General features: G+C 43.2%; 1 protein-coding gene across 2 annotated transcripts; it reads right to left on the bottom strand.

The window, feature by feature from the left end:
• Nucleotides 1-30,919: 30,919 nt before the first annotated feature.
• SEL1L3 (SEL1L family member 3) lies at nucleotides 30,920-139,177 on the bottom strand. 2 transcript variants are annotated; one of them, XM_025290228.3, is made up of 24 exons: nucleotides 138,964-139,175; nucleotides 121,685-122,255; nucleotides 109,038-109,164; nucleotides 107,016-107,137; nucleotides 106,545-106,660; nucleotides 104,196-104,254; nucleotides 96,258-96,390; nucleotides 93,585-93,717; nucleotides 91,732-91,872; nucleotides 79,690-79,901; nucleotides 78,009-78,188; nucleotides 69,335-69,454; nucleotides 67,327-67,467; nucleotides 63,357-63,419; nucleotides 59,947-60,123; nucleotides 57,113-57,240; nucleotides 55,505-55,588; nucleotides 47,409-47,499; nucleotides 47,192-47,276; nucleotides 45,976-46,085; nucleotides 41,699-41,826; nucleotides 40,679-40,781; nucleotides 40,523-40,595; nucleotides 30,920-32,094 (listed from the first exon to the last, which is right to left on the bottom strand). In XM_025290228.3, the coding sequence occupies exons 1-24, from the start codon at nucleotides 139,126-139,128 to the stop codon at nucleotides 31,955-31,957; spliced, it is 3,402 nt and encodes a 1,133-aa protein (XP_025146013.2). In that variant the 5' UTR covers nucleotides 139,129-139,175; the 3' UTR covers nucleotides 30,920-31,954. The 2 variants fall into 2 exon arrangements, with proteins under 2 accessions (XP_025146013.2, XP_025146014.2); XM_025290229.3 differs by lacking the exon at nucleotides 55,505-55,588 and having other exon boundaries at nucleotides 138,964-139,177.
• Nucleotides 139,178-141,571: the final 2,394 nt, after the last annotated feature.

Genomic DNA, 141,571 nt, shown 5'->3' with positions numbered 1-141,571 from the left:
GCTACTGCAGTGAGAAGCCCGAGCGCTACAATAGAGAGTAGCCCTTACTTGCCACAGCTAGAAAAAGCCCTCGTGCATTACAGACCCACCATAGCCAAAAAATAAAATAAATCTTGAAAAAAAAATAGCATCACGCTTAAAAGGTAAACACCAAAAGGATTCTCATTAAAATTAGGAACAATACAAAGATTCATATTACCATCACAACTAAATACTATGATTCCAAAAGTCTTACCATTTCTAAAATAAACTGCAAAGAAATATCACTCACAATAGTAATAATGCCATTAGCTACTCAGAAATAAGCCTAGAAAGAAATGTGGAAAAAGGAGGAATCAAAATTACATATGCAATGTAATATTTATTAAAGAAAAAAGTGCATAATTAATAGGCAATTTTTTATTATACCTTCCTAAACTTTCCATTAACATAAGCATAAATTGTATGATCATTAAAAGATAAACAGCAACAACAAAATAAAAAAATCCAGAGAAAGAGAGAGTTGGAGTTGACAAAGTGATGAGTTTGAAGCACCAGGAGAGGGAAGGTGGGAAGGGATCACCTGGGAAGCCAGGTGCTTGCCCTCTTTTCCCCTGGACACCTTAGGAGATACCACTTCCTGGAATATGTCTCTATTCTTCCAAAGCTGAGTGTGACATTCAGGGATGAACCACTGGGGTTCAAATTCCTCAGTGAGTCAAAGCTGAAACTTGCCAATAATTAGATGGCTGTAAAAGTCATGAGAGGGCAAGCAGGCCATGTGATAAAATTTTTCCATCTGGCTAAAGTCCTCTAATCCCAGATAGTGTGCAGATTGGGCCCCTGGGGCAGTTGGCCTCCTAAGGGCCCACCTCTTCCCAATGAGTGAAAGGCCCCAGCCTGGGGCGGGATTGAGTCTTTGGAAGCCAACTTTATTTTTCACTTCCAGGCTCCAAGGGCCCACCTGGAGAGAGGCAGAAGTAAGGGATGTGTGTGTGGATGTCACCCTCAGTCTAGCCACTATATTCTCGACATTTCCTTTAAAAATCACCCTCAGTCTAGGATAACAGGAATTCTGGTTCATTGCTGGTAGCTTCTGAGGCTTGTGAGGCGTGCTCACACCTTTGGTTGTGACTGTCAGCTTTGGTTCCAAGCTGCACTGTGTCTCCTGCTCATAGCTGGACTCATTGGTTGCTACTTACTCACTTGGCGTTTCTTCGCCCTTTCCATTCCACTCCCAAAGCACCAAAACTGCATTAAAGTCACAGGCTTTCCTAAAACCTTGAAAATGTCATGGGGCAGACAAGGCAAGAAGCAAAACTTCCATCTCAACTCCATCTGTCAGCTTCCTGTGCTCACCTGGCCGATTTGTTTCCTGGCCTAGCTCCCTGTGCTCAGCAAGCTCCTTCTTCTCAGATCACAGCCTCCTTTCAATTTTCCCTTGGCCCATGCCCAGGGACTTCCAAACTCCCTCCCTGTATCCCAGGTGCCCACAGAGGAATCCCTAAGTCAGTGAGCATTCTGGTAAGCGAGGCGGGCACCCTGATCCTGGGCTCTGTGGAATGGTGGGGCTCTTCCTTCTAAACCGCAAGTGTCCTGGTTAGGCCCTGGTATGAGCCACTGGAGTGGTTTTCCTCCACCTAAAGCAGTTCCTCCATCACCTGTCTCCAGGATGACTTCTGCAGGTCCCTTGTTACTGGAGTGTTGCAACTTCACAGAACCTGTTAAAATGCAGAACCCCAAGCTCCATCTCAGACTCAGTAGGTGGAGGGCCAGGAATGTTCATTTCTCAAGTAATCCTGGTGCTGCTAATCTTCAAATCATACCTGACGAGACTCCGTCCTCAGCAAAGGGCAAAAATGATAATGCTTTTTCATATAGTTTGCCAAAGCCTTTTCTTTTTCTCTCCTTTTCTCCCTCTGTCTCTCCATTCTTCCTTCCTTCCTCCTCCTCCATTTTTCCTATACTTGCAAAAATGTTCACAGTTATTCCTGGGTGGAATGGAGGTATATATATATGTATGGAGATACATATATATCTCCATATCCATTGGACTTCTCTGTTGGTTCAGTGATGAAGAATCCACCTGTCAATGCAGGAGACTAAGGTTCAATCCCTGGGTTAGGAAGATCCCCTGGAGAAGGAAATGGCAACCCACTCCAGTATTCTTACCTGGAGAATCCCACGAACAGAGGACTCGGATGGGCTACAGTCCCTAGAGTCGCAAAACAGTCAGACACGACTTAGTGACTAAACAACAGTAACAATATATTCATTATATATGGATATATAAAAAGATAGAAATGCTTGTATGTATGTCTTTTGGACCTCTTTCCAATTTTTTGAATTTATTTTGTCATTAGGAAAAAAAATAAAATAAAGAAAATAAAAACTTGAACAACTTTTAGCAAGTACGTCAATTGGGAAACTATATTTGACTGGAATGTCTCCTTGCTCAAGAACAAGTCTTTGTCTCCTAATATCAGTGAGAGACTATTTTTTTTGGACTCCAAAATCACTGCAGATGGTGACTGCAGCCATAAAATTAAAAGATGCTTGCTCCTTGGAAGAAAAGCTATGACCAACCTAGACAGCATATTAAAAAGCAGAGACATTACTTTGCCAACAAAGGTCTGTCTAGTCAAAACTATGGTTTTCCAGTAGTCATGTATGTATGTGAGAGTTGGACTATAAAAAATGCTGAGTGCAGAAGAATTGATGCTTTTGAACTGTGGTGTTGGAGAAGACTCTTGAGAGTCCTTGGACTGCAAGGAGATCCAACATTGGAAGGACTGATGCTGAAGCTGAAACTCCAATATCTGATGCGAAGAACTGACTCATTGAAAAAGACCCTGATGCTGGGAAAGATTGAAGGTGGGAGGATACGGAGACGACAGGATGAGATAGTTGAATGGCATCACTGACTCGATGGACATGAATTTGAGTAAGCTCCGGGAGTTGGTAATGGACAAGAAAGCCTGGCATGCTGCAGTCCATGGGGTCACAAAGAGTCGGACACGACTGAGCAACTGAGCTGAGCTGAACTGAACTGAACTGAGGGAACCAGGGGTTGTTCCTGTGACTGCAAATGTGTGCTTCCCTGTAGGAATTTCCTTTGGCCTGGGCCTGCTGCGCTCCCGCAGGGTGCCTCTCCTCTCCCAACCCCATCCTCTCCTCTGCCTCACACCACAAGAGGCTTGGGAGAATCAAGTGCAGATGCTTGTGAAAGTGCTTTGCAAACTGAGCCCAGCAGTCACTCCTGCAGCCTTCAGTACTTTCCACAAAACCTTAGGAAGTTCTACTGTGCTTCAGGGTGCAGTGGGCATGGGCCATACCCTAAGTGAAGGCACTTTCCTGCTTTCAAGGCACGTCAGCTGTCCAGAGAAAGAAACCGACACTTAGACGAAGCCAGTGTTGAGTTTTGCTAGGGCAGGAGGAATCAAGCCAATCTGGAGCAAATTCTAGTCCTTCAGTGACCTGAGGCAAGTTACATTTGGGGGCTGTTATCTCAGAAATGTGAAGATAGCTATTTCACAGGTGGTTGTAAGGACTGAAAAGAGATTGTCTCAAACCTCAGGAATTATTATCATCTCTCCTTTAAAATGTTTTCTCCACCTCCCTGTAACCTCTACGATTATTTCATTAATACCATCCCCCACTTTTGCTTCCTGAGTAAGAAAGCTAAGTTGCTTCAGTTTGCAACCCCATGGACTGTAGCCTGCCAGCCTTCTCTGTCTATAGAATTCTCCAGGCAAGAAAACTGGAGTAGGTTGCCATTTACTTCTCCAAGGAGTCTCCCCAGGGGCCTTTGCTTCCTAAGCAGCAATATTCGTGAAATCCTGGTTTTGATGCATGAGTCCTATCTTTTCTTCTAATGAATATTAAAACAAATGCATAGCTGTAAAAATTCAAGTTCCCCTAGAAACACTTCATGTACCCACCCAGGGCATAAATACCATACTTAAGCAGGGAAATATGGATTTTTTTTATATTCTTAATTATATTGTTTCAGATGAGACTTAAATACACACAATTTTGTTGATTCTGAGAAATAAGCACAGAGTAAGTAAGAGGACCTGATGCCTTAGGGCTGGGGTGGGGGGCGGAAGTTACCCAGAGAGGGTGACATATGAACCCAACACTGAAGCTTGACCTATGGTGGGTCATCAGACAGGTGAGAAAAAACTTGGGGGGGGGGTCGTGGCTAAGGGAGGCACTTTCCAAGAAAAGGGGGACAAAGGCTAGGAGTAGAACAGGACATTCGAACATTTTCGAGGAATTGCCTACAGGGTAGGCAGGTTGGGCTGTAAATGGAAGCCTGTGAGAGATGAACTTGGAAGGGTGGATAAGCCAACTCAGATACAGATAAAGAAGGGAGTGCATGCTCTTTGAGGAATTTGGACTTGATCCTGGCAGTCCGAGTGAAGCCCTGAGGAGTCATATGTTTCCATTTACAGCCTAAGAAGATGTCAGAATTATTTAGAGTAGTTCAAGATGGGAGGTGCACAAGGCTGCCTGACAAATTTGTAAAAGCAGCTCCCATACTTCCCGGTTCTCACCCCTTCGTTCACTAACTGGGGCTTCCACATAAATCACATAGAACTATTTATTTCAGCAGAAATGAGCCTTTTTTGTGATGTCAGCTTCTACTGTCCCAAAAAGCCATGACTGTTGGAATTGTCAGAGCTATCTTTGTTTCCTTCCTGTGCTTCGCCTGCCACAATTAGGCTGAGCAGCTTGTCAATTTCCACTTTCTGATAACTGATCAAATCCTGTGCCCTGTCTGCCTCCCACTGTCCCTGCAGTTTATACCCTCTTCATCTCTCACTTCTGTGCTTTGTCATGGTCTCCAAACCATCTCAATCCTGGTTGTATCTGTGTGCCTCCACGTAGGTAGTGATAAGATCCTAAGCAAATCCTTTCATCTTCAGGGTCCTAGTTTCTTCATCTATCAAATGGGGATGATGTGTTTATATATCTATCTGTCTCACAGGATGGCTTTGGGGATTATGCGAGCTACTGAGTATCAAGCATTTCCTATATTGCTTGGTACAAAGTAGAAGTTCAGTGAGGATTTGGCATTAGTGTTATATCCCCCTTCCATTCTGTAGGGTTTCCCTGGTGGCTCAGATGGTAAAGTAAAACATGAAAGTTTTAGTCGCTCAGTCATGTCTGACTCTTTGCGACCCCATGGACTGTAGCCCACCAAGCTCTTCTGTCTGTGAAATTCTCCAGGCAAGAATACTGGAGTGGATTGCCATTCCCTTCTCCAGGGGATCTTCCCAACCCAGGAATTGAAGACAGGTCTCTTGCACTGTAGCATATTTTTTACCAACTGAGCTACCAAGGAATACCTCAGATGGTAAAGTATTTGCCTGCAACGTGGGAGACCTAGGTTCAATCTCTGGGATGAGGAATCAACCGGGACGAGGCTGGGATGCGGTGAGAGAGGCACCGGGGGGCACAAAATTGAAGGAGGCGCTGCCTCTCAGGGTCATGCAAGTGCTCCCTCAAGTCCTGTGCCCTAGTTCTAAATGTGGGTTTACACCCTACTTTGTTTTCCTCTAGTTGAGTGATCCTCTATGCAGAGGACCAAACTCTCCAGCCGTGGGTAAAATGCAAGCAAGCTCCAGTGCAGCCTTCCAGGTACCCTGCAATGGAAGGGAGTAAAAGGAAGAGGGGGAGCCCAGGGGAGGTCGAGGGTTACTGTGACCCAGGGGAGGGGACTGCCAAGGATGAGATGAGTGTCGGTGTCCCAGGCATCCAGACCACCCACGGTAGGGGTCTGCCGCCACCAACCCTGAGTCATCACAGGCTGCCTAGTATGTTTCAATATCAAAATGTGGATCTGTAGTTTCTCCCACCCCCAGCTCAGTCTTCCATCAAGGGAGCAATGCCCCTGCCTCCCTTTTGGTGGACACTGGTCCCAAGTAACTAAAGTGTATGCTGATTAGCTGAGGTCATTCTTCCACACCCTGACCAGCTTTATATTGCTGATTGGTTACCTGGGCAACTCTGGATCCATTGGGATTGTGGGGGATGGCTGAGGTCAGGGATCAGGTATCATCCTATGAAGAGGTGACCTGGGCAGACACGTCAGTCTTGACCCCTCACACCCTGGGTGAGGTGATGGGCATGGGGCATGGGTGAGGTGGAAGTAGAGGACAGGGAGAGGTCTCAAATTTTCTGTGCATCTGTCCTGCCCAATATTTTAGAACTCCTTTCAAATCAGCAAGTTAATGTAGCGAGGTGAGACCACATCAGGCTGGTTCCAGTCTGGAGCTTGTGATTAATGTATCGTGAAAGAAACTGAGGATGTTGCTGAGGCCAATTAGAAAGTCAGTGGTGTTGGGAATACCAGTCAGCAGGATGTGCACCCCCAACCCCAGGAAGGCTTTCCCTTTGCCCCAAGGTTCATTCTTCCTCATCTTCCTTCACCTCTCATCCTGGTCCCCTCCAGTGGGCTTGATCCAGAAGACTGTATATTTCGGTCAATGCCAGGTGGCTTTGAACTCTGCATCTCCAACTGACCATCGCTGAGGTATTGGCCAAGTTTCCCAATCTCTTTCAGTCCCAGTTTCTCCAGCTGCAGGATGGAAACTCTATATCTGCCCAGAAAGTGGAAGAACAAATGTGGTAGTGTTTGCCGAGCACCTGCCCATAGTTTCCACTGATGCTAGTTACCCAGGTTACTCAGGTTAGTTCTGTCCCACCTTTTTTTCAAATGCAGAACGGTTGATTTTTTTTACAACTTTAACATAAATGAAGGAAGGAATGGTTGAGTTAAGACTTTCGAGGAAGCTTTCTAGTGGGTCCCTTGAGCAAGAATTATTAATAATAGTGATTAAAAAAATGTATGGGGTATTTTCCACGAGCCCAGCTCTGTTCTCAGTACTTTACAAGGACTAGCTCATTTATTCCCCCGTCGGATCTGTGAAGCAGGAACTACAGTCATCCTTATTTTACAAATGAAGAGAAATACTCTCATCCCCTAGAGAGCAGGCTCCCCTATCTACTCCTGCTGGATTGTTTGTTAAAGAATGGCTTTGGACCTCTCATGATTTAAAATAATAATTTGTTGAGGACAAATTCCTATAACACAAAATTAAGCATTTTAAAATGATCAATTCAGTTGCATTTAGTACATTCCAAAATATTTTAATTCTCCCCTAGCCCCTGGCTACCGCCGAGCTGTGTTCTCTCTCTATGGATTTATCTATTCTGAATATTTATATAAATAGATCCTATAATATGAGACTTTGTTGTTTCTGGCTTTTTTCATAAAGCATCATGTTTTCAAGGTTCATGGACATCGTCGCATGGATCAGTGCATTTTTATGGCTTAACAATTCTTCATTTTGGGTACCATGATTTGCTTATTCACTCAATCCTTGATGGACATTTGGACTGGTTCCACCTCTCGGTTATTGTAAGTCCTGTTGCTATGAACATGCTTGTACATTTATTCATTTGAATCCCTGCTTTTAATTTTTTAGTTATATGCTAAGGGGTGGAATTGTGGGATCATGTGGTGATTCTACATTTAAATTTGGAGGAACTATCAAACTGTTATCTACAGCACTGTGCTGTCTTACATTCCCATAAGCAGTGTATGAGGGTTCCAATTCTTCCACATACTTGCTGTCTCTTTTTGTTACTTTCCGTTTTTAAAAATACTTCCAGTGAGTGTAAGTAAAGTGGTAACTCATTGTGGCTTTGACTTGCATTTCCCTTATGAAGAAGGATGTTGATGCCTTTTCATGTGCTTTGTAGGCTCTTTGTATATCTTCTTTGGGAAAAAGAAAGTCTGTTCAAGTACTTTGCACATCTTTTAAATTGTGTTGTTTGTCTTTTTATTGAGTTATTATTTGTATAAAATGAATACCAAACCCTTATTAGATGTATGAGTTGCAAATACTTTCTCCCATTCATAAGTTGTCTTTTCACTTCCCTGATGATGTTAGACACACAAGTTTTTAATTTTGATCAAGTCCAATTTATCTACTTTCGTTGTTGTTGTTCTTGGCTTGTCATCATATCTAAAAATCAATTGCCGAGTTTATATTTATGAACATTTACTCCAGATCTCTACTCAAAGTTTTACAGTTTTAGCTGTTACGTTTAGGTCATTATCCATTTTCAGTTAGTTTTTCCATATAATGTGAGGTAGGTGTTGAAATTAATTCTTTTGCATGTGGAAATTCAGTTGTCCCAGTACCAATTGGTGAAGAGATGCTTCTTTCCCCCATTGAATTATTTTTTTCCCCTTGTGATTTGAATCTCTGTGGAACAGGCATGAAGACAGTTAAGAAGAGCAGGATCTCAAGCCCTGGTGTGGGAATGAGACCAGAGGAGCTATCGGGACAGGTTGCTTAACATGTCAAAATAGGACTGGGAAAGACATTTCTAGAGCCGCAGCCCTACGTGTCAGTAAGGGGCTGCTTGACACTTATGAATTCATCAAGTATGAGGTGAGTTACCTTTCCAAACTGATTTGATTTCTCCAATGCAATGGAAAGAATGAATGATGCAAACCATCCAAATGGTTATATCCAGATCCCCAATTTAGAAATCAGTGTAACTGACATACCAACAGGCCAGGCTCACCTTTGTACAAGGGAGGCTATGTGATTTCCATCACTTGAGTCATTTATTTCCCCTACTTGTTTCTCTAATATTCCCAACATTATTCAAGCTGGTAATTATAATACAGTATTTTACAGTTTTCAAGAAGTATTCATATTCTATTGCAGTGAATTATTAACTGAAATAAGATCTCATGCTAATCTGAGAGAGTCAGTGAGCTTGAAATTGTAAATAAAACACTTAGGAAGGACTCCACATTTATAGTATAGAAACTACAATGGACTTGCTTTGAACTAAGAGAGCAGGAAAAGAGGATTACTGTTTTCTAAGTATTTACCACACACTAGACACACAGTCAAATACACAACCTTTATTTTCTCATTTAATGCTTGCCATAGCCTGAGAAGCAGATATTCTGAGTCTCATTTTACAGATGTGAAAACTGAGGTGCAAAGAAATTAAGTCTCTTGACCCGGGCAGATCTCTAAGAAGTGTTAAAGCCAGGATTTTAGCTCAGATCACATGATCTCAAAGTCCACACGCTCTCTTTTAAAGACTGAAATATTGAAAACAAAGGTCAATAGTAATTTTAAAGAGTGAAAAAATAAAAAGCCCCCCTCCTAAAAAAAAACCAAACCCAATTAATCTAATCTAATCTAGCTTCTCTTATCTATGTACATTTGAACTGCTCAAGGGTTTCTCTGGTGGTGCAGTGGTAAAGAATCCACCTTGGCAGTCAATACTGGCAACCCACTCCAGAACTGTGTGTGTTAGTCACTCAGTTCAGTTCAGTTCAGTCACTCAGTCATGTCCGACTCTTTGCGACCCCATGAATCACAGCACGCCAGGCTTCTCTGTCCATCACCAACTCCCGGAGTTCACCCAGACTCACATCCATCGAGTCAGTGATGCCATCCAGCCATCTCATCCTCTGTCGTCCCCTTCTCCTCCTGCCCCCAATCCCTCCCAGCATCAGAGTCTTTTCCAATGAGTCAACTCTTCGCATGAGGTGGCCAAAGTACTGGAGTTTCAGCTTTAGCATCATTCCTTCCAAAGAGATCCCAGGGCTGATCTCCTTCAGAATGGACTGGTTGGATCTCCTTGCAGTCCAAGGGACTCTCAAGAGTCTTCTCCAACACCACAGTTCAAAAGCATCAATTCTTCGGCGCTCAGCCTTCTTCACAGTCCAACTCTCACATCCATACATGACTACTGGAAAAACCATAGCCTTAACTAGATGGACCTTTGTTGGCAGAGTAATGTCTCTGCTTTTGAATATGCTATCTAGGTTGGTCATAACTTTCCTTCCAAGGAGTAAGCGTTTTTTAATTTCATGGCTGCAGTCACCATCTGCAGTGATTTTGGAGCCCCAAAAAATAAAATCTGACACTGTTTCCACTGTTTCTCCATCTATTTCCCATGAAGTGATGGGACCGGATGCCATGATCTTCGTTTTCTGAATGTTGAGCTTTAAGCCAACTTTTTCACTCTGCACTTTCACTTTCATCAAGAGGCTTTTGAGTTCCTCTTCACTTTCTGCTATAAGGGTGGTGTCATCTGCATATCTGAGGTTATTGATATTTCTCCCAGCAATCTTGATTCCAGCTTGTGTTTCTTCCAGTCCAGTGTTTCTCATGATGTACTCTGCATATAAGTTAAATAAGCAGGGTGACAATATACAGCCTTGACATACTCCTTTTCCTATTTGGAACCAGTCTGTTGTTCCATGTCCAGTTCTAACTGTTGCTTCTTGACCTGCATACAAATTTCTCAGGAGGCAGGTCAGGTGGTCTGGTGTCCAACTCTTTGTGACCCTTAAGACTGTAGCCTGCCAGGCTCCTCTGTCCGTGGGATTCTCCAGGCAAGAATACTGGAGTGGTTAGCCATTTCCTTCTCCACAGGATCTTCCTGACACAGGGACTGAACCTGAGTGTCCTGCATTGCGGGCAGAATCTTTACCATCTGAGCCACCAAGGAAGCCTCCAGTATTCTCGCTTGGAAAATTCTATGGACAGAAGTGCCTGGTGGGCTATGGTCCATGGAATCGGAAAGAGTTGGACATGACTGAGCACAATAAAGCTGATCAAACAAAGCACCTGTTTGAGAATCATTTGATTCCTTTATCTAAAGTTGACAACTTCAAGAGACAGTTTCATCTTCCTTTTTCCCTCACAGAGCTCCCCAAGAGATCTTCAGAGCTGGTGCTATCCTGAACCTATCAGTTCTTCCTGAAGGTTAGCCAGGTTCTAGATTCTAGCTAGTTCTAGGTTCTGAATCTCTAGAATTTACAGGGCAAGAGCAACATGTGCAGGAGTGTCTGGTTACCAAGGGTTGCAGAGCGGCAGGCCAGCTGAGCAAGCCAGCAGCTGAGCCCTCAAATATACTTTCACCCCCAGAGGCCAACTAATTTTTTGACATAGAAAGTTGTTAAGTGAAAACAAGAGCTAAAAGATTACAAGATTACAAGCTATAAGTCAAAAAGATTACAAAGCAGTACTGTCAATCTATTATATCTAGGTCCAAAACCTGAAAATGTAAACCCTACTAGCAACAGGAGACCTTGCTATAGGAATTATGGAGATATGGGGGCTTTTCCATATTCTCCAGATTTTTCTATAATTTACTTGTTACTTTTGTAATTGGTAAAAAATATTATTTAGACAAAAATTAAAATAGCACCAGAATCTCAGCTGTGTTTGGAGAAGAACATAAAATTTGAGTGCTTCAATAGAATTTGCTTTCCAGAAAATGAGATTTGCAATTTTAAACATATATTTAGTCCTTCTCACTGACCAACCTGAGTAGTTGAGAGCAGAGTGTGTCATGGTTGTGATCTTTGGGGAATTCTCTTTCCTCTTTATCTCAGACCCCTGGCTCCTCTGTGATCAGGCAGGCCCCTGTGATTGGCAGATCCCTGAGGAGCTACAGAGCAGGTACTGACCAGCCTAAGAAGAGTGGGAAGGACTTACTGCCTTGCACACAATTCCAATTCATTACATGTTTGTTAGTTAATTGACAGAGCTCCTTGACTCCTTCAGAGGTCTTCCCAAGAGTCAGGAGGGAGATCTAACTATAACCTCCCCACTTCCCATTCATTTATTCAAACAATGCATTGTAATAGATGCAGGATAAGCATTTGACAAAATTCAACATCCATTTATGAAAAAAAAAATTGACAAAGTTGGTATAGTGGGCATATAGCTCAATGTAATAAAGGTGATATATGACAAGCCCAGAGCTAGCATTCATACCGAATGGTGAAAAGCTGAAACCTTTTCCTCTAAGGTCAGAAACAAGACAAGGATGCCCACTGTCACCAATTTTATTCAACATAGTATTGAAAGACGTAGCCACAACAGTCAGACAAGAATAAGTGGGGGTGGGGAAAGCATGCACATTGGAAAGGAAGACGTAAAACTGTCACTATTTGCAGGTGGCATGGTATTACATATAGAAAACTCTAATAACTTCATCAAAAAACACTTAGAACTAACAAATGTTCAATAACATAGTAGAAAAAAATCCATTTTGTTTCTATACACTAATAATTAGAAATTTCTAGAAAAATTAAGGAAATATGTTTTACAATTGTTTCAAAAAGAATAAAATACCAAAGAATACATTTATCCAAGAAGGTGAAAGATCTGTATTCCTCAAAAACTATAAGACGTCGGTGAAAGGAATTGAAGACAGCCCAAATAAATGGAAAGATATTCCACACTGATATAAAAATGTTTATATTACCCAAAGCAATGTACAGCTTGAGTATAATCCCTATCAAAATATCTAGGGCATTTACACAGAAATAAACAGTCTCTTCAATAAATGGTGCTATGAAAACTAGACAGCCATACGTAAAAGAATGAAACTAGACCAATTTCTTATACTATCTATAATACAAAAACAAGCTTAAAATGGACTAAAGACTTAAATTAAGGCCTGAAACCATAAAACGCTTAGTAGGAAACAAGGCAATGGCACCCCACTCCAGTACTCTTGCCTGGAAAATCTCACGGACAGAGGAGCCTGGTAGGCTGCAGTCCGTGGGGTCGCTGGGAGTCGGACACGACTGAGTGACTCCACTTTCACTTTTCACTTTCATGCACTGGAGAAGGAAATGGCAACCCACTCCAGTGTTCTTGCCTGGAGAATCCCAGGGACGGGGGAGCCTGGTGGGCTGCAGTCTATGGGGTCGCACAGAGTCGGACATGACTGAAGCAACTTAGCGGTAGCAGGAAACACAAGCAGTGAGACCTTTGACATTAGTGTTAGCAATGTTTGTTGGATCTGTCTCCTCAGGTAAATGTTTCTTCTCGTGAAAACTGTAACTCATTGATGAAAGAAATTGAAGAAGACACAAGTAAAAGGAAAGATATTCCATGCTCAGCAGTTGGAAGAATTAATATTGTTAAAATGTCCATACTATTCAAAGCAATCTGCAGAGTCGATGCAATTACTATCAAGATTCCCATGGCATTTTTCACAGGGCTAGAGCAAATAGTCCTAAAATGTGTACAGAACTATAATAGACCCTGAATAGTCAAAGCCATCTTGAGAATAAAGAACAAAGCTAGAGACACCACAAACCTTGATTTTAATGGAGGAAGAGAAGAAATTGTGGTATATATATATGGAATGTTATTCACCCATAAAAAAGAATGAAATCTGGTCATTTATAACAACATGGATTGACCTTGAGGGCACTATGCTGAAATAAGTGAAATTAGCCAGACAGAGAAAGACAAAATACCATGCCATCTCAATCTGTGGAACTTCAGAAACAAACAAAAACCAAGTTCATAGATAAAGAGAACAGACTGATGGTTTCAGAATCAGGAAATGGGAGTACTGTGAAATGCATTAAGGAGGTCGAAAGGTACAAAATTACAGTGATAAATAAGTCAAAGGAATATACTGTAGCGGTGACGATAGTAATATCGTATTGTATTTTTGAAAACTGCTGAGTAAATCTTAAAAGTCCTTGTCACGAGGAAAAACGTTTTTGTAATTATGTATGGAGATGATTGTTAATTATACTCATTATGGAGATCATTTTGCCATATACACTAATACCAAATCATGAAAAAAAATTGGAAGACAAGTACAACAGCAATAAAAAAATAAAGATGAGACATTTTCTCATTTATGTTATTTGTACTCATACTTGGCAGTATAGGACTGGTGTTGATCGGGGGTTACTAAGCCTGGTACTCCTGAAAAGTCATGCAAGAGAGTGAGTCTACTGGCTCTGGAGTACGAGAGGACAGCAACCATGCAACACGGGGTCTAGAGGTGGGCAGGCACACACTGACATCACAGGCTGCATCCAGCCTGCAAGGTCATCTTGGGCAAACTACTCATCTATCTGAGTCTTGGATTCTGCATTTTGAAAACAAAAATAATAATTCCCGCTGTGCAGGATTGCTGTGAGCCCTGAGTAAGATCAAAAACATGTGACGCAATCTGTGTCACAGAGCATGTGTTCTGTAGATGGCTCCTTCCCTCCTGGCCTTTCTTAGAGGTTTCAGAGTATCTAAAATAAACTACCATTGACTATCATGTGATTGGAAAATATTAAAAATTTTGACCATTCCAAATGTTGGTAAGGATACAAGATATGCAGAACTCTCAGGTCTGCTGGTGTGAGTGTAAATGGATATTAACACATTAGCCAGCTACATAGCTATAAAGTAGAAAATATGCATATCTTTTGACACAGTAATTGAACTTTTTGTTATGTATTATCAAAAACTTATAGCACGTGTGCATGAAGAAATATGTTCAGAAAACAGCCATTGACATATTGTTAGTACTAAAAAAAAAAAAAACAGGAAAATGGATAACTAATAGTATAGTTGCAAAATGAAAGATTACATACCAGTAGTCCTGTTTTAATGTTCCTGTATATATATCAACATATATATCAAACACACAGGGTGAAATGAAAAGCAAATTTTGGAAGGATACTATTCAAATACAATTTTAAAATATTCAAAACGATTCTATATAATGTTTGTCCTTATTTACGTACATAGCAGAAGTCTTAAAAGTACACTGAAATTAGAAATTCTAAATTCAAATAGTGAATTTAGAATTCACTGGGCATAGAGGGCTTCCCAGGAGGCACTAGTGGTAAAGAATTCGCCTGCCAATACAGAAGATGCAGATTCCATCCCTGGGTCAGGAAGATCCCCTGGAGGAGGGCATGACAACCCACTCCAGTATTTTTGCCTGGAGAATCCCATGGACAGAGGAGCCTGGCAGGCTACAGTCTATGGGGTAGCAAAGAATCAGACATGACTGAAGCAATTAACACTAGGTATACAGGGAGGGCACAGGTGGAAGGAGGGGTACCTGTGGGAAAGTTTCTGCATCTGCATATTGTTTTATTTATTCAAAAAATTTTTATCCCTGCATGCAGGATCTTCGGTTGGGCCTTAGCTCCCTGGCCAGGGATGGAACCTGTGCCCTCTGCAGTAGGAGTACAGAGTCTTCACCAAGCATTTTATAAAACTGGTTGGTGAGTACCTGACCATTATTTTATATTATGTTTGAAATAGTTCATTAAAATAAAATATAAAAAAGAACACAGTAGAGATTTAGAGCACTAAAGAGCACAGGTTTTTCTTTGGTTAGGGTTGATATCCCATCTCTATCATTCCTAAACATGATGACCCCAGGAAAGTCTCATAATCTCTTTAACTCTCATTTTCCCCAGCTGCCAAATGGGAATAATTTTAACAGTTATAAGATGGGGTAAGATAAAGATTGAATAAGGTTATGAATGCATAATCCTGGTACGTAATCCTGCTTAGTAAATGTTAACCAGTATTATCATCATCTCTGATTGACTGGGGGAAGGGCATTCTTGAATCACTCTGAATCTTCATTTCTTAACTCTAGAAAGTGAGATTTTGTGCACTATATCTCCAGAACTTATTCCTTTTCTAACTGCCAGTTTGCACCCTTTGACCCATATATCCCAGTTCCCCCACCTGCATCCTGGGTAACCACCACTCTTCTTTCTATTTGTTTGGTTCTTTCAGATTCCACATAGAAGTGAGATCATACAGTATTGGTTTCTGTCTGTCTGACTTGTTTAGCATAATGCCCTCAAGTTCCATCCAAATTGGCATGGACAGATTTCCTTCTTTCTCATGGCTGAATAATATTCCATTATATATTTATACTATGTCTTCTTTATTCATCCATCAATGGACATGGGTTGTTTCCATACCTTGGCTATTGTGAATAATGCAACAATAAACATAGGAGTTGCAGACATCTTTTCAAGCCCCTGTTTTCATTTCCTTTTGCTCTATAAGCAGAAGTGGGATTTCTGGATCACGTGGTAGTTCTATTTTTAATTTTTAACAATATTGTATTTGAAAGTTAGTAAGAAAGTAGAGCTTCAATGTTTTCACCAGAAAAAAGGAGATGAAAATTACATGGTGTGATGGAAGCGTTAGCTAATGCTATGCTAGTAATAATATAGCAATACATAATTGTATCAAATCAACATATTGCACACCTTAGACTTCACAATGTTATATGTCCATTATAGCTCAACTTTAAAAAAGAAAGTGAGATTTTGGTGTCTTGTCTGGATGAAATGTAACTGAAAATAAGGAGATAAGCTTGGAATAATTCTTTTAAGTCTGTTTTTAACAGGAAGCTAAGTTTTGACAAGAGCTGCTAATTAAGTCTGCAAGGAGGACACGGTGCTGATTAAATCAGCTGTACTTGCTGTGGAAGATCCTCTGAAATAATGAAGAGTTGTCAAATTCTTTCAGCACTGTGCAGCAGCAGCTTATATGTTCAGTTCAGGGCTTGTTCTCATGTAATCTGGCAGGATACCCACAATGGCACTTACTTCAGGCTTCTTGGTAGGAAAATAGGAAAAACAAACCCGACTAATCCTTCAACAATTCTTTACCATTCTCCTTCTCTATACCATCGTTGTACAGGTGCCTAGAGTGACCCTGAAGCCCCTGCTTTAATAACTAAACGATCCCACAGGGGAAACAGAGCAAATACCAAAGAACAAAGGCCTGAACAATGAGACAAAAGTGTGTAATTGAGTGGTAAAAACAAGCTTCATTGAGTGGTAAAGACAACAAGCCTGGGGGAACTTATAGAAGGAAGCAGTCAATGAAGGCTGCAAAAAAGAAGCTCCAGTTTTGGTATCAGACAAATGGAAGTTGAAAGCAAGCCCCCTCCATCTACAGGAGGCATACTCTTTCTGATCCACGTGGTTACCCATATGACTTGCTTTAGCCAACAGGACCTTACTGGAGCTGATATGAATGAAGGCTTTAAGATGCTTGCCTGATTGGGTTTTGAACCTTTTGTCACGAAATTTTTGGTGAAGATAAACTTCACCTATACCCTCTTCAGTTCTTTCAATGGGGACCTGCAGATTAAAGCAATAAATGACAACTTTTAAAATTAATATTTAACACACATGAGAATTTACAGAAAAAGAGAAACACAAAGAAATGGCTAGATCCAGGAGCTTATATACCATTTTAACAAAGGAAAGGGGGTTTGGGATTTGAGGGATGATGTATTGTGGGAAGTAACTAGGAAATACATGGGGAAACTAATGGAAAATAAGGGTTATTTTAGAAAGATTCTTTAATGCAGACTCATCTCAGTGCTGACTCTCCATCTCTAGTGATACGAGTTGCTCTCTTCTTCCTGGTATGGGAGAGGAGGGGACATCATTACAAAGAGAAATTTGTGCCCTGCTTTTGGCAGAAAACAGAAGGGCAGGGGACTTTTCCTGCATCTGCAGATTCTCAATAACCCTTATGCCAAAGCAGCATATTTTGGGATTGCATATTCTAATCCCATTCAACATGCCCCAGCTGCCTGCTGACCCCAGAAGACGAAAAGATACACAAGGCATGCTTGGACCCCCTACAGTCTGGAACGAAGCCCGGCCTAGATGAGCTGAACTACAGCCAACCCACAGGTGCCTGAGTGAGAAATAAATGTTTATAGCCGTGTGCCACTGAGAAAGTCTAATGGATAGATGAGATATGTAATACAATCATATTATAATCTTGATATGATTGTAATAGTTTATTAATCAGTGAAATGGGGGAAATGTGTATGTTATTTGCAGTGGTGTATGCTAAGTCACTTTAGCTGTGTCCAACTCTATTGACCCCGTGTACAATATCCCACCAGGTTCCTCTATCAATGGGATTCTCCAGGCAGGAATACTGGAGTAGGTTGCCATGCCCTCCTCCAATTGCAGTGGTATCATGAGAATTAAGTGAAATATGAACTTAAGGTCTCATCCTGAGGATACAACTGAGGTCATGTTAATATTGATATCTGACCTGCTCATGAGATCATTTACTTCCTGAAAACAGATCCGTAAGTAGTCCTGGTGTTCCTTAGTATTGGGGTGTGACCCTTCACTCACCAGCCTCTGACCCCCACAATTCTACAAGGGTACCACTTAAAACTCAAGTTCCTCATTATTTACTGGCTCAGACTGGTCATTTGGTGAAACTCTCATGGAGACTCACCAAAAAACAGCAGAGGATCTGAACTTCATGATGCAGGATGACTTGGTTCATTTACTTAACAAACATCTATAGAGTACAGAGTGATGTGTATCAGCAGCACTTTAAGCTGGATTCATGACTTAGAGTCATGGCTCTGATAGGGAGAATGAGGATCAAAAACACTCTCTCCCTCACTTATACTCCATTAGTGAACTCCACAGCCTGCTAGGACCCCAGAGAGTCAGAAATTGGTGAGACAGCTCTTTCAAATGTGAAATATTCCTAGAATGTCAGGGCTGAGTAGAGATTATCTGTTAACCCAGTCTAGTTTTCCCCAGCAGCCCTGAGGGCCTGTTGCCCAGTCTGGGTTATTAGAGTCAATTTCCCTTCTGACTTCTGTAACGGCTTCCCCACCCATAGCCCTCAAGTCTGTTAGGCGTGTCCAAGTCACAGGCATCAACAGCATGTCAAGATTTGTTCCCAGAAGATATTCCAAGTTCCATGCAAACACTAGTCTACAAATGGCTTCTTGAGAGAGGGAGTATCTTTTGACTATGAGATCCTACTTATAGAAATAATACATGGAAAATACCAGGTGAGTGGTAGGTAGCCAAGAAGTGTTGATTCTTTTCTACTTCCTGGAAGAGAGGAAACCTGAGCCGGATTATGGAGCAGCTGGAATGAAAAAGAGAGAAGTCAGAAGTCTCTGGGCCCAACGTTTAGTTCAGTTCAGTTCAGTTGGGTCACTCAGTCGTGTCTGACTCTTTGCAACCCCATAGACTGCAACATGTTAGGCTTCCCTGTCCATCACCAACTCCCAGAGCTTGCTCAAACTCATGTCCGTCGAACAGTGATGCCATCTAACCATCAGTGTGTGTGGGGGTGGTGGGGAGCACAATCATTTTACATCAGACCCTGAAGACAGCTCAGAGATGAGATGACGCTTAGACCAATAATGTGGGCCCAAATGGCCTGCTGGTTGCTCAGGGCTACATAGCAAGTAGGTCAGGCCAGGTGTCTTTGCTCTGGGCATTTGCACACCTGTGAGCACTAGGGGACATCATTTTGGGGATGAAATTATTATAAGGACTCTTGGAATTACCGTAATTTCTAAAGTCTTGTTCATGTTTATGCTAAGTCGCTTCAGTTGTGTCCAACTCTTTGTGACCCTATGGACTGTAGCCCGCCAGGCTCCTCTCTAGGGAAGAATACTGGAGAGGGTTGCCATTTCTTCCTCCAAGGGATCTTCCTGACCCAGGGTTTGAACCCAAGTCTCTTCTATCTCCTGTAGGCAGACAGGTTTTTTACCTCCATTGTCACCTAGGAAGGCCCTGAAGTCGTAATGAGTACTGTTTTTCTTACATTTGTGTCTCTTCTTCAAATGTTAACATTATCCATTTAAAACAGTTACTGATCTCTGTTAGCTTTAAAATAAATTATTAAGACTTTATTTTTTTAGATCAGTTTCCGGTTCACAGCAGAATTTTAGGGAAGGTACGGAAATTGCCCATATACTTCCAGAATCCCACACATTCATAGCCTTTCCTGTTATCAACATCTCCCACCAGAAGTGTACATTTGTTATAACTAACCAACCTACACTGGCACATCATAATCACCAAAAGTCCATAGTTTTTATTATGGTTTAATCCTTGTGTTGTACATCTGATGAATTCTGGCGAATGCATAATGACATGTACCCATCATTATGTTATCAGCATCATCCAGAGGGTTTTCACTACCCCAAAATCCTCTGTGCTTCCCCTATTCATCTCTCCCTACCCCTCTCTGATCTTTTTACAGTCTCCCTAGTTTTGCCTTTTCCAGAATGTCATGAGTTGGAATCATACAGTATGTAGCCTTTCCAGATGGGCTTCTTTCACTTAGTAATATGCATTGAAGTTTTCTTCATATCTGCTCGTGGCTTTCTAACTTCTTTATTTTTAGCTCTGAATAATATTCCATTATCTGGATGGACCATAGTTTATCCATTTACTTACTGAAGGGCATCTTTGTTGTTTCCAAGTTTGGGCAATTATGAAAAAAGTTGTATTAAATATTTGTATGCAAGTTTTTGTGTGGACAGAAGTTTTCAGTTCATTTGGCTAAATACGAAGAAGTGCCATGGCTGGATTACATGTTAAGACTATGTTTAATTTTGTAAGAAACTGCCACACTGTCTTCCTAACTGATGAACCATTGTGCGTTCCTGCCAGCAATGGATGAGAGTGGGACCAATGCCCTTTCTGTTCTGTGACCTCTCAGCAAGGAGTCCTATCAAGCTAAGGGACTCGGCCACAGGAGATGGCATGACATGTGAGATAGGCTGGTTCCCAAAGACCAACCCGGTACATTTTCTTTGTGGAGAGAATAGAAACTAAAAAATAAGAGCTCTCCTTACAGTGTGCAGCCAGCCAGGGCCAGCTAGGCTTTGGTTTCCTTGTCTCTAGTGCCTCTAAGAATCATTTTGGTCTAAGTAATATGTTGAAGCCCTTTGCTGCTCTGCAAACACCAAGAGCCATCAGGTAGCCACTTTGAGTTTCTTTGCCTATTGAGGAGCCAATTAACATTCTCTGTATTTTGGGGTTTGGTGTTGTTGTTTTTTTTTTTGGTCACACCAAGCAGCATGTGGGATCTTAGCTTCCCAACCAGATAGAACCGCTGTGCCCCATGCATTAATCACTGGACCACGAGGGAAGTCTTCTCTGGTTTTCTCTTTGCAAAGCCTCCAGAAGGCAAGTCCAGGCTTGGACTTGCAAGTTCAGGGCCTGCCTCATCTGAGCTTACTCACTGCTGAGTTCTCAGGTGGTGCTAACCCACAAGGACACCACCGGCCCGGCAGAAGCTCTCTGTTCCATTGCCCACCCTCACCTCCGGGCCCTTGTTCATGAGGTCCCTCTCATCTGATGTGTCCCATCCTATCTGCTTGACCCCAATTCTGCCCATCCTGCATGAGTCAGCCCCACCTCTGAGTCTATCTTTCATTTATGGGCTACCACTATTGCCCTTGAGCACTGAATGCCTGGAAACATCTCTTGTCTTATCTTGGTAATGGTTTACAAATTTACTACATTCATGTGCTTTGGATATAAATTTTTCACTTCATCTGTAACCTAGATTTCCTTTTGACTGTAGGTCCTTTGGGTATTGGTAGGGGTGGTTAGAGAAGTAAGGTCAGAAAACTATTTACTCCAGTGAAATAAACTAACATTGTGCCATTGGGTAGTTTAGTTTATTTAGGCAAATTGCCTACTCTCTCAGAGTCTCCCTTCCCCGACCCACATACACATTATTCCTCTGGAAGACGGTATCAGTGTTGGAATTTGTGGTGTCAAAAAAAATAATTCAGGAGACTGCAAATAAGAAGAGCTTATTTAGGGTCTTAAGAATTAAAATTTAGGAGACCCAGATTTGGGGAACCTGAAGGAGTCTTCTGAGGATGAGAAAGAGGGACTAAGAAAAATGAAATGCCACGAAGTTTTTAAAAGTTGCCTAGTATGAACTGTGACTGACTCTGTACCTGGGTCTGAAAATATTTGCCTTAGGGAATCACAAATTGTTTTAGGGTAGAGGTCTGAAACATGGTGACTGTCATGAGTTATCTTAGGGTAAAGATGTGATAAGCATCTTGAGTTTATGGCAGTTTTTCTGGGTTACTTCATCAGGTCAAAATGTTAGATTTCATCCAGGCTGATGTGCCTAAGTCACACTTCCTTAATAACCTCGTAGCGCCATTTTAGAGAGCTCTTTTAGCAACACTAACTCTATTTTGATTTTCCTTTCACAGTGAGATGCTTGTGGTAATATGTAAGAGGTCTTCACACCGTCTAGTCATTGGGCCAAGCTCTGAAGTTAACACCTGCTTCAGTAAACTTGTGGTCTCCTCCCTTGTCTTAAGCATTGCTTCCAGACATCCCCTCCAACATCTTCTTATTAATGGGCTTCACTTCTGGCTCTCATTGGTGTTTAAAGATTTCCACAGCTGCAGCACTTGCTAGAGTCTTGACAGCCAGCACCCTCAGTGACTTTCCACATGTCCCCCTTGAGGCACGTAAAAGTTTCTGGACACCTAACCACACAGAAAGCTGGGAAGACTCAGAGAAGCCAAACTCAGGCTCCTCCCCATTGGCTGCAGCAAACAGGCACTGGTTGTGCCCCAGCTACGGGCAGGGGGTCATGGTGCTTTCCAACAGAAGCAGAACAGATCTTTCTATGCTCTAGGACTCTCCTGTGTTTAAGCTTGAGGGTCAGTCCTCCTGGGAACTTGTTAAGTCGTGTCTGACTCTTTTGTGACCCCATGGACTGTAACCCACCATGCTCCTCTGTCCATGGGATTTCCCAGGCTAGAATACCAGAGTGGGCTTCCATTTCTTTCTCCAGGGAATCTTCCTGACCCAGGGATTGAAACTATATCTCCTGCATTGCAGGCAGATTCTTTACAACTTAGCCACATAGGAATCCCCCTCAAGACTCGAGAGGATGTAAAAAAGGAGAACTGTGGCATCTGTCTTCCTCCTCCAGACCCTATTTTTCTGTTCTTTTTTTTTCCCCACCACTCTTTGGGCTGGAAAGAGTGGATTTGTGTCTTACTTACTTTATTATATTCTTTCAACCATAGCATGTATTTGTCACAAATGGAAGAGATACTGTCTGTACACTACTGATAGAAAAAAATCTATGAACTAGTCTTCCAAACCTATCCCTTGATATACTAAAGACTGTAGGAAACTCATCCCTTACCAGGCTTAATTTGCTAGTCCATTATTCTGTTAATGTGAAACCAAATACTTTGGCTTTCTTCTACCTTCTGGTTATAAGCTTCAGGGCTCTCTATGAGAGAGAAGACTGCAAAGGAACATGAATTATAGGGGACGTTAAAATACACTGGCTTAATATTTGTGAATATTAACTCAAATTTCATTTTAACACTTGTGGTTTTATTTAAGTTCTTGTATTTGTGGGTTTTGTTTCTATAAGTAAGTAGAATGCTTGTTTTAACTACCAGAGTTTCACACACTATTTTATCAGAATAAAAGAAAATTAGAAATAAAATTTTACAGCTTTACTGAGGTATAATTGACCTACAATATACAGCACGCATTTAAAGAATACGACTTGATGAGTTTTGAAATAGGTAAACAAAGTGAAACTATCATCATAATCAAGATAAGGAATTATCTATCACTCTGAGAAGTTCAAAAACCATCTTTCCCCTTAATATCATCCCAATCCTTACATGCCCTAGGCAGTCAATGATAATCTTTCTGTCACTATAGATTAGTTGGCATTGTCTAGAAATTTATTTGAAGAATAATTTGATATGTGCTCTTTTGAGGGGGAGGGTCTGGCTTCTCTAAGCATAATTACTTTAATATTTATACATTTTTTTTGTGTGTGTATCAATAGTTCATTCCTTTTTATTACTGGTTAGTAATCCATTTTATGACTATACCATAGATTGTTTATCTATTCTTTTGTTTATAGACATTTAGGTTGTATCTAGTTTAGGGCTATTACAAAGGAAGCAACTTTGAACACTGGTGTACAAGTGGACATGTATTTTCATGTTTTATTGGGTGAATAACTAAGAATGGAATGGCTAGGTTGTATGGGAAGTAGAATTGCCAGATTTGGTAAACAAAAATATATAAACCCCAATTAAATTTGAATTTTAGATAAACAAGCAATTCTTTAGTATATACATATCCCATTTGAGACATACTTAAATTAAAAATTTTTCACTGTTTATGTGAAATTCAAATTTAACTTTGTGTCTTTTATCTGGCAACACTAAATTAGGAAGTGTACTATTAACTTTTTAAGGAATTCCTCAAGCTTTGTTCCTAAAGTGATTGTATCATTTTACATTCCCATATTGCATTCTAGTACTTTTTGCCACATGATGTGAAGAGCTGACTCATTAGAAAAGACCCTGATGCTGGGAAAGATTGAAGGCAGGAGGAGAAGGGGGCAACAGAGGACAAGAAGGTTGGATGGCATCACCGACTCAATGGACATGAGTTTGAGCAAGCTCCAGGAGATGAAGGACAGGGAAGTCTGGACTGTTGCAGTCCATGTGGTGGCAGAGTTGGACACGACCAAACAACAACAACATTCCCATGATAAGTAAATGAGGGGCTTCCCAAGTAGCTCAGTGGTAAATAATCCCTATTCCAGTATTCTTGCCTGAAAAATCCCATGGACAAAGAAGCCTAGGGGGCTACAGTCCATGGGGTTGCAAGAGTCAGATATGACTTAGCAACTAAAACAAGTCCCCAGGAGGACTGATCCTCAAACTTAAACACAGGGGAGTCCTAGGGCATGGAGTCAGACATGACTGAGCATATAAGTGCAAGCGGTCAATGAGAGTTTCATTTGCTTCATGTCCTTGCCAATACTTAATATCATCAATCTTTTGAATTTTACCAATCTAATGAATATGCAGTGGTATTTCAATGAGGTTTTACTTTGCCTTTCCATCATGACTAATGACATTAAAGTAATTTTCAGTCTGCTTATTTGCCATCCCTATAGTCAGCTTCATGAGGAGGTTATTTTGTTTAGTTTGTTTCTCCTGTTTTTGCATTGAGTTTCTGGTCTTTTATTATTGAGTTGCAAGGATTCTTTACATATGGTATATTCAAGTCTTCTGTCATATACATTTTTTTGCAGATATATTTTCTCAGTTTGTGACTTGCCTTTTCATTTGGGTAAGTGTCTTTTGAAGAACAAGAGTTCCTCATTTTGGTCAAGTCCAATTTACTGATTTTTTAAATTTATAGTTCATGTTTTTTTGTGTCCTACATAAGAAAATCTTTGCCAAATTCAAGGATCCCAGCACTTTCTTCCACAAGTTTTATAATTTTAGTGTATACATTCTATGACAAATTTTAATTTTTATATCTGGTGTAAGGGAAGAATCAAATTTGTTGTTTTGTTTTTGCTTGTGACTATTAAGTTGTTTTTATGAAAACATCTTTCTTTCTCTAAGGCAGATAATTTTTTTTTTTTTTTTGGCAACTTTGTTGAAAATCATTTGACCGTATGTGTGTGGGAATTTCTGGAATCTCTATTCTTTACCATTTATTTTGTCTATTTTTATGCCAGTATGATACTCACTGTCTTAATAACTGTAGCTTTATGGTAAGTCTTAAAATCAAGTAGTGTCAGTCTTCTAGTTTTGTTCTTATATTTTTTTTTACATTGCTTTTTTTTTATTCCAGGTCTTTGCATTTCCATATAAATTTTAGAATCAACTTGGCAATTTCTACCAAAGTATCCTGCTGAGATTTTGATTGTTATTGCATTGAATCTATAAACCAAAAAGGATTTCTATCTTGAAACTATTAAGTCTATTAATCTATAAACATGGTATATATCTCCATTTTATTTTGGTTTGTTTAATTTTTCTCTTTGTTTAATTTTAAGTAATGCTCTTAGTTTTCAGAATACAGACTTCATAAAATTTTGTTAAATTTATCCCTAGGTATTTTATATTATCAGATACTGTGTGTTGGTTTACACTTCATCTATCCATCATATCCATTCTCCAACTGATGGGCATCCAGGCTGCTCCATCACCTTGGTCTCTCAGTACTGCTGTGAAGAACATCCTCCTTCATATATATTTCCCATGGGACCTGTGCAGTTTGTGGAGTCCATACTCAGGAGGGTTTGCTGAGTCTATTGATATTAATTTCAGCATTACTGCCATATTGCTTGCCAGTTTGCCCTCCCAGTGACTAAGAATGAGAGTTACTATTTTCCCATATGTGTGTCTTTCTCATTCTTGCAAATAAGATGGCTATGAAGTTATGCCTTTTAATTTTAGTTTGTATTTCTTTGACTTCAAGCTAGATTAGCAGCTCTTTATTTGTAAGTCATTAAATTTTCTTCATTTATGAATTACCTGATAATAAGTTTTGAATATTTTTTCTACTGGGTTTTCTGTTTGTTGTGGTGGTTAATTAACATTCATTCCTAGTGCAACCTATATATTGCTCCTTTGCAGTGCTGGATGTTACAAATGCCTTCTCCCAGCCTGTCACCAGTCCACCAACTTTGGCTGTGGTAGACTTTTCTGAATAAAAATCCTTCATTTTTGAAGAGGAGAAATCTATATATTGTCTTTAAAAAACCTTTCCTCATTAAAATGTGTAAAATGCTGCTGCTGCTGCTGCTGCGTCACTTCAGTTGTGTCCGACTCTGTGTGACCCCATAGACCGCAGCCCATCAGGCTCCACCGTCCCTGGGATTCTCCAATCAAGAACACTGGAGTGGGTTGCCATTTCCTTCTCCGATGCATGAAAGTGAAAAGTGAAAGAACACTGGAGCGGGTTGCCATTTCCTTCTCCGATGCATGAAAGTGAAAAGTGAAAGTGAAGTCGCTTAGTCGTGTCCAACTTTTAGTGACCCCATGGACTGCAGTCTACCAGGCTCCTCTGCCCATGGGATTTTCCAGGCAAGAGTACTGGAGTGGGGTGCCATTGCCTTCTCTGAATGTATAAAATATTCTACAATTTCTCCTGCTAGCCTTGTGGTTCTACTTTTTATGTTAAATTTTTAATTTATTTTGAATTTTAAAAATAAAGGACATGAGATACAATTTCAATCTTATTTTTCTGCATATGATTGGCCAATTTCCTAACTCTATTTATTAAATATTCTACTCTTAGTCCTACTGAGTTGTGGTAATATTTTATCACACATCAAATTTCCATATACATCTGGTCGGTTCCTGTGATCCCCATTTTTTCACCTGGAATCATTTGTCTGTTCCTGCATCATCACCCTACTTTATTTCTGCTATTATGATTTTATTGTATAATATTTGGTAGGTCAATGCACTTTTCTTTTTTTAGTTTGTTACGCATGGATTTTTATTCTTTCATATAAATTTTAAAATCAGTTTGCTAGTGTCTCACAAAATCAAGACTTTGATTAAAATTTCAGTGAATTTATATATCAACTATGAGGAAACTGATATATTTTTATGTTGTTATCCCACCCATGAACTTGGTTTATTGCTTTATTTATATCTTCTCTATATACTTAAAAAAAATGTTTATTTATTATTTATTTTTGGGTTTTTTGTTGCTGCATGCTGGCTTTCTCTAGTTTTGGTGAACAGGGGCTACTCTCTAGCTGTGGTGCCTGGGCTTCTCATTGCGGTGGCCTCTCCTGTTCCGGAGCACAGGCTCCAGGATATGTGAGTTTCAGTAGTTTCAGCTCCCTGACTCCAGCTCCAGAGCACAGTCTTGGTAGCTGTGGGGCACAGGCCCAGCTGCCCCGCAACATGTGGAATCTTCCCAGACCAGGGATCAAACCCATGTCTCCTGCATTGTTAGGACAGCTCTTAACCACTGGAGCACCAGGGAAGTCCATTATATACTTTTAAATTAAAATTTTTTTTCTTGGTAAAGATCTATTGAATTCATTGTTAAGTTAATTACTAGACATATTTGTTTATCCTTTTTATAACTGTATTGCTATTGTAAATGAACTATTTAATTTGTTACAATATTTATTATTTTATTAAATATTTGTTTTTAATAAATATAATTCTTTAATATTTTATCATTTAGTTATATGTTGGTGTAGGAAAATGCTAATATTTATAAAAATTTTTTGGTCTCATTGAGAGGACTGTGGGATCCTAGTTCCCAGACCAGGGGTTGAACCCGCACCCTCAGCAGTGAAAGAATGAAATCTTAATCACTGGTCTGCCAGGGAATTCCGAAAATACTTTTTTTTTTAATTGACATTTTATACTGCAACATTTTGGACACTTTACTGGACTTCAAATGACTCACAACTCAGCCTCTCCCTCTATTAGACCGCAGAAAGACTACCATTTCCCCAGTTCCCCAGGGGCTTTGCAGTGATTAAGCAGTAGATAAATTTGGACGTCTGTCTCAAACTTGTCAAAATAGTCATTAAGAAAAAGTCCAAAGCATGGATCATAAATTCAAATACCTACATAGGTTAAGTTTAAACAGCAGGGAATGGTGGAGACGGGGGCAAGCCAGAAACGACAAGATCTATCTAAAAGGAGCAGACCTTCTCAGCTTCAGCCAGTTCTTGCCATATAGCAATGAAAGTCCAGTTTTTTTCACATCTGTAGATTTTTCCAGGAAAAGCCTAAAATCTTTAAGATAACAACATAACTGAATTTTTAAAAGTATTTGGTGGACCAAATAAATCACATCTGTGCTCTAGATCTGTTTGACAATCTACTGAACTTCACCCTCTGGCCTAAGAATGTCCCAAGGAGAGGGGACAATAGGGAAGTAACTGAGTATCACCTCTGGACCCCATCCTCCCATTCCTTTTTTTCTCCCCACCCCCACCCCGAACCCCCAGCCCTGTTGCCCTCACTGTGCAGGGTTCTATTCTAGCCAGCATGGACATCAGACTTGTGGGAACTGAGTTTAGAACATAAGGAGAGAAGATGGAGATCAAGGCTGGACCTATATCATACTGTCTGAGAACTCCCAAGAGAACAGGAGTCTAAGCTGGAACAGGAATTGATGGAAGACCTACTAGCTTCCCTGGTAGCTCAGATGGTAAAGAATCCAGCCTCCAGTGCAAAAGACCCAGGTTCGATCCCTGGGTTGGGAAAATCCCCCAGAGAAGGGAATGGCTACATTTCCAGTGTTCTTGTCTGGAGAATTCCATGGACAGAAGAGCCTGGTGGGCTACAGTCCACGGGGTCTCAAAGAGTTGGCAGAACTGAGCGACTAACACTTTTACTCTCTTTCTACCGGCTTCAACTGAAGTGATTGAAGTGGTTTGGCTCTGGAACCACTCCTGTTCTTTCCAGAATCAGCTGAGATGAGCGTGTTTGGGCAACTGTCTCAGATCAGGACAGCTCCCAAGAGTCCATATTCTGGACCTTAATCAACCTGCCATGGTGTTTTAGGTTGGTATTATGGGCTGAATTGTGTCCTCCTAAAACTCACGTATTAGAGTCTTAACCCCCAGTACCAGAGAATGTGATCACATTTGGAGATAGGGTCTTTAAAGAGATATTTAAGGTAAAATGAGGTCATTAGGGATGGGCCCTGATGCAATAGGACTGCTGTCCTTGTAAGAGGAGGAGATTAGGGCACAGACGCACACGGAAGGAAGACTATAAAGAGATACCGTTAGAAGACATGCCACCTACATGCCATGGAGAGGCCTCAGAAGAAACCACCCTGCTGACATCCTGATCTTGGATTTCCAGTCTCCCTACAGCAAGAAAATAAGCTCTGTTGTTTAAGTCACCCAGTCTGTGCTACTTTGACATGGCAGCTCTAGAAGGCTAACGTAATTGTGTTTCTTGGAAATAGATTCTTAGTGCAGGGTTGTGTGGAAAGTTTTATAGGAGCCTTTATAGGAGATGTCAGGAAATCTAATGTGAAAACAAGGAGGGCAGAATTGGGCAGAGAGAGAATTGGAGCTAGAATGAGGGTGCCACCAAGGGGGTGTTCTGGAACTGGGGTGGCCCTTCAAGCACTGTTCCAAATTGAGGCAAGGAGCCTTTGTTTTCCTACACCAATCATTACCAAGGTGAAGGAGGGGTGATGATTTTTTTACCCTCTAAGGAATGTTTGGAAATGTCAGACCTTTTTTGGCCGTCACAACAGGCCTACGAAGGGGTGTGTGTGTTGGGGGGGTGCATGCACTACTGGCTTGTAATGGGTAGAGACCAGTGATGCTGCTGCAGTGCGTCCTAATGCCCAAGACAGGCAACCCTCCTCCACCGCCCCACGACAAAGAAGCGCCTGACCCCGGATGTCAGTAGTGCTGAGACTGTGCAAACCTCCCTCCCGGCATTAACAAGTCATTGGCCCTGAGCTGCATGTGGAAAGGTTTTCTGTCCTGATGGCACTGATGGCAGTTCCCAGCGAGGAGTGCAGCTATGAACCGTCAGTGGCCTATGTTCCCAGCAGCTGGAGAATAGGCATGTTTGCCATGAAGAGCATCTAGGTGGACCAAAGAGCCCTTGATCTGACCCCTCAACTTCTCTTTCTAATAAAAATAACAACCAATCATGTTCAGGGCACTGTCCTGAGAGTTTTACACGTTATCCTACTTGATTGCGTATGTGCTGAATCGCTTCAGTTGTGTCCGTTGTCTCTTTGCAACATTATGTTCTATAGCCTGCCAGGCTCCTCTGTCCATGGGATTCTCCAGGCAAGAACACTGGAATGGGCTGCATTTCCTTCTCCAGGAGATCTTCCCCACCCAGGGGTCCAATGTGAGTCTTCTACACTAGCAGGTGGGTTCTTTATCACCAGCGCCACCTGGGAAGCCCTGTTATCCCACTTAAGCCTCATAAAAAGCCCAAGAGGCAGGTTATATGGCCAATATTTTGTAAAACAGTTATCTAGGACTCAGAGAGGTTAATCACTCACCCCAGATTACAGAGCTAGTAAGCAGCAGAACCATAATTTGTATCCAGGGCTGTCTGACTCCAAAGCCTAATGTTTTCACAAGCAGGAAGGACAATCTTTGCTAAAACAAGAACAGTACACAGAGGAGGAAGAGGATGGCTATAGACTTAGCAGAACTGATAGAAACCCAGCCTCACAACAGCAGAGCCCTGAGACAATGGCTGATACTGTGTGAACATCACAGGGCTCAGCCCCTGAGCTCAGGTTCCCTGGAGAGGAGACTCCTGCCACCTCTCTATCCACAAACGTTAATGGTTACCAGCAATAATCCCTCTCATAAGGGGACTTTTTCTTTTTGCCTCCTTGAGGTGAATGTATGGACTTTAGGACTTTGTACAATGACAACAGTTAACTACAAAAAAATAAAAAAAAAAAGCAGCCACTTCCTAGGAGTCAATGGTATAAAAATAATTTTTATTTACTACTGTAAATAAAGTAGTGCAAAGAGTAGTTTGGACCCACAATATTGCATTACTGATTTATTTACTACCTTAGCAGCATACAGTGTGGGCAGTTGGCTCTTTCTCTTCTCTCTCTCTCTCTCAGACACACACACACACACACACACAAACACACACACACACACAAACACACACACACACACACACGCACACACACACCCCTACGCAGATGCAGGCAGGCATAAGGGGTGGGGAATGAGACTATGAGCTAAAGGCTTGTTTCCTGCATTTTCCACTGCTGCCAGTCTATTCTAATGGGTAATTCATGGAAAATACTACACTTAAATACTAAGAATTTTCTAAATGTCATTTTATGGATTGCAATTGAAAAGTAAACGACATCCAACAGTGTCATTAACTGATTTGGAAGCATTACGACTCTAGAAAAATTCAAGGAGAAAAATGTAAACCCATTTACAAAGCCATTGCCTTTCCTGTGTTTCCAGCCTTAACCTATTCATTTCAAGGTGCCTCAGAAATGCTGGTCTTAGATGTCAAATGGAAATCTGTCCGTGGGACTGTGAAGAGCGGGGCAGTGGCAAACACGCATACCAAATATTATCCAACTGGTAGAGAAGTCACAATTTTCTGCTGTTTTAATAAAATGGAATGAACAAGGGGCTGATTCTTAAAATGCACCTCAGTGTATAAGGATTTGGATACACCACAAGGCAAACTCTGACTCCCTGCACACACAATCATTAGGCATGGACATCCAGAATAACCCAGTTAACCTTCCCAACACACCCCTGTGATCAGGATGCTCCTTGTATTTGTTTGATAACCTTTGGTATAACCACTGTCTGCTCTGGGTATTTCTTTGATTAAAAAAAAAAAAAAGACACCAAGTGCAAAATTCGCATCCAGTTGAGAAGACATTTAAGGTGTATAATGCCCCAGCCACAGCTCTCCAATACCAGTTGTTGAAAGGATTCTCTCTCATCTGGAGAGACCTGCATTGCACAGTTCATCCACGTGGCTCTGGATTGTTGGTGATGGTGGGCTGGTCCTGAGCGGAGGCGTCTGCCGTTGGAGTCACAGCTGGACTTGCAGTGGGGGCCATAGGGTTTGCGGAGGCCCGGGCTGGCATCAGGTGGGAACTGCTGGCTGCAGAGACACGTGCACAACACATGCTGAATCCTCAAAACAGTGTGTACAGGACACACAACCACACCTGGACTCTAGCAAGCCAGAAGAGATGCTGCTCGTCTAGTGTCCTTGATACTATAAACAGATGAGCAACTTAGGACCCATTATCTAGGTTCTTTGGACTTTGGTGTTTCCTCCTATAAAATGGCAATTGGAATAGATATGCAAAGATCTCTGGGAGTCTTAAAATTATGCTGCAAATTCCAGGTAAATATTAAGAAAGAAAGAAAGAGAGGAAAAGAAAGGGAAGAAGGTGGAGGGAAGGAAGGAAGGAAGGAAGGAAGGGAGAAACAACTCTTGGTCTATGTTTTCTATGGTCAGATCTCTCTCTTTTTTTTTTCCACTTGGTATTGATGCTATGGATTATAGCAATCAATCAGAAAAGAGTGTTGGTTTCATTCATATTCTGATTCCATTTGGATGATATACCAAATTTGATTTAAATTGACTTATTTAAGTACATGTATATAAACTTTGGAAAACATAATTACCAGGCTTAATTATTTATCATTCTACCTTTAGTAAGAAGCTTGGACCACCATTAAGATTAGGGAGGCTTATAAAGTTTTATACTTTATGTCAATAGTTTTCAAATGGGGCTAATTTTGATTTCCAGGAGACAGTTGGCAACGTCAGTAGACATTCTTGGTTGTCACAACTGAAGGGTGAGGTGCTACTGGCATTTAGTGGGTAGAAGCCAGGGATGCTGCCTAAGCATCATAAAATGCCTATGCCAGCCTCCCCTACTCTTGTCAACAAGGAATGATTCAGCTCCAAATATCACAAGTGCTGAGGCTGACACACCTGCGTTAGGCACCGAGGTTGAGATATATCCTGGTCCGCCCATAAGACTGGGCTCTGGGACCTGGCTGCCCTGCCTTTAATCAGTGATGTAACCTTGGACAAGTTACCCACTCTCTTTCTGCCTCTAAAAAAAAATGGGCAAAATAAGAATGCTGCTGCTGCTGCTGTGTCGCTTCAGTCGTGTCTGACTCTGTGCAACCCCATAGACGGCAGCCCACCAGGCTTCCCGTCCCTGGGATTCTATGCCTTATTGCCATAAGGACTAAATGAATTAATGTATATTCCGTTCTTAGGACAGTGTTTGGTTTGTCTACATCCTCATTAGATGTTAGCTGTTACTACTAGTGACCTGGCTTACTATGGTAATGTGTTGATTTATCAATTTCTGGGGCCTGGCTGGCAGGACTGATGAAAGCATTTGTTTCTGGGATGCCTATGGCTCACTTTTAGACCCCAAGAGCTTATGAAAATAGCTAAAACTTTGAAGCCAGAAAACCGAGGAGTCACATGGTCTGCCAGTTCCCAGTTGCTGAGCGAGCTTGGGCAAGTTACTCAACCTCTCTGAGCTGCGGTTTCTCTGTCAAATGGGGGTAGTATGACATGTGGCTAGCACAGTGGCCATGCTTTGTGGGAGCAATTGCTAGTTTGCCTTTAAGCAGCGCTCTTAAGTTCTGCAGTCCTTGAGTCGGTAGGTGGGATCACTTTTAAAGGTTCCCAAATGTCCATCCTGAAATGTACCAACTTGCAGAAGATGCCACCAGATGTTGATCATCTGACTTCTAGATAAACTCTTCAAGATTTCCACCTCTGAGAGGCTATTCTAGACAAACCAGGAATGGGCTCCAAAGCCTCTGACCTTTTTGAATATGTAAAGGAATTCTTCAAGGAACCCTCTCCAATATCCACAGAAGACTTTGTGAATCCAGAGACTGTTCTGAAAGAACAAAACAGTGGTCGTGGTGGTGTGGGGTGGGGTTGGTGCCCGGGTGTTGTGTAATGATGTGACACTTCTAAGCCAGAGTCATCACTCTGGCAGGTGACCTAACCATGGCAGGGACTGTGAGACCCGGTGATTCGGTAGAAAGACCATTTGTTGGAGTCAGGAGACCTGTTCTAGGCAAATCACATTTATCAATCACTAGTAGGCAACTTTGGGGTAGATACTGAACGGCAGACATTTCAGTCCTGAGATGATGCTTGAATCTCATAGGCCTTGGTTTCCTCATCTGTAAATTGGGGGGCTTGGATCACATGGTGTCCAAGACCTTCTCAGGACCAAAGATTTATCCTTCTGATGATTCTTTGAGGAAGTCAATGAAGTACTAAGTCACCTATTTTTCCATTTCAAGTTCAGGGAAAATGTTTAAATCACCATGGTAACAAGATAAATCAGCAATCAGTTTTCTGATTAAAACAAAAAAGTGCCAATGTGTAAATGTAGAAAGAATGCATAATTAGCATTTCCACCACTGAAATCTTGTTAGAACGTAATAAAAATGCTCAATGTTTCAGCAGTAAATTTGCTATTATCCATGTGAGAACTCCTCCATTTTCATCAGGAGTTTGCAATCATTGGACAAGCCTTGTCCCCCACAGCGGGTCATAATTTTAGAATGGCCTCTTTGTCTCCACTCACCTGGAATCCATTCTAATTTGATTACCGGACTAGAATCAAGGTAACCAGGAAAACCAGCATGCTGCTTAAAAAATTGCAGAGTGCATTCCAGAGCCAAATAGAAGTGATTTTTGGATTATTTGTTGCTTGGGGAACCATTTCCTGTTCGTTAGTGAGAAAAATCAAGAGTTGGCCCTGGGTTGGCAGACTGCAGTCCATGGACCTAATGTGACTTGCTGCCTGTTTTTGTATAGTTTGCAATCCAAGAATGGTTTTTGCATTTTGAAATGGTTGAATAAAAATCAAAAGAGTACTATTTTATGATATGTGAGAAGTATATGAGATTTAAATAGTCACGTCCACAGTAGCATTTTATTGAAGACCAGTCTCATCATTTGTTTTCCAGTATCATCAATGGATGCTTTCGAACTATAATGAAAGTTGAATAGTTGTGACAGAGACGGCCCTCAAAGGCCCAAATGTTTATTATCTGGCCCTTTTCAGAAAAAGTTCGCCAACCTCTGTCGTGGACCATTGTAGGAAAAATATCTGCTTGCCAGCTCACCAGATGTGAGCATAAAGAAAAGAAGAATAGTAGAGAATATATTGGGTGAATTGGGAGATAATTGAATATTTACAAAGACAGGGGAGGTAGGTGCGGGTAAGGAGGTGAGGGAGGGAAACTCGGAAAATCTGGAGATTAAATCTACTTCATTTGAGCCTCTGGCTCCAGCAGGGCCCAGCTCATGTAGAAAACCCATGTCATTTAAACATTTCTCATGAGTAAAGATACCAGTAGGGCACCAAGGGTAATGAGATAGGAAAAAGTAAAATCTCACCATTAAATCACTCTGACTTTAAAGCTACTGCTTTTTTCATGAGCGCCACTTTGTGACATTTTACTGTAATTTTAGAAGAAACCTCATTAACTGGAAATGGAGAGGACAGGGAAAGAGTAGGAAAAGGTTTAATTAATCTTGATCTTATCATCTTATTCTTTTTAAAAGACCCCTAAATTAACTACTTAGGGGAAACGGGATGAGTTGGCTTAAATTTTGAATTGGCTGACATTGGTTCCAAAGGTGACCCTGTGTCATGCCCGGAGCTGGTAATTCTACAGATCTTGCTCTCTCCTGTGTATTATGTTTAGACATAAAGTTTACACTAATCTGAGGAAGGCAGGACTTTCTCTGAACTGGTCATTACATTGTCTCCCTCTATTCTCCCTTTTACTTTCTGCTAGGCAGCCAGGCTCCATACTTTTTTTGGTCTCAGGGGAGATTTATGGCAAGAGAAATGGAGATGCTCCCAGACACATTTTGGGATTTTCCCCCCTCAAAGCCCAAGTCTATTAAGGCAATTATGCTTGGCATCTTTGACAGGGAGGGAAGAGGAAAAGTGCTTTAGAGATGCAATGAGGTGGGGAAAGGAGGTTTTTGGAGTGTGAGAAAGAGGCTGAGCCTGGCTGGGGGTGTAGCTCAGTGGAGTTCTCTTCTTGCCCTGCAGCAATCTGAGCAAGGAAGAGTTGGGGGAAGAAAGGTTAATGGTGATCAGCTTTGGGACTCATTGATGACTCAGAAGCTGCAAAGCTGAAGGACCCAGAAGGATGCTGTAGGCCCGGGTCAGTGTGTATTCTGTTATCAGACTGATGATCATCTGAGTGGTTAGTGCCACCCAAGACCCATGGACCTTAGTACGTCCCTGGGAGGCATCAGCTTCCAGAAAGATTGAGCCAACTGGGGAAATGCAAGCTAGGAATCAAAAACAATTTCCCTCAAAGGAAAGAAAAGATCTTTTGTGTGTACACAATATTTTTTGTGGACTTATTCTGGTATGCTTGCTAGACTAATTGGTATCTTTGTTCAGCTGGTTTTTGAAAAAGAGTTTAACGTCTTAGAAAGAGTCTAACAGCAAAGAAAAGCATGCTAGACTCTGGTAGTGTTGTGATACTGACTGAGGTAAACAAGCTCTTTAAGCATAGGCGTTACCTGCTGTCAGCGTGCTTTAATGGAAAGGAAAATGCCCCAGAGACCGTTACTCCTTAGGAAGCTACCAGCTAACATTTCTTGAGTCCTAAAGAACCCTATGTTCTTTCCTTTGGCTTTCTCAACTACAATACGAGGTAGGTGTACTATTATGTTTGCTATTTTATTTATTTTTCTTTCTTTTCTTTAAAAAAAATTTTTTTTTGGAGTATAGTTGCATTACAATGTTGTGTTAGTATCTAAGGTACAGCAAAGTGAATCAGCTATATAAATACATATATCCCCTCTTCTTTGGATTTTCTTCTCATTTAGGTCCCCACAGAGCACTGAGTTGAGTTCCCTGAGCCATGCAGTAGGTTCTCATTACTTATCTTTTTTATCCATAGCACCAATAGTGTATATGTCAATCCCAATGTCCCAGTTCATCCTATTCTCCCCCCAGCCCGTCCCGCTTGGTATCATTATGCTTGTTCTCTATTCTGTGTCTCTATTTCTGCTTTGTAAATAAGATGGTCTTCTGCTGTTTTACAGAATGGGAAACCGAGGGACAGAGAGGGTCCCTCCCTTGCCGAAGGTCACACAACTAGCGACAGGCCGGAATCTCAGCAGCCTGAGCTGTCAGCTACTGTCCCGCACCGCTAGCCTTCTGAATGCAGGACAATTTAATGTGGCAAACACAGTGAAATGTTGACTATATATCACAAAGCGAATAAACTCAGGAGGAAAATGAAGGTAGCTGGAGCTGAACGCAAAATGGATGGACAGTTCAATTTAAAGGTCTGGCTATAAATCATTAGTTTTTAAAAACAACTGACAGTAAAAAATGCAAATCACAAAATGACAAAGATCCCTAACTTATGGCACAATCCTCCCACCCAGAGCCTTAACGGAGGCTCTGAGCCCACAAATCCTGTCCCTCTGTACTCTGGCAGTCAGCATCCGGGCTGCATTCCTGCACCAGCTACACCATGGTCAGGGCTACCACCTGCATCTCTACATCCATCCCATTAGGTGGGGCGGCTCATGGACCTTGGCTCATCCAGGAGGTGCCTGGGGCAGAAACTTTGCCCTCTCAGGACCCCTCTGCAGTGCTTCTCTTCTTCTCTGAGCTCCAATCTCCCCTTGCCCCATCACCCAATCAATGATGGAGTACCCTCTTATTTCAAAACTAGGGACAAATCTGTACTTATGTTGAAGACTTAAAAAATATGAAAATAATTTACTACATACTTTAATTCAATGCTAGTCCTAACAGGGCTGGTAGGTACCCCCATGGGGGCATGTTTTGGAAATACCTGCTGCTGCTGCTGCTAAGTCGCTTCAGTCGTGTCCGACTCTGTGCAACCCCATAGATGGCAGCCCATCAGGCTCCCCCGTCACTGGGATTCTCCAGGCAAGAACACTGGAGTGGGTTGCCATTTCCTTCTCCAATGCATGAAAGTGAAAAGTGAAAGTGAAGTCGCTCAGTTGTGTCTGACCCTCAGCGACCCCATGGACTACAGCCTACCAGGCTCCTCCGTCCATGGGATTTTCCAAGCAAGAGTACTGGAGTGGGGTGCCATTGCCTTCTCTAGAGTTTTTGTTTTTACTTCTAGGCCCTTGTGACTCCAAGTATGATCCATAGAATAGCTCTATGGATGCAACCTGAAACCCTGTGTGAAATGCAGGATCTCAGAGGCCACCTCCAGACTGACTGACCTAGAATCTACATTTAACCAGATCCCTGCCTGATTTCTGTGCACACTGAAATTAAGAAGCACGGGGCTAGGATATACATATTGAAATACATGTTATTTTATTATAATTGCTTTCTTTTTTATTTCTTCTTTATATCGCTGTTTATTTTTTAAAAATAAGTATATAGGCAGGTTACTTGTCCTTCATTTCAGGGTACCAGAAAATGTGTTAAAAAATACGTCTTATGTAAGATGACAATGGGTCAGAGGCAGATGGTAGCCCCTGCTGTAAAGTATTGTGACTGTAAAAAAGCTCAGATGTCAGTTGCCCTACATCCTTTCTTGGATTTTATTTTGTGATTTTGGGCAAACCACGTCATTCCTGTAGCCCCCATTTTACCATCTGTAAAATGAAGGGCATAGAATTAAATTATATATATATATATATATATATTCAGACTTCTCTGGTGCTCACCAAAGGGAAGAGGTATGTATATAAAGAAGCAAGTGAAAGAGTTTGAAAAAAGTGAAGAAAAAAGAGAATGAAAGAGCAAAGGATACATAGGAAGGGGAAAACATATCAAAAGGCAGGAGGGACAGGGAGATGGAAATGTGAAGGGACTGATAATGAAGCTATGGAGAAAGGAAAAAAAGATGACTTCTGATAAAAGCCATTCTACCAGCCCATGAATTTTCATGGCTACCAGCTGGCATAAAATCATAAAGACAATTTTCAGCTCCTCTAACGGAATTGCATTTGTAATAATCATAACAATATTTCTACAGAGTAAAAAATGACAAAGATAATTTGAAATGGAAAACACTGACAAGATGCAAAATAAATGTGCTCTACCTGGCAACAAATTTAGGGACGGGACAGAATTTGCATGAGGAAAATTTATCAGCCGGCATGCTACAGGGCATCAAACCTGGAAGGGTTTTTGATGGTTCCTTATTAACCTCCTCAGGTAATCAGGGAAAATGACTCTGTATTAGCCTCTCAGAAGAGTGGCTTCCATCTCACCAACGAATATGTGCTGAAATGCACTCCTTTTGCTTTTCATTATTTGCTACACAAACAACGGCTGTGCCGATGCTCAAACGCCATGTCCAGTCCTAATGTCTCCATTTGTAAATGTCCCTGCCGGTCTTCGTGCATAATTCGGTCCTGGTGTAGCTTCCCAGGTGGTGGGGAATTGGAATTCTTCACTGAGAGGCGTTCGCAAATGTGAGCACCTACTAAGTGTGAGGTCATAAAGGATGAGACCAAGGCCTTCCTCTGACTCAGCTTATGGTCTCATAGGAAAGACAGACACAACAGCGAACTTCATCAAGAGGGTTTTATGTATCAAATAAACACAACAGCTAACATTGAACTACAGTTGTCATTTTAGGGCCATGAGTATTCTTTCCACTGAGCCCTCCTAACAGCCCTGAGAAGTAGCTACTGTTATAACTTTATTTTACTGATGAGAAATTAGAGGATCAGGAAGGTGAATAACTGTCCATAAGTCACACAGCTAATGAGGCCATACACCTGGACTCTAAACCCAGCTAGAAGGACTGCCCCACCCTAGTTCAGAAAAGAACTACTGACTAGGGGAAGCCACACTAGACGAAACGCTGGCTCCATTAGCCCTCTCGGCCCCTCCCTCTGAATCTAAGTGACTGGGTATGTTACTCATCACAAGAGCTTCTTTATCATCCCACATGCTTGACTGGGATAAACAGGAAGACTTTGTGCCAGAGGGAGCCTTGGACCTGAGTTTTAAGACACACAAAGTATAGTTTTGGTGTGTGTGCACGTGCGCTCAGTTGCTCGGTCTTGTCTGACTCTGTGACTCCTGGGAGTATAGCCCTCCAGGCTCCTCCATCCCTGGAATTTTCCAAGCAAGAATACTGGAGTGGGTGCCATTTCCTCCTCCAGGAGATCTTCCTGACCCAGGGACTGAACCCCCATCTCCTGCATTGGTGGGTGGATTCTTCACCACTGTGCCACCTGGGAAATCCGTAGTTTTTTTGATAGCAGGTATATTTTCAATGGGAGTAGACATTTTTGTTCAATTTCTTAAGCACCTTATTTTTTTGTTTTTTAAATCCTTGCTTATTTTGAAAAATATAACAATACTTGGAGCCTTGCATCAGCCAGAGATTACCATATAGCCCTAGGGGTAACCATCATTTTGTGAATGATCCTCCTAACAAAAAGCAACAGCATGGCCAAGAGGGGAAAATGTCATTTTTCTAGTAGGGAAAAAGAATCACTACTTTTTTATATATGGGCCCAGCTTTTTGTAAATCTTTACCTGAGACAGACTGGAAATATTGCACAGTCCAGGCGATCAATATGGACAGCAGGAAGGTTCCCAGGAAGTAGATCTGCAAACATCCGAAGCAGATGTCAGATGATTGATAGAAGGCAGGGACCATGAGGGCAGGGCTGGGGGGAGACGGTTCCTTACCAGCGCAGAGTGCAGGATAGCGCCCCAGATCAGCCGGAGGTTAAGGTAAAGCCAGGCCAAGGAGCAGGGGCTGAAGGACTCCTCATTGCTATGGCTCCAGCACCTGCAGACAAACAGCACAGGGCATCTTGACAGTGTTGGAAGACGTTGGTAGCATTGCCAATATTTGCAGATCCTCAAACCCATGTCCTTCTGTTTTGGGTCAAATGAGCACATGTAAGATGAGGGGAAAAAGAAATAAAGCAGTTCTGAGGAGTCTGAGCCTACATGGAAATACTAGACACCCAGGCAACAATCTCAGAAAAGGTCAGTCTTATCATTTATAAAAAGACATTTCAAGGAAGACCTTGCAGCATGGAGACTGCCAAGCAACACTTTTGTCTGAGTGTCTGTCCAAAGTCCAGACACAGGGATACCTATCTGCAGAAGAACATCATCTAATTGGACACTATTTTTTCCACTCTTATGGAAAACCTGGGTCAGCATTTTAACTTCAGATCAAGCACATTCTATATCTCAGTCCTCAGATACTAGAAAAGGGAATTAAGTTTGGGTCCAGCTGTGTGTTCTCTAATTGAAGCAAATCCTGGGCCCTCTTCAGATCAAGCACGTTCTGTATCTCAGTCCTCAGATACTAGAAAGGGGAATTAAGTTTGGGTCCAGCTGTATGTTCTCTAATTGAAGCAAATCTTGGGCCCTTTATAACCACTGACAGAAAATAAGGGGCTCTTCCTCGTGGTCCAGGCAATAAAGAATCTGCCTGCAATGCAGGAGACTAGGGTTCGATCCCTGAGTCAGGAAGATCCTCTGGAGAAGGGAATGGCTACCCACTCCAGCATTCTTGCCTGGAGAATTCCATGGACAGAGGAGCCTGGTGGACTACAGTCCACAGCGTCGCAAAGAGTTGGACACAACTGAGCAACTAATACTTGAGAAAATAAGGATAACTTTAGCCAAAAAGCAAACACTACCCACTTGGATTCCCCAGCATTTACAGTACTGAAGAGGCTCTGAACTCACCTTTCATACAGTTCCCGGAGGATGGAGATGTTATTAGAATGGATTGTTGGGTCAATTTCCAAGAAATCCAGAATATGATGTGGGATTATAGCACCTTCCTCTATTAGCAGTGCCAGGTTAAAAAATCCCTGAAAACAAGCCACAAACCAAACTCATTCTTTCCTTATAATAAAACTTAGATATACACTCATCAGAATATAAACTTTTACAACCTCTGGATTTTTCCTCAGTCTTTAGAGCCAGATGGCTTTGTCATCTTCATTGATAAATTGTTTCCCTAAATATATGCATCTGAGAAACTTATTTGCAGGAGAACCAGGAGGCTTTCAGAGGCTGCAGCGTCCCATCTGCTCAGAAGCCAATCAACCGGGGGAATCTGTCCTCCTGCTTACTCTCTCAAGACAGAACTTTCTGGAAAACATGCCCTTGAGTTATCAACAAAACCAGAACACCAAGTCAAATGCAATGTGCATCATTAGATTACTACCCTGGGTCACCATCAGCATATCAGAAATTGAACAGGCTGTGGCTGTGGGCGCTGAGGGAGAGGGTCTCTGATGCACATAGTCATGTATGAGTGTTTGACTCATCTTTCCTAGGCTAGTGAGGAAAATCTCCTCTTCTGATTCCTCTTGGCACAAATCCGCTACTCTGGCATGCTTCCCTACCTCTCCCCTATTAAACATCTTCTTCTTGACCCACAGAGGTAGGGACTACCATATTACGCTGTGCAGGTGCAATAAAATCACACAGTTAAGAGCCTGATGGTTGAGATGCTTCATAAAGAACGACAACTATTATAGTGCCTGGAGGAGATGCACCATCCATCATGAGCTGAGCACGTGGCCAGACCAAGAAATAAACAATGATGCATTACTTATCATTAGGGCTTTACAGATTCCAAAGAGTTGTTGCCCTTCAAAGAATTAAGTCATACTTTAATGACTTATATCCTCCCTTTTCTTTCATTTAGTTGATTCTAAATAAAAGTCACCAACCCTTGGTTTGTAAACAGCAGGAGTCTCACAAGCATGCTATGTGATGATCACGATAAAATAACAGAGCCAGCATTTTCTGAGTGCTGTTGTATATGAGGCTTTGTTCTGTTTTATATATATTAACTCAATCCTCATAGCAACAAATCAAGATAGGCTCTATTACCCTGTATACTACTATTACTAGGAAGCTGAGACACAGAAGGTTAAGGAATTTGCCCTATGTCATGCAGCTGGAAAGGGGATTCAAATGCAAGCAGACCGGATTCACAGTCCCAAATCTTAAGCTCCACTATGCTGACAAATAATTTCTTAATAGTTACAGGTCTCTTTAAATTTTACACACACACACAAGCAGAAAACAGACTATTTCTTCACTTTTTGAAAGAAAGGTCCTCTTAAAATGAGGTATTAGAAGAAAAGAATAAAATGACATTATAAAATTGTAAAGTCTCGGAACAATGGAAAAATAACATGGTTAAAATAAATGAGAAAATGGACTAGGGAAATATTATATGCAATGTAATAGCTTAAAATTCATTATCTATTGGCCAAATGTATAAAGAACTAATTATAATTTAAATTGAAAAATACCACAACTCCAATAGATAAGCAGACAAAGAGTAAGAACAGAGAATTCACATAAGAAAATATGAAGAGTAAATAAATTATCATAGATAAGCATATGTAAAAGTTAAACAATAAGGAAGGATCAACTTGTATTATTCAATCATCAATATTAAGCCATGAAAATATCCAGTGCCGACGTGATTTCCGTTATCCTCTTATACTTAAGTCCTGCTTGGTGATATATTGATTGGGAAACAACTTCAGAAAGCAAATGGGCAATATACTATTATTATGAGCCATAAAACAATTTAGACTGTTTGACTTAGTAATACCATTTCTCAGATTATAAAGAAATTAATCAAATGGAGGTAAAAGGTAGAAATAAGAACACGTTCATTATAGTATTTACTATAATCGCAATGCAATAGGAAATGACCTTCACATCTTCCTTAATAGACTTCCTTAGTAGACAAAAACATTGTCTACTTTTTAATGCTGTGCCCCCACCACTAAGCAGTATCTAAGACATGGCAGGACTACATAAACATGTGTCAAATCAATCAATACATTAGTGAACAAGATATAATAAATGTCCATGAAAAGATAAAACTTAATAAATTACATTCTATCAGCTTAACAGAGTATGGGGCAGTAGTTAAGAGTAATAATTACAGAGATTAGGCAATAGGATGCACATATTCCTGCAATATGTGAGAAGGAGCAGATTTTTCAAGTGGCCCATGTGCTCTAGTTACCATTACAGAGACCCACTGGCCTGTGGCCAGGACTCAGAAAGGCATGAAAACTGAAGGAACTAGAAAAAAAAAAAAAAAAGACCAAAGGAATAAAGCCCTTGACATGAAATTATGGGTGCATTCTTCAATATTTTTCTCTTTAAAAATTATTCTTTAATGTTTTTATAACATTATCTTTTGAAAAATAAAAACTCAGAATTAAAAAAAAAAAAAAATTAGGTCCAGGCCTGATTTTGAGTAACAACAGATGTCATTTAGGGGAGTTTGGCCCTCGAGCAAATCCTTTTAGCACCCAAATCTATTTTATTCCAGAACAAATAATAATAGTTTAGGCTAGATCATGTCCACTGAGCATACTACATCTAGCATCTCATATATCTTTGCAACCTATGATTTGGATGTTATTATTAACCTCAGTTCACAAATGAGAAAATCAAGACTCAGTACTTGAGTGACTTTCTATGTCCAAATAACTGTGAAGTGACAGAGATATGGGTAAAAAGAACATAGTGCCTCCTTTTTTTTAAAAAAAAAAAAAAAAGGACTGAGATGGGAATTCTCTGGCAGTCCAGGAGCTGGGGCTCTGTGCCGTTACTGCCAAGGGCCCAGATTCAATCCTTGGTCAGGGAACTTAGAAACTAAGATCTCAAAAGCTGAGTGGCATGGCCCAAAAAAAGAGACTGAGATAGGAATGTTTCCAACTTTTGCTCTGTGATCAGATCACAAATCACAACACCGGAAATGGGCGGCATAAGACAGTAACAGCTATTCTAACTTTCATCACGAAATGGCCTTGAGGTCCTTACAAGAGCATTTTGATTAGCAAATATAGAAGGAATGAGAGAAATAGAAAATTATCGTTAGCACACCACAGTTGGTTGCCTGAACATTGTTGCAGGCAAGAGTTACTGAAGGATATTAAAATCAGTGGGCAGAAGCTTGAGGAAAAATAGAATATTTGTGTGGTCGCAAATTACCTTCCCCAAACATCTATAAATTAGAAAGAGAAAAAAATATTAGCATTACAGGGAAGAAACCCAGCAGAAACCGCCTTCACTGAGTGAATGGATCAACCTCCCCAGTAATAAGACATCATGCATGCCTCATATGATACGCTGAGAAGGACACCTCACATCTGGGCTATCCTTGCCCCAATGCAGAAACTCTATATATTCATGAGAAAAAAGGAGACAGACACAAATCAAGGGACATTCTACACAATATCTGACCAGCAGCCTTCAAATGTGCCAAGGTGATGAAAGACAAAGACTAGGAATGGTCCCAGATGGAAGAACTCCAAAGAAATATGACAACTAAATGCAGTGTGGGATCCTGGAACACAAAAGTAACATTAGCGGAAAAAGTAGTGAGATCCAAATAACTTCTGCTGTATAGTTACTGGTACTGAGTCAACACTAATTTCTTAGTTTGATAATGGTATTATGGTTATGTGACCTTTCTATAATTCTACAAATATTCCAAAATAAGAAGTCCCCCTCTCCCAAAAAAAAAAAAGGTCACTGAGAATAAAGTTCTATCACTAAAGCACTGACTCAGCTACACAAGTAAAGTCCTTCCCATTTTGACCTCTTACAGTTGCTTGAGTTTCTACCTGGTGAGTTAGTTTGATGGAATCTGATAGACTCCTGGGATTGCAGTCAGGAGACCTGGGTTTAGGCTCTGACTGTTTCATCTATTACCTGGTTGTTTAGCCTTGAGCATTTTATCACCTTGTCACAATCTTGGCATTCTTTACTATAAAATAGGTCCACTGACCCCTATTCCCACAAGATTGTTATGACAATGGCATGGGAAACATAGTAAGCGCTTGATAAAGGTTCGCCATGCAGATTAGTGGCCTCAGAGAGGTTGTGAGGGGCTCATGAAAATGAATGAGAAGTGGATTTGCAGCCTCAGGAACGAGCACCACCAGGAGCTCATTTCTGTTGCTATTTACCTGTGAGTCTCCATCCAGCGCTGCTTGGGCGTACATCTGCACAGACAACTCGAGGTCTTGTGACTGGTTTTGGTGGCCATAGTAGTAAAGATCTCCCATTTTCAAATATGCTGCAGGACGAGAATTACAGGTCTATTTGTCACGTGGTTTGATTTCAGATCGATATTTTAGAAGAATGGCTCATTTGCATTATTTCAAATTTTTTCCACCAGAATCTGAATACAGATACATCTTTAGGTTTCCTTGCTGTTAGGAGGGGGAAAATGGTTTCTGCATTTCTCCATTTCTGGACACATTTTCTTGCTTGGCTGGGTAGCTCTCCTACATGGAGACTACCCAGTGAAAATCAGTCTGCAACCTCACAGTCCAATCAGCCAAGGATGTTTGCGGTATTAAGGTTTTGCTGCCTGGGTTTTTATGATTGATGAGCATGTCTTTACTCTGTTTAAGCCATATGTTTTATTTTTTCTCTAAGGAAAAATTTTAAGAGTGTATGTATCTCTCAATGTCCAATCAGAAAAAGAATCCACGTTGGACCATTCAAAACTGGGATTTTGCAACTGGCTATGAGTGTTGGAAGAGCTGAAAGGGCAAATGGGAAAGAGTAGGCAACCTAGAGATTAGCAATGAGGGAAGCTACAACCTTCCCAGAACTCGGGGCCAGTTGAGACCACAGAGGATGGACTGCCAGGCAGGAGCTGGGACCATGGAAGTGCAGCCGTTGACAGAGATACAGCCCAAAGCAGACAGAGAAATGGAGAAATATTTGGGCTTCTCATCTCCTCCCACCCTGACATTTCCTGCCTGTGCCTCCCATTGGCTGAAACTAATCAGATCCAAACGGGTCTGGGAACTGTAGTTCCTGAGGGTCAGCCTCCTATCACACAGAGCAGAACCAGGTAGACAGGGAATCCATCTGAGGGCAAAAGGGTAAATGACTGGCCAGGGACTCTCCAGAATAGCTTTATTTTATGAATTCTTGCTGATTCCTTAGAAAATGGTGGATCTAAGAATTCAGTAGACGATGGATGAGGAGAAATGCTCTGCTTGAGATTGAGAGCAGAGTTTAGGCAAGATCTTAATGGCTGAAATTTTTCACTCTCTTTCTTAATTGTTTAGAAATATCACACTTCACACAAAGCTGTTAGATGTTCCCTGTTACCAAAGATTAAAAGCCTCCAAAGCTTCAATTTAGTACCCGTTTCTCTATACATACCAAATGAAGGAGCATCGATTTGAAAAACAGAGAAATTATAGTATCTCCAAACACAATTAACACCCAAGTATCTCTTGGCCAGGTCCTAAGGGAATGAAGGGGGAGAAAAAGTTAACTCATTAATATTTTGGCCAAGTGACTGATTTTGCCTCCATAAAACCCAATTCATTATCCTTAACCTTAGAGCTTCTAGTCTGAGGAGAATACATTTACTTACTGGCCTCTCCTCACAGATGTGTGCTAAATTTGTCTGTGACACTTCAATTCCAGTTTCTGCTGCTAAAACATAATACAGCAAAGCTTCATGCCTAAAAATAGATGATTAATAATAAATTTCATATAGTGGCTTTTACTAATATTCACAGAGAGCTTTATATTCACACATAAGAGGGCACAAAATAAGCAGTTTTTTTAAAAGCACAAAATCATGAGTTTTTTTTTTTTTTTTTAAATAAATACTGTTGTTAAAAATACTGCATGCACTGATTTATTTTCTATCTTAAAAGGCTGAACTCACAGATAAGGTTGGGGAGCTGGTTGATACAACAGCGACCTCTACTGGCCGAATGACACGTTGAGTGCTGCCTAGGGAGCTGTCTATCGGCTTTGGGTCCTTGAAATCCTTCCATCCTCCATCCTCCATCCTCCATCCTCGCTTAGAGGAGATAAGTGGTATTAAGAAAAAGCTCTGTGCTTTTGAGTCCTGTTTTGTGAAGGGCTTTATGAGGCCTAGGACTCTGAACAAGCTTAATTAAAGCTGAGCTTTTGTGGTACATTAGAAGTTTGGCAAAGGAGAAGCAGTTTACAAGGGGCTTGATACCAATGGTCAAAAACACATTAAAAAAAAAAAAGTATTCAAGACCACTGGTAATTGAATAATTGCAAAACAATGAGACCACCTGTCATCTGTTGAAAGATTGCCACCCGATTCATAATCCGGATAACGGCAAGGGCTTGGGGAAAATGGACGTATTTCTCTAACCACTGCCAGTGGGAAGCAGTAGCAATTGATGCAACTGTTAAATGTGAGAGCCTTACAAATGTACATACCACCTGGCCCAACAGTTCTGCCTCATGAAGGTTTATTCCAAGAACCATGTGTAAAATAGACAGCCGTTGGGAATTTGCTGTATGGCTCAGGAAACTCAAACAGGGGCTCTGTATCAACCTAGAGGGGTGGGGTGGGGAGGGAGATGGGAGGGAGTTTCAAAAGGGAGGGGATATATGTATACCTATGGCTGGTTCATGTTGAGGCTTGACAGAAAACAACAAAATTCTGTAAAGTAATTGTGCTTCAAAAAAATTAAATTAATTTTAAAAAATAAAAAAATAGTAAATTAAAAAAAAAACAATCAGAAACATGCAAAGACTCTGTGACAACAGAGCTCGTGTCAGATCTGTGTATATCAACGATGACAACATCAAAAACCCCACAAATATCTGTAAACCAGTGGCTCGTTCAATTAAACCATGGTGCAGCCACTTTCAGAGGAGGTCATTAAAGTGATGTTGAAGAAGAGCATTCAAAATTGTAGAAAGGTGTCTATGCCAAATTTTCCATTGGGTGAGAAAAGCAGGATAAAAAACAGTGCAATCTCATTTTTGCAAAACAAATATAAAACTGAATACACACATGGACATACATATGCAGATGCATATATGCAGAGAGAAAACAACTACTTAAAACGATCCACCAGAACGCTAACAGTACTTATCAGTAGGTGCTGAGAGTGCAAGTGATTTTTTTTTTAACTTATCTGATTTCCTCCATTTTCTTTTGTGTTACCCATTTCATAAGTTAAAATTTTAACTATAAATGGTTGTTTCTAAAGCTTATTTTTCATTTTCAGTTGCTGACATTAAGAACTCTTCGTTAATTTTAGCTCCATCTAAGAACTGTTTAAGAAAGGGCAGGGCAGGGGGCTGGAGACAGTCATCTTTTCTTTTGTTGGCCACACCTCATGGCATGCAGGATCTTAGTTCCCCAACCTGGGATCCAACCTGTGCCTCCTGCAGTGGAAGTGCAAAGTGTTAAACACTGGCCCCAAGAAAGTCCCAGGAGGTCATCTTTTCTACGTGGCTAAAACAGCTCCTGGCAGGCCTTCTCGTGGGGACAGAGAGAGATGATTGGGGGTCAAATTAGGACAGGCAGACCTTCAATCAGACATCCCAGGTCATGGCTGCTGAGTGTGCTGATTTCTGGCCTCCAAGATACCCAAGGCAGCTGACCAATTAGGCATGACTCATGCTCAAGAGATAAGGCTGGCTAAGCAGCCATGTAAGGAGTGTAACAAGCCACGTAACAAGCCCACAACTGAGACTGCAACAACACAAAAGGCCCCAGGCATTTTCTTACATAGCCTCCAAGAATCATGTTTGGTGACAAGAATCCTCAGAGTGGACTCTAGATGGAGGACCCTCGAGGAAGGTTCAGCAGCAAGACCCATCCTACAATAAGGTGCCATCCCAAAGGTCTTATAATCTCAAACACTCAGGTTTGCATCAGTGCCTCAGTTTCCCCCAGGGATGGATGAGGGAAGGACATGGTAGAGAGTTGCCAGCCCAAGGTCAGATGTCAGAGGGGCTCCCTCTGCTGCCATCATGGAACTGGGTCATATTACTGCAATGTAAGAAAATGAGTTTTTCTTAGACAGTGGTTGAGCAGACTGTTAGAATTTGGGAGCAGGGGACACAGGTTGACATTTCCTGTAAAAACAAGGTCACTATGATAAATTTTATAAAGACAATACCTTGTCTCTAAAGTTACTTGGGTGGTGGGAGAGGGAAGAGAGGAACACATTTTATAGGAAGACTTCCACTGACTGGGACTTTCCAGGTGGCTCAGTGGTAAAGAATCTGCCTGCCAATGCAGGAGATGCAGGTTTGATCCCGGGTCTGGAAGATCCCCTGGAGAAGGAAATGGCAACCCACTCCCCTGGAGAAGGAAATGGCAACCCACTCCAGTATTCTTGCCTGAGAAATCCCATGAACAGAGGAGCCTGGTGGGCTACAATCCATGGGGTTGCCAAAGGTCAGACATGACTTTATCAACTAAATGACAGTAACAACCTTCCACTGACCACTTATTGTGTCAGTAGAAGCCAGGAGGAAATTTCACAGAATTCTCAAGCGTTTCCTTCAAGGAAGCACTGAAATCATCAAAAAGAAGTCTAAAAACTTTGACTTCCTGGAGATCCAGTGGTTAAGACTCTGCGTTTCCACTGTAGGGGACGCAGGTTCAGTCTCTGGTCAGGGGACTAAGATCCCACACGCCCAGTGGCAGAAAAAAAAAGAAAGAAAAAGCACTGAACAGAAATCCACCTCTGTCTTCCATTTTACAGAAGCCATGGAATCCAAAACCACCATCATCCATTTTCATATAATGAAGAGTGAACTCTAGGCAAGCATCAGACACTGAAGACCAGATTCTCTCAACTTACGAAGACTTCAGAGACAGGACACCTCTGCCGAAACCCTACCTACATTCAGGCTCCCAGCACTTTGCTCTTACTTGTGTCTCAACTGAGATTGCCTGAAAGTATTAATTACAGACATTTCTATCCATCTATTCACAGGATAAACATTTACTCAGTATTTTCTCTGTGTAGGGGGCCCAGAGACAAGCCGGAAATCTGTACCACCCTTCCGTGAACTTCCTCAAGGCTTAGGAAGCTGACCAGGGTGTCCAGCTTTATTTCCAATGTGCTAAAGTGACCTAGTCGCCCAGGCAGTCATTCTGATGGGGACTGGGGTGGGGGTGCAGAGAGAAGCGGATTAAAGAGCGAGTGTAGGGGCGCATTTGCTACCCTCCCACTTCAGACTCGGCACATCCATTTATAGAACTTTTATAATGGTACATCTTAATAATCAATCCTTTGGCTGCTTGCTGTGAACTGTGAATTTGAGTTTCTCTGAGCAGTTTCTCAAACAATCCAATTATTTTCTCTGGATTCTTTTCTGCCAATACCTGAAGCAGTCCAAACTGGAAATATATATATATATGAATATATATATATATATATATATATGAAAAAAAAATCCTGGGGTCTCAGTGGAATTTAGGACCCTGCTCCAAGGCAAAAAGACACATCTCTTTGAACAGGAATCTTGCATGCGTGCTTGTCTTGCCTCAAGCTTACTAGAATCTGGCTAACCTCCAGGGTCAAGTGTTTGGGGGGTATAGTTAAGACAAAGGACAATAAAACACACAGCTCACATATAAAACATGCAGCAGGGTACACAGGAAAGAAATGAAACATGACAGATGACCTCTCCTTAGCTGACTTCTCCTGGTGTCCGAGGATGGCCTCGGGCATGACAGCATTACCTTCCGTATTTTGCCTAAGCAGCAAAATGCCCTGTTCTCAATCATGCTCCTCTTTTAAACTACCCCATATAAATCTCAGAACAACACAGAAAAGCACAAGCTCATCAAACTGACACATGTGATTTGAAAATAATGCCCAGAATAAATGCACTCACAAAAAATGAAAAAAGAGGTGAACTTGGGACAGTGATGGATGATTTAGTTCTATTACAGCAAAACAGAAGGGACCCCAAAAAACGCCATGTTGTGGTGTGGGGAGGCCAACGGCCATACATTTCCTATTTAACCCCTGAGGCGTTTGGAAGCTCAGAGGGAAGGAAAAGAGAAAAGCTCTTTGTCTCAAATATACTTTGACAAAGATACGCCCACTGTAATGGGTACTAGGGGTTTCTTCCTGTTAGTAGGAAAAGGTCTCAAGTCCAGATGAAGACACATCTTTAATAATACTTAGCATCAGCATCAGAATTGGCAAGGCTATGAAGAAACAGAAATTTATATGGGGTTGACAGGAGTGTAAATGGGTAAAATATTTTGGAAAACAGTTGACGTTGTCTTGTAAAGTTGAACACATGGCAAGCCTGTGCCCCTATTCCAAAGCATGTATTTTTAGAGAAATTCTTCCTACATGTACTAGGATATACATCAAAAACGTGCATGGCTACATTGTTCTTAAGGGAAAGAACCCAAATATGTGTTAATATGAGAACTGGTAAGTAAACTGCAGTATATGACAGCAGTGGAAATGAATGACCTACATGTATCCAAATATATGCATCCCAGAAACATCAGGTTAAATAAGCATGATGTTTATTTATGAAGAATTACATATGATATGACTCTAATGATACGAAGCTCAGAAACAAGTCAAATCTATTGCTCAGGATTATATCCATATATAGCAAAACTATAAAGCGAGCAATGGGCAGAAGGACAAAAGATTCACGAAATGGTTAGTTCTGGATCCTGGGGGCTGGGGAGGGTTTCATCTTAAACAGGATGGTAGGGTTACAGGTGTTCATTTTATTGTTATGCTTTGGAACTTGGGCTTCCCTTATGGCTCAGCTGGTAAAGAATTTGCCCACAATATGGGAGACCTGGGTTCGATCCCTGGATTGGGAAGATCCCCTGGAGAAGGAAAAGGCTACCCACCCTAGTGTTCTGGCCTGGAGAATTCCGTGGACTGTATAGACCATGGGGTAGCAAAGAGTCGGACACGACTGACTGACTTTGACTTTGGAACTTACATACATATTGCATATTACTGGTATGCAGCAATTATTGAGTGATAAAAGACGTGGAAACAACTTACCTGGCCCAGGTTGCAGCTCCAGCTCAAAAGCTCAGCTCCTTTAACCTGGATTCTGAACTAATTCCCCTATTCAGGTTCTCCCTTCCCTTCCCCATAATTTGCAGCTGTTTGGTTAAGCATCTCAGAATCCACCTCTATCATGTCACTACCCTCTCCTCAAACCATTATTGGCTCTCCACTATTTGACAAACTAAATAAAAACTATATAACTGCTATTCAAACTCCCATAACCCAGCACCTCTTTGGTCTTGTCATAGACCACTTCCTTTTACAAATTTTACCCTCAAGGCAAACTGAGTGGCTTAAAAATTTCTAGACACATCCAGAATTTTCCTGTTTCTTTGCTTTTTGTGATCCTGTTCATTACTGTGAAAGTGTTAGTCACTCAGTCATGTCCAACTCTTTGCGACCCCAAGGACTGTAATCCACCAGGCTCCTCCGTCCACAGAAATCTCCAGGCAAGAATACTGGAGTGGGTTGCCACTCCCTTCTCCAGGGGATCTTCCCGACCCAGGAATCGAATCCCGGTCTCCTGCATTGCAGGCAGATTCTTTACCATCTGAGCCATCTGGGAAGCCCATAGAAGTACAATGACTAGGTGGAAATTCCACCCATCCCTCGAGGCCATATAGTGTTACCTCCTTTATAAAGGCTGAACTAAGTGCTCTAACCAGGCTGTATCTTTTCTTCCTCTGAATCCCCGATGCTCTTCATATACCACTCATGGCTCTTTAGTGATGGTTGTTCTGTCTATTTGCCTTAAATCATTCTCTCAGTAGTTTTTGAGTATTTCCTAGAAGCCATTAGGTGCTGGGCACTGGGATACACATCACAGGGTAATCAACAAGTAAAGAGCCATCATGACCCATGCAAGGACAAAGGAACTAAGGGGTTAGGCAGGACTTCTGAGCAGAGGGAACAGCAAACGCAAAGGCCCAGAGGTCGGAGAGAATATGGGCCACCTGAGAAACTGCAGGCAGTTTAGCACCAGGAAGAGATGAGGCAGTGGACTGCCCCGTCTTACCTGTGACATCCCCTGCAGCTATGGCACCCCGCATTTAAGTGCACTCAGGAAAATCCACTGAACTGAACCCAAACTCACCCACCGTGGAGAGCACACTTAATCCACCACCCGCCCACCGCCCCCAAATCAATCATGTAATGCAGCTGAATATTCTAAGAGGGAAAGCAGGCCACTACAGCTTAATCCCTCTTGACCTTCACAGAAAATTTTTAAATGTCCTCCCTGAAGTGCTTTGTAATGTTAAATTCAAAAGTCGGCAAGAAAGCTAAGCTATTAGCAGATACCCTTTTTATGGGAAAAAGTGTGAGACATCTTGGGGTATGTTTGTGTGTGTGTGTGTGTGTGTGCTGGGGGTGTTTACATATGTGCTCTTCCTTTAGGAAAACCCCACATAGAAACATTTTGATGTTTGAATGCTTAGTTTCCATTAAGAAGTTGTCAGGAGCAAAGGATGGGAAATGTGGAGGGTGAGAAGCAGAAATGAGCTAAGGTCAAACTGGGATGTTTTATAAATTGAAGTTTACTTGGGAAACAAGATAAACAGCACACAAATAGTAAGGTGTATCAATTGGGAAAAGATCATTTCATTAAAAAAATTCCTTTCTCATTATACAAAGTGAGGCCACAGATGATAAACTTTTACAAGATGATACTAATACACAGTTTTATTAAGTGCTTTTTTTCACGTGGCCCATTTCCCCTGCATTTTCTAATTTGAGATTCTCATTCGCTGAGATGCTATCTGTGGATTACCCGGGCATCCGTGAACCAAAGAAGGAAATGACCTTCTTTGGGACTTTTATTTTAATTTTTAATTAAAGTTCATATCAGAGCACAATCAATGATAGGGCTGCTCTAAAATCTTTGAGATGGTGGACCAATGGGATGTGTGCTGATTTGCATTTCCCTTTTAGTTATTACGGAAATATCCAGGCCATTTAGGCAATAAACAAGCACACAAAATGTAGCACAAAGAAAAGTAAGATGGACCGCAAGGCCTGAAAACAGAGAACAGAGAGATGGACTCAGGTAGATCTTGGAGAGGGGTGCCCTTATATTTGTAAAATCAAGTAACTGGACATGGGGCATTTACTGGTCCTCATGTGTGGGGTTTTACCCCCATTTCATGCAGGGTGAGATTTGCTAACTCCATCCGAAGATACTTAGAGAGGGGGAGTCTATTTGGCTGTGCCACTTGAGGTCTGCTGAGTGACTTCCAGCAATCCTAGGAAAGATGTAGACTAAGCCCTAAACACACTGCTTTCACTCCTTCCCACAAACAAGATAGAAATCCTGGACTTTCTGTGACATGCCAGTGAGAGGCAGAGGGTCAGCAGGGATCCCCTATGCTGTCTCCAGACTCTGAAACCAAGTAGAACGAGCCGAAGGGAAGAAAAGTCAACATATTCATGTGTCTCTCAACTTGATGAATGTGGACGCTCCCCCTAGAGAACTAATTTTTGCGTATAATTAAACATGGAAATGCTATGTTTTCTAATCAACAGCCAATCAGTCGGTGATACTCTGAATATCATTACCAGGAGGCTGTGATTTCCCTGCAAATTGCTTTTTCAGTTGCATTTTAAGATTCCATCTCCTAAGAATACACTGACAGATTGAAAGGTAAGGACTGAGAAAGTCAGTCGAACTTACCACGAGCCCTCCAGGTAGGCATTGAGGCCTTTGCGAATGACATGGCCCAAGTAGCCATTTTTCTCAGCTATGTGCTTTGCCCATCTATAAAGGAAACAGAGGAGAAAATATCCAAACTGCGGCAAATTAAATAATTTCTTTTTACTTCATGTGAGTTCAATAAATCTCACTTGGGGAATATTTTGCTTGTTAGAATTTTTATGGAGCCACAAGTTGGATCTGAATGTTAAGAAGGCAAAGAGAGATATACTTTGGGAGCATTTGAGTTCAGTGCCCTTTATAATGAATGTTTAAGCGTTGTCATTTTTTGAAACAAAGATGTGAAAAGTGCTTAATGAAAAGAGTCTACCAATATGGAAAAAGATAGCGTGAATCAAGAATTCTAACAAGTCATTTTAGCAGGAAGACAGCTCTCCCTGAACAAAGAGAAGAGACGTTGCCAAGAAGATTAAATGAACAGAGTACTTGATAGGTGTAGATATACTGAGAGGAGATTTAGATAACACAAGGAGAATGTCAACATCAAGTACATAGGAAATGATACGTACACAGAGAGCTAAGCAAATTAATAATTAGCAGTAGTATTCCATAGAAAACAAAAAGTTATGCAAGAAAGAGTAGTCATAGCACACTACGTGGTCAGCTATGAGTAGCATTAAATGGTAAAAATATTGGGTTGGCCAAAAGAACTTTTCGGCAAATCCAATAATATGAACCCTGATACCAATCCAAGCAAAATGATGATGTACTCATGGGGGAGATGGGAGAAGGTAGGAAGTGTGAACATGCAGGGCAGTCAGAAGCGGCAGAGTGAAAGAACTATTTATATATTTGTCTTTTCCCAGTGACACATCATTAGACAAAGTCTGTAGTGAGTATAATAAAAAATAGTGATTTAAGCATGTTATTTAGACATAGAGGCAAATAAAAGAGAAATAATTACTAATAAAACATGCTGCTGATGCTGCTAAGTCGCTTCAGTCGTGTCCTACTCTGTGCAACCCCACAGATGGCAGCCCACCAGGCTCCCCTGTCCCTGGGATTCTCCAGGCAAGAACACTGGAGTGGGTTGCCATTTCCTTCTCCAAAGCATGAAAGTGAAAAGTGAAAGTGAAGTCGCTCAGTCGTGTCCAACTCCTAGCGACCCCAAGGACTGCAGCCCACCAGGTTCCTCCGTCCATGGGATTTTCCAGGCAAGAGTACTGGAGTGGGTTGCCATTGCCTTCTCCAATGCATGAAAGTGAAAAGTAAAAGTGAAGTTGCTCAGTCGTGTCTGACTCCTAGCGACCCCATGGACTGCAGCCCACCAGACTCCTCCGCCCATGGGATTTTCCAGGCAAGAGTGTATGAAAAGTGATTTATTCTAGGCAGCAGGAAATGGTATGTGGGCGGGGGATAAAGATTTCCTATTTTTCTTGTCAAATTATTACTTTTTAAATTTTTGCCTCCTCAAATAATTTGGCTCTTTTTTTGTGCATGTAACTGATAAAAATTACATTTTAAAAGTGGAAAAAAAAAGAATAAAAGAAAAAAGAACTCTATTCTCTCAGAAGTGGTGAACACAGTATATAGCTTTCCCTTCATGAGCAGCATCTGATAGGTTCTTACACAACAGCCTTCTCGGGATCTCGCGGGAACGTCTCCAGGTTGCCTGTGATATAGTACAGAGAACACCACAAAGTTCCTTCTATGTGTCCACCTTGTGCAGCCTTATGGAAATATTCACCGGCTAATGTCTGGAAAGAGATGAGCAAACGTCAGTGTCATTAGTGAGACGTCCTCCTGGGCAGGTTTCATCAGAGCTAAGGTCGTGAGGTACGTAACCCGTGATTTCATCATAGGCCTATAACATCTGGTATCTTTAAGAAACCAAGTCAAGTTCCAGGAAGACAGCCAATCACAGAAGCTTCTCGACATGATAACCTTGACTGCAGCTATTCTGTTAAGTTCACCCAATAAATAAGATAACCTTACGAATGTCATTATCATTAGGTATCCTCACATAAACCCCCTGCCAGCCAGACAGAAGATCGCAGGAGAAACTTCAGGCATTTGCTTTCCTAACCTCACTTAATATCTTTTTTTCAAACTCAGATGCAAAAACTGCAGTTCCAGTAGAAAGGTGAAAATTAGAATATGACAATTAAAAAATCCATTCTAGCAGATGTGTGGGAGCGCTAACAGACATTTGCAATGCATAAAAATACACAGCCTCCTATGTAGTCAAAGAGAGATAGAGGGAAAAGAGAAAACAAGTGCTTAAATGGGTAGATGCGCCACTGATTATCATTATTTTTCCCCAGGCAGTTAACTGCCATTTTTAAGCAAGAGCTTTGGAGTTGGTGATGCCATGAGATGGCTGGATGGCATCACCAACTCGATGGAATGAGTTTGAGCAAGTTCCAGGAGTTGGTGATGGACAAGGAAGCCTGGTGTGTTGCAGTCCATGGGGTAGCAAAGAACCAGACATGACTGAGCGACTGAACTGAACTGAACTTGGAGTCTGACAGGCCTGGGTTCAAATCCAACCTCTGCTCCTTACTAGCTGCGTGACTGTGAGCATGTCAGTTTAACTCTCCAACTAAGAGAATACTCAGTTTCTACAAATGAAACATGTGGCTTCTGATAGTAGCTACCATGAAAGTTTGTCATGAGGATTAAATAAGATAATGGATATTCGAGGCTTGGTATGATGCTTTACCAAAAATAATCCTCTCATTTCCCACCCCCAAATCTGCTGCTACAGCTTGCCCATCTGCCTGAATACTACCTTTCTTCCCATCTCAATAAATGCCAAACCCTCTGGAGTCAGCCTGACTCCTCTCCCTGCTTCACACCTCACATCCAATCACCATCAAATCCTGCCCTCTTGACCTTCAAAGCAGATCCAGAATCTAGTCACATCTCAGCCCTTTTGCTGATACTGCCCATCCATTCTCATTTGGATTCAATGCATTAATCCCCTGCTTCTTCTTTTCTCAGCTTTTAATGTTGTATTGGGGGATAGCCGATTAACTATGTTGTGATAGTTTCAGGTGGACAGCAAAGGGATTCAGCCGCACATATGCATGTATCCATTCTCCTCCAGACTCCCCTCCCATCCGGGCTGCCACATAACAACATGGAGTGCAGAGTTCCGTGTGTTCTACAGTAGATCCTTGTTGCACCAACCCCCTGCTCTTGCTCGTCTCTTCCTCAAGCCAGTCTTCGTCAAGACCCAGGGGGAGCCTTTTCAAACACAGCATACCCCAGCCCTGTTCAGAGCCGTCCCATCTTGCTCAGAGCGGCTGCCTGGGCACCTGCCTCCTTGACCTTATCTCTTCTGCCACCTCTCTTGCTCTCAGCTCCTGCCAGTTGCATCTCCCTGTTGTTCTTTTGCTGATCCCTCTTTTTGGAATGTTCTTCCCTCTTTCTGGAATGTTCTCCCAGATATTCACAAGACTCCTTTAGGAGTCTGTACAAGGTCACATTATCAGAGAGACCTTCTCTAATATCACTTATAAAATAGCATCCCCTAGTCTCTACCTTCTGGGTCCTACTCATCTGGCTTTATTTCTCCCCATATCACTTCCCTCCATTTTCCCACATGCTCTATCTTTGCTTATCATCTTTCTGTCCCACTGGAATATAAGCTTCTAAGCTTCCCCAAAGCAGAGACTGTTCTGTCTGCTGCCATAACCACCACTGCCCAGAAGAGTGCCTGGCAGAGGGTGGGTGTTCAGTTAATTCATTGACTGTAATGGTGCTCAGATTGTTATTACCACCATTAACATTATTATCAATAACAAGGGGCTTTCATTTCACATGGGAACCAGGTCCTGACTCCACTTAAGTGTCTGACGTCTGAGTAAGTTATGAAACCTTTCAGAGCCTTGGTCGCTTATTCTGTTAAATGGATGTAGTAACATTTGTATTCCAAGAGTGTAGTTAGGATGACATGGGATGGCACACAGAAAGTATCAATGAGTGTATTGTTGATACTTTAAGAGGAAGTGTTCAGCAAACACTGAAGACTGTCATTGCTATTTACATTATTATTATTCAATCCGATCTCATACCTGGCAATCCTTTTTGGACACAGCCCGCTTTGCTTCCAGTAAGATCAGTGATCAATCTCTGCAGCATCTCTCTTATTCTCATCTCGTATCATCTCCCTCTCCTCCCCCCAGCACAAGCCTCCTCCTCCATGAAGCCTTCCTGACTGCTTTGACTTTCCCTGTTTCCCCTTTCCAGAACTGCTTGGGTCACAGCGATTAGAATGCACTTGACATTTGGCTAATGCCGGTTTTTGCTCTTCACTCTCTGGTCTTCTTAACTGGGGCCTTGAGTTCCTTGAGCTCATGATCTGTTTCTCGGGTGGTGTGTGTACTGGGCTGGGCACATAGTACACCTGCTTCCTGACCAAGTGTCTGACCAGCTGCACAGCCGGTCACAAGGCTCACCTGATTCCTTCCAGGAACTCCTGGGAAAATGCCATCCAAGTACAGGACTCCAAGGTTGTATGAGGCATCTGGGTTCCCCATTTCTTCCGCTTTTAACCAGTACTTAGCCGCTTTGGCATAATTTTTCTTGAATTTGTGGTAATACCATCCCAGGCCGTTGACTGCCTGATGCAACCCCTGGATTTTAGAACAAGAAGAAAGAAATGACTTTTTTTTTCTTAATGAAAAATTCTCTAAAGAGAATCAGTTGTTGTGAAAGCATTCTGCCAGAGCCTGAGAAAAACCTTTCCTGTCTCTTTTTGGGGCCAGATGGCATTAAAGAAATGCTAAATGCTAGAAAACATGAGGCCACCTCAAAGTCTTCCCAGGAGGACTTCACCAGCCTGCTGTTGGGACTTCTGCCTTCCACCTCAGCAATGATGCTGGCTTTGAATCATCACTCAGCCCCCGGGGACTGTTTCGCAATGCCCTTGTCTACAGAAGGCCTTGTGCTGCCCTGAGTATCAGCAACGCCCTTGAAATTCACAAGCACTCAACTGCGACAGGAGGCCGGAACCTGGCCTGGCTGGGCTGATTTCTAGGTGACCTGCCAGCCGTCTGTTGATTACTCTGCACTGGACACCAACAAATCATCTGAGGGAAGAAGCTTCAATGGTCTACTTGTAAAGCTCAGGGACTATAGGTCTGCTTAGCAGACAGGTAGGTGGCTGGGCCTGAGGCAAAGGGGAGGGGACGGAGAAGGGAGGGTGGCTTCAGGACTGTGTCTAAACCTGGGATTGTTCCACAGAAGGGCTGGTTCTTGTGAGTCTAGTCTCAAGTCTCCTTATTCCTGCTGATTCGTGCTCTCAGGGGCCCGCTTCTGCCCTCTCCAGGTGCTCCCACCTGCTTCTATACAGTAGCTTCCAGCCTGGCTGTCGAAGGCTTAGGAACCCTGCAGGGGTGTAAGTGTGCAAACCTGGACATTCGGGTCTCTCATTCCTGCTTTCCTGCCAGATCAACAAGACCATGGACAAGCAGGTGAAAAAAGGATTAGAAAGGCAAATGGTGAGTGCCCTTGCATCTGTGAGACAGGTTAAAAGTCCAAGTGTGGAACAAAATCTCTTTCCCTTCCCCTCTGAGACGTGAAGAACAGGTGTCCCTCAACTATGGATGCCAAGATCCCAGCCTGCAGCCTTTTCGTCTGCGAGGGCTCCCGAAACCTTTTTAGTTTTTACATTGGACTCCAGGTGCCAGGAAGACCAGGAGGAAGAAACTGACAAAGCCCATTTGGAATAGATGCTATATGAGGGCAAGGATCTTTATTTTGTATTCCAAGCACCTGTGTTAGTACTTGCATACAGTAAGTGCTCAATAAATACTTGAGAAATGAACGAGAGCCATCCCTTGAATGCTGATAACACACAAAACAGAATCCAATCCTACATCAGATTCACAGGCCCTCAAGATAGCTGACACTTGACGCGGTATCAGTGCTGTGGAGCAGTCATAGAAACATTCTTCCTGAGCCTCGGGTGGTACCAGATGCAAGGCAGCCTCCTGAGAAGTTTCAGGATGAATGTATTTCCGTGAAGTGACAGACCACGCCATATTATGAAGTGGCAAGAACCAGCTTTGGAATAAGCCTATGGAATTTACATCAAAATGGTTTCTGTACTGCTCACCTCCATATGCATAGGTTTATTCAAAGGTACCTGTCATCACTCAAAACATTAGCAGAACTTTCTTTAGAAATTGTATGGGGACCCAGGTCAGGAGCCCCACAAGAAATCTTGTTTTATTTCTTCATGCTCACACCTTATTCCGGACATTTCCAGCTATATCTGCAGATTTACCTTCAAGTGACTTTTAGCTAATTCCAGACATCAAACTCTGTGCTTCACCACGGTGCCTGACAAAGAGTAAGGGCTTAATAACTCCCTGCCAAGTGAATAAGTGAGAATCATGTAACACTCTTAAGAATGCGAGTACTCCAGGCTCTAAAACTGCATTTCCTCTAATATTCATCTCAGCTCTGCTAAAAGCACGCTCCGAATAAAGCACCTTAGACGACAATTCACCACTAGCATGCTAAAGAGATGCAAATTTCACACCTGCCAGGAAGCCCCATTTTAGGGTGCTCTACAACTATGCCCTCAATGACCAACATTAGCAGCTTTTCTATTTCTGCACTATAGTCTGTGTCAGGGTTGGGAGCTGACATGTGTTTCAGCCCACTCTGTCTCCTCGGTGATATGCCCCCTTGAGACCACACAGGTGGAGAAAAAGCCTCTTGACTCTCTGACTACATGCTCCAACTTCCTAGTCTACAGGAAAAATAGACACTCTAAGCTTCCTAAAAAAAGTGAGCAAGGAAGGAAAATCGGCATGGTTACTTTAAGAATCTTTGTTCAGTTCAGTTCAGTTGCTCAGTCGTGTCCAACTCTTTGCGACCCCATGAATTGCAGCACGCCAGGCCTCCCTGTCCATCACCAACTCCCGGAGTTCACTCAGACTCATGTCCATCGAGTCAGTGATGCCATCCAGCCATCTCATCCTCTGTCATCCCCTTCTCCTCCTGCCCCCAATCCCTCCCAGCACCAGAGTCTTTTCCGATGAGTCAACTCTTCGCATGTAGTTAGGGCAAATATTAGCAGCCTTGGGATGAAGGTATATTCAAGAGCCTGAAAGGCTATCAAGGACTCTGTCTAGAGTTACAGTGGTTTCTACCAGTCCATTTATTTACAAATATGTATGCATGCACATGTGAGTGTGCATGCATTGGGGTGGGGTGTGTTTGCACATAGGGATATGTTGTGCATCCCTGCTTGTATGTGTGTGTGTGTGTGTGTGGGTATCCCCTCACAAGCAATATTACAACCTCCATTCTGTACTGCAACACTGTAACTAGTTGGCTTGAAGTTTACTTTGAAGAGTAAATAGTGACAGAAAGAAAACAATTTCTAAACCCAGCAATAAACTTGATAAACAGTCCTTTTATTAAAGCACAGAGAAGGAAATGAGCACTGGGCATGACAGGGTTAATCCAGAGGATTCAAGATTCAGAGGAATCAGGCTTTTGGTTTTCCTAATTCATTGGCATTTATATCCATTCAGTTTCAAGGAGCCCCTGCTGCTGCTTGTTATTAGGGCAGCCCTTGATTATAATTTTAGCCTTCAAACAAAATCGGTCTGAATTCTATTGACTGGAAAGTGAATTCACCTTTTGAAGTTTGCCATCCCCATTGTGCAGGTTTCTGTGTATGTGTTGTAGCTCAAAAATGACTAATCGCTGCAATGCTAGCAACCCCTCCCTCCCCACTGCATTTCTACCGTCCTCGGAAGGCTGGCCATTCACTCTCCTAGACTTGTGAATGCATGGGTGGGGTGTGTGTAGGCAAAGGCTTCCCTCTGACAATATGCACAAGTGTTACCTTGGAAGCTGCTTTCTTCATCAGCTCTAAGGCAAGCCGTCTGTTCTTTTTCACTCCTTGACCCTAAACAACAATAAAAGCAATGATCACACACACAAAAAATAAACACAGAATGCATGCAAAACCATCACACTGATCCGCCAGTGTTCAACAGAAGATCCAACAGAAGCCCAGGCCCTCCCAAAGAAAAACCTAATCTTGAAGATTTCCATATTCAGAGCTATTACATCATCATCATCATTTTGGGTATATTTGTAGAACAGTGACAACAAACCTCCCCCTTCCTGTTTAGCATCATACAAAATTCCCCATTTGATCATCAAGTGAATCACACTCTCATCAATCCACTGGTGCAGTTGGGAGAAGCCATGAATAGGGTTAAATGAGTCTGGTCATTCTGGTTGTGTTTTTCTGGGGATTACCTAACGTGTGAGTCAGATAAAGCACTTGATCTGTGTCAGAGAGTCAAGACTTATCAGGCTGGGACAACTCAGTTATCCCAGTTCCACGTGGGAGTTCCCATGGTGGACCTCTGCGGCTTCAGAAACAGCTGGAAGGTCAGTGGTGAAAGAGATAGGATCCCTTAGAATCAGTTCCTTCAGACACTGACAACTGACAAGCTTCCTCCAGCAAAATCAAGTTTTTCCAGCAGACGCGGTTTGTGGATCACGAGAGAAATGGCTTTGGGGTTCTTGTTATAAGAGCAGAACTTCATGGGACCACTCTGGTGTGTCTGCAGGACCACGTGGGAAAATGGTGGGTCCAAGGGTGGGACAGGAGGAGTCACTGAGGGCTCTCTCGACATGGCTCTGACCATGAAGATGGCAGGTGAGAAGAGCTGGATGAAAACCCTGATGCTTCCAAGCTCACTTAGAGCCTGTCTTTGACCCCTGCACCCATGGAGTCCTCCTGGTCTCAGACTCAGCACTTGACAGGGTCACATGTGATATAATGTCAGAGGGCTTTGCAATGACTACAACTATTAACTCTATTTAAATACTCAGCTCTAGTAATGAAGACAGCACTAGCAAACATTCCTACGTTAATTACTCTGGGCCAGGAGCTCTCCTGCCATATCTAATCCTCCCGACCCTAGCCATGGTGCTGCTATCATTCCCATCTGAGAAACCAACCCAGAGACACTCAGGGAATGAGGAACAGAGGCAGGATTTGAGCCCAGGCTCCAGAGTTCAGGTTTACAACTGCCATGCTGTATTTTCTCCTGTATATTGTCATTTCCATGCTGAGAAAGTAAAATGATTCACACTCTCCTTACAGAATACAAAAACATGCTGCAGAATCTGTCCTTAGAGTTCCGGGACCCAGAGTAAAACGGTGGATCCAAATAAAGGTTAAATTACATACATTGAGTTTCTACTCGACTTTAACTTACCTGTTTAATAAAAACTGATGAGCTGAAGCAGGATGCAAGATGAAACTATTTTTCAGAAGTGGACCATTACTTCGTTTAATTAGAGGAAGAGGAAAGAGAAAAGGACATGAAGGCTATTTGAAGTAACTAGACGGGGCAATGAGACAACCTTTTTGTACCTTGCAGAAAGGATCAGAACAATCAGGATGACAGAATGTTAGAACCTGGATACACTCAAAGTTTATCTTCTCCAGCTTCTTTGTTTGGAAGGAATAAAACTGGGGCCCACAGGGGCTGGCTAACCCAAAGCCTCTTCATTAGATCTGCAAACAGAACTCAAGATACTCTCATTTCTAGATCAGGGATTTCCCAGTGTAATTACATAATCAGAAGTGGGATGATTTCTTGCACAAAGACTATACACTCTGCACAAGTCTGAGTAGCACTGGAAGCTGTTAAAAGAAAAATACAAAGTCCTGATGCATAGCAAATGCTCAGTGACTATCCACTGGATGAATCCACGGAGGACAGTAGCTGCAGTAAAAGTCCAAGCTCCATCCTCAGGTGTGTGTAAAATGGGATTGACTCGACCATCTTGGAAAAACTACAGCCATCTTTGTGGCACCATTTTTGAATACAATACGCCAAATATCCACACAAAGCAATGAGCCAAGTGCACACTGCCCTTCTTCCTGTTTGGAAAGTTCATTTTTGGATGGGGTTTTTTTTAACACTGAAAACACTTAAAGACACCTTTGGCCAGAGGTAAAAATCTTTCTCGAGATGTTGATAATGGGTTTTCTTCCTCCCACTCAGAGATAACTTAGAATGTAGGAAAATCAAAAAAACTTTCAGTTTTCAGAAATCAGACCCTGAAGAAACATTTTGTCACCTCCCATGTCATATATTTATATCTTTGGCTCTCCTTCTAGATTTCAAGCTCCTGGTAGGCAGAAATAATGCCTGAGTCATGCCTTTGTCTTCTCTGCACTCCAGGCAATGACCAGCCCCAACTCCGGCGGACCGGTGCCTCTCCTCTGCACCTGTCTCAGTCCTCTGTCTTCCGTGTGAGTGTCTGAGGCCCCAGAGGTCAGAAACATGGCTCATGCATCCATACATCCCTCCATCTAGTGCAGAGTCTGGAGTTCTGTCAGCCCTGAATGGGTGTGTATTACATAAGTACACAAATACATTGGCATATGGCTAAGAGTCAAACCACTTCTATGTTGATTTAACAACTACAAAGAAAAAGTCTGGGCTCTAAACTTGGAAACCGTAACAACCAATAGGTTTTAAGACTTGGAAGGCTAGAGATGTAGCAAGAGTCATGGTTGTTAATCAGTGAGCGACCACAACTGTGGTTCTGGAGATGAGCCCGGCCATGTGCATCCAAGTCCTTGTTTGAAGACACTTGCTGTCTGTGGGCAGCTGCCTCCTTTGGGCCTGGACATAGCCACCAAGGTTTTCCTTGTAGAGCCAACAGCTTTCTATTTTTCCAAGGTGGATGAATTGATGTCTCTGTGTTCAAGGGTGAAGAGCACAGACTTTGAAGCCAGACTGCCTGGATCCCAATCCCAGGTCTGAAATGCACCAACTGTACAATCTTGTACGTGTACGTGCATGCTATCTTGCTTCAGTAGTATCCAACTCTTTGCAACCCCATGGACTGTAGCCTGCCAGGCTCCTCTGTCTATGGGGCTCCTTAGGCAAGAATACTGGAGTGGGTTCCCATGCCCTTCTCCAGGAGATCTTCTCAATCCAGGTATTGAACCCGTGTCTCTTAAGTCTCCTGCATTGGCAGGCCAGTTCTTTACCACTAGCACCATCTGGGAAACCCTTGGGTAAGTTACAAATCCTTTCTTAGCTTCTCTTAGCACACACATAAACAGATCATCATGTACCATGGTAGCTACATTTGCAAGGGTGTCTTGAAAATTGATGTACATCAGGTAATAAGCACTGCTTCAATCGAAGTAAATTATTGTTACTCCATAAAGCATTTTGCAGTTCTTGGAGTCCCTTCTTTAGGTTCTTTCACTCAACCTGTGGCCATTACCAGTGTCCCATGAGGTCACATAAGCCCAAGGATGTAGCTGCTGGTTGCAGAGGAGGGATTTGAACTCCATCTTCTGTCTCCTGGGCTAATGGTCTTCTCACCCACTACCCTGCTCTCCTGTTGGCTTAAAACCAAGATCTTTGTTTTGATCAGAGACACTGTTGGGATCCAGCCAAACACGCATTTCATCTCAGCTGTAATTCAACGAAAGCTCTGCCTGATAAGAGAACTTGCAGCACCTTTGGGGCTGCCAGCCATGTACCAATCCGTAAAAAATGGGGTGTCTCCTCCAGAATGCCACAATGCTTGGAAAAGCAAAGAGAATCCAGGTGCCAAACCTAAGACTAATGATTAAAAACAAGACCAGGGAACTGCTTCTGACTCTGCCTTTTCAGCAAATACCCCTTTCCATTCAGCCTGACAGAAGCAGATTCCGAGGTTCTTGGGTTACAGGCTCCCTGTTTGCCTGCACGCCTACATCAAACTGCTCAGGAAATCTGATAGGAATTTTGCAACCTCAGCACAAATTGAGTGATTCTTACCTTGAATAATACAATGGCGTAGTCGTATATTAATGCAGGGTCCTCAGTCTCCAGGGCACCCTTGGCATACCACTCGATAGCCGCTTCCGGGTTCTTGGTCACACCTTGCTGGCCCCAAAACAGCATCTGGGCCAACCGTTGCTTTAAGACAGTAGCAATTTAAAACAATGACTTTCCTGTGAAATGCTTAACATGTGTGTGTGTGTGTGTGTGCACGTACACGCGCTTAGTGGCTCAATTGTGTCCAACTTTTCGCGACCCTATGGACTGTAGTCCACCAAGCTCCTCTGTCCATGGGATTCTCCAGGCAAAAATACTGGAGTGGGTTGCCATGCCCTCCTCCAGGGGATCTTCCTGACCCAGGGAGTGAACCTATGTCTCCTGCATCACAGGAGGATTCTTTACCCACTGAGCCACCTGGGAAGCCCTAATACTTAACATACGAGATTTTTAAAGAGGGTAAGGCAAACCTAGTTCAAAATGTTTTTATATCGAGAACCAAAACTTAGGTAGACACATGCTATCTTTCTACTGGGGACCAGAGCCCTAAAGGTGTACTGGGTTAAATACAAGTTATTAACACAACAATGTGTGTCAGGGGGATGTGGGTGTGTGTATGTGAATGAATGTACTATACCCAGGTCAGAGCTGATGGATCAACAACCATACTGTCTCCTCTCTTGAAATGCCCTCCCCTTTGGGAGTCACTGACTGTCTTCTGAGCCCAGTGTAAGGCATGCATGCCTGTGCACATCTGTGGCAGTCAGGGCATCTCCCTATGAGGCAGGAGATAGATGGGCTCCAGGCTAGGCATTTACAGCTGGCCTCCTGTTTGCATTTCCTGAGACAGGAGGTAGGTGGGCTCCTGGTTAGATATTTACAATCAGTCTCCTGTCTGCATACTGAAACAGAACTGACAACAGAAACAAGGTAAATAGCCAGGCTTTGTCTCCTGAGGACACCTTAAGATAACAGACAAGGCAGGAAGAGAGGGGCTAACCCTGTTTGAGTAAAGGATCACTAGGTCATATATTTTCCATTCTTGGGGTAAGAGAGACACTGCACATGTGCAGAAAGCTCCTTGGGGATCAAAAGGAGGAGGCACCACCCCATAACATGTGATGCCAAGGCCACCCCATAGGCCTCAATCCATCTTGGAAACAGTCACACACACAGAGGAGGGTCCTAGGGTAGTTCAAGTACGAAAAAAGAAACCAGATAATTGGCCAAATGTAAACAAAGATCCTGAAGAACTGCCCTATATAAATGATTTATATCATTATATCTATATATCTGATGCACTAGAATGTCTGATGGAGTCTTGGGACTGATCATAAATCCTGTGACTCGCCAATGGGTACAGGTCTGACTACACTCAATGTCAAGAGTAACCAACTGGCCTTCCCTGGTGGCTCAGTGGTAAAGAATCTGCCTGCCAATGCAGGAGACACAGGTTTGACCCCTGATCCAGTAAGATCCCACATGCCATGAAGTAACAAAGCCCCTGGCCACAACTACTGAAGCCCGCGTGCCCTAGAGCCCAAGCTCTGCAACAAGAGAAGCCATGGCAACAAGAAGCCCGCACACCGCAACTAGAGAGTAGCCCTCACTTTCGGCAACTAGAGAAAAGCTCACGCAGCAACAAAGACCCGACAGAACCAGAAATAAATACGTAAATCAAATTATTTAAAGAGAATGTCCAACTGACTTGCTCTGGCCGATGAAATGTGAGAAGTGCCCCATGTGAGCAGAAGCGTTAGGAGCCAGCTGTGACATGTCACAGATGGCCCTGAGGCAATGGCTTTGGAAGTACATTTTGGTGACACCTCTGTTAGCTTGGGCTCCTAAAGAACTATGAGAGCACAGCCCCTGCCAGCACCCCCAGTAGCGTGAACAGCAATACACTGGTGCTATGTTAAGTCACTAGGATTGGGATATCTTGCTATCACAGCGTATCCTGGTCCATCAGGGCTGAGACAGTTTCCAAGACAGTGGACCACATCGTTACCTGAGCTGCCGCATTGCCTCGAGTAGCTTCATGCTTCAGCCACATAAAGACATCTCCATCTTCTTTGGTTTGTACCTTGAGTATTTCATCATCTTTTAGTCTAATTGTTTCAACATATGCCTAAAAGGGAAGGAAGGAATATAAGAAGGGAGGGAGGGAGAGAGGAAGAAAGGAAGGGGAGAAGGGAGAATGAAAATATCCAAATAATTTGGGCATGCAAAAGACATGCCATTATTCTTAAACCAGCAATTATTCAAGTAAAAACTCACAAATAATGGAAATATGAGGTGTGTCCACAATGCCATAAGATCACATTCTTTTTAAATGAGTCGATCACACACCTTGCATCTAAATGGGCATTTTTGTTCCTGTCAAAGCATTTGCCTTGGGAAGATGAAGCTTACTCTGCTTTCTCTTCCTTTGCTCAAGCTAGTTCAGAAGTCCCCCTCTGTGCCATCAGTTTTAGGGCCAGATTATACAAGGCATCAAAAAAGGTAAATCAATAAATTCTAAGTATAACCTTATTATTATGCTGTATTATTATCCTGCATGACTAACCCTTTTTATTTAGCAGGCTCAGCCTCCAATATCTTTTGGCTATTTCCAAAAATGAAATCTGCTCTCAAAAGCGAAGGGCATATTAACTTTTTGAGTATATGCACAAGCATGCACCAGAGGTTCTAAGGAGGAACCCAAGGGGAAAGTTCACAAAACGCTTCAAATTTGCAAACAGCCTCCCAGGTATCTGCCTCCTTTGAAGAAAATAAGGCTCATTTTTATGTATAAATTTTGGCTCTTTATCCAAAAAACAGTCTTATTGTTTCACAGTCTCCCCTTATATTTAATACATGATGAACTCTATCTAGTGCCAGAGGGCCTGGGAAGGGCTTCAAGGCCACAAGCAGATGGTGAAAAAATTGGTTCTGGATGAGGCTAGGAGAAAGAAGCTTTAGGGAACAAAAAGCTCGGCCTGATTTCCCTTCTGATCCTCTGTTTGTCAGTGAAGGGAAGGTTTTAGGCGTGTACACACTGCTGTATTTAAAATGGATAACCAACAAGGCCCTACTGTAGAGCACAGAGAACTCTGCTCCATGTTATGTGGCAGCCTGGGTGGGAGGGGAGTTTGGAGGGGAATGGGTACACGTGTATGTATGGCTGAGTCCCTTTGCTGTTCACCTGAAACCATCACAACGTTGTTAATCAACTATACTCCAATATAAAATTAAAAAGAGAGAGAGAGAAAAAGACTCAGATTCACAAGCTCTAGCCTGCAGCCCCGTCATCCACCAGGGCCACACACAACCAGAGGTCCCTCTTAGCGGCAGTAGAGGGCAGACTTGGGGACAGAGCTAGGACTCAGAACACAACAGGTATCAATTCCTGTTGGATGTCTAACCTTGGCACAGCACCCAGAAAATAGCAACAAGTAGAATAATGATGCTGCCACCTTTGATTGAAACCATGTGCAGGGTGTTTTACAAATATTTTTTTCACTTAATCCTCATTGCAGGACTGAGACCCAAATATCACTGTCCTCAACTGATAGGCAAAGAACTGAGGCTCACAGGGTAAAACCGTGAGCTCAAGGCATGTTGTAGGGCGGGCCTTGGAAGCCAGGTTGACCTGTCTCCAAAGACAGGCTCTGACAGGCTCCCCAACAATGTCGCCCTCTAGCGGGAAGGCCCTGGAATCCTGTCTGGGCACTGGTCTCTATCTCATTCTTCGCTAACTGCAAGGCCAATAAGTAGGCACTTCAGCTCAGACTCCAGGGGATACTCTGTCATCTGTGATGAGCCTGGAATTGGGCAGAAGCTCAGGCAGCTCAAATAATATAATTCTCAGCTATAAGGATTTTTTTGGTCAACTAAGGAGTTGGGTATTTGATTTGGGATTGATTTTCTTCTTTTTCTTATTTTGCTTTTTCCTTCTTAACTTTGTCATGATACTTGAATGAAAGACATAGCACATGAAGACAGAGTTTCTGTGCTGCAAGAATTTATACTCAGGTGCTTCTGCCACTCTCTGGCAGTGATAACATACCATAATCACCATCAAAGACTGTGTGTGTGGACTGATTGCTTGGTCCAGATTGACTCACTGAATCTTTGCAACCTCATAAGACAGTCCCTATCAATATCCCCATTTCACACATGTGGAAAATGAGGCCCAGAAAGGTTAAGCAACTTACCTAAGTTCTTCAAACTAATGAATCAGACCCAGGACAGCTGGCTGTGAGATAGTCCTCACCCACCCTCACCACCCTGAGGACTTATGCATCTGGGAGAAAGCAGAGGGGGGCTGGTTCACCGTCTCCCCTTATACATAACGAATTCCATCTAATAGTGTCATGGTGGTGACATCAGATCTTTCACATCACCCCCAGGGGATATGAATTCTAACTCACCACTAACTACCTGTAGGCCTTGGGCCACTGACTTTATTTATCTGAGTCTTAGCTTCTGCATCGATAAAAATGAAGTGTAGCATGGTATCTGCTATATCAAAAGCACTCTACCTACTAGCCATTATTTTTAATAGTGCAAAAGAGTTACAAACACTCACGTTCAAATCTAGCCTCTACTACTTGCTTGTTGTTTGACTTTGGGCAAGTTCTTTGGCTTCTCCGAGTCTCGGTTGCCCCATTTGTAAAATGGGAACAATACCTGTACTGATCTCACAAAGTTGCAGGATGATTAAATGAGATTGTGAAGATCTTAGCGGAGTGTCTGGCATATGGGAAGCTCTCTGGAATGGTAACTCATGTTTTAGGTCCTGAACTCATAAAAGGCTGACAGCAGTTTAGAATATTAGCCCTCCTGTTGGTGTTTGCTGTTTTGTACAGCTCAGAGCCTTACATTGTGGGGGTGAATTTCTGAGAGTTTGATGCTTTTGAAGATGGAAGGGACAGATCTGAGGAGGGAGTGTCAGGGCTGGAAACATCTGAGAGCATCATGTTGTGTGTTGGGCTCCACTCAGCATACATCAGATGGATTAATTTATTCATGCTATCAACTCTGTGAGGTGGAGAGTGTCATGGTAGTCTTTACTAGTGAAAAACTGTGCAGAGACAGAGAAGCGAGTGGAATTATCCAAGATTTCACACCCTGTGAACAGCAGACCTGGGACCTGAATCCAGGCAAACTGGCCTTGAAGCTACACCACAATTGCCTGCCGCACCCAGGCTGGTGGTTGCTTCTTTACAACTCTGGGGTCCCCACAGTGGCAACCAGCACCAGTCAGAGCCACACACCCAGGCCCTCTGTGAAAGTCAACCATCTACAAAGACATCTGATGAAGGAGCAATCCCTAAAAGGGAGCAGTGTCAGACTGTTCATCCATCAAACATTTTGAGAACAAGGAATGATGCTTCAGATGGGAAAGTGACCAATCCTGGATGAAGCTATGGTGTGGAGAAAGACCAGTGGGGGTGAGGGTTAGGGGTAGAGCTGGAGAGATGCTGGCAGGAGTCCAGAGTCCCAGACTGACCAATTCTTGGATCTTCTGTGGATTCTGAGGGGGGAAGGGTTCTTTTTGTTGCTGTGTTATAAAATCAAGGTCTCTAGGATAAGCAGTTCATAGCCTATACTGCAGGGTTAAGACCTGCTGACCAGGTGAGAGGAGGTCTGGTGTCCAGAGACTCTGCAATCCTCAGACGTCCCTGGACCCAGCATCAGAGGAGTCTCCACACTGTCCCTAGACTCTTCATATGCTTTGCTACCTTTCTCTTTGCTCACTTTCAGGCTACATCATGCCAGCTGTCTGCCATCAATCACAGGACAGGCAGGACAGAGCGGAGAGCAGGGAGGGGTAAGGAGGGTGAAGGACTTAGTGGACTTTGAACCTGGGGAGCAAATGCTCTTAGTGGTCCCCCATTTCCCAGAGCATGTACGTTCTCTGAAGTCGTGAAATAGAATGGCTCAGCCAGCACTCCCGGGAACTCAGCAGCAGGGCAATTTGAGTCTACACCTAAACCACCACTTCCTTCAGGGTCTGGAGGAGCCACCGTGAGGAACCCAGATCTTAGGGTGTTTAAAATCAGCTACAATGTTTGGCTCCCAATGTGGGGATCTGAGTTTTCTTTGTTGAAATTTAACATTTTAGGGATTTTTAAAGTAAGAATAGAGGAATATCAAGTGTAAAGATGTAGACACAGAAGCAAGTACCCAAGATTCCCAAAATAGGGTGAAGGGGTGTTGACTGCAGGAGAGGCAGAGTTGAAAGCCAAGTGCCTAGGTGCTTGCTGTCGACAATGATCAGTGGTCACATGAAAAAGTACCAGAGAGTCAACAAAACACTGCGGTCCCTTTGTGTCCATTTCTGGTTGCTCTGCATTCTATCCTGTCAGTCAACAGGGAGTGCCACCTAAATTTCAAGCACAGTGCTGGGCATTGGGATCACCAACATGAACAGACAAAGTGTCTTGGGGGGCTCCCAGTCTACTGGTACAGCCAGTCCTCAGATCCTGTACACAGCACCCATCACTGAGCGAGGGCACGGGTGTGCCTGGGTGCCCAGGTGCATGGCAAAGGGGACATCCAAGGAGAAGGTGATGTCTGAGCCCAGTGTTCCAGGAGGAAGAAGGGTCAGCAGACAGGAAGAGGAGGGGTGGGCATGGAGAAAGCAAGCCAGGCAGAGGAAACCCGGCAGGGTCAGGAGATATGGACAGCCTGATGTGACCAAAAGCTTGGCATCTCCAGAGTGGGCAGGCCAAGCAGGGACTGCTGAGAGCTGAGACTGGAGAAGCAGAGAGAAACCTGATCAAGAAACGACTCCTATGCCAAGTGATGAGCTGGACTTGGTGCTTCTGGGTCAGTATTTCTCAGCACTGACTACATGTTACTACCATCTGAAGAAGTTTTAAATACACACATGCGCGTAGACATATATACCCAAACTACACGCCTGGACCCCACCCTGTCAATTTGATGAGACTATGGGGTGGAGCCAGCACAGAGGTGTTCTCTTATCCCCCGTGAGACTTTGAGGTGCAGCCAGGTTGAGAACTTCCCCTGTTGTCAGCCCCCTCTGGCCTCCATGGGAAGAACATGGAAAAGAATAAAACTGGTGACAGAAAGGCCAGTTAGGGGGTAAATTTATTTGCTAGAGCTGCTGTCGTAACAAAAAGCCACAGATGGCACGGCTTAAGCCACAGAAATTAACTTCCTCATGCTTCTGGAGGCTGGCAGTCCAAGATCAAGAGGCTGGCAGGTTTAGTTCTTTTGTTTGTTTTGGCCACGTGGCATGTGGGATCTTAGTTCCCAGACCAGGGATCAGACCCGTGCCCGCTGCATTGGAAGCTCAGAGTCTGCCAGGAAGTCCTGGTTTAGTTCCTTCTGAGGCCCCTTTTCCTTAACTTGTGTCGTCACATGGTCATCCCTCTGTTTCATCTTAACCTCCTCTTCTTGTAAGGATACCAGTCATGCTGGATGAGGGTCACCTCATGGTTGAACGTATTCCTCTCTTCAAAGGTTCTGTCTCCTTAATGTAGGGCCCTATTCTGAGGTACTGGTGGGGAGGGCTTCAGGCTATGGACTTAGGGGTCAATTCACGCCATACTCAGTCCATAAGAGGAGGCCATCATAGTCGCTCAGCAGAGAGATGTAAACGACAGTTGTAGGCTGTGGCTGTATATTGGATAGGAGTGGGAGTAGAGAGAAGTTGGCGTGTAAACCTGCTGGGGATTATAACTCCAGCTAGGATGATGGGGGGATTATAACCCCAGCTAGGATGATGGGGGGATTGAAGATGACTCCCCAGTTCCTGGCATGGACAGGGGTGTCATGGGTTGAGGAGTTTGGGGGAATGGAGAGGAGGAAAGGGTGTGTTGCCTTTGTGATATGTTATTTTTGCAGATGGGGGTTTGTAAGAAAGAGCTCAGCCTGAGAGTCAGATTTCTGTGTCGTCAGTATGTGGAGGGAGGGATGTGTGAGACCCCTGGCCCTCTAGAAGGTGTAGACACAAAAGACTGTGAACCAAACCTTTCAGAAGAGCAAATTCTGAAGGGTGAAAAGGATGATAGGAACGCATTTGTGATTAAGCCACAAAAACAAACCAAAAAACAACTAGTATATTCTTTCTCTTTGACCTGAAGTAGAATCCCTCTAAATCATATAAAAGTGACATGAAGCGAGGTTACTAATATAGAAGTGATGGGAACCACAAGTTACATAAAAAATGAAACAAAAATCAAGAGAGAAGTTACTGATGGATCTTTGGTTTGTTAATTAGAGGTCTGGCTTTCCAGATCTCTTCATTTTTTATGTGCTGTGTGTGGGTGTGCTCGGTCATGTCTGACTCTCTGTGGCCCCATGGACTGTGGCCTGCCAGGCCCCTCTGTCCACAGAGTTTTCCAGGCAAGGATCCTGGAGTGGGTTGCCATCTCCTTCTCCAGGGGATCTTCCCGACCCAGGGATCGAACCCTTGTCTCTTGTGTCTCCTGCATCAGCAGGAGGATCCTTTACCACCGTGCAACCTGAGAAGCCCCTTGTTATGTGCTGCCGGTGAATTAATAGATCTCTCAACAAAAGGATATTTAAATCGACGTATGACACCTGCTAAAATTCTCAAGAAGCCATTAATTACACACTCTGAAGAAAATGAGCTATGATACAACTAACTGTATAATTCGTATCTGTGATTCTTAATCATACGACTTTCCAGCTGCAAGATGGATCTTCTCTATTCATCTTCTCTGGTTCTGACCAATTAAACATTTTCTTTCATAATCATAACACTTCATGGGCCAAATCTTCAAAAGAAAAGGAGCTTGTTAGCAACATACCATCTCCCCTTGCTCATTTATGCTGCATTAGAATTCCTAAAAGTGTATACGTATAGGACATTATTAACACATTCAAGCTTAGCAGAACAATAACAATATTATTTGGTGGTCTAATTTTTCTATGAATGTGTTTCCAGAATAATCCTTTAAAAACTTTATAAATGAATAAATTAAAAACTTCCTGTCAAACTAAGGTCAAATTTTGCCCATAGCCTATGTATGCGGAGAGAATACAAGTTTATTCAGGAGAAATCATTATCTTCTAAAGGAATTAGAATGTCTATACAGACAGCCTTTGGGTACTTTATAGCTTGATTCATGTTTAATGTTCACTGACAACGTGTATCTCTGAGTCATTTATTTCATAACTCTACAGTGGCCACTGTAGGTTTCTTTTTCAGAAACCATTCATTCCCAATCATCAAAGCACACGTTTCCTGCACTGGGGGTTTCTAAATGTAATGCAGGAGCAGCACTGGAAACAGTAAGTGGTCTGGTTCCCAGTTAGCCTGCTCTGTCTAAGATTCCACGAGCCTGACCCATCCCCCAGGCTCACCAAGCATAAGGTGAAAATCAAGAGCTTATGGCTTCAACCAGAGCCAAATCTGATCATGCAGCAACCTCCTGTCCGTGGTTGCACAAACCCAGGCACCCCAGTGGTTTATATACTATCTTTGGCAGAAGCTGAGTAGCTGAAATAGTGACTATAAAATCAGAGCTTAAAATATTTACTATCTGGCCTTATACAGAAAAACATTGTCAACCCCTGGTACAGTCTACTTGCATTTCTCAATTTAACTAGCTGAAGTGCTATGAAAAAAACAAGCCGAGAGGCCAGCCAGGTCACAATCTACTCCTGCTGGATGCAAATCTACATCATCTAAAGGCAGCTTTCTTTTTATTCTTACACTGTCACCTTTACCTGGGCTTCCCCAGTGGCACTAGTGGTAAAGAACCTGTCTGCCAATGCAGGAGATGTAAAGAGATATGGGTTTGATCCCTGGGTCAAGAAGATCCCCTGGAGGAGGGCATGGCAACCCACTGCAATACTCTTGCCTGGAGAATCCCATGGACAGAGGAGCCTGGCGGGCTATAGTCCATAAGGTCGCAAAGAGTCGGACACAACTGAATAGACAGTGCATGCATGCATCACCTTTACCTCCAGCCTTTTATTCACAGTTCCTGAAACAAACCATCAGTTGGTCCAATGTAACGCATCATGTTTTGAAGGCAGATATTAGCCACTGATTTCTTTGCCTAATGAGTCAAAAAGATCGGTGAGCCTGCAAAATGAGAGGCTGGAGTCAGTGCCCCTCATCCAGTCCTTAATCCAGGATGGATTGCCTGCTGTCAGTCACCTGGAGCCCTGTGGCTCATGTGATGGGCAGACGCTTCTCGAGGTGCTGGGCAGCAGGAACATAGGGAGGGATGGAACTCTCTTATATGTAGACTCTGCAACCCTGCTGCTTGTGACATGTTGATAGCAGCCCTTGGCTTACTGCCCCTGCTTAATCTGACTCAATCTCCCCTGACATCTCCAGATCCTTCCCAGTCACATGATTTTGGAACAAAGACAAAATGTCTCTGTTTCTGGTATACACGGTTTTCAAAATCAGAGTCTGTCCAGGGCTGTATCTCCCCTCCCCATACCAGTCTTCCCACTCGTGAAAAGCTCCTCATGCACAGATGTAGGATGGTTCCTGCGTTCAGCCTGAGAGCACAGTGAGGAAATATGAACTGGAGATTATGAGAGGGTTTCTCTCTGCATGGGATTATGCTTGCACTCTGAAGGCCAGTGAATAAACCAGCCACAGAGGCAGACACTTGATAAAATTGTTCAGGAAGCCCTAGTAGGCAGGGCCATAACCACTCCCACCCATTTCCCTCTTGTACCTGATCTCCTTGGAGCGTGTGCTGGTCGAGGGGGGTCTTGGTGGCGATATTGCTGTAGTAGGCATAGGACAACTCCCAGTCCAGAGGGTAGTTATCAATACCCTGGTAATGCTTGTACCCAAGATTCATCGAAGACAGTCTTTCACTGCCCTGGCCTCCAACCAAACTATACAACATGCCCTGTTAGAAAGAAATGGACAGTGTTCACAAGATTACAGAAAAGGGTGGTAAAATTCTAACATAGAAAGGTCATCTGGACCCACCCCCATAATATGAGCTTAGTCATTCTGGAAAGAAGTTAATACGTCTTTTAAGAAAAACTTTAGATAGGACTTCCTTGGTGGTCCAGTGGTTAAGACTCTGTACTCCCAAAGCAGGGTGCATGGGCTCTATCCCTGGTTGGGGAACTAAGACCCTGCGTGCCACACTGCATGGCCAAAAAACAAAAAACATGAAAAACTTCAGAAAAGTCACAAGAGCTTTCTCGTGATTATCTGTCCTTAATGTCTAATAGCTGAAAAGTCCTTTGTTCTTCCCTCAGTGAAGACAGGGTCTTCCCCTGACTTATCTCACAGCATCTCTTCGTGTATCCACCAACTGTTCTAAGGATGCTGGCCCACTTCAGCTACATCATCTGTGTCAGATGATCTGAATGGTGGGCCACATTCCAACTTCACATTCTCAGAATGTTAGTGTTGGGAAGGGTCCTTAGAGATTGATTGGTCCAACCACCTCATTTCAGAGTGAAGGAAATAGAGGCTCAGAAAGTTGAAGTCATATGTCTTTGGTCAACCAGTCGTTTTGTGACAGAAACAGGGCTCAAGTCTTCTACTCTATACACCTCAATGGGAACTGCCTCAGGGACTTAGGAAAGCATGCCATCAGTCATGAGCTGCTACAGCCAGAGATGCACATAAAGAAATCAAGTGAAAGAAACGTGGAGCCACCTGGGAGGGTCTAAACAGTCTGAGTCTCTTCAAATCCAGGATAAACAATCCTGGGTACAAATACAAAAACTCTGTGATCAGGGATTATTTAGCAGCACTTATAAAAGTGCAATTCCAGATGTTAAGCAAGTTGCATATGAAATTTGGATTCAACACCATAAACAAAACAGTCTAGTATGACTTTTGTTTTAACGGTGTGCAATTTGCTCAGTCGTGTCCGACTCTCTTTGTCACCCCATAGACTGTAGCCCTCCAGGCTCCTCTGTCCATGGAATTCTCCAGGCAAGAATACTGGAGTGGGTTGCCATTTCCTTCTCCTGTTTTAATGGTAGAAGGCTGAATGTGACAATTCTTTGCTTAGAGGTCTAAATGATTCCACTAAGCTAAAAAGTCATATGCCATGATGGGTCCACAGCCAGAATAGTTCCAAGAATTGGGTAAGAGGCACCTGTTCTTGAAGGACTAGGATTTTGATAAGCCCTGCACAAACTATTCCTGAGTATATCAATCGTATCCCCATGCTGTGTCCAGAAATGGATAAAGTGCACTTCTTCATTCACTGCCAGCAGAGGATCCTGTATTTAACACAGCCCTAAGCTGTTTTTCTTGAGTGTAAAGATTTTAAAGGACTCCAGGGAGCATGAACATGTCCAGTTCCACCTGGGGTATGAGGGCCTTACCCTGCAAATACAATCTAGGTGATGGATATTCCTGCGATTCATGAAATACTCTACCTGTAGCTGATCCCGAGGTACAGTTAATCCAGTTTCATAAAAGACTGCGAGGTAGTAGGATGCTTTATGGTATCCACAGCAGCTGGCATCCATCAGAAAGGGGACGATGGAGCTAATTTGGTGAAGGCCATCAACACTGGAGAGTCTCTTTACAGCCTTCTCGAATATCCGCCCACCGATGTCTAATACAGATTCATTTTGGTTCCTCGGCACTGTAAATAACACAATTCACAGCACACACAATTAACTACCATGGGATCGACATGGCTTTAAAAAGAATTGGGAGGAGCCAATTAAATCACCTGAGTTATTAATATTGCTGGTCCTGCAGTGCCTTGAAATATACCACCTTCCGGGGAAGTAAATCAAACCCGTTGGGGATGCCAGGGTGTCATTCTGTAAATAGCTTTTCCTTTGGCACTAAATGACAGCCTAGTATCCTGGGGGAGAGGATGTGCTTTCTACAGCTGAGAGAATGCCTCAAGAGAATAATCTACTCAGTGTAACTCACACCAAGTTAGGACCACCGAAACTGCCAGAGAGATTTTTTTTTTCCCCTCTAAGACTCTGAAGGAGAGTGTGTTTTATCTCAGAAATAGATCCTAGGTGCTGCTGTAAAAAGTTGAGCACAAGAACCTTATTTTGAGATGCCTTCTTATCATCTTTTGCCTCTGGTTTTCCTTGTGGGTTTCTAAATACAACAAAAAGAATGTCAACTTTTATTGAAGGCTTATGAAATGCCCAATACTGGGTTGAATCCCTTATGCAAATTATGTCATGTAAGCCAAACAATTTTAGGAGGTAGGTACTTAATTAGGGTCTTAATTTTTCAGATGAGGAGACTGAAGTCTGGAGAAGTCAACTAACTTGTCTAAAGTTACAAAAGCTGGCAAGTGGCTGAGCCAAGCCTAGAATCCAGCTTGGTAGGTCACAGGAAAAGATTCCTATTCACTGTGCTTCAGCTTCTTCCTGATAATAGGCAACCAGGTATCTTAATAAGTACCTTACTGCCGTGGGTAGAGATCTCTCTATACAATCGCTTTAAGCTATGGCACTTCCTTTCACCTAATCCTCCCATAAATTGATAAACTAAGTCCAAACAGGCCTTATAATCTGTCACAGTCCCTTAAAATCTATCTACATTATTCATCTCTCATTTATTAATCAGCCAGCAAATGTTTACAGTTCTACTCTGTGTATCTACTGGATGCTGTGTTACAAAAAGCCACATAGGATTGCACAGGTACTACTTCCATTTAAAGAGATGCAGTCAACTTATTTAAAATGAAAATTTTCTCCCCTGAGAATTATGTCCAACAGTTTTCTTTGATCTTCTTCAATGTATCCCACATTAAAATGTTATTAACAACTTCCAAGAGGCAACGAGAGACTCATTCTATCAGCACTTCACCAAAGTAATGCGGGAGACCTGGGTTTGACCTCTGGGTTGGGAAAATCCCCTGGAGAAGGGAAAGGCCACCCACTCCAGTATTCTGGCCTGGAGAATTCCATGGACTATATAGTCTATGGGGTTGCAAACAGGCAGACACGGCTGAGCGACTTTCACAAAAAATTCACAAAAGGCATGAACAGAGATAAGTTTCCAACGTGGGAAACCTCTCGCTGGAGGATTTGAGATTGGATTGAAGGGCAGGCCATTGGCAAAGGTTGATGTCTCTGCCTTGGCATCACAGAAGCCAGCGGAATCCAACGGATGAAACTGTGAGACCCACGCCATTGATTATGAGCTGGTACCTATCCCTTTGAGCACATAGGCAGCTGGCTGCCCCTGTCAGGGAGGCACGTGCCTTCACTTGCTAAGCTGTGGGAAAGGTACCCGCCCTCCACCTCCACTCAGCGCTAAGGTAGTCCTGTCTCCTGGCTCCTGAAACTCCTCACCCTCACCCTCTTCAGCTTGTTCAGAGGTAGCACCTTGGATCTGCTTTTACTCTCTCCATCCCAAGAGGTAAGTGCTGAAAGAACCACCTCACTGAACAAGTGGACTTTGCTCATCCTTCTGTATTTTTTTAAATTCCTAAAGAAATAGCTGCTTGTTATTAAAAAAAAAAAAAGACTCAAACAATGTAGGTTTATATAAAATAAAAAGTCCCCTCTCTCCCAGTCGTTCTTTAATTGTGAAGGAAAACTATTGAAAGTTTGGTGTATGTACTTCTAGACTTTTCCTCATCATAGATAATTCATTATACATCTATCTGCCTATATACATACATATTTTCCTTCTGAAAAGCTCCTATAGATTCAAACTCTCAACTTTTTTCCCTTATGAATATTTTTATTGAAATTAGTTTAACATTCTGTTAGTATCAGCTGTAGAACAAAATGACTCATACATATTCTTGTTCAGATTCTTTTCCATTATAGGTTATTACAAGATATTGAGTCTAGTTCCCTATGCTTATCTGTCAACTTTCTTTTTAAATTAACAGCATACCACAAATACCTGTCCACAGCAGTCAGAAGCTTATTCTTCTTCCTAAACTTTTGATAGTATTGCAGTCTAGAGCAGTGCTGTTCTTCCAACCGGTTTCCTATTTTTAGCCTCTTGGGTTGCTTCCAGTGGTTTGGCTATAACCAACAAAATGCCAATGAACGTCCTTGAACATTTTCCTCTGCTCATCTGTTGGGATGGATCTGAATAATAACCCCCTTTTCCACCAGGAGTCTGGGGCTCTTCTTTTGAATTTTCCCTCTGCAGAGTTGAGAGAATTCCATCCTATCCAACCAGTAGACAGGGTGAGAACCTACTGCAGTGATTCAGTGTGTACTGCAGCACTCAGCTGGAGTTGCAAAACAAACCCCACCCCTACTTGCTCTTATATTTACTTTTAAATACATGCTCATCTCCAATGCCCCTTTGTGCACACTCAGAGCAAAGCAATATTACCATTTTGTTAATGATTCATTCTGGCCTTACCTGCTTTGCCAAACACATAACTAAGATGATGAGTTTTGCCTGAGTACCCACGGACATGGGCTTTGGGGACTCAAAGGAGAGAAGAGACTCCAAACTAAATGAAGCTCCAAATGAAACACTTGCCCTGCTGACATCTGGCACAGAACCCCAGAAATCATTTGCAGGATTGTCCCAGAAGCACGGATTGCTGGAGAATAACAATCAGGAGGGAGAACCTTCACAAAGTTCAAATCCTCAGCAAGTGCACACACAGAAAAAAAAAAAAAATGCAGACTGAAACGAAGGCAGGTGGAAAAGCCTTCATTATTTCTTTTACCTATTAAAATTCTTAACTCCCCCCAAACATTACCAATCGGTGCTTTCTCTACAAAAGAATCTAGACAGTTTTCTGCCCTTGTGGATATAATAATAAAATAATAATACATCTAAAGGAAAACTGCTCATTTTGCACATTTTTTAAAGTTTGCATTTCAAATGTGGCACAAAATCAAAGCTCTGATGTCACTGGTGATATTGTAAAACCGGCTATCTAAAAATACATTTAATGAGACTGTTAATTTCACCCATCTGGTTTAGCATATGCATTTTTTCTAGTGGATCTGTAACTAAAAAACATGCCTTGTTTATGGGGATTAATGGAGTAATGAAAAACAAACAAACAAAATAGAAGTGGAGCCACTTGCCCATTTTTCTTTCTTCCTACACGAGAGGCTAAGGAAACAAAAGGCACCACCACCGTTAATTAACTCTCACTCTCTTCCCGGGAGCACAGTATTGTTTATTTTGCTCTTTTTTCTTTTTTCCAGCAATACCATAAGGTCACCATTTGTGTGCTCGTCATTAAAAGAGGCAAAAAGCAGAAAACGAGAAAGTAGCCGCCTACTGAAGGAGCTGAAGCCACATCTGATGGAAAATTTGGGAGAAAAAGGCAGGCTTATTTATTCCTTCTGAGGGGAAAAAGACGCATTAAGAAAGTCATTTTTTATTTCAACCTTCTGAAAGCTATAATGTATCCAGAGAAGTTTGAAAGCGGGGGGGAAAAACATGGAAGGAGAACATATCATTTAACCAGAAAAGGACAGATCTTCACCAAGTTTTATAGTTCTGTTTTTTTTTTTAATAGCACATCTCTCATTTGCATTTGCATTTGATGAGCCCCACAGGGTTCCTGAGGCTCAAAGAGGTGGCTTATTTCTCTCCCCGAAATAAACTATTTGTACTTTTCTGTCCTGTGTAGATTTTCTGACTTTATACATGTCATTTCTCTTCCTCCCTCCTCTTCTCCCCACTCCCTCCTTCTTTTTATCTCTTTCTCTGTGTGTATTTTTAAAAAACTATAATGTATAATTCCTTGAATTAAAAAAATAAGATAGGGGCCCTTTAATGAAAAACAGCAAAGATAGCTCTTAAATTCCAGAGTATCCTGGAATTGCTAAATAACACCATTGTGTTTCTACCCTTTTCATGCTCGCTTTTTAGTCTCCAAATAAACACTGCAAAAATATGAAGAGTTGGGGGGCTTCCCTGGTAGCTCAGACAGTAAAGAATCTGCCCACAAGGTGGGAGATGCGGGTTTGATCCCTGGGTCGAGAAGATCCCCTGGAGAAGGGCATGGCAACCCACTCCGGTATTCCTGCCTGGAGAATCCCTATGGACAGAGGAGTCTGAGGGGCTACAGTCCATGGGGTTGCAAAGAGTCAGACACGACTGAGTGACTGACACTTTCAGGAGCAAGCTAGAGTGCCATGAGTGCAGCCAGCACCCCTTTGCACATTGTAAGGAGGAACCGTGTCTCCTGCACTCCACTCGCTGAAGCCTAGGGCAGGCGCCGGGCAGTGGTCCTGCAGGAACAGTGCAGATGGCGTCAGCCCCAGGATGCAAGCCCAGCCTCAGACCCGGCCTCCCCCTGAGGACCAATGAGGCCCCCTGAGGCAGACTCAGCCTCTCTGTAGTCACAGTCACCAGCTCTCAAGGGCTCAGGGGTGCCCATTCTGGCATGAAAAGAAGAAAGGGAGTCACCAGTTCCGGCCTCGGGGCATATGTCTGGAGGGTGTGCTGGCCGCTCACCTGGCCCTCCCTGCCGGGGAGTCCCCTGCACCTAGGCCTTGTGTCCTTCCTCACTCCTTCCTACCATGAGCAGTTCTCTGACCCAGAGCTCTCACCTGGCTCTGCCATCCCAGCAGCCTCTTACCAGCCAGTCCCCACCATCTCTCTTCCCTGATTCCAGAGCCCCATTCAAAGGGTCTCTGAATTCAAAGGGTTCCGTTTTGTCAAAGGTGTGAGAGGAGAATGAAAGAAGTAGCCAGCATACCTCTTCAAGGATGAAAAGGTGTGCACACTGAAATACTACCAGCCTAGCATTAGAAACAGCTAATAGGGGATTCTATGCTCTGACAAGAGCCATTTTCCCAGAGAATTGGAGCTTCCCCAGAAAACAGCACAGAGCAATTAGAATGGTCCCCCGGAAGTCTTGAACATGGGGTCTTGGTCGGATGTCCCCCAGAGCCTAGACTTCAGGACAGAGTGGCACAGGAGCATTCCCAGACCACACGAGGGAATGAGGATGCAGAGCAGTGGCCCAGGAATGCCGGGAGGTGGAAAGGGTTGGCTGCTACATCTGTATGCCTCGCAGCTGGGTGCCCCAGGAGCACTGCCATCTCTAACTCAAAGGCATGCTGACTCCAGGAGGTGAGGAACAAGTCCTGTGCTGCTCCAGAGGGGGAATTACCAGCGGGGATAGCTGCATTTTATATCAGGTTAGCACATCAGCTGTCACCATGTAAGAAGACTCCCACCTCCACACCCCCTGGCACTTGGCAGACAGCAGTGTGTGGGTGGGTCTACGCGTCTCATTACAGTCGCCCCAGGGCCCAGCGCCATGCTGGGAGGTTCTCAGTACATGGGTGTCAAGTTGGGTCTGCATGAACCTTCGGGCAGTTTCATATCCAGGCACCTGTACTACCTGAGCAACGGGGTTACAGATATATGGAGGCAAGAACCCTGAGGGCTGTATTTCAGGTATTCTTTTGCAATGCGTGTGCATAGTCTAAGAAGGAGACTGGTCTACTCGTGCTGACAGGCAAGAGTTGGGAGACAGCATTCTGCCTGACCTGGGAAACAGGACAGTGTTTTCAGAGCCAGGATGTCACTTCCTGAGGGGGAAGCAGACTAAAAATGTGTGAGAGAAATCAGAAAAATGTAGAGAAAAGGCAAATAAGCCATAGACTCCATCAATCTGGATTGCTATAATGGCTTGGGTTTGAACTTGCATCTCCTGGAAGTCAAACTCCCTGTTCTCTCACACCCCCAAAAGATGTTTTTAGTACTTACAATGAGATCACTTATTAATTTGGAGCGCGTTTAGTGACTCAACAAATACTTACTGAGGGTCTTCAAAGAAAGCCTAGATTTGAAGACATCTGAGTGCTGCTGTGGAACTAGACAGGCAAATCAATATTGTAACTTGGTAAGATGGGTACTGATAAGGGAAAACCTACACAATGGCAAGGAGGATGGGGGAGATGGAGCCGACTGCCTAAGGGGACAGGAACGATGATGTGAAGAGGCTGTTTGAGTTGGAACTTGAAGCCTTCTTGCAAGGCAGGCAAGCTGAGGAGCACAGGTGGCTGAGATGTGTTCTTTGTGGGGAGTGGTGCAGAAATGCACTCTATCAGGTCATATGAAGAAGGATTGATAACTAAGCAGCTAACCTATGTCCAGCATCATTGCAGACACTGCGAAGTAATCGGAAGTGTCAGTGGGATACTTACACCTCTCACATCACCCTGGACAAGCTTGCAGTCAAGCAAGTAATGGAGACACACAGAGGATCAAGGACACGTGTCTCAAGGCAGATGAGATGAGCTTTACGTGGGCTACTCTGTCTCTTAGGTCCATAAGTTACCTTTCTGTCCATGAATCTCTTTCATAGACACCGTCACTTTATGAGAGTATTGCATTCTTCATTCCTATGAAACTAGACTTACCCTAGCAAATAAATTACAAATTATACCTCACACCTATGAAAATGGCTACCATCAAAACCCCAGAGAATCACAAGTGTTGGTGAGAACATGGGAAAATTGGAACCCTTGTACACTGTTGACAGGATTGTAAGATGGTGCAGCCCTGATGGAAAACAGGATAATGGTTCCTCAAAAGGTTAAATGCAGAATCATCCTATGATCCAGCAAGCCCACCTCTCAGTATACAGCCTAAAGGATTGAAAGCCAAGTCCTCAAGAGATACTTGTACATTACATTCAAAGCAGCACTATTTAAAACAGTGCACTTGGGTTGGGGGAAGCAACCCAAGTGTCCATCCACAGATGAATGAATAAACAAAATGTGATCTAGACATGCAATAGAATATTATTCAGCCTTAAACAGGAAGGCTATTCTGACAGAGGCTACAGCATGGGCAAACCTTGAGGACTTTATGTTAAGTGAGATAAGCCAGTCACACGAGGACAAATACTGTATGATTCCACTCATATGTGGTCTCGAAGAATCACATGCATGGGCAAAGAAAGTAGAACGGTGGCCACCAGGGGGCGGGGTGGGGAACTGTGGTCTAAAGGAGTGTACTAGCAGTGTTCGTCGCTCAGTCATGTCTGACTCTTTGCGACCCCATGGACTGTAGCCCGCCAGGCTCCTCTGTCCATGGAATTCTCCAGACAAGAGCACTGGAGTGAGTTGCCATTCCCTTCTCCAGGGGAATCTTCCCAACCCAGGGATCAAACCCAGGTCTCCTGCATTGCAGGCAGATTTTTTACTGTCTGAGCTACTAGGGAAGCCCCTCTAAATGAGTACAGAGTTTCAGTTTTGCAAGATGAGAAAGTTCTAGAATCTTTTGTGCAACAATGTGAACGTACTTAACACTACTGATGGTGGTGGCGGTTTAGTCGCTAAGTCGTGTCCAACTCATGAGCCCGTGGACTGTGGCCCGCCAGGCTCCTCTGTCCATGGGATTCTCCAGGCAAGAGTACTGGAGTGGGTTGCCATTGCCTTCTCCAGGGGATCTTCCCAACCCAGGGATCGAACCTGGATGTCCTGCATTGCAGGCAGATTCTCTACCAACTGAGCTACGAGGGAAGCCCTTACACTTAAAAATGGTGATGACAGGGAATTTTAAATTATGTGCATTTTACCATAAAATTTTTTTTTAATTACAGTCCTTAAAGAATGGTAGGGTAAATATGTGATTTTCTCTTCTGTAGTAGACAAGCAGAGCTCAATCTTTGGGGAACAGCTAGGAGGTGGTGACCACTCCTGACCTCCCTGGACAGAAAGCAGAGGACACTCCAACTGATTGTGAGGAAGCACAAGCTCCCAGCTCTGTACCCCATGAACTGTTCCCATGGCTCCTTTGAAGTGATGATCCATCTAAAATCATATGGTGTCGGTGTTGGGGGATACACTCACATCTGAAGTGTGCACGTACAGCAGCCTGGCAATGGAGTTGGCGGTGTATGTGAGGTGATGCTGCCAAGAAAATGGTGAGTCTGTCACAAAGAATGAGAAATTGCAGGCCATTGTCTGTTGCTGTCATATGTATTTTTTAACGCCAGGAAAAAAATAATTCCACCAATTAATTCTATTTGTGGGAACTATGGGAGCTGATGTTTTTCTTTGCATTTAACCTAAGTCACTCTCACTCAAAACATGGCCCCATCTTTGTTCTATCCTGGCTCATGAGGGCCACTTGGTCAGTACTTGTCTAGGGAATGAATGAATGGAAGGTTGTGATACAAGTGACTTAAGTTATTCACACAGTTGCATTCCTTTATCTGTGCTACTGCACCTGCTCAGTTCCTACATCAAGAATTTTGAGCAGCCAACATCTGATCCTTGAGTCTGTTCCTGTAGCTTATCTCAGATATGAGAAATGCAATCTCATGAGGATATTCTAGAAAAGTCTATTTGTCAACAGGACGAAACAGCTCAGGCTGACAGCCGAAGACATGATACAAACATAGGTCCTATTGACTGGAGTTATCCAAAGCACTCCAAAGCCAGCTAGACAACCACAGCAGGATAAACTTGGGAGAAAAGGTATGTGAGGAAGTGGGAAGAGAAACATAGTCACAGCAGTCTAACTACTCTTCTTCCTATAGGGCCAGAGTAAAGATATGCAAATAATCTTTAATTATTATTTTTTTTACCCTCAACTTACAACATCAAATTTTCTTCATTGTCTCAGGATTGTTAGAAACTGGGCACAATGTGTGACACCAGTCTCTCTCTAGGATTAGGCAGGCAGAGTATCTGGTTAACTATGATTGCCCCAAGTAAGAGCAGGGTGCCAGGCAGAGATGAATTTTAAGGAGGGGTGTAGGCCCTACCTTTGCAGACGACTCCCAGTTCCCACAGACGGGACAACATAAGCTAGACGTACAGGGGCTGACAGAACGGGAGTCTGAGGTTGGTTCTGGAGATCTGCCTGCCCTGTCTGCCCCCATCCCTGTCCCACTTGCTCCTGCGCCTCAGGAAGTGGCAGGGAGAGGCGGGATGCAGGTGGCCCGTGCCTGGGGAGGTAGAGGCCCCTCAGGGCATGCTCACTGGTGTTGATGTAAGCAGACTTGGCACCAGCAGGACCCACCTGGCTGGCTGGGCACCAGCAGTGCGGCTCGAAGCGGCAAACCCAGCTTTGCGCCCCCTCTCCCCCCAGGCATGGGGCAGCTGCACGCGTTTCTGAGCTGCCACGTGGCAGCTCCCCAGCACCGCAGCCCATCAAGTCTCAAGGTTCGGGGGCTCATGATTTGGGTTTTTAATGAGCTCCCTTTCTAGGCCTCCACGGAGGATAAAATCATTTCACATTCTTTAAACGAAACTTCTGAGCTGTAAAAATAACACAAAAACATTCTTTATTGAGAGTATTTGCTTTAAAAAGAATGTTTTGTGAAAAATGATTCATTCCTGCTCCCAATCAGCAAAACTATATTTAAACATATCCAAAATCTCATGAAACTAGTTTTCAGGTGGATGTTGTCTTCGCCATTTAGCCTACACCTTCCAACATGCATCTCCTTCTTCTGTGCACCCAACTCAGGGGCAACTCCACCATCCCCCAGAAGACCCATGAAGACCGGGTAATAACAGATTAACACATACACAGCAGCAATGACTCTCAACTGGGGGCAGTTTGGCCTCCTGGGGGACACTTGGCAATGTCTGGAGACATTTTTGGTTGTTACACTTGAGGGGGGGCAGGGACGTGGGAGGAGACAGAGTGCCACTGATATCTAGTGGGTAGAGATCAGAAATGCAGCTAATCATCCTATAATGCACAGGACAGACCCTTCACAACAAAGAATTATCCAGTCCTGAACATCCGCAGTGCCAAGATTAAGAAATGCTGTATACATAACATTTACTAAGTGCCAATACTCTAAGTATAAATTCATTTAAACCAGCAAACACTACGGGAGACAGACTCCTGTTTGTCATCCCCATTTTGCAGATGAAGAAACTAAGGCTCAGAGAAATGAAGTGGCTTGCCTAAGATCACACAACTAGAAAGTACTAAGTTAAAATTGGAACCAGGGGCTCCCCTGGTGGCTCAGTAGTAAAGAATCCACCTGACAATGCAGGAGACATGGGTTTGATCCCTGATCCAGGAAGATTCCACAAGCCCCGGAGCAACTAAGCCTATGCACCACAACTACTGAGCCTGCACTCTAGAGCCTGGGAGTCGCACCCACTGAAGCCTGTGTGCTCTAGAGCCCATGCTCTGCAACAAGAGGAGCCACTGCCAAGGAGAAGCCTGCACACTGCATCTAGAGAGTAGCCCCCAATCACCGCAACTAGAGAAAAGCTTGTGCAGCAACGAAGACCCAGCACAGCCAAAAATAAATATTAATAAATAAAATTAGGGAAAAAAAATCAATCCCAGTGTCACTTCCTCCAGGAAGCCTACCCTGAACACCCTAGACTTCTAAGTAGAACTGACCACTCCCTTTGTGCAGTTGTCAATTACTCCCATAGCTTTTATTTTTAAAAATACATTACAATTTTTCTTTGCTTTCAAGTCTGTCCTTCACAGGCAGAAACCTTGAATTATTTTACTTAACTCTGCAGTCTAGCCAAGTAACTGAGCAGTCATTCAGCAAATATCAAATGAACCAAAGATGAAATATCTTTTATGGTTTGAATTCTTTCAAGATGGGGTGAGGGTGAGTCACTATCTGCAAAGAGACTCTATTCCACTGGACGCTCCCATTTTTAGAAAGTTTTTAAGCGAAGCAGAAATCAGTTTCTGCATTGCCTTGCCTCAAGGGTCTGATCGTACGCCCAGGAACACCACAGGCTCTCACTAGTCACTAAAATAGTTCTCATCACCCTCCTTATCATTTCCTTCCCCAGGCTGCACATCTCCAGCTTCTCTCCTCTTCCCAACAGACACTGTTTCCTGATCCCTCAGAGTCTAGCAGTGTGTACTTAATTACTATGCAAACCATAATGACAATGGACTGAAGCTGGCCACATTTGAGAAATATACACAGACTCCTGGAAGCTGCTTGAAAATACTTCAAGTCAGGGGGTCTCAAGTTCAAGTGCCCAAGGGCCCAGGCAGGTCAGATCCATGACGGAGTTAGACAGGAAGTGCTCAACTAGAGGCAGGAGGGGCTGCAGATGGACAAAACCTGTCTGTGCCAACCACTCACCTCTGAGCTTGCTGCCACTCAGGAATTGAGGCCCAGCATCACCAGATCTTTGGATATTTTGACAAAAGCTAGAAATTTGTATTTTTATATGTTTTTAGAAACTGGTAACTAATTTTTTAAAAAATTGACAACAACGTGTATGCCAGAACAACCACATCTGGGGGTCAGGTCTGGCTGTCGGCTGTTTGTTTTTGGCCTTGGCTTTACATAAAGACTTGCTCAAGTGATTCCTAAATTTAAGTTTTTCTATTTAGTGTCACAAATGTGCACAGGTATATTGAGAATAGTGGACATACAAGGGCAGAATTTAAATTTGAAATTAAGCTAGAACACTAGTGTTAAAAATAACTTCAAGACATAAATCACTAAAGAAGGTGAGGGAAAGCAGAAAAACAGGGACCTTTCTAACCAATGTCCAAAGACAAGGCATGGACTCAATTACCTGTCACCAAACTCAGCTCCAACAAGGCCTGGAACAAGCTTCGATGCTTGGCTCTCAGCTCCTTCTCCCAGGGGAAGGCTCTGCACATCGAGGGCCGTCCGTATCTGAGTTTCAGGTCCAGGTAGGAATTTCGGAGGTTGCCTACAGGAAAGGTAAGCCCCAGGTACCGTTAGAGGGAAGGGCTTGCTCCCTAAATCCCTTCCTCTAAGATGAACCAGAAATAGGTGTCAGACTTAAGCTTACTGGATATTGGTTTGGATACATCAGGCATTTGAAATTGGCTACGATGCTTCTGCCTCGAGGTCACAGATTCAAAGCCTCGTCCAAGGGAAGTGTGCCAAAGTTGCTGATAGCTGTTGAATAATTCTACGGAATGAGCAGCTGGCCTCGGACGGGTCCCCAAGAGGCCAATATCTAGGCCATTTTGTTGGCAGTGTGAGTCGAGGAGCAAAGCCCAGGGACCCCAGGGAATCGAGGCAGCAGAAGACATTAAAAAAGCCCTCCCAATGCCACCACACAGATCAGCATGCAAGACCGGCCTTCTGACTCTGGGTATCTCTCCTGAAATTACATCAGCTATCAAAATCAGTTTCTTTCCTGTTTGGGATATTACTATTCTATATATCTTCCCCCTCTTCTGACAGCATCATATTTTCTGGATGATTCAGCGGTGAAAGCGGCAGCTGGGGGACTAGTAGAGCCTATTCTTAAATTAAATTGCAGAAGTGCTGCCTTTCCACACGCACCTATCATCATCTCTAATCACTTCCCAGGACCATTTTATGTGAACCCTATCAGAATGGGGTATTGTGCAAGAGGCATCTATCCCTCCATGGCCTGAAATAGGAAGTTCAGCTCTGGGGATGGTGCGATATCTTGGCGGGACTGAAATACTCAATATGCTTTTGCTGATGGCAAAGGTCCCACAGGAATTTCTCTTCCAGAAGGAACATATGTGACTAACTCTAGTGCCACCATACCATGCAAGAAGATCTATAGCCAGAGAAATTTGTAAGTGCTAGGTCCAAGCTGGAACGTTGGAAGACGAAACAAGTTTTATAACAGGTACACCCTCCATATGAATGAAAGGATGTCCATGCAAATATGGGCAGGCATGGAAACACTCTATTTGAAATTCATTCCTTCTGTTGAAAAATTACCAATGTCTTCCAGAATGAGTCAATTCAAGGATTTAAAAAAAATAAAACCCAGCCCCTAACAACAAAGCCATTGTTCAACATTTTTGAAAGCTAATATTCAGATATTAATGGCCCAAGACAAAAGTGCACCGATGGGGAAACATTTCTAATGATTAATTTATTTTCCAATTCATTTTTATTTTCTTAGACTGGCCTAAGATCACATTATGGATGGGAATAATATAATTTGAGGCTTAAAACACTCTCATTTATATTCTTAAACTAAATTACAGCTGCTTGAAGCTATGAGGCAGCCTTGGGTTCCTGCTGAGTGTTGGTCTTGTTGGGGTCTAGGTAGAAGGCACACTTTCATTTGCATCAATCTATGTGAGGTCATACTTGTCCCCACTGATGGAGTCACATGTGTTCTATTTCAGCCTCCTGAGGAAGAAGCCTTCTCAGGCTCAGATGGTAAAGAATCCACCTGTAATGAGGCAGACCTGGGTTCGATCCCTGGGTCAGGAAGATACCCTGGAGAAGGGAATGGCAACCCACTCCAGTATTCTTGCCTGGAGAATCCCTGGCAGGCCCCAATCCACAGAGTCACAAAAAGTCAGACATGACTGAGTGTCTAACACACTCACGGAAAGAAGCTAAACATGTTGATACACATGCCCAGAGCTAAAGCTTGCTCTCCTTAAGTTCAGTACTTACATGCTTCTTGTCTCCTGTCCCCCTGCTGCACCGTGGATGTGTACACAGACACTATTTCCTGAACTTCTGCACACCTTTCGTAATAGAACTTGATTTGTTGAGAAAGTTGCTTCTCAAGGAGGGGATTGAAAATCTACAAAAGGGCAAGAGAACGAAAGGAACAACACTGTCATCAAACGCCCATGGATACCTATGCTAGATTTCCTTCTCCCAGTGATAGCCCCAAGTTGGCTTGTTTGTACACAGATCGTCCTCTCTGGATTCTCAAAAGAAGGGTGTTACTAGGAATTTAAGGGCATACCAGCTCTGATAGCTTCCCTCTGGCTTCTTTTTGTAGCATCTTCTCATCTGCAGAGCTTCTTAAATGTTAGGATTTCCCAGAGACCAGATCTCCATGCTCTCTTCTTCCCCACTGTTGCATTCTATCCCCAGAGATCACATTCACGTCCCCAGAGTTCCCAAAAGTCACCAAGTCTAACCGTGATGCACCTGCTCCCTGGCAACCCTCCTCTCCTTTTCTTCAGCTTGGAAGGCTCCTGCTCAACTTCTAAGAGTTAGATCCAAGGTCATCACTTCAGGGCTGCCTCCCTAGCAGCCCACCCTCCTTCACACGAGTACCCAAGCAGATGAGCCTGCCTCAGCACTCCCAAACACCGTGCTCACGTCTGAATGAAAGCATGGACCCCATTCTTTCATGACTTAACTGTTTAAGACCCAGGCAGGGAGCTCCTCAAGACCAGAGGTCTTATCTCAACTCAGTGGTTTTCAAAATGCAGGTTGCGACCCGTTATCAGAGGGTCATGACATTATTTCAGTGGTTTGTAACCAGCAGTGATTTTGTTTTTTATGAAGCAGAATACAAAATATCATAGTACACTGAACATAACAAGGGTCTGTGTTCTTAGTAAAATTCTTCTTTCAGTTTTGTGTTTATACATTTATGTGTGTGTATGTACGTGCATATATATATGTGTAGGTACTGCATATGTATGAATATGTATGTACTGCTCATGCTTTTAAAATGGATTTTTTTTTTATTGTAGATCACCTTCAAAAAAAGTTTGAAAGTTACCACCTTAATTCATCTTGGATGCCTCAGCATCTTGTACAGAGCCTGGCACATAGTAGGTGCTTAATAAGTACTGGTTGCACAAATGAACAAATGAATTTCATTTTTTTCCTCTTCTAAAGATTTCTCAGCAGGGGCTCTAGGATGATCCATGGGCGATAAGGTGCTCCATTTTTCCTAACTGATTTTACCTAGTAACTCCTGATTTTCCCAGAACAAACTCCACAAGGTCATGGGAATGAAAAAAAAATATTCCTTTTTTCAGGTATCCAGCGATCTCCTTCAGTTCAGTTCAGTTCAGTTCAGTCGCTCAGTCGTGTCCGACTCTTTGCGACCCCATGAATCGCAGCATGCCAGGCCTCCTGTCCATCACCAACTCCTGGAGTTCACTCAAACTCACGTCCATCGAGTTGGTGATGCCATCCAGCCATCTCATCTTCTGTCGTCCTCTTCTCCTCCTGCCCCCAATCCCTCCCAGCATCAGAGTCTTTTCCAATGAGTCATCTCTTCGCATGAGGTGGCCAAAGTACTGGAGTTTCAGCTTTAGCATCATTCCTTCCAAAGAGATCCCAGGGCTGATCTCCTTCAGAATGGACTGGTTGGATCTCCTTGCAGTCCAAGGGACTCTCAAGAGTCTTCTCCAATGCCACAGTTCGAAAGCATCAATTCTTTGGCACTCAGCTTTCTTCACAGTCTAACTCTCACATCTATACATGAACACTGGAAAAACCATAGCCTTGACTAGACGGGCCTTTGTTGGCAAAGTAATGTCTCTGCTTTTCAATATGCTATCTAGATTGGTCATAACTTTTCTTCCACGGAGTAAGTGTCTTTTAATTTCATGGCTGCAGTCACCATCTGCAGCGATCTCCTTGCTGCTGCTGCTGCTAAGTCACTTCAGTCGTGTCCGACTCTGTGTGACCCCAGAGACGGCAGTGCACCAGGCTCCCCTGTCCCTGGGATTCTTACAAAGCACAAAAAGCAACCAAGGTGAAGTTTCCCATGTGGGGCAGCCCTCCTCTAGCTGTTAGCCCTGCTAGAGCTGGCCTGGAGACTTGGACAATTTGATTCCATTTGTGGGTGGGTTTTGGACTTGAGAATTCAATTCTGACTACAGGGCGCTCTGTGATCTCTGCCACCACAGTTCACCCCACCCAGTATGAGCTGAAGGCCTGTTTCTGGAGAAAGCAGTATGCAGAACCAAGAGTCTAATTTGCTGGAGTGTCTCCTCTTCTGATACTTTAAATAATGGCATATAAAAGAAGTTTTACCAAATAACTAAGCTTCTCTCCTTTCATTAGCTTAATCACTGGATAGGCAACAGCATGATAAAAATCGACTCTATAATTAAGCTACTAGTTATTAAAACAGAGGAAGTAAATGGTTTCCATTTTATGAGTACTAAATGAACCAAACGTTAACAAAAATCTATTATCGTGTTTGCAGGGGGGAAAAGCCTCAATATTAATTGTGTTTGGTGACAGAGCCAATGCAAGGTCTGGCATGGATAAATCTTTTGTTTGCACTGGACTGAGTTCCATGTTCCTGAGCCACCCGCCCATCACCCATAAGCACCTGAATACATCTTGGTCCCCTGGGCTCACCTGTGCAGGGTGCAGAGCATGGAGTCGATAGTACTTCAGGGGTCCAAAAAACCCTTCAATGCCGGCCACGTACCTGCTCCCTCCAATAATGAAGTACCCAGAGGTGTCATTATAATGAAAATCCTCACGGAAACTAGAAAAGTACAAAGGATTAAGATAGCTCTGGGTTTGAACAGATTTTTTTAAAGACCCTTTCATTGACCCTCCTTGACTTAAAACCCCAAATTTCCACAAACCCTTTACTTTGAATTCGAGAAGATGAGATGATGGTGGGGTCAGGCAGGCTTAGCTAAGATCCCATCTCTGCTATTTACCAGCTGTGTGACCTTGGATCAGTTGCTTAGCCTCTCTGAGATTGAGGCTTCTCATTAGTAAAAATGATAATTCCTCTCTTACTGGGTTGATAAAAGGATTAGGTAGATGCAAAGACAAAACATACAGTATCTATTAATAGCTAAGTGCCTTGCCCACCATAAATATTCAATGCAAGCGAAAGAAAAAGTGGTAGTCACTCAGTCATATCCGACTCTTTGCGACCCCATGGATTGTAGCCCACCAGACTCCTCTGTCCAGGGAATTCTCCAGGCAAGAATGCTGGAGTAGGTAGTCATTCCCTTCTTCAAAGAATCTTCCTGACCCAGGGATCGAATCCCGGTCTCCTGAATTGTAGGCGGATTCTTTACTGAAAACATACAGTGTCTATTAATAGCAAAGTGCCTTGCCCACCATAAATGTTTAATACATGCCAACTATTGATGTTGGTGAAACTGTTTAGAATCACTGGATTTATGTGTAATTGCTAATCTTAATAGAAATATTTTACTCTGAAAGAAAAAAAGAAAATTTGTTGAGTAGACAGAAGGTGAATGTGGGAAAAATAAAAACACACCCTATTAGATAAGAACCAAGGTCAAATTCAGAGTTAGGAGAAGATGGCCATAGCAAGGTCAAAGGACTTGGCCAAAGATAAGAGGTCAGCACAGATGACGTGCTGGAAGTCTACTTTGTCTTGAAAGACTCAAAGGATCAGGAAGGAAAATGGAGGAGGAAAATGGGTTGACATGAATAAAATGCACAAAGCTGTTCTTGGCAGCATTGTTTACATCCACCAAAGACTGGAAAAGTCCAGGTGTCTGTCAGTGAGGACTGGTACCCACACCATTCAGTGGGTCTTAGGCATGAGCTCTTTTATTACATAGTTTAAAAAAGAACAAAAAGCTCTGGAGAAATATCTAAAATACACTAAGTGAAAAAGATGAAAATGTAAGAGCAGAGCAATACATACACATTTTATCCAAGGAAGAGAAGAAAGGACTTTTTTGTATCTGCATTTACAAAAACTCTGGAGAGAGATATATATATGTAAGAAACTAATAAAAGTATTTCCCCCTGGCATGAGGGTTAAGGGATGGAGTGGATGGGAGAAGAGATAGAAGCAAAACATCTAATTATAGAACTTTTTGCATAGATTTGGTTTTTCTACCACGTGCATTTACTACCAATTGAGAAAGTAAAATAGGTGTGGGTGGACAAGGGGCCATAGGAGCATATGTGAACAGCAAGGGAGGGTCAAGACAGGCATCAGGTGAGAAGCCAGGCAGAGACAAAAGAGCCAGGGAGCGCTGAGGGCAGATGGCAGCAGAAGGGAAGGACACAGCTCATCAGGCAGGCTGCCAGGAGCAAGGGGCCAGGGTGAAGCAGACAGGACAGAGCGGCCACCAGTGGTTGGGGCAGAAGCCAGGCAACCTGAGGTCATCCCAGGAGAGAGGATGGGTTGACTATCAGCCAGAAACCCGACCCTGAGCAGGTACTCCTGGCTGGAAGGAAGACACAAAGGTGAAGAAATGGGCACCAGCAGCATCACCCTATGGCGGCCGGAGGGAACACTTAGAAATCAGCTTTCTGCAAAGGCAACTGATGCCGAAAAGAAATGCTTTATTGCCTGCTATTTCTTTTTACAGAATCGTAGTCTTGAAGGGCTCTGGGAAGACGATGGTCTCTTCTTCTTCTTCTTCTTCTTTTTTTTTAAAGGCAGGACCACAAAGTTATTATCTCTGAGAGTGGTGAATTGATTCTGCTTCTTAAGACCTGTGAAAGATTTGAACACTCCAACTACCCTCATGAGGAGGTAATACCAGCACTTGGTGGACACGAAGCAACACTTTGGAAGTAGGAGCTCTCATGACAGAACTCTGCTTAACCAACTCACCAGCTCACCTCGTGGCCCATCCCTCAACATAATGGATACTAGCCAGCTGAGGTTACTCTCTGGAACCCTCGTATTCTCATTTTTAAATGAAGACAATATTAGTACCTATCTACAGGTGGCACTAGTGGTAAAGAATGTGCCAATGCAGGAGACATAGGAGATGTGGGTTCAGTGTTGGGTCAGGAAGATCCCCTGGAGGAAGGCATGGCAACCCTCGCCAGTGTTCTTACCTGGAGAATCCCCATGGACACAGGAGCCTGGCGGGCTACAGTCCATAGAGTTGCACAGAGTCAGACACAACTGAAGTGACTTGGCATGCACACACACACAAGGTCACTGGGAGAAATTAGCACTTAAACAAAGCATTTATAACGATGCCTGGAACATAGTAGGCACCATAACTATTAACTACAGTTATTATTATTAACTTAGTCCACTCTACTACTTTTGCTGCCATTTGTTGAGCTGTATGCTTACCAAGAGTAAGATGTGAAAAAGTGATAGTCGCTCAGACCCCATGAACTGTAGCCCACTAGGCCCCTCTGTCCACGGGGTTTCCCAGCCAAGAAAACTGGAGTGGGTTGCCATTTCCTCCTCCAGGGATCAAACCCTTGTCTCCTGCACTGCAAGCAGATTCTTTACCGTCCAAGCCAACAGGGAAGCTCCTCACTCACTTTCACTTTTTTCGTGCTTACCAAGAATAAGATGTGTTTGTACCCAAACCTATTTGGTCATTGTAACCCCACAATGTAATTAAATCTTATGTAATCCCAAAAGCATGAAGAAGAAAGAGATGCTCATTCTTTAAAAATTAAGTTGAATATTTTGGGTAGACTCTGTAAAGAATGGTTACTAAAAAAGCTCTTATGGAATTAGGACAGCTGGAAAAGGCTGGGAAAAGAAACTGAAGAAATCTTGATGAATTTTGGGCTTCAATGGTTTCACAAGTGTCTTTGTTTTCTTTTCATTTGGAAGAAACAGAAATTGGGTACTGTTTATGCCAGAAAGATCACAAGAAACTCCAATTAGTAGATCCATACTCAAAGGCAAGGCTGTAACTAGAAAGACTGGCAAATGAATGTACATATCCATTGTTTAAATTAAAACAAAATGCTTATGGAATATTTTAATGAATCTTTGCTTTAACTGAATTCTCAATTAATCAATAAATTACTTTGTCCCTATGGTACTAGCTTGTAATTTTTTGTCATTATTATAATACAACTAATAGATCCTTTCAGTTCCATCTCCCTCCACATTTTTCTTCTCTAACATTCTCAGTGGCTGCATCAAGATTGTAAGAAATTCCTTGCACTGTGCATTGTTTGATGGTCATCAATTTTGCTGACATAAAAGCTGAGCTAGATGGTTCAAAAGCCCAAGCCTGTCCCTTCTGCACGCAAGCATCAGACATGCTGGCAAGCTATCTTTACTTTTATCTGGACATAGAAGAGTGCCCTGGATTATTACTGTGAAGGACCCGGGAGTGGGAAAGCATTGCCTCCATTGTTAAGTTGGCTTCGCTCAAAATTAGGGAACAGCTTTGGCTCGAGGGTTCTGTAGCAGGGGAACTTAGAGCCTCAAATGAGCCTCTTACTCCTTAAAGTAATTCTCATCTTAAGTGTCACTTCCTCATGGCCTGGTCTAAATTCTGGCCCCTTTGTGGTCCTCTGAAGCCAACAACCTCCTTATTTCCTTCCCTGCTTTTATCACAATTTGGAATTTTAAATTTATTTTAAACAAATTTATTATTTGTTTAAAATCTGTCTTCCCCACGCTAGAATTTTTAGCTCCACGAAGGCAGGGACGGATTGTATTCTTGTTCACTGTTTTATTCCCAGAGTCCAGCCCTGTGTCAGGCATGTGGTAAATGTGTTGGATGAAGGAATATATACTGGATGGATGGATGGATGGATGGATGGATGGATGGGTGGATGGATGGATGGATGGATGGATGGAGGGAGGGATGGATGGATGAGTGGATTCAACAGCAGACAGCTCTGCAATTGCCACCGCAGCCTTCCATGCAGTGCAGCACTGTACTTCTCAGCACTTAATCACCGAGCTTCGTACACCACTTTTGTAGGATAACAGCTATCATTATGTGTACATTATGAGAACAAATAAAAGGAGGATTAAGAGACTTTCCTTGGAACACCTGTAAACACCTGAAATATTTGATGTGTAGTGTACTGACTTGGCCCGTTCTGAAATCTCTCTGGTGAATGAGATTTCAAAAATATCTAACCACACGAATCCCAGGTGGGCCAAGGTTAACTCTTTAGTTGTTCCACTGATGGAGGTGGTAGTGGGGGTACTCCAGGAGTATAGGATGAGCAGCTGAGATGGTGGTGAGGGGCAGTCTTGGGCCTGGATAGTGCCAGTATTCCCAGGTAAGGAACCGTTTCAAAGCTTTCACTGGGATGTTGAGTTGGTATGTACCTGAACATCAGTTTTGAACTCTGGAATCCTATATGATCATACTGGTTCTGTCTTTACATAAAATTTTGTTAATTTGTGAATGTTCCTGGTGGTCCAGTGGCTAAGACTCTGAATTTCTACCGCGGAGGGCCTGGGTTCAGTCCCTGGTCCGGGAACTATATCTTACATGTAGCAACTAAAAAGATCCCACGTGCCACAACTCAGACTCAGCACAGCCAAATAAATACAAATAAATATTAAAGAAAAATTTGTTACTTTGTGCATCAAGGATTCTTTACATTAATCCTGATTTTTAAAACACTGTGTTAAATGTTATTTATTATGAAGATTGTTGTGAGTTGAATTGAGTCCCCTGTAAAATGCATATGTTGAATCTGAACCCCCAGTATGGATAGGACCTTATTTGGATATAGGGTCATTACAGATATAGTTAGCTAAAATGAGATCATGCTGGAATAGGGTGGACTTTAATCCAGTATGACTGGTAAACCTTAGAAAAAGGGGAAAATTGGACAAAGACTCACAGGGAAAATGTCATGTGAGGATTGGAGTTATGCTGCCACAAGCCAAGGAACTATTAGAAGCTGGAGAGAAGCTTAGAATAGCTCTTTCCCTAGAGCCTGCAGAGAGAGTGTGGCTCTGCCAACACCTAGATCTTGGCCCTCCAACCTCTAGAACTGAGAGGCAATACATTTCTCTTGCTTAAAGAGGTGATGCTAGAGGTAAAGAACCCTCCTGCCAATGCAGGAGACATAAGAGACACAGGTTCCATCCCTGAGTTGGGAAGATCCCCTGGAGGAGGGCATGGCAACCCACTCCAGTATTCTTGCCTGGAGAATCCCATGGACAGAGGACCCTGGCAGGCTACAGTCCAGGGGTCACAAAGAGTCAGACATGACTGAAGCGACTTAGCACAAATCATTCAGTTTGTGGTACTGTGTTCTGGCAGCCTTGGCAAAATAATATAATCACGAAGTTTGGGGGGGCTTCCTTAAATTTTATGTGGAAGGTGCCCTCCTCGCCTTACCCTGGTCCTAGCTCTGGATCTTACTGTGATTCACTCCACTCATGTCAGAAGCTACATTTTGCAGATTTAAGAAGAAAGGAAGCCCTGACATAGAAAAGAAAAAAAAGAAAAGCTTATGAAATTCAATTGGTTGTCAAAAGTGTCTGAGGTTGGAGATGGGTGTCAGGGGAGAAAGGGCAGGTATTATTTTAGACTTTATATCCTGAAATGCAAACCCTTAATTTCTGGGTCAGGACTTTCCTGGTGGTCCAGTGGTTAAGAATCCGACTGCCAACACAAAGGACACAGGTTTGCTCCCAGGTTCAGGAAGATTCCACATGCCACAGGCAACTGTGCGCCATAATTTTGAGCCCGTGCATCCCTGAGCCTGTGTTCCACAACAAGAGTGGCCATCGAGATGAGAAGCCCGAGCACTGCAATTAGAGAGTAGCCCCCGCTCGCCGTAACTAGAGAAAGTCCACGCAGCAACGAGGACCCAGCACAGCCAAAAATAAATAAATAAAATTTAAAAAACATTTCTGGGGCAGAACAGGGCACTTGAAGAGATTTCCAAAGGGGCCACACATCATTCGTTTCTCCAGAGTAAACTCCCTGCCCTTCCTATTCTCAAAGTCTTCATAGAAGAGCCCATGGTGGCCCATTATATAATAAAACTCCTATCTATTGAATTTCCCTGACTGGTCTAAATCCACCTGGTGCCCTTGAGACTTCTGTTCTGTCCTAAGACCTTGGCCTCTGTGCGTCAATATTGCCATCCAGTCACCCCTGACTTTCTCTTTGCAAGCTAAGGAATACCACTGCTTTAGCCTCTCTCAGTAACTCTAATCCATTAATCTGGTCATGGACATAAGAACTGTTCTATGCGTCCAGGGCCTGACATAATTGTTTGATTTAAATGTAAAGGGAAATAGTGGGGGAGGAAAGTAGAGTGTGTGCTCCCTGCTCTCCGGTCATCACTCCTCTTTGCCTTCCTTCCTTTAATAATTGGTTTCCAAGAAAATCTGGACTGCTCAGGGACTCTGAGTGAACAGAGCCTGTTTGGAAAGACCGTTTTATACTTGGTGTTGTGAAATGACTAAACGATGAAGAATGAACCACTTTGCCACCCCCCAGCCAAAGTACCCAACCGTCCTGATTTTCTTCTTTTTTCTTTTGGCCATATAGCACAGCATGCAGGATTTTAATTCCCAGATGAGGGATTGATTCTGTGCCCAGTGCAGAGGAAGTCCAGAGTCCTAACCACTGGAGTGCCAGGGAATTCCTCTGGTAAGTTGTTTAAAATTATACATACAAAGCTACTAATTTGTGTTTCTGTTTTATACACACACACACACACACACACACACACACATATATACAGGGGCTTCCCAGGTGGCTCAGTGGTAAAGAATCCGCCTGCCAATGCAGGAGATGTAGGTTCAATCTCTGGATCGGGAAGATCCCATGAAGGAGGGCATGGCAACCCATTTCAGTATTCTTGCCTGAAAAATCCCATGGACAAAGGAGCCTGGTGGGCTATAGTGCATGGGGTCTCAAAAGAGTTGGACATGACTGAGCAACTGAACAAACTATTTATGTCTCCAGATCTCATTGTAAATTCTTCCTTTCATGGCACCATGATGAGGTATCCTGAGTTCCTAAAGAACTCACGCCCCATGGTTCTACCACTATAAAACCCACTCTTAATCAGGGATGCAGAAGCAAGTTAAAATTATGACACACAAGGAAAAAGACCCAATCCTCAGTTTCTGTAACTCTCATAGAGAATGATTATATCAAGATGAAAAGTTAGCCCAATATCAATACTTACATACATTTCAAATTTAGATTATAAACATAAATATGAAGGCTGTCTGCTTTTATGTTTTACACTAAGTCAAAGTTATCAACTCCTCCCAGTAAGCAACATTAATACTTTGATTTGTTTTCTAGAATCCTTTGTAAACGATAATTTTCAAAGAACACGAATTATGCAGTGCTATGAAAGGAAGAATTTACAATGAGATCTGGAGACAGAACTAGTTTCTCTTGCTTGGGAAAAAACAAAAAGAAGGTTGTGGGGAAAACAAGGAAAGTTTGTGGGCATTTAAAAAAGAAAAAAAAAGGTACAAAGATTAACTACAAGGCAGACTAGTTACCATTTGTGCTTGGAAAAGCTGAATCAGATGGGGTAGGAATAACATTAGGGTGCAGGGCTAACACAGGAAGGTTCCTTAACCCTCACCCAGAAAATTTTGACACAATGAAAAGCCACACTTACCTAATGGTCTGATTATGGTAGTCTTTCAAATCCTGCCCAGTGCTGGTGGTTACTACTATCTATGTTGGGAGAGATACACAAGGATTAGTAATGCTTCCAGACCCCACACCATAAATACCGTCCTGGGGATGAGTTACTCATAAAATATGCTTCATAGTCTTTTGTTTGATCATTTTCTGCAAAAAACAAAATAGCAGTTTACCAACCCTGTGTATATTTTGAGACTTAAGAAATTTAATTTCTCCAAATGACTTGAGATGATAAAAATATCTATAACATAGTTTCCCCCAGGGGGTTGTACACACTTCCAAACTTTGAGTCAAAAGATTCTTTTGCTGAATTCGTGCTTGAAAGCTTGTTGCATAGAAAGACAAAGAAAGGTGTAAGCTACTTCCTCAGCACTAAGAATCGTCACCATCACTTCAATGGTGACAATGTTTTCATCGTGAGTGTTGCTAGCTGTCTTGCATTCTTCTCGTGTCTGGACTACAACATAAGCCCTTAAGGTTAGGGGGCTCTTTGACTCCCCAGTGCTACCACAGAGCAAGTGTTCAGAAAACACATTCTGGCTTAACTAGATTCTCAAAGATGTAGCTCCAACACCATGTCTTTGAAAGAAAAGCTAACCCAGAAAAAGCAGTCCAATTCAGCCACAGACACCGTGTTGTTTCAGAGAAAAAAATGACTCAGACCAATTGTCTTTCTAAACCAACCATTTACTTTAGACCAATGTGTCCATTTAGTCAAAGTAATGAATATAGTGGTCTTATCACAGAGCTGGATTTTGTGTAGAAAAACAATAAGTATTATTTTGGAACCTATGGGTATCAGGGAGAGCAGATGGGATGCAAAGATAAAAGGGCAATTGGTGAATGTCTACTAAAAAAAAAAAAAAAAGCTAGCTTTTTTTTTTCTTTCTACTCCATCTGGTCTTCCTAACTCTTCTCTCCCGCTTTACCCAATCATGTACTCTGCCATTAGTTAAAGGATTACTTTGATTTACTCCTCTGTTTAAAAAACTTCAATGACACCATGCTGCATGGCAAGAAGAAATTGGAAGTGAGCATCCAATGATGGGCTAAAATATCTCCTCTGTTTCTCCATTTAAACTCTGTGCCCCATCTGTAGGAGCCTTCTTTAGGAAACCTTCCCTGAGCATCCCAGCATGAAGTTGGATGTCTCTCTTCTGCGAATGAATATGAATCATCTGGCAATTAGGCTCACCTTATGACACCCCTTTACCTGCTCTATGTGACTTCCATAAATAGTCTCTAAGCTCCTGGATCATAGTGCCTGGCATACAGCAAGATCTGTGATTTGCTCTGATGATTTGATACCTAAGTGATATGAGGCACTGAGCTGACCTTAAGAGAGAGCAGCAACCAAGCTATAATGCCATCATAATCTTCATGCAAATGAGAAGCTAAAACTCAGACCACAGCAATGTCACCTAACAACATTAAGGAAACAAACATACAAAAAATGCCAGCTAATGTCTTACAGACTCTCCTCAGTTAAGCTACAAGGACTGACCCAATTTCTCTTCTCTTTAGAAAAAGGGCATGTGATAAACCTAACCACCAAGGGAAGTCTGTGTATTCTCTAACACAGAAGACAAACAAAACGTCTTTTCTAGTTTCATTTTCAGAAAATCACAAATCAGCAAGAAAAGCTGTTAAGAAAGTAACCAGAAAAAAGGTAGTACACCAGTATCATATATAACAATATAAAGGAATAGCATTATCTTCAATAATAACAAGAGATTTGCCATAATCCATAAAATCTGTGTTATAAGTGCTTGAAACTGTTATGTGCAGTGTTTCGTAGTACAAAGTAGATAAAGAACGTCCGCCTCATCAGAATTATCACTCAGGTTTGTTGGTTATTATTTGTTTAATGTCAAGCACAAGCAATTGTTTTCACTGCCAAAAACAGTCAAACCACTTCTTAGCTGAGCGAACCAATAAACTTCCTATAAAAAAGTTGTAGATTTGATAACACTATATAAATATGGCCAAGGCTGTTTTACCATTTTTCTCCTCAAAGCCTATTTTGCTAGGAAAAAAGGCTTGAATTGCTCAGATAATTGTGGTTATATAGCTAGATGTATTATTCATTCACAATATAGTCAAAAAAAGCACTTTAAAAGTTAATTAAATGGGATAGAATGCTTATGATTTAAGATTCCAACTATAAAATTTTTTATTTAAAAAAAGCATTATGGTTGTAAAAGTTTATCAGTTACCACAAATTTGTTTTTGCAGATTTCTTAGCTCCCTGACTTTACAGCAATGCTTAAAGTTAAGTGATGGTGCTGATATGATTCATGATGGAACATGCTCTTGGTACCTGACCGCCATTAAAAGAGATATCCAGGCGAAACCACTCCTTCAAAGGTATGGTGAATTTCGTTTTTACAGCAAGGTCTTCTCCTTTGACAAGATGCATTTGAATATGCAAGTAGCCTAAAGGGAAAACAAAATTTTGTGAAAATGACAAAGAAACTTAGAAGTGAAAGAAGTGGCTATATCTTTTCAGTGATTTTCCAAAACTGCTATGACTAGATCACATTCTTTCTTCCTTTAAATAAAAGCAAAATGAAACAAAACAACAAAAAACACCTAAGTACATTAGTCTGTATTGAAAATGTTTGTTTTAAGCTTCCGGAAAAAGTTGAACTTGAAGCCCATATTTGGAAACCATCATTCTTTACTGCATAGCCACAATGACAACATTCCTTATTCTAGACAGACATATTGGCCAAAAGACAGAGCGTAAGAAAACCACATTATCGTTCTAAAGATTCTATTTCATACTTACCCTCTTCAGTAAGAAATATAGAAGGTGTGCCGTACATCTCATTAGAATCAACAAAGTACAGAATCCCACAGAGATTGGCCTTGCAATAATGGAGTAAATAAAGCCACAGTGAAACGGTAAACCTGCAAGAGTGAGGAGAAAAAAAATTCTGCAGATTGATATCATCCAAGAACAGGTAATTATAGTTAACAATGACCAAGTAAATTGCTTTTTTTCCATTGAAGGGATGAATTTGCCTTCATGCTCATCATGGGAGATCCACTTGCAAAGCTTGATTTTAGAAACAAAGGAGGTAGTTATAGTAACTGCGAAAGACAGGAGTTAAGCGTCACTGTACAAAACTAGCAGACATTGTACCTTGCACCAAAAACTCTTCCTATGCCTTTTTGAGAATCACACAGACCTGCCATTTGAATACTTGATTAAGGCTTATAAAGCCAGACACAGACTAAAAATCTGGGTTTTAATAAGAGGTGATTTGATAAGAAGCTATTCTAATTTCAATGATTAAAAAAAAAACATAATTAGGGCTTTTTGAGCAATTTCATTTCTTTCAAAGATAAAAGCCCTAAGGCAGAAACATGTCATAATCTGCAAATGGCATTGCCATATGCTAATAGGACCCAGAAATACTATTTTAATGCACACATGAGGTTGTTTGGTATCACAGTTCTGGTTGACCGATATGGAGCAACTACTCTAATTGTTCCATTTCTGGACAAGGGCTATTTTAGTTGAAAAAAATACACTGTCCATCTGTGATTTGCCAAGTGAGGATAAAATAACAGTAGTCAACTTCAAGAGGAAATATTTTAGCCAAGCTTTGTGATCCACGAATCATTCAACAAATATTTGCTGTTTGAACACTTGCTTGATGTCACATATTGTGCTAGTGACCAGCAGTTTAAAGATGAGCTGAGAGCAATTGTGTTTTGTGAGTAAAACATGAATCAAGGTCAAAACCAGTACAGAGAATGCTCTCCATTTCCCCAAAAACCAATTCACAGTTTGGGTTAAAATGGCAGCGGCCCCAGATTCTTTGGGGATTCATCCCAACAAGGCCTTAGAATGTTAGAATATTCTGGGCTTTATAATCTGGCCTCCAAATCAGTGATAAGATATACAAACAGATGGTGCCACACAGCTCCCTCCTGACCCACCCAGCTGAGCAAGCTCATGAAGATAAGTTATTACAAGGAAGCTTAGCAAGAACATACGCTTAGTAAAGTGACTCAAGATCTTTCTACAGCCAGCAGCATGGGAAGAATTAAATCACTCTGCTGAATCCATCCGGTCTGAGGTGAACCATGAACCATTTTCAGCATCTTCAATTCAGCAGAAGGAAAAATATATATATATATATCTGGGTTTTGCTGAAATCAATGGAGGAGATCAGAAGTTGTGAGATTTCAAGCAGCTCATCCAATCTTCCAAGGCAGAAAAAGCAAAGCAAAAGTTGCAATCTGGCAGGGCTGTGGCTGGCTGCATCTGACACCTTGCAAAGCCTCAGGCTCCAACACCTGACTCCCTTACTTAGGTCATTCCCAAGACTGGCATACCAGTCATTCCGAGGCAAACTGGGGATTGCTAAGTGAGAGAATGATTTCCAAATGCATTGAAGTTTTTGGGTCCACAAATTCTGCCTAAGCTATGTAGAGCTCATCATTTCCTCAAAGCATATTACAGAGTAGGTCCTCCTAAGTGGGTCCACTAGCCTGCCCTAGACTTCCCAGATGGTTCAGCGGGTAAAAAAATCTGCCTGCAATGCAGAAGACACAGGAGATGCAGGTTCAATACCTGGGTCAGGTAGATCCCCTAGAGAAGGAAATGGCAACCCACTCCAGTATTTCTTGCCTGAAAAATCCCATGGACAGAGGATCCTGGTGGGTTACAGTCCTTGGGGTCACAAAGAGTCAGACATGTTTGAGTGACTAAGTGTGTGAGTCAGATCAGCCTGCTCTGGTCCTCAGATAAAAAGAACATTATGGCCGCACTGACCCCCCATCACCAGCCCCTTCTTACACTGGGTAATCTATCCGCTGTCGTCGAGTGGCCTCCAGCTCTCGATTCTGAAATCTCAGGAACTTCTTCACAATGCCTGTGTTTTCTCCACTGGAGGCATAGAGAAATTCCAGGAGGGTAACCACATCTGTAAACAGCAAGACAGCTGCCTTTTAATTATTTCCAGAAAAACACGGCTTTCAACACCACATTCTTTCTGGAACCTACTGCCTAGCTCCAATCAAACATTTAAGTGAATCATCTGAAAATATCAGCAAACGTTTATGGCACACTGAATATATGCCAGGCACCCAAGACACTGTACAGAGCTATCTCAATTCATGTCCATAGCAACCCTACAAAGGAGAGTCTTCATTAGTCCCACTCTACAGATGAAAAGCCTGAAGTATAGAGAGATAAAATGACTTACCTAAGGTAACAGAGCTAATAAGTAGTAGAACGAAATTTCAAGTTTCCAGCTTAGATTCTATGTGCTTAACCACCTTACATCCTGCCCGTCTAAGGCTATGAAAACATTTTGAATTTGTGTAATAATACTAACAGTATGGTCCATACTAAATAAATAATAAATAAATATGTATATGTATTGTTCAGCGAGTCAAGTTGCACTTTAGATAAGAAAGGGAGTGGGTCCTGGAATTTCTTCAGCCCCCTAGGGCTTCTCCTGTGGCTCAGCTGGTAAAGATTTTGCCTGCAATGCGGGAGACCTGGGTTTGATCCCTGGGTTGGGAGGATCCCTTGGAGAAGGGAATGGCTGCCCACTCCAGTATTCTGGCCTGGAGAATTCCATGGACTGTATAGTCCATGGGGTCGCAAAGAGTCCAACATGACTGAGCAACTTTCACTTTTTCACTTGGGGTCTAAGAAGTCTTCTGACTCACAAGGTGAAACAGAGAGCATTGTAAAAGTTAAAGAAAAACCAGAGCTGCATTTCTGAATGCAAACCGATAATGATATCAGTTTGCAGCCTGGGGTTGTAAGTGAGAACTGCGAAAACTGCAATTTGAACTCTTACTTGCAGAGTGAACACACGGCCCAGGATCCTTTTCCCAACTAGGACTCCAGATTGCTGTCATTCAGGACTTCCCAGCACTGTTCAAGTCTGGATGTAGGTTTCAGCCCAATTTGGTGATGTATATGCTACTACTTCGGAGAAGGCAATGGCACCCCACTCCAGTACTCTTGCTTGGAAAATCCCATGGACGGAGCAGCCTGTTAGGCTGCAATCCATGGGGTCGCTAAGAGTCGGACACGACTGAGCAACTTCACTTTCACTTTTCACTTTCATGCATTGGAGAAGGAAATGGCAGCCCACTCCAGTGTTCTTGCCTGGAGAATCCCAGGGACGGGGGAACCTGGTGGGCTGCCGTCTATGGGGTCACGCAGAGTCGGACAGGACTGAAGTGACTTAGCATAGCATATGCTACTACTTCTCTCTAATGCTTCTATTTCTTCTTTTTTAATGACTGCATATTGAAATTGTTAAATAATCTTCTATTAAATATTGGAATTGTTGTGTAATGAGTGGAATTGTGTATAATGAGTGGTTTCTTTTGTTAAGGCAAAACACCATACCCTTCAAAACCAGAGTCTTTGGTAACAACCTAGAGGGGTGGGATGGAGAGAGAGGTGGGAAGGATGTTCAAGTGGGAGGGGACATGAGTAAACCTATGGCTGAGTCATATTGATGTTTGGTAGAAAACAACACAATACTGTAAAGCAATTAACCTTCAATTAAAAATAATTAATTTTTTTTTAAGAATTTAAAAAACACAAAAAACTAGAGAATCTTCCACTTTATTTTGCACATGTGGGAGAGTTCTGTGGCTCTAGAAAAGAGGAGTACCTATAACAAATCTTACAGAGAAAACTGAGTTATTTCATCTGTATTTGAAGTCTAAAAAGTTAATATGGACTTTTTATTTCCCATACTCCACCCCATTTCAAAGAAAAATTAATTCACTGAGTTCAACCTAGAAACAAAGATCATCTTTTCTCTTTCTTAAAATGCTCCTTGGTCTAAAGGTCTATATTTAAATGGTGGAAATAATCTGCTTTCCTGGTCTTCTTAGAGAGGGAAGAGTTGACTTTTGGGCAAGTTACCAAATGACAATATTGGCGAAAATTATAGGAGCCTGAGCCTGGGATAGAGGACACCCCAGCTCTCATTCCTCATTGGGGAAAAATGCTTCACTATATAAAGAGATACCTCTAGTTCATTATAACTTGGAAATCATAAGAGCAATGTTTTCATAGTCTCAGAGATACATTTAGAAACCCCAAAGGGTGGAGTTATTAATTCCAACAGAAATACTTCAAACTTTTTTCTTTGCAATTTGAGCTCGATGTGGGCACGTTGGACTTGCTGGTCAGTTATGGGAGCCAGGAAAGAGGATTAGGAATGGAAATACTGCAAGGGTGTCTTCAGAATCCAAGGAAAAAAACTGACCGAGAGGTTGATGTCAGCCCAAGCTTGGCTAGCTTCCACCATGGTGAGCAAAACATAGGAGACCAGATGGCCACGTCAGCCCCCTGGGAAGCCTTCTGCTGGTGATTGCTGTTGAGTTATCTAGTATATAGTAGAAAAATTCATCAGAGTGAGCAGGATTTGATTCTGCCCCACCTGACTACAGTAAAAAAAGGTTTCATAAAGGAGGTTTCCAAAGTGAAAGGAGTCAAAAGTGAATGTTGATGAGCCTTTCCTTTATCCTGGGATCAAAGTAAAGCTAGTTGAATAAGAGAACTTGCAGCAAAAGACTGTGGAGGGAAAATCTAAGACCCAAAGATCTAAAATAATTTTACAATAACACATATCTTTTGTGTCCAACAAAACCAAAGTGATGATGGTTTTCTTGTAAAATCTGTAGCTTTAATAATAGTTCTATGATTTGGAGTTCTATTACAGTTTCCCTTAGTACAATATTGTCTTCCCATTTCATTAGAAATAATGAATAAAAAGGAAAAATTTTGGAGTATGGAAAGACTTGAGAATTCATCTGCATAAAATGCGTCAACATAAAATATTAGCCCAGGATAAATAACATCCTCCAGGAACTGATTGGCTGCTTGGACTGCTATAATTGATTTGTGATGACTATCATAGGCATTAAATGGTAAATAGCAGTAACAATGCCATTGCCCATTGAAGGATTTACAGGTAGGTAAACTCCAGTTCAAAACATGGGCTCAAAGAGGTTAAATGAATTGCTAACATAGAATGTAAGCTCCAAGGCAGCAAGGACTTTACTTCATTCTTTAATCCATCCTCAGAGCCAGAACAATGGCCAAAACATGATACAGGCTCAAAAAACATTTAGGGAGTGAATGGATGAATGAACAAATGAACACAGCTGTGGACAAATCAGGATCTGGATCTGCGTCTCTTTCACCCAACATGTTCCATAATTCTACAATGTTCCCCATGCCCCCCAAGCCAAAAATTAAATGTCTCTTTTTTCAGATCCTTCCCCCAAATCCATTTCTTTGGCTAATCTTGAATGAGGAAGTTATATGGGGAAGAGGCATCATTGTGACATAAACACAAAATGCCATAGAATCAGTTCAGGTTTGGAACCCACTCCCTTGGCCACTTTTATTGCTTTGTTTCCTCAAATTTTAGAGCAAGAAGAAGCATTAGATTTAACATGGTGCAAACTCCTTCATTTGGAGACAAGAGAAGTGTTCGTGTCTTGTTAAAGGTCGTATAACTAATAAGAGACCCAGATATGACTCAAACCTGGTCTCCCACTGCAAACCAATGTGCTTGTTATTAAACCACATCACATCTCACAAGTCCTTCCAGAGAGAACTAGGGCTGATGTTCAGCTGGCATGCCCATGTGCGGCTCTACTGGTTGTTAAAATACTGAAATATGTCCATATTGTTTAGATGATGTGCCCCAACACACACACAATACCCACTCTGGCTTCTCCTTCAGAGTAGAATCTGGCTCAGTAACGATATTCAGCACATCCTGTTTCAGCACCAGGGCCAGTGCCTGGAGGAGCCTGCCTGGGCCCCCCCCACCTCATACTATTTGTTAAATGTTTTGAATATCACCCTGAGTGATATTTAAAAATATATATATCACCCTGAGTGACATTAAAAAAAAAAAAAAAGATGAGCACAATAAAGGACAGAAATGGTATGGACCTAACAGAAGCAGAAGATATTAAGAAGAGGTGGCAAGAATACACAGAAGAACTATACAAAAAAGATATCTTCATGATCCAGATAACCACAATGGTGTGGTCACTCACCTAGAGCCAGACATCCTGGAATGTGAAGTCAAGTGGGCCTTAGGAAGCATCACTATGAACCAAGCTAGTGGAGGTGATGGAATCCCAGTGGAGCTATTTCAAATCCTAAAAGATGGTGCTGTGAAAGTGCTGCACTCAATACGCCATCACATTTGGAAAACTCAGCAGTGGCTACAGGACTGGAAAAGGTCAGTTTTCATTCCAATCCCAAAGAAAGGCAATGCCAAAGAATGTTCAAAGTACTGTACAATTGCACTCATCTCACACACTGGCAGAGTAATGCTCAAAATTCTCCAAGCCAGGCTTCAACAGTATGTGAACCATGAACTTCCAGATGTTCAGGCTGGATTTAGAAAAGCCAGAGGAAGCAGAGATCAAATTGCCAACATCCACTGGATCATCGAAAAAGCAAGAGAATTCCAGAAAAACATCTACTGCTTTGTGGATTATGCCAAAGCCTTTGACTGTGTGGATCACAACAAACTGGAAAACTCTTCAAGAGATGGGAATACCAGATCACCTTACCTGCCTCTTGAGATATCTGTATGCAGGTCAAGAAGCAACAGTGAGAGACTTAATTTTCTTGCCTTCAGTCTTTCCCAGCATCAGGGTCTTTTCCAATGAGTCAGTTCTTTGCATCAGGTGGCCAAAATATTGGAGCTTCGTCTTCAGCATCTGTCCTTCCAATGACTATTCAGGACTGATTTCCTTTAGGATGGACTAGTTTGATCTCCTTGCTGTCCAAGGGACTTTCAAGAATCTTCTCCAACACCAGTTCAAAAGCTTCAATTCTTCAGCACTCAGCTTTCTTTACAGTCCAACTCTCACATCCATACATGACTACTGGATAAACCATAGCTTTGATTAGATGGACCTTTGTTGGCAAAGTAATATCTCTGCTTCTTCAAATGCTGTCTAGGTTGGTCATAGCTTTCCTTCCAAGAAGCAAGTGTCTTTTAATTTCATGGTTGCAGTCACCATCTGCAGTGATTTTGGAGCCCAAGAAAATAAAGTCTCTCACTGAGAGAGTCGGACACCACTGAGTGACTTTCACTTTCACTTTTCTTTAGAGATAGTCTTGAGGCAAAGAACTCATTGTTTTGTTGTTTAGTCACTCAGTCGTGTCTGACTCTTTGCGACCCCATGGACTATAGCCCACCAGGTCCATCTATCCTGGGGATTTTCCAGGCAATAATACTGGAGTGGGTTGCCATTTCCTTCTCCAGGGGATGTTCCTGAGGCTAAAAGTCTGTAAGGGGAACTTGAAGGAAAATAAGCTACGATTTTCCGACACAGAGAAGTAAAGTTAGAATGATGATAACTCAATCTTCTTTCCAAAGGCAGGACACTAAACAGGCAGTGGTGATTGGGAGTTTTATTGTCCTTAAAGCCAAAGCCTGGGAACAAAAAATTCTACTTTCTAGCAAGTATGATTTAGGTTGGAATTTCTCGCTGCAAAGGGCAATAGGCAAAGAGGTGAGTGACTAAGAAAGCCTGTAAGATGTTCAACACTAGGAGTCTTAAGAATAAATAAATTCCACTCCCAGGAATTTATCCTCCAAACATATTTATTTGTGTGCACAAAGATACACATGCAAAGGGGCTTACAGAAACCTTGTTTCTAACAGTAAAAGACAAAAGATGACCTGCATGACCATCAACAGAGGACAGGGCAAATAAATTATGGACTGTCAGGCAATGCAATGCTAGGGAGCTATTGCAAAGAATGTGGACATGTTTCCTGTACTGACATAGAAAAAATTTCTGCCATATTGTTAATGAGGGCAAAGCAGAATCTTTAGTATCTTCCCAGGTGTGTAAGAAGAGAAGGATCTATCAGCCTAATGATTATATGGGCAGAGAACATCCCTGGAAGGAAACACAGAATCTAGTGTTATTGAGCTTGGCTCTAAGAAATAGGACCAAAAGACTGGGGCAGGTAGGAATTTACTCTTCCCCCAAAACTTTTAACACTCTCTGAATTTTTTAACCAGGTACATGTATTACTTTGTTGGCTACAAGAGAAAAGAACATCTCTGGGCATTTCCATGCAGGCAGGGAGAAGGAGACTGCCACATGCAAAGGCCTGCCCCGCCCTGGGCGCCCCGGCGGTTCAATCCACTTCAAAGAGGCAAAGTCCAGTGGCTGAGGAAAACAGGGTGATTCATGTCAGTCAAAATTCAGCTTAGACAAAAGTGTATTCCTTCTAATTTAGAACCTGGGTTGGAATTGTTTTAGCATATGTCAGAGAAGCAGCTTAGCAAAGTTGAAAGAAGCAAGAACTTGGACTCCATTAAACAAGTTCCCAGAGCCTCAATTTTCTCCTCTGTAAAAAGAGAATGAAAATACTGTCCTCCCCCAGGGCTCTTATGAGGGTTAAATGAGACACTGCGCATGGAAAAAGTGACTTGAAAATCACAAAGACCAATGCAGACACTAGGCATTCATTAATGGTATTACTGAAAAATCCAAGTCTACAGTGATTACCTGGGGGAAAGAAAGCAGTCTCTTTTGTCTCTAAGAGTGTCACGTTTGTAGTTCTTATAATTACAAAAAGCATCATCATATCATTAACTTGAATTGTTCCACTGAATAAACTGATATTTTCACAGAGACACGTAAAGTCTGTCTCCAAAATTTGAGTTAGTCTTCTATGATTTTGTCGTAAACGACTTTTGTTATAAGGAAATCTTACTTACAATCCATTGGGTCTGAAAATGAGAATGAATTTTTAGTGAAAGGACAGGAGAGTGGAGAAGAAGGAGACTGCCAGTTTCTGACCTAAGAGGGAAAATCAGAAAAATCTTCATCTAGGTGGAAGTACCAGTGCAGGAGACATAAGAGATCCCTGGAGGAGGGCACAACGGTCCACTCCAGTATTCTTGCCTGGAGATCCCATGGACAGAGGAATCTGGTCGGCTACAGTCCACGGGGTCACAGAGTTGGACTGAGCACACAGCAGGTGGAAGTAGAACAAAAGCTTGCTACATCTGAGCATGGCATCTAAGGAACTCCAAAGTGTCACCCCAACTTGCCTTTCCAGTCTTCTTTCCGGAACTGCTCATCTCACACTTGAGACTTTACCTGAACAAAAGCTCAAGTGTGGCTACTCCACACTTCCACCTGTGGCAGACACTGGTAATCAATCCACACGGCGTCTCTCTCACTAAGCACAGACTCGGCCTCAGAATCCTCCTCAGCACTGTGCTCTAGGTAGCCACCCCCATTGCTCTGAGCTGGCAAGCAAGATGAAACCCATTGGCCATCCCTCATTCCAAGGGTTGCAGGCTCGTCCCCATTCCCGAGTCAGACTGCATTCCCTTGTCAGACTGCATTCCCTTCTCTTTTCCCCTTCCGCCTGGATGTGCGTGCATGCATGCTACGTTCTTTCATTCATGTCCCGCTCTTTGTGACCCCATGGACTGTAGCCCGCCAGACTCCTCTGTCCATGGGATTCTCCAGGCAAGACTACTGGAGTGGGTTGCCATGCCCTCCTCCAGGGGATCTTCTCGACTCAGGGATCAAACCTGTGTCTCTCATGTCTCCTGTGCTGGCAGGTGGGTTCTTTCCTTTATTCTTTTTCTGACTATGGAAACTCTACTCTTTCTTAAAATGTCTGTTCAAATGTCACTTCCTCTGTGAAGAACCCTTGCAAAGTACTTAAGACGCAGATTGCTCAGTAACTTTTTTCTATGAATAAGTGACTTAAATAAATAAATAGCTTCACGACATCCCCTGGCAATATAGCTTAGTGGTTAAGTGTGGTGTTTGGGAACCAAACTACTTGAGTTCAAGTCCTAGTTCCATCATTAGCTGCGTGACTTTAGACTAATTACTCTAGTTCTCTGAGTCAGTTTCCTCCTCTATAAATAATGACAGTCGTGCACTGGTATTAAATTAGATACTTGCACAAGCACTTAGCACATTTCCTGGCACACAGTGAGTGCTCAGTAAGGGAAAGTGACTGTTACTATTGGGAGCTGTGTTTACTTCTGGATAACCACGTTAAAGAGAAGGACCATGTCTGCGTCTTTGAATCTCCAGACTTAGTAAAGAAATTGGTGCAGGATGGGTGTTCAATCAATCTTTATGGAATTGAACATGATACACATCATAAGGGGTGGTGAGTACCAAGAGAGAACTAGAGGAAGCTGGAGGGCAGAAAGTTAGTTTCTGATATGAGAATCAAAAATGGAAAGAAAAGAAGAAACCTTTGTGGGGAAGGAGTAGAAATTTTGAGCAGACTACTGAAATATGACTACGATTTTGCTAGGAAAACATGAAAGATGGCCATGGGGCTGGGAGAGTGTTGAGGGTAGGGGCAGGGTGGCAGCTTCCAGTAAAAAGAGATGCATTAGCCAAGGCATACAGATGAGTGATCACAGACTCGAGCTAGAGGGCAGGTGCAGGGTGACGGTGTGCTCATGTGTAGTTGCAAAGGAGAATCACCGCAGCCGTAACCAGTGCAGCAAAACGGTCTCCGCCCGGGACGCCTCAGTGTGTACAGGCCCTACGGAAGGCACACGGCTGACCCCACCCTACACGCTCCCTACCATAGCCATGTAAGAAAGCTGTCACAGTGTGATGGTCACGTGTAAGCTAAGAGAGAAAGGGTCCTTGCCTCTTGGCTAAGAGCCCTCATCCCTCAATCAACAAGCAGTTGTCATGTGCCTGCTGTGTACAGGGTGCCACACTGGGCACCAGAACCAGACAAACCAGGCCTTGTGGAGCCTGTGTGCTAGTACAGAGACACTCCACAGGCAAATAAACCATTCAGTATATTCAATTACAAGGCCTGGGGTGCTAAGGTTATGAAGGAAATAAAAGGTGGATACTGGTGTGGTGGGAGCAATTGGGTAGGGCTGCCATCTTAGATAAGATGGTCTAGGATGCTGTCCCCAGTAAGATGACATTCGTGCAGAGGTTGCAAGGAGGTAAGAGAGCAAGTCACACAGTGATCTAGAGGAGGAGCATGTTAGGGGGAGGGGACAGTGATGCAAATGTCTCAAAGTGGGAATGAACTTGGTACATCAAGGGAGAAGCAAGCAGACCTGCATGGCTGGAACAGGTGGGCAAGGGGGAGTATGGCAGGAGATGAGGCCAGTAAGGGGACAGGGACAGATTCCACAGGCCATGCTCAGGAACGTGGGTGATCCTTCCCTACTCCATCAGGGAGGAGCTGGCTGCAGGGGCCGCTGCATAGGGGGACAAGGGCCAGTGGGGAGGCCATTTGCAGACTGCGGCCAGAATCCAGACAGGGACAATGGTGGCTTAGACCAGGATGACAGCAGACACGTGGTGAACAGCGACTGAATATGAGGTCGGGGCTGAAGATGGAGGCCGCAGGGCCAGCTGACCTCTCACAACAGAACACGCAGTCCAGGTGCACCCCTGGAGCCACCAGCCTGAGCGGTTGATTTCTTTCTCTGGGTGAGCTCATGCGTGAGTCAGGCACACGTGTGACAGGGCAGCGGATAATGCCCGGTGTCCTCCCCCGGAGGGAACAGACAATCAGCGGGCCCCAGGCAGGGTGGATCTCTTGGCCAAAGGCAGGAACAGGTGCACTGGCAGGGCACGTGGCTGAGCCTTGGCACAAACGTGTCCTGAAAGGCTGCCAGCTTCTGATCCGGGGTAGATTGACCCAGCAGGGCGGGACGGAAGCCGACTGCACCTCCACCCAAAACCAGCCCACCGGCCGGCCTAGCACAATCCCAGCACGGGAGATGAGCCACAAAGAGTGTCAGGGCACACAGCTCTGGCCCTGGAAGCCTAACTGAAGGCTTTAGGTGGGGGCGCTCCAACCACACAGACGGAACACGTATGCACCGAGACTGGGCTCTCTCTTCATAAAGAGAAAAGAAAATGCGAGCAAGTCACAGTGGGTACTTAGTTCAGACACAGAGCTCTTGCAGGACAGCAGGCACTTGACACAGAAAACGTCCCCCCCCACTCCACACCAGGGCTGGCGGCAGACTGCGATGGGGCCAGGCATGAAAGCGCCCCCGCGGCACACTAATGCCACCTTGTTGTTCGGACTTGACTCTTGTTCTTCAAGAGCAGAATAAAGAAGCCCCCGCTGGGAACCAGCCAGAGGCCTGGCCCCCTTCCATTGCGCCGCCGATATCAAGAACAAAGGTCGTGGACACTGTCCACGGGGCTTGCGGCAGACTCTCTTTTGATTTCCTTTTTAAGACAGGGAGGGGAAGTGCTCCCCTTTCCTGGTGAACAAACCTCAGCCCGGCAAATAGCTGGTTTTTCGGGTGGATGGAGCCCCCCCTCCCATTGTCAGTGACTCTGACTCTTAGAAAAGGTTTTCTTCTGCATTATGCCTTTATTAGACTGGTTCTCGACCCAAAAGTAATGGTCTGAAGGAGGTGCGGAGAAACAAAACCCACTGCACTGTTCCTGAACCCAGTGACTACTGAGAAGGAACAACAAAAGAAAGAAAAACTGTTTCGCATTTTAAGGGTATGTTCAGGCACCCTAAGAACTCAGCCAGTTCATAAATGACTTCATTTGAAAACTTCCAGCTTGCGATTCAGTCATTCTTCAATGAGAAATATGTGATTTGCCAAACATGAAATGGAATCATTAAGCCCTGACAAAATCAATCGGAGGCAAAGCAAAACTGTGGTTGCTTGTGCCCCGTGTTGCCTTCTCCTTAACAAATTAGGAATCCCCGCGGAAGGCATTCCAGACAGATGCTAGCATGGGGCCCTGCCTGGAAGAGGGATGCACGCTGATCATCAAAACGCATGCAGCTTGACTATTTCGGAGGCTTAACTGCCCATCCCACCCTACCCCCAAAGTGCACAGTCACACACACACACACAGAAAGAGAGAAAAGGGATTCTTCTTCTAGATTTTTCTACATTTAAAGCACTGCTCAGACATAAGCCAGACACAGAAGAGGACTATAAAATAAAATGTGGGATGAAATTGTCTAGAACTATGCACACACAAAAGTGCTTGTAAAAACAGGTGTACTCTGAAGAAGGTCTGCAGTCTAGTTAGGAGTATTAGATCAGTGTCAATTTCCGGGTTTTGATATTGTACTCTAGTTATGGAAGATGTCAGTTAGGGGAAGTGGGGGGAAATAAACAAGGACTTGATCCCATTTTTGCAACTTCCTGCAAATCTCTATTTATTTCAAAATAAACAATGCCAAATGTGTTGGTTCTACAGCAAGTGGCCTCCGACCAACTATATACCACGTGGTTATTCTGGTCCATTCTATTTTCATTATATGCCGGGTTGTTTGGGAGTGACCCCAGGAAATATTCACTGCCATTGGATTTCCCCTATCCTCCAAGTCTGCCTGGGGGTCCAGCCACTTCAACTCGAAGTCCCACCAGCTCTATCCTTGCTCCAGGGATTCTCAAGCTTTAAGGTGCATCAGAGTCATGGAAATGTATTTAAAATGTGAATTCCAGGGCTGGACACCCCACAGATCCTGTCTAAGCAGGAAATGGGAATCTGCTTTTGCAACAAGAGCCCTGGGTGATTCTGATACAGGTGATTCTAGGGTCCTGCTTTAGCAAACATGACCAGGCTCGGGGTGAATGCCTGGGAGCATGCCTGGATAGGCTCTCCATTGCAGGATGGGGAGAGAGCTGGCAGGCACTCCACATCCACATAGCAAGGTGCCCCCTGCAACAATGGAGAGAACTATAGCCCTCTTCTTCCAAATGCACGTAGCCAGTGATCTCCAACCCCAGTGCTTAAAGAAGGCTGAAAAAAAGCATAGGAGCCTCCTCTATTGATCCCTCAGTGGCTGTGACCCTGTGACATTTGGGTTAAAATATAGAGTTTGCATTCTATCATCATTATGCCTACTACTTTTTACTGAGTGTTGATTATGTGTTAAGCACATCTCATTTAATTCTCACCACACTGCTCTGAGGGAATTGTTATTTATTATCCCATTTTACGGATAAGAAAACTAGGTTCTGAAAGTTCCAAAGTTACACTGGCAGAAAGTGGCAGAGCCAGGAGTTGAACTCAGGTACTTGGCTGACAAGCTAATGCTGCACCAAAGCCAACACGTGAGGGCTTTTTGAGGGACATGAGGAGGAAGATTTTCCAGATCCTTATTTCAGTGGCACTAATGTTCCTCTTCAATGTAAAGCAGATTCAAGCCTCTCAAAGCACCCTTTCATGACTCTCTGTCCCTCTCTCACCTCCATCTTCAGTCCTGTTCTCTCCTATTCTTTCTCTTCTCACACCTTTTCATTTTCTCCTTTTTCTCCCCAAAGTCCAAAATTACAGACTCAGTTTGCCTTGTGTCCCCCATTTCTAAGATAAGAATTTTCTCATACACTCCTCCTCCTCCCATCCAGGCTGTCTGAAGAAATGAGCATTAGGTTCCTAGCAAGGCAAATGACCTACCATTCTCGAGAGGACACTGGGGAATCTTGTTTGCTCGAAGGTTCCAAATATAATCCATGTTCCACTCAAGGCACACTTGATGATCTTTGAAAGGGCGTTCAAAAGGCGGGACAGTCTTCAACAGCGTGTAATTCTTTGCTACAGCGTGTAGCAAATTTTCCTCCCATTTAACATTCAAGTCCCCACTGCTATATTGGTGAGTAATCCAGGCGCGTAGTATCACCACAGATACTGAAATGGAGTGTCTGATGAAATAATCATCTCTGTAAACCATGATGCTCGGGAATTTCACATGTACGATTTGTGTTCTGCTGGTGTGAAGATGTTTCTCATTCTTCCACCTTTTTTTGTACACGGGAATGCTACTTCTGAACTCAGATGAAACAACTGCTTCCAAATTGACAACACAAGGCTGAGAGCATAAATACTCTACAGAGACTTCAGACACATTGCGAACATTCCCTTCGAAGATGGTGAAATAAATAAAGTCTTTGTAAGCCACACTTTGCTCCACTCTGGGTATCACCGATGTTGTCAGGGAAGTCTGCCTGCCCAAAGATGGTACAAAGTTCTGAGAAGAAAAAAAAAAGAAGTTTAAAAATGATCATATTCTTGTTAATTTTCATTTTAATTGCTTTACAGGTCTTCTCAGGTGGCGCTACTGGTAAAGAACTTGCAAGTCAATGAAAGAGACATAAGAGACACAGGTCCCATCCCTGGGTCAGGAAGATCCCCTGGAGGAGGGCATGGCAACCCACTCCAATAGTCTTGCCTGGAGAATCCCATGGACAGAGGAGACTAGCACGCTATAGTCTATAAGGTTGCGAAGAGTTGGACTTGACTGAATTGACTTAGCATTCATGCACACCTGCTTTACAATGCTGTGTTCATTTCTACTGTACAGCAAAGTGAATTAGCTATACATATACATATATGCCCTCTTTTTTGCATTCACTTCCCATTTAAGTCACCACAGAGGGCTGAGTAGAGTTCCCTGTTCTAGACACTATGTTCTCATTAGTTATCTACTTTATGCATAGTATCAGTAGTGTACATATGTCAGTCCCAACCTCCCAATTCATCCCACCACCCATATTAACAGATATATGAATCATTATATTCCTGGAAGAAAAAAAAATATCCATTTACATCATGCAATGAAAGTGGAAGATAAAGGATGTCGAAAGCACTACCAAACAATTGGAGAAAAACCAACATACACACAGGTGAAGATTAGCCCATATTAAACTCTCTCCCCAGACTGAGTAGCATCTGCTGATCAAAATGGGACTTTCAAAGCTACATGGCAATCATTCCAGAGTTGGTTTCCAAATGGAGGAGCTAGTTCAGGGCAAATCCTGAACAGTAGCAGTGAACATGGCTTAGAGTGGAAAAGAGGCAGTCCAGCTGCTGACATTTTCAAACTATTGTCCTGACTTCAAATGGTAGTCAAAAGCAGCCAAATGAGACAGTGGGAGAAGAGTTCAAAGTGGCGCCCGAGAGAACACATATCAGGGATGCCAGCCTGGCCCCTTTTTCTCTATAAGTTCTGAGCCAGGACAAGCCTACATTACGAATAAGCCAGCAGGAAGTTTCTATTGCTCCAAACCACACATAGGCAGGCTCGGACCACAGACTGTGTTGTCTGATTTTTTTTCACCATGGATGGCACTGTATGTGCCAAGAAAGATTTTTAGCTGTGGGTTTATCTACATGTTTCAATGATGAGGCCCTCTCAGTGTAGATGTTCCTTCCAGAAAAAAATCTGGAAAGTTTTGTCATGAAATCAAGGCAATGGTTTTTGACTAGGAGGCATGGATGGCTGGCTGATAAGAGCTCTTCTCTAAATGAGACTTTGTGATTTAGACATCCAAAACACAGTCAGCTCAGTTTAGTTCAGTCGCTCAGTCATGGCCAACTCTTTGCGATTCCATGAACTGCAGCACACCAGACTTCCCTGTCCATCACCAACTCCTGCAGCTTACTCAAACTCATGTCCATCGAGTCTGTGATGCCATCCAATATCTCATCCCCTGCATTCTGCTTCTCCTTCTGCCTTCATTCTTTCCCAGTATCAGGGTCTTTTCCAATGAGTCAGTTCTTCGAATCAGGCGGCCAAAGTATTGGAGCTTCATCTTCAGCATCAGTCCAGGGAATATCCAGGACTGATTTCCTTTAGAATAGACTGGTTGGATCTCCTTGCAGTCCAAGGGACTCTCAAGAGTCTGCTCCAACACCAGTTCAAAAGCATCAATTCTTCAGCGCTCAGCTTTCTTTATAGTTCAACTCTCACATCCATACACGACTACTGGATAAACCACAGCTTTGACTAGATGGATCTTTGTTGGCAAAGTAATGTCTCTGTTTCTTAAAATGCTGTCTAGGTTGGTCATAGCTTTCCTTCCAAGAAGCAAGTGTCTTTTAATTTCATGGTTGCAGTCACCATCTGCAGTGATTTTGGAGCCCAAGAAAATAAAGTCTCTCACTGTTTCCATTGTTTCCTCATCTATTTGCCATGAAGTGATGGGACCACATGCCATGATCTTCATTTTCTGAATGTTGAGTTTTAAGCCAACTTTTTCACTCTCCTCTTTCACTTTTATCAAGAGGCTCTTTAGTTCTTCTTTGCTTTCTGCCATAAGGATGGTGTCATCTGTATATCTGAGGTTACTGATATTTCTTCTGGCAATCTTGATTCCAGCTGGTGCTTCATCCAGCCCGGCATTTCACATGATGTACTCTGCATAGAAGTTAAATAAGCAGGGTGACAATATACAGCCTTGACGTACTCCTTTCCCTATTTGGAACCAGTCTGTTGTTCCATGTCTGGTTTAAACTGTTGCTTCTTGACCTGCATACAGATTTATCAGGAGGCAGGTAAGGTGGTCTGGTATTCCCATCTCTTGAAGAGTTTTCCACAGTTTGTTGTGATCCACACAGTCAAAGGCTTTGGCGTAATCAATAAAGCAGTAGATGTTTTTCTGGAATTCTCTTGCTTTTTCGATGATCCAGTGGATGTTGGCAATTTGATCTCTGCTTCCCCTGGCTTTTCTAAATCCAGCCTGAACGTCTGGAAGTTCATGGTTCACATACTGTTGAAGCCTGGCTTGGTAAATTTTGAGCATTACTTTGCCAGCATGTGAGATAAGTGCAATTATGCAGTAGTTTGAACATTCTTTGGCATTGCCTTTCTTTGGGATTGGAATGAAAACTGACCTTTTCCAGTCTGGCTCTAGGCAAGTGATCACACCGTGATGGTTATCTGGATCATGAAGATATCTTTTTTGTATAGTTCTGTGTGTTCTTGCCACCTCTTAATATCTTCTGCTTCTGTTAGGTCTATACCATTTCTGCCCTTTATTATGACCATCTTTACATGTATGTTCTCTTGGTATCTCTAATTTTCTTGAAGAGATCTCTAGTCTTTCCCATTCTATTGTTTTCCTCTATTTCTTTGCATTGATCACTGAAGAAGGCTTTCTTATCTCTCCTTACTAGTCTTTGGAACTCTGCATTCAAATGGGTATAGCTTTCCTTTTCTCCTTTGCCTTTAGCTTCCCTTCTTTTCTCAGCTATTTGTAAGGCCTCCTCAGACAACCATTTTGCCTTTTTGCATTTCTTTTTCTTGGGAATGGTCTTGATCCCTGCCTCCTGTATAATGTCACAAACCTCCCTCCATAGTTCTTCAGGCACTCTATCAGATCTAATCCCTTGAATCTATTTGTCACTTCCACTGTATAATCATTCAGGATTTGATTTAGGTCATACCTGAATGGTCTAGTGGTTTTTCCTACTTTCTTCAATTTAAGTCTGAATTTTGCAATAAGGAGTTCATGATCTGAGCCACAGTCAGCTCCCAATCCAAAACACAATAGCAAAAAGTTTACCGTGGACCCCTTTACTCCCACTGGAATGGTTACTATTTAAAAAAAAGAAAGAAAACAAAGGACAAAATTTTGGAGAACATGTAGAGAAATCAGAACGCTTGTGCATTACTGGCGGGAATGTAAAATGGTACAGCCACTGTGGAAAACAGTACTGCAGTCCCTAAAAGAATTAAGCAGAGAATTACCATATAATTGAACAATGCCACTTCTGGGTCTATACCTGAGTTGAAAGCAGGGACTGGAAAAGATATGTTCATAGACTTACAACCAGCTTCATAGCAGCATCATTCATAACACCAAAAAGGTAGGTATTCTGAGCTTCCCTCGTGGCTCAGACGGTAAAGAATCTGCCTGCAATGCAGGAGACCCAGGTTTGGTCCCTGGGTTGGGAAGATCCCCTGAAGAAGGAAATGGCAACTCACTCCAGTATTCTTGCCAAGGAAATCCCATGGACAGAGGAGCCTGGTGGGCTATAGTCCATCGGATCACAAAGAGTTGAACTCGACTGAGCAACTAACATTTTCAAAAGGTATAAACAACCCAAATGTTCACTGATGGATTGACAGATAAACAAAATGTGGTACAGACATACAATGGAACATTATTCAGCCTTAAAAAGGAAGGGAATTATGACACACGCGACAATATAGATAAACCATAAGGACATTATGCTAAGTGAAATAAGCCAATCACCAAAGAATGAATACTGCTTGATTCCACTTACATGAGTTACCAAGAGAAGTGAGATTCACACAGATAGAAAATAGATTGTTGTTTACAAGGGTCAACAGGGAGGGGAAATGGGGAACTGTGCTTTAATGAGCACAGAGTTTCAGTTCTGCAAGCTGAGAAGAGTTCTGGAGACGGATGGTGGTGATGGCCACACAACAGTGTGAATATACTTACTGGCATTGAACTGTACATTTTTAAATGGCTAAAACAGTAAATGTTTTGTTATGAATATTCTCACCACAATTTTAAAGAAAAAGGTCACTGTAGTCTTCTCCAGAGAAGGAAGAAATAGGGAACCCTTTCTTCAGTTCTGTAGGAGGGGCAAAGGTGGATAGCACACAGAGCCTGGGATCAGGGAATCACATTTGCAAATAGTGGGGACATGGGACAGAACATGGGCAGCGCGCCAGTCAAACTGAAAGCAAAACCCTAAGGGAACATAGCATCAAATGAGAGTCATTTTGACTGGGGGCTCTGGGACAGATTTTGTGGCGGAAATGGCTTTCAACAGGGCTTTGAAGAGTTCTTTAGGTAGGGAGGCAAAGGGAGAACACTACAAGTGTTGTGAACAGCTTAAGTAGAGGCGTGAAGGCAGAGAAACATGGCTGTGCGAGGGTCCAGCAAGCAGCTGGATTTGGCCAGAGAACAGAACAGGGTAAAAACACAAAAGGACATGGGAATATGAGGGTGAAAAGAAAAGCAGAACCCCAGCTCTGGAGAACACCAAATTTTAGCCCAAGGAAGGTGGACTTGTATTCTACTGACAGTAAAGAATCGATAAAGGTTTGAGTATGTATATTTGTAGAAGCAAATCCTAGAAGAATTTGGGGGTCAGAGGGTAGGGGTATTTACGCTTTTGATAGTGCCTGATTTCCGTCCATGGAGATCATGCCCACAGCAATACATAAGGGCAGGCGTCCCCACTTCGACCAGTACAGTGTACTGTTGGGTTTTTTGATCTCTGTGAATCTGTGAATAAGTGAATATTCATACTCAAATGTGTGCAAATAAAGAAGGGGGTAATGTTTCTATTTTAGAGCACTGACAGTCGAGTAGAAACAAGGCTAGCAATCAAGAAAAATGAGCAAATGATATTATTCATTGATAAAAAAATTCTCACTTATAGCAAGAAAAAGGGAAATTAAAACTACACTGACAATGGAGAAACAGACATAGAGAACAGACTTATGGACACAGGGGCATGAGGAGAGGGTGAGATGTATGGAGAGAGTAACATGGAAACTTACATTACCATATGTAAAATAGATAGCCAATGAGAATTTGCTATATGACTCAGGGAACCCAAACAGGGACTCTGTAACAACCTAGAGGGGTGGGTTGGGGAGGGACATGGGAGGGACGTTCAGGAGGGAAGGAACATACATATACCTATGCTTAATTCATGTTGATATTTGACAGAAATCAACAAAATTTTGTAAAGCAATTATCCCTCAATTAAAAAATAAATAATTTTTTTTAAATATTTTTTAAAAATTAAAAAAATACTACACTGAAATGCCATTTTGAACCTAGGTTCACAGAGATAAAAAAGCCCAATAGTACATTGCACTGGTCGAAGTGGGGACGCCTGCCCTTATGTATTGCTGTAGGCATGACCTCCATGGACGGAAATCAGGCACTATCAAAAGTGTAAATGTCCCTACCCTGTGACCCCTAAATTCTTCTAGGATTTGCTTCTACAAATATACATAGTCAAATTTGTGCAAATTGATCTATGTATGACTTTCCACTATAGCACTATTTGTAACTGCAAAAGATGGAAAACCTAAATGTCCACCAAGAGAAAGTTGGTTTCATAAATGATAGTACATCTGCTCCTGGAGTACTAAGTAAGTGAAGTCGCTCAGTTGTGTCCGACTCTTTGCGACCCCATGGACTGTAGCCTACCAGGCTCCTCCATCTGTAGCCTACCAGGCTCCTCCATCCATGGGATTTTCCAGGCAAGAGTACTGGAATGGGTTTCCATTTCCTTCTCCAGGGGATCTACACACCTATTCAAATCAGGAAGATTTCCTGCAGATAATGGGATGATCTCCAGTTGTTTGTTTGTTTGTTTTTAAGCAAATTCAGAAGTGCAACTTGACTTTTAAAAAAAGGAAAAAATATACACACTTTTGTTTCAGCACACATGGCACTGGTTGCTCACGTGGAGAAGGGCCAGGTGACCAGGAGAGAGGGGACAAGGGAGACCTGCACTGTCGGCCTTTACTTATCTTTCGAATTTTGTGCCACATGAATATTTCTCCCATAAAAGTCAGGGTTTAGGGGTGGGGGAAAAAACAACCATTCTAAAAGATGAAAATGGAAAATGCAGCTTCTTCAAAAGGCAGAGGAATGTTAGATGAACTGGCCACATGGGAAACCTGTGGGAAGAAACACCTCAAGAGGTGGGTTCAGTCCACACTGCCCGCTCCTGCAAGATGAAGTTTAACTATTTTATGTTATCATGTAGACCTCCAAATTACAAGAGGGGGAATAAAAATTAAAATCATCGTATAAGTAGAGAATATTAGAGCAGATGAATCCTTGGTGATAAATCAGCTCACCCCATTTTTCAGACAAGGAAACGGCAAGCCGGAGGGGACGTTCTCCAAGATCCCACAACTGGAGGCTTAGCCGAGTCAGCCCAGACACTCAGCAGCTCTTTCTCTTCACACCCACCCTGAGGTTCTCCATGGCACAGCACACACCACGAGACCAGAGATTTGCCATTTCACTGCTCCCTGAGAACTCCAGGCTGAATTCTGCTTTTGTATGAAGGGAGATACAGCCAGCATTTAAACAAGTGAGGGTTTATTCACTTGGCCAGATGTGCCAAGATGTGGCCCCCTTGTTAAGATCTGAATCGAGCTGTTAAGCCCCAGCAGAGTTTAGCTGAAGCCAGGGGCGGCCAGTGCTAATGGAAGCTGGACCAGAGTGGTGAGCATGAGTGAATAACACTCCCCAGTCCAAATGCCCACTCCCCCAATCCCTGGGGCTTCCCTTCCTCAGCTCCCTGGAAGGAGACATTTCCTTATTTAATGATACAATAGGGAGCAGAATCCAGGATATACTGTGGCTTGTTAAATATAATTGTGTCCCTTCTCAGAGAATGACTTAAAACTTCTTCCTCATTCTTTTTACATATACTTTAACACTTAACCCAGGCCCTGTTCTCCACTTCAATTTTTTTTATAAATCACTTAAAAAAATTTTTTTATTGGAAGGTATTGCTTTACAATATTGTACTGGTTTCTACCATACATCAATGAGTCAGCCCCAGGTATACATATATCCCCTCCCTCGTGAACCTCCCTCCCATCTCCCACCCAATCCCACTCCTCTAGGTTGTCACAGAGCACTAGGTTGACCTCCCTGTGTCACACAGCAAATTCCCACTGGCTGTCTATTTTACATATGGTAATGAGTATGTCTCCATGCTACTCTCTCAGTTCATCCTATCCTCTCCCTCCTACACTGTGTCCACAAGTCTGCTCTCTATGCCTGCATCTCCATTGCTGCCTGGCAAATAGGTTCATCAGTACCATCTTTATAGACTCCATACACATGCATTAATATACAATATTTGTCTTTCTCTTTCTGACTTACATCACTCTGTACAATAGGCTCTAGATTCATTCACCTCGTTAGGACTGACCCAAATGCATTTTCTTTAAAGCTGAGTAACATTCCACTGTATATATGTACCACAATTTCCATATCCATTCATCTGTTGATGGACATTTAGGCGACTTCCATGCTCTAGTTATTGTAATAAGTGCTGCAACAAACACTGGGGCACATGCATCTCTTTCGATTACAGTATTCTCAGGGTACATGCCCAGTGGTGGGATTGCTGGGTCATATGGTAGATTCTTTAAATCGCATTTTTATTGCTGATGCTAGGAACTCCGGTAAAAACCTCTTTTAAACAGAGCTGTCTGATTTCCTTACATTTCATTTGGGAAGTGCAGTTAATAATAATGTTCATTAGTTTACATCCTATTGCTAAAAATGCCCCAGCCCACTTTTCTGTGTTAGTAAGTGCAGTATTGGGTTAAATATAGTTTCACTTTTCCTTGGTAACACACAACTTTCCACACCCCAGGCTCCTCATCGTGGAGATGGGTGGTGACAGAGGAGAATGAAGAAGGTATGGGGTATTCTCTCAAGGACCTTCCCTTGAAATTCTGTTTTTAAGGAAACCTCCATATACTCATTTGAAGATCATTTTATTCTCACTGGCTTCAGAGTCTCAAGTGAAGTAAAAGTATATTCCAGGTTGACAGGTTCTGGATGTATGCTATCTGATACAGTAGCCACAAATCATACTAAGCACTTAAACTGAGATGTGTTATAAATGTAAAAGATACAATGGATTTCAAAGACTGAAGACAAAAAAGGATGAAAAAATCTCATTAATAATTTTTACACTGATTTCATGTTGTAATAAGTGAGTCATATAAAATGCATTACTAAAATGTGATTATATGGCTCGGATTTGTGGCTCACGTGATATTTCTACCCAATAGTACTACTCTAGATTTGAAGTCAGAGACATTTCCTGTAAAAAAGGACCATATGGTAATTCTTTAGGGTTTCTCTGCCACTCAATGTTCACCTAGTGCATTATCAAGAAAGCAGCCACTGACAACACACAAGCCAGTGAGCATGGCTGTTGTCCACTGCAATCTTGTTTACAGAAAAAGGCAGCAGGCCAGACTGGCCCAGGGGCCACAGCTTGCAGATCACTGTTGTAGATTGTCAAGCCTTTACTCTAGATAAAGTTTTTGTATCATTAGATACTGTCATTTTTATGAAAATGTGTTCTCATGTCATTATTTTGAATTACAGCCATTTGGAAAGATGACAAGATCATACAATAATCAACAAAGACCACTTAAAGTGTTAGAGTTTTAAAGAACACAGAGATACACTTTTTAAAGGAATAATCACATAGGAGAGATGAGATGAATAACCCAATCAGGCATCATTTTCCTATATGTGTGATTGATGAGGTTTGATTTGTTATTTTGCCAAGGGTCTCTTGTGGGCATATTGACATCTTGCTCATGTTTCTTTCACTAAAAATCTAAGATGAGAAGTTGGAGCTAGGCTGAGAAAAGATAGAATTTCATGGACTGACACAGATGATTTGAGAAGTATGAGTGTCATCTGGGGAACAAGAGAAGAGCAACGTCAGGGATAGGGCAATATTCTTAATATGATGGGGATGTGCTGGCCCCAAAGAGGACCTCAGAGTCACTTTAGTGGTTTGAAGACCATGGTTTAAATCCCCCAAGAAAGTGTTACAGTCTTCAGTCTTGTGGGCACCTATGTGATGTAGGCAGCTGGCATCTTGTGAGTTGGAGCAGACCCAGTGGGCAGCTGCTATGCCATGAGTCGTGGCTACCTCTGTTATGTACAAAACCAACACCGATTAGTGACACATCACACTCTAAATATTGATTAAGCTGAAGCTGATTTCCTGGCTCAAGTCATGTGTGTGGTTATGAGCTATTTTCTGCCAGGAGAATAAGGCAATTAACTTGAAGAGTTTCAGCTACGGGCATGACACGTGTCCAACCTTCATAGGTATTTTCACATGCCAGGTTGCATTAACATAAGCTAAAAATTACCCCAAACATTCCTTTCTTTAGATATTATAAAGTCAGAGTCCATGTCTTATTCATTGTTATGTGCCGGCTTCTAAGACAGAGCTCAGCACATATAGAGTTTGGCTAAGTGTTTCTTGATGAAATAAAGTACCAGACATGGGCATTTTTGCCAGAAGCCTCAATGGTCCAACTCGGATCAACTGCCCCACAGTCCCGGAGGCTGCTGCATATATATCAAAGGACTAGATCCAATCTTGAGTTCCCCCCACCCTTTCCTGACATCCACAAGTTCTTTGGTCATGGAGGTGGATTGGCACTTCCTTCCATGTTTTCCATCCAGCCTCATTAATCTCCTTCCAAAGAGCCCTTAACCTCTGGCATCTGACCGGGCCCCTGGGTGTTAGAGCTGACCTGGGGGACTGTGAGTGAGGTCAGAGAAGGTGGCACTCCAGCACTCATCATGTTCCTTTGGGGTGGACTTCTCCCATATCTTTCAAACAACTGCCCTACAGTCTAGAACTTTTCCATTTTTACATACCAAAAATACAAATTAAAAAGTTTTAGATTTCCTGTCCCTCTAGCCTCTGTTGGACTCCTTCTCATCTGGCAAGTTCATCCATGTTAATGGGATAAGGAAAAAAAATACTGCACTAACGTCATATATCTGCATTTCTATGTAAGCTTGGGGGAGATCATGCCTTAAAAACAAGGCCAAATGCCCTGCAGCTCATAAGCAGCATAGTTGGGGTGTAAAGGACACTGCTGTGCCCCTCAAATGATCATTTAGGCAGCCACATCCACCTTCCACCCGCACACAATGGAGCTGGGCTCAAGCCCTGAAACATCTGTTTATACCAGAAGGAAGCCCTAATCAAAGTCAAACTTGACAACAGTCCACAGAGTCACAAAACATAGATTCCTTTGTCTTTGTCTAATTATGTGTGTTTTGTAATTTTTAAAAAAAGAAAGAAAGAAATGGGTCATTCATGTGTGTTCCTAGTAATAGACCCCAAATTGGAAACCTAACTGCATTTCATTCAGCCTGAGAATCAAGAAATAGATGAACTTATATATCTTTTGGATGAACAAAAAAATCTATCAAAGCCACCTAAACTTTTTTTAGGATGAGTGCATCTCATTCCTTTAAAAATCAGTAAGAGGAAACTCTATTCAAATAACCTTCGCTTGTTCCAAAGAGCTGAGAAAACTTGGTTCTTCTCTCTATATGATCCACTTATTAGTTAAGGAAGGGGCAGAGAGATTAGAAAATCTTAACTCGTCTTTACACCTCGCTTTACACCTCGCTGTGGAAAATTCATTTACACTTACACATGCACATGAATATATCTGATTGTAAACAACACTTGACCGTTTTTCTCATCCCTGTTTATTCTACCCCATGGGCTCTTAGGAAAACCTTGGCTCTTGAGCACCCTCTCTCCAAACTGGCTGGATCAAACTTTCCCTAGGTCAAAAAAGCAACTGCATTGACTTAGAAGGCCCTTGTTTATGACTTGTGCCAACTAGAAATAAGCAAAAATTCTGTTTATGTCAACAAAGCATGCCATTAAGCAGAATGAACGATGACGTCAACTTGGACTTCAAGGTTAAGACAAGCCTAGGGAAACATTTCCCGGCTGACCCAAGTGCCTTCCCCAAACAGAGCTGGCTGGAGAAAGGCCATCACAATACTGATCAATACTCCTTGCTGACCTAATACTCCTCTCTCCCATTTAATATTGTTTGATATGCTATTTCTTTCTAACACACATTACAGGAGGGTAAAAGAGGTTGGTTCAGTTTCATTTCACTGAGTACCTACTATGAGCTGGACACTGGGACAAACGCAGTTTAGTCTTCTCATTCACTTCTAACCTCATCCTCTCACACTAAGTTGCACAGAAGGTCTCCCCTCTAACCTCACAGCAGCTCCATGAGGGACACAGCATTACAGTTAACAGAAGAGGAAACAGAATGGATTCAGAGGGGGTAAATAGCTCACCCAAGAGCAACCAGCTACTAAAAAGCAGAACCAAAATTCAAATCCATAGCTGCTGACTCCAAAGCCTGTGATGGTGTGCCTCCTGCCTCACAGAAACGCCCAAAATGATGCCTTTAATGCACTCACTTACTTCTATGCCTGTCACCACCTTCTGGTTACAGGTGTGATAGTCTTGAGACTTGGCTCACTCTCATCTTAAAAGTGGGGGGTGAAAGGTTAAAATGCCATCAGATCACCATGCATGCATTACGTCTGGGGAGGGGAGACATTATCTTATTCACAAACACACACACTGCACTGAGCCGACTCCCCAGTCCGGGTCAGCCCTTCTTCGGATGAAGCTAGGAAACCAATACTAAGCCGCCAAAGCAGAACCTCCTCAGCAGTTCCTCACATCCTGCATGCCCTCCTGCCCTCAGTCCCTTTCCCCAGGGAATGGGATGAGCCATAAACAGGGTAACTGAATTTGCTTCAGGCTGCTGCTGCTGCTGCTGCGTCACTTCAGTCGTGTCCGACTCTGTGCGACCCCATAGACGGCAGCCCACCACGCTCCCCCGTCCCTGGGATTCTCCAGGCAAGAACACTGGAGGGGGTTGCCATTTCCTTCTCCAATGCATGAAAGTGAAAAGTGAAAGTGAAGTCACTCAGTCGTGTCCGACTCTTAGCGACCCCATGGACTGTAGCCCACCAGGCTCCTCCGTCCATGGGATTTTCCAGGCAAGAGTACTGGAGTGGGGTGCCATTGCCTTCTCCGTGCTTCAGGCCATTTATGGTCTACTCCACTCTATCCATCTTCTCCATAAATTGCCTGGGTTTTTTACACCTTCTCTTCTACCTTCCCTCCAGCTGCTTCATTCAGCCAACTAGTGGCTCCTACACGGTTGCCAACAGGCAACCAGAAGGAAAAGAAAGCAGGAGGCAAACACTACCATTTGGGAGCTTTCAGGGGCTGTGGTTGGGAGGCATGCGGAAGCTATTGGCTGATGCGAAGTTTGAGGATGGTCTGTGCATTTCAGACATGCATAATTACTTGCACAAACTGGATAATTGAGGGCCTCTATACCTTGTTTTGAACTTCCTAGGTCCTGTGTTACACAAAGCAAGGAATTAATGAATACTTCTAAAGGGATAACTGACGGTCTGTGGCTGCTTACGGAGAATTCTGTACCAGACTCTGTCACAGGCTCTGTCTGCTAATGAGCCCCACATACATCTGTGACGCTAATGCACTTTTGTTTCTTTGTCCTCTGGTTGTCTCACAAGCGCAAATGTCCACTCGGAATATTTCAGCTCTACAGATGACACCAATACCAGCCGCTGTGAGATTTGTTTTCCCATTTAAGAAAAACAATTATACATTCGAGACTAGAGTTCAGAACAGACAGAACTGCCTTCTCCAAGTGCCACTGTCACAGACGGGGCTGGGCAGCCTCAGGCCATTCTAGTCACGTCTGGAGGAAGGTAAGAGTTAATGATGACCGGGACTGGCAAGGGGCTCTGTGAGGCTGAGCAAGACCTCTATGGACCACACCAGTCAGCACCTGTGACCCCAGTGGAAGCGGTTTCCATTACCTTTTGTTTTCAAGGGCCTCAGCCTCTCTGAGGAGGCTCTCTGCATCTTGACCTTTGGCGACCTCAGAATTTTTTTGGCAGCTGCTGGAACCAGGGATCATCTTTTCAGAAATCTGCTTGGCATCGTTCCGTGACTTATCTTTCAGGCCTCGTCACAATTATTCATGCTTTGGCAGTATCCTAGCTACAGTCACAGCACTGTTCTTGGGCTGCTCCTGAAGGTTATTCTGTCCCAGCCAGTGGAAGAGGAATGTGCCCATCACCTCAGGACCCTGGCTCCAGGAAGCATGTCCCCCGTGAGGGCAGGAACTTAAAGGCATTTGTTTAGAAAGCCACTCTGAACCTTCAGCCCTTGTGAGCAAGCATGTAGGTAAGGATGACACAAAAGAGGAATCAGTCCCCAGATCACCGACAGTTTGTCTTTGGAATACATTCCAAGGCACACTTGGCTATACTCATGGGCACATGTTCATACAGACTCAAGTGCTGAACTCGGCCAGCTGCCTCTGGGCTGTACAAGGACCCCATCCTTTACCTCTCCACTGTGGTGGCAAATATCTCCTGACTTTACCTTTTTTTTTTTTTTTTCTCTTTAGCATTCTGCTTCTACTCTGTGGCTGGGCTTCCTGCTTTGTATATTTTAAGCTACTTTAGACATGACCTCACATCCTGGCCCATCTCACAGTAGCTGCTAATTTTGAGACTTTACTAATGGGCCGTACATCTATGAATGAGGGGAATGGGTTTCAAGCAGCAAAATCCAGAAGGCAATAAGCTAGAAGCCAATGGCTAGAACTGGGGCTCTGGAAGGAGACAGACTTGGGTTTCCACCTTGGACTAACTGTGTGTCCCAGGGCAACTAACATAATCTCTCTGAGCCTCAGTTAACTCATCTAAATAGGGATCATACTAACTCCTACCTCACAAGGTTACTGTTAAGATAATGGTTACTGTTAAGATAATTGGATAATGCATATAAATAACCTATCACAATGCAAATTACTAGCAGTGGTAGTATTACTATTATTATTTAGGTTTCCAAATTATGGGATAGCTTTCTTCCTCCAGTGTCTACATATTTCTGAGGTTCTGCTTAGCTATTCTGCTCTCTACCCTCCACCTGTCCACCTCTCTGTCCTGACCAATCACTTTCTCTACGAATCATCCCTAGATATACAAGATGCACACAATTATGCATTTTCTCAGTTGTTTCATGTTTTTCATGCAGCTGTTTTACATTTTCCCCAATTTGCAATTGAATTTCTCCAAGGTCAAGAGGGGTTACCTTTCAGCAGTTTCTCTGGTAGCACAAAACCTCTAGAGCAAAATCTCTAGCCACTGGCTAGACCTTTAGAACAAAAGGTTAAGCCCACCTTCCAAGTCACACTTTTGCTTCTCTGGGTTTTGCAAAACTTTCTCATTCAGTTGCAAAATGGCTTTCTTGTTTATCCAAATCATTTTTCTTTTACAGTAGCATATCTGAAGCTCATCTGAAGGAAGCACACACAGTCAGGAAGCACTGACATTTCTCTTTCCATGATAATTCCAAAATTCATTCCTTCTTTGTCTGCCAAGACATTCATCCATGCTCTAGTTATTTTCCACCTTACAGTATTTTCTATAATCTTTCTTTTTGGAGCCCTACCTTACCACTTCACTAACTCACCATAGTCTGTTCATAACATCATTTTTCTCCTCTCTGTGATCAGTTCTTTCAAATCCCCCTTGGTCCATAGAGAACTTTTACACTTGCTCCATCATCTGTCTCTGTTCCTGTGGACCACTTAGGCTTTTACTGCTCTCATTTTTTTTTTTAATTTCTTGTAACTGTCAAGAAGCAGTCTCTCCTTGCCAGGTCTTGGGATTTCCACGTGGAACTTTCCTGATGGCTCGTCCATTAATGTTTCACACAGTGCTCTACTACATCATTTCTGCCTCTGTGGGTAACCAGTGCATTGTGGACGGGAATCATCTGTGTACACTGAAACCCTGTCATTTGTTATGGCAGTTTTATTTATGAGCCTGTGTGCTATAACCCTGTGGCATAAATATTAAATAATAATATCTCCTGGGTGAAAAAAATCATTCATGTCAACTGACAACTTCTTATAAAAACATGAACTAAAGCCAACCACAAAACCTGGTACTGGCTTATTTTATAATATGAGGGAAAACATGGGCTGCTCAACAGGTAGATACTAAAGCAGAATTACAACTTGCATTCTTACATCCTCTTGCTTCAGGGAGTGAAACAGCCAAGAAGTAAAGAGTATCAAAAGAAACTTGGGCTGGGTGGCAAGTTTCTCTGGAATCAAATTCTAATTCCTGCCAGTTCTTAAGCAGTTTTATCCTCCAAAAAAAAAGTCTCCGAATAATGACAATGCCACATAAATGAAAATAATTCTGGACAATGACACTGCTCATTTTTTTTTCTTTTTAGTATTCTGGGAATTTCCTATTACATCAGTTTCATGATTCAGCATTTTCCATTTCATTTATTTACAGTAATATATGGCAAGATAACCCAAGATTTCAGCAGGATCCTGGAACATAAGGTAGGCTGGCTGGACAGAAAGGGTGTTCCCTCCTGCAAATTTACTATTGTTTAGGAGAATTCAAAGCAGAAGAAAGAAAGCTATCGAAGGAATTGAGGAATATTTCCCCACCTTGTTCTAAGGGTCTAAATTACTCTGGTATTTTAAATGAGTTGGTTTTAAATAATAGGTTACTGCCATTTAGTTGATGACTAAAGCAGAAGCCAAGAAGTGTGCAAATTGTAAACGGAACATGCATGAGCCGAGTGTGTTCTCTGAAATAATGCTCAAGACGCAGCTGAAGTCTCCACTCTGGCGGTAGCGTGTTACAAAGAACTAGATTTCTTTCTGGCATCCGCAACTTGGCAGGAGTGATCATGGAGGAGTTGAAGAGCGCTGGAAATACTAGGCTCCTCGCCCGGTGCGTCCGCACAAAACGGTCCGGGCCATGAAGACCGGGTGGAAACTAAAAGGAGGGTCGAGGCGGGTGGCTTTGGCGGAGAGCAAGAGGCGAAGTTGGGTACGGGAAGGAAAGGAGCCGCGAGAAGACTGTCAGGGAAGCCCAGGACTGGCGGGGAGGGGGATGGAGAGCCGTGCGCTGCAGGGAGGGAGGAGACGCTGGGAGCGAGGCTCCCAGGTGAAGTGGGGAACAGGACCGGGTCTCCAGAGGAACCTGACTCGGGTCTAGAGCGGGTCTCGGAGGAAGAGGAACGGATCCCGGCGAGAGTGCAGCGCCGCAAGTCCGGTCCACGCACCCCTCTCCACGCCCCGGGTACCCATCCCAGGTGCCGGGAGCGCCCGGGATGCGGCGGCAAGGAAGAGACAAAACTAGCCGCGCCGTACCCGCCCGCGAGGCGGAGGTCCCTGGTCGTCCCCACCCGCGTCCCCGGGGCCCCGCGCGGAGGGGAGGACCCGGGCAGGGTCCGGCGCTCACCAGGTAGCAGAGCAGGAGCAGCGCGCAGGCAGGGCGCCCGCCGAGGCCCGGGGGGACGCCGCCGCTCGGGGGTGCCATAGCTGCGGCCCGGGGGCCGACCGCGGGCGACGAGGGCTGCTGCTGCCGCCGCCGTAGCCACCCGAGCCCCGCGCCGCGCCGCTGCATGGCGAGGCCGCCCGGATCCGGGCCGGAACAGGTCACCTGGTGCAGGGACCGGCCCCCGCCCGAGGCGCCACCTTCCCGCCCGCCCCCGGCCGGGCGGCCGCCGCGCGCGGGGCCACCTGCCGCCGGACCCGCCGCCGCCTCCACTGCCGCTCCCGCCGTCGCCGCCCCCGCAGCCCCAGACGAGCGCCGGCTCCTCCCCGCCTCTCAGTCCACGTTCCCTCCCTCCCCTCCGCTCCCGGCCCAGCCCGCCTCCCGGCCGCTCCCTGCGGCCCCCGGGCATCCACCCCAGGGGGCAGCCCGCGCCCACGCAGGTGGGGACCGACCCCAGCCCCGCCCCCTGACCGCCACCCCCAGTTCCCGGCCCGCTCCGCTTTGCCTTTCTTTCCTTTTCTCCCCAACCACCTCCCCCCCCCCGCCCCCCGCCGCCCGCCTTCCGCACTCTTTCTCTCCGCGATCCCTCTCCCCTCCCTCCGTTTCCCATTTTCCCCTCTCTCCAATTCTCTCACTCTTTTCTCTCTCTTCCTAACCTCCCCCTGCTTTTTTCCCCCACTTTCTCCCTTCTCTCCCAATCCGCTTCCTCTCTCCCCTTCCTCTTCTCATTCTCTCTCCTGCACATCCCGTCTCTCCCACCCACTCCTGCGGCGGGTCGCGCAGCCCAGTTCCCGCCCGTGCAGTGGATTTTTGTTTGGTGGCTTTTTTGGCGAGGGCGCCATTCCCTCCCGGCGCAGGGCGAGTGTGCCCCCTGGAGTCGCGCCTCGCAGCGGCGCAGCTTCCAGTCTTTAAGGGTGGATTTTGACCCCTGCCAACCTCCACCTGTCCACCTGCAGGGGCGGGGTCGCCTCCCTGCCTGCACAGTTTCAGCCCGGGTTGTGCCGCACCCTGCCAGCTGGTTCGCGGCACGTTCTGGATGCTTCCCGGGGGTTTTGTGCCCGGCTGGCACCGCCGCCGCCGAGCTCTTTGTTTTAATTGTCCAGAGTATCGGCGCCCAAAGCGGGTTTGTGTTTGATTTGCATTCCTGTGCCGCGGCTTCCACTTTGGACCGAAAAGAAAATGAGTTAATTAGGCCAGTGCAATTGTGCTCAAGCCCCAAGTGAAAGGGGCGAGGCTCTTGAAGTGCACAAACAGCTTTTAAAAAAAAAAAAAAATCCAGCACAACCTCGGCCTTGGGGACTCAGGTTGGGATGGCTTATCGCCGACATGAGTCCTGCCGCCCGCCAAGGGGCCAGGCTGGACTGAGGGGGCCCCAGCTTGCGCCAGCCCTGGCGCTCTGGGAAGCGTGTGGCTGTGTCTAACGGCTCACACAATTGCTTGGGCCCGCGGCTGCTGTGAAACAGTTAACCAGCCCTCGAAAGTTCTCTAAAGCTTCCCTTTGGCACTGGTGGATTTGAGCGGATTGGAACTAATAATAGATTGGGAGCCTGAGAGGACACCATAGCAGGTCAAGTCCCGACAGGCATCAGGAGAGAGTTGGTGGTGAAGAGAGGATGCCCAGGGTAGGGTTGGACCAGCTTTGGAATCCCCTGTGCCTGGATATGCCCTCAGCCATCTCTTGTGCAGCCCTGGCCACACTCAGCAACTCAGCTGAGTCATTCCTTACTTTTTTTAGGTCACCTAGGGCTGTGGCCCTGGGTCAGGCTCTTGGCTCCAAGTCACTCACTGCAAAGTAAAGTCTTATGTCACCGGTTCTCAAACTTCAGTCTGCCTTACAATCACCAGGAGGGTTTGTTAAAACCCACATTGCTGGGCAAATCAGCTAGAATTTGGGGTTCAGCTGATCCTGGGTGGGACTTGCTAACAAGCTGGGAGGTGATGCTGCTGCCAGTCCAGAGACCCCATTTCCGGAACGACTGGCTGATAGGAAAGGGTCACTCTGCTCCCCCTTCATCCAGAAGCAACCACATTAAAGCGTTTGAGGATTTCTTTATTTTATACCTTGTCCCACTTCCACAGACCCAAAGCTCTTAAAATTCTCCTGTGTGATGTAGAAAACCATTTATTCTATCAAGTGTCCAAAGGGATAAAAGATTTGGTGGCTTTGTCCTAGATTATATACATATTTTTTCTATCAGTATAGTAGACTATAGTTTTTTTTTATTTTTTTGTAATTGGAGGATAATTGCTTTACAATATTGTGTTGTTTTCTGCCATATATCAACATGGGTCAGCCACAGGTGTACATATATCCTCTCCCTCTTGAACCTCCCTCCCATCTCCCACCCCATTCCACCCCTCTAGGTTGTCACAGAGCACTAGGTTGAGCTCCCTGTGTCACACAGCAAATTCCCACTGGCTGGCTGTTTTACATATGGTAATGAGTATGTTTCCATGCTGTTTTTTCTAGTTCATCCCACCCTCTCCTTCCCCCACTGCGTCCCCTAATCTGTTCTCTATGTCTGCGTCTCCATCACTGCCTTGAAAATAGGTTCGTCCGTACTTTTTAATG

This window comes from Bubalus bubalis, chromosome 7 (assembly GCF_019923935.1).
Source record: "Bubalus bubalis isolate 160015118507 breed Murrah chromosome 7, NDDB_SH_1, whole genome shotgun sequence".
In the NCBI taxonomy this organism is placed as follows: Eukaryota; Metazoa; Chordata; class Mammalia; order Artiodactyla; family Bovidae; genus Bubalus; species Bubalus bubalis.
Note: the sequence above shows the minus strand (reverse complement) of the source record. Positions and strands in the feature narration are given on the sequence as shown.

What these genes read in the sequence shown, in the direction of transcription:
- SEL1L3 (XM_025290228.3), bottom strand. Translation starts at nt 139,128, where the DNA reads ATGCAGCGGCGCGGCGCGGGGCTCGGGTGGCTACGGCGGCGGCAGCAG. An exon ending in ACACGCTCCAAGGAGATCAG is followed by an intron (nt 69,455 to 78,008) that starts GTACAAGAGGGA and finishes CTTCCCTTTTAG; the next exon opens with GCATATGTTGAAACAATTAG. An exon ending in TGAAGAAAGCAGCTTCCAAG is followed by an intron (nt 60,124 to 63,356) that starts GTAACACTTGTG and finishes TCTAAAATCCAG; the next exon opens with GGGTTGCATCAGGCAGTCAA.